Consider the following 139147-nt stretch of genomic DNA (forward strand, 5'->3'; position numbering starts at 1 on the left):
GGCCAGGCATATCTTCATGATCACACAATTATTTTTTACTCCACCATCCATGGGGTACTCTACCCCTTGGGTCAGGTCCTCTGAGGGTCTTCTTCTACATCCATTTTGGGGATACACCACCTCAGTAGTAAAGGGATACGAAGAGAGGAAATGGATAGCCACACTCCAATAACCAAAAAGGTTGTCTTTTTATTCGTTTCGCACTGGGGTTGTCTTTTTAGTCGTTTCGCACTGAGCTAGTGCTTAATCATGGCTAATCACTAGCCATGATTAAGCACTAGCTCAGTGCGAAACGCGTCGGCTGTTCCCCTGTTCCTTTGCTGTGACCTTGTGAAGTGATGCATTTGCTGTTCGTTTGAATAAAAAGACAACCTTTTTGGTTATTGGAGTGTGGCTATCCATTTCCTCTCTTCGTATCTCATGCATGGTCAGTGCATTGCCAGCACCCACGGTATCCTGAGTCAGTCTACTCCACATAGCGACCCACCTGGAGCTGTGATCCTCTTTTTTACCTCAGTAGTAAAGCTGGAAAAGAAAGGGTGGGGTTAGCAAAATTAAAGCACGGTTGCACGTTACTCTTGCCCTACTCTGCATGGCCACATTCTGACCTGGATGTGCCAAAAGGTCTGACACTCCTTGAAATACTGACAATCTTATTGCTTGAGGCTGCTAATAGGGAATCTTGTATAGTGGTTAGAGAAGTGGAAACAGGGGAGTTGGAAGAAGGAGGGGTAATATGGTGCCTTTTTTGTTGACCATTAGCATGCAAGTGCTACTGCCACCAAGCTGCATGGTGAATATTCATGAGTCTTCATACACACGGTACCAAATTTATCAAGTGTTTTACCATACTTGGGACACTAATGATGCAGTAAATGGTGAAGATGCAGTTTGCAACACAACTCATTGGAACTGGGGAATAGCTGCATCCATGGAGCTCTGGCATCTGGTGGAAATAGGGTAGTTGCTCAATCCATTCCTCTGTGATTTGTACTTGAATGACATCCTGCCTCCCTGATGTTGTACCATTCCCTCACTTTACTGGTCTGCTATAGTTGGCACCCAAGCATGGTAAGAAACCTTATCATTAATCTCTCTCTCATCACTGGAGCCAACTTGGCAGTAAAATTGCAGCTGCAGGAACAGTGGTACCAATTGGTTCTCCTTGCTTGTTGTTCCTTTCCTCCCATTACTCTTCTCCTCAACCTCAGATGGAATTACAATGTAATTGTTGTGCATCTGCTTGCAGCAAGTGGCTCATGCTGTGCTCAAATATTTCAGCAGACTAGCCCATGCCAGTTTGCAGGGCAATAGCAGGAGTTATGGGTGAGGATGAAGAACAGGACAGCTAAAGACAATTTAACCAGTTCCCGAACAGCGCACAATGATGTACGTCGACAGAACGGCATGGCTGCGCACATGGGCGTACAGGTACGTCCCTTTTAATTTGCAAACCATGTGGTTGCACGCGTGCCGCCACCACGCTCACGACCCTGCCGTGAGCTCCGTGACCGCACCCGCGGACCTGTTCGCCGCCAGCGTCCCGCGATCGGGTCACAGAGCTGAAGAATGGAGAGATGTTATTGTAAACACAACATCTTCCCGTTCTGCCTACTGTAGGTGACACTGTCACTGATCATCGGGAACAACGATCAGTGATGTGTCACGGCAAGCTACGCCCCTATCAGTTACAAGCACTCCCTAGGACACACTTAACCCCTTCAGTGGCCCTACAGGTTAACCCCTTCACTGCCAGTGTCATTTTTACAGTAATCAGTGCATTTGTATTGCACTGATAGCTGCAAAAATTACAATGGTCCCAAAATGGTGTCAATAGTATCTGATGTGTCCGCCATAATGTCACAGTCACAATAAAAATCGCTGATCGCCGCCATTACTAGTAAAAAAAAAATATTAATAAAAATGCCATAAAACTATCCCGAATTTCAAAGACACTGTAACTTTTGCGCAAACCTATCAATAAATGCTTATTGCATTTTTTTTACCAAAAATATGTAAAAGAATACATATCGGCCTAAACTAGTAAAAAAAAAAGAAAGCTCTATTTGTGGGAAAAAAAGGACGTAAATTTTGTTTGGGAGCCACGTCGTATGACCGCGCAATTGTCAGTTAAAATGACGCAGTGCCGAATCGCAAAAAGTGGCCCAGTCTTTACCCAGCCAAATGGTCCGGGGCTTAAGTGGTTAATGCTACTCTGGGCCCACGGGACAGAGGAGGAGAATGATAAAAGCATGGTTAGCCTCCCCACCACCTCAAGGTGCTCTAGCTGTGTAGTGCTCACCTGCCTGAAAAAAAAAAAAAAACATGCCCTGTATTTTGATGCTGCGCCATGACCAATGCTTTGGCTGGTGGATATGGATGTTGCTCACCCATGATACCTGCAGGTAAACAACCTTTCCCTTTAGGCCTCCCACACATGATGTTATTGTGAGGGTTATGTATTACTTTTATTAACAGCTTTGGCAAGCGATATATGGAAGATCTGATAATATGGTGCAAAAAAAACTGTGGTGCTTTAGAGCAGCCTTTTTTTCTACCAGGGTGACTGCCCGGGCATGCACCCTAGGGTAACTTGAGGTTCCTTCAGGGGTGTCTTGGAAAAAAGCCTAAAAATGCATACAAGAAAGCGCATTTAATTACACAAAGCCACAGGTTTTCATTGTGCACCATTACGAGCTTCTAGCTGCTGGTAACCTAACAACCAATGACATCATCAGTTGTAAATAAGGATGTCCGCCATCCGCACAGCATCCTTTTTTGATTCTCCCCTGCCCCTCTCTGTTAGTGCTGGGGTCACATTAGCTGAGCAAGGGAGAGAAACTGAGAAACAAACGCTGGAATACTAGTCAGTACCAAAAGTGTATAAGTGTATAAGTCAGTGTGCATAAGTGTATTTGATTTGGAAGAATAAAACATCTTTAACCACTTGAGAGCCGCGCTATAGACGAAAGATGTCCACAGCGCGGCTCTCAACTGCCGGGTGGACGTCCCTGGACGTCCTTTTATGTGCATTCCCCGCGCGCGCCGCTGGGGGCGCGCAGCGGGGAAACACTGTGCCCGGCACATCGCTAAGATGCCGATGCGTATGCCTGGCGGCCGGGATGTCCGCCAGGTACCCGCGATCGGCGGTGACAGCAGGGACATGGAGCTCTGTGTGCTCCACGTCCTGTCAGGGAGAGAGGAGACCGATGCTGTGTCCCTTGTACATAGGGACACAGCATCGGTCACCTCCCCCAGTCAGTCCCCCTCCACACACAGTTAGAACACACCCAGGGAATACATTTAACCCCTTCCTCACCCCCTAGTGTTAACCCCTTCCCTGCCAGTCACATTTATACAGTAATTAGTGCATTTTTATAGCACTGATCGCTGTATAAATGTGAATGGTCCCAAAATTGTGTCAAAAGTGTCCCATATGTCCGCCGCAATATCGAAGGCCTGACAAAAAAAAACGCAGATCGCCGCCATTACTAGTAAAAAAAAAAAAATCATAAATCTATCCCCTATTTTGTAGGCGCTATAACTTTTGCGCAAACCAATCAATATACTCTTATTGCGATTTTTTTTTAAACAAAAATATGTAGAAGAATACGCATTGGCCTAAACCGAGGAAAAAAATATTTAAAAATAAATAAAATTGGGATATTATTATAACAAAAAGTAAAAAATATTGTGTTTTTTTTCAAAATGTTCTGTCTTTTTTTGTTTATAGCGCAAAAAATAAAAATCGCAGAGATGATCAAATACCACCAAGAGAAAGCTCTATTTGTGGGAAAAAAATGATAAAAATATAATTTGGGTACAGTGTTGTATGACCGCGCAATTGTCATTCAAAATGCGTCAGCGCTGAAAGCTGAAAATTGGTCTGGGCAGGAAGGGGGATTAAGGGCCAGATTCACAGTCGAGATACGACGGAGTATCTCAGATACTCCGTCATATCTCTCAGAGTATCTATGCGACTGATTCATAGAATCAGTTACGCATAGATATCCATAAGATCCAAAAGGTGTAATTGTTTTACACTGTCGGATCTTAGGATGCAATACCGCGGCCGCCGCTGGGGGGAGTTTGCGTTGTAAACCAGCGTCGGGTATGCAAATTAGCAGTTACGGCGATCCACAACGGTTTTTCGCATTCGCTACGTCGCCGCTACTCTAGTTTCCCGTCGCAATTTTAGTCGTCGTTTGACCTGCCCTAACTTTACACAGCAATCGTATTGCTGTATAAAGTATGGCCGTCGTTCCCGCGTCAAAATTTAAAAATTAACGTCGTTTGCATAACACATCCGGGAATATGGAAGTACGCTACGCGCGTCGCCGTTCGAAAAAATGACGTCACTTTGCACAAAGCACGGCGGGAGTTATGAAACGGAGCATGCGCAGTAGGTCCGGCGCGGGAGCGCGCCTAATTTAAATTCTACCCGCCCCTTTCGAATTGGAACGCCTTGCGCCGGACGTATTTACAATACACCGCCGCAAGTTTCCAGGTAAGTGCTTTGTGGATCGGGCACTAAAACTGGAAACTTGCGGCGGTGTAACGTAAACGGGTTACGTTACACGGCCGCAAATGTATGTGAATCTGGCCCTATGTGTCCAGTAATGAAGTGGTTAAAGTTAGGTCTCCTATGTGTGTGGATGTTGATGCTTTATGTTTAACTATTAGAATAGCGTTTTACATTTTAGAATGGGGTGTCTCAAGGCTGTCCATAATTTTAAAGGGTGCCTTGACTGAAACAAGTTTGAGAAGCACTGCTTTAGAGGAATAAGCTGCACTGGATTTTGCTGCAACCAAAAAAAAAAAACAGCTTTTGCAGTGTCACCAACACATTTAACCCTGTTGATGTTGACCCTGCAAAAAAAAATTAAACAAACAAAGACCCCAACAAAGATAAAAACAAAAGCAAAATGATGAGAGCACATCAGTCGCTGAACTCCAACACACTGACAAAGAGCTGCTGGGAAAGAAGTTATTTATAATGTGTGTGCTGCTGAAATTGGTGTTATACAAATGACAAAAAATACAGTGTTACCTTTGGTGGCTAATCACAAAGTCTCTATATTAAATATAGTATAGCAGTATAATACAATGAACACAATGCTCCCTCTTGTGGCTTAGTAAAAAATATATATATATTAATAAGAGATTTAATGTTACAGTGAGATACAGTGCTCCCTCTTGTGGCTATTTTAACTAACCTCTATATGTATAACAACTCTATCTTTCTATCTTTAATAAAGTGGCAAGTAAAAATGCAGATGTTTGCAAAAATGAAAACGCCAAAAGTTGCCCTGAAGTTGAATTGTATTTTTTATATATACTGTATATATATATATATTTTTTTTAACAGGAGCATGGAATTAAAAAAGTTAACTGTTTTACTGTTAAGCCCTGTACACACGATCGGTTTGTACGATGAAAACAGACCGATGGACAGTTTCCATTGGACAAACCGATTGTGTGTGGGCCCCATCGGTTTGTTTTCCATCAGTGAAAAAAAATAGAACATGTTTTAAATTTTTCCTATGGATAAAAAAACGATCGTCTGTGTGGAACTCCATCGGTCAAAAATCCACGCATGCTCAGAATCAAGTCGACGCATGCTCGGAAGCATTGAACTTCATTTTTCTAAGCAAGTCGTAGTGTTTTATGTCACCGCGTTTTGGCATGGCCGGATTTTTGACTGATGGTGTGTAAGCAAGACTGATGAAAGTCAGCTTCATCGGATATCCAAAGGAAAAAATCCATCGGATTAGATTCCATCAGATATCCGATCGTGTGTACGAGGCTTTAGTGTTCCTACTAGGAATAGCAGTGTAGGGAAAGGAGAATTTCTGAATTTTTTTTTTAAATTTTTTTTATTTACCACATTTTTATTTACATTTTTTTTTAAAGAAAGATACAAAATAGAAGTTACAAGCATTCAGATAAAACATTTTCAAGCTTCTGTCAATAGTAAGATTCATATTATGAATGCTAAACTGGCATATACAATGTGCATAATAACAAATGGGGTATTTCAAAATCAAACGAGCAGTGTGTAATATTAGGTCCACAACATATTAGTGATAACGGTCATGCTCCTGGCACATCCGGACACCCCAATGGGAGCAACCTGTGTCCGTGTGGGAGCATGGCCAATCATCACTTTTGGGTAGGATTCTTTCTTATTTTTCCCTCTAAGAATGTTTTTATTATTGTCTGTACCATCCTGTCCTAGTGATGATCATTTTCCCCAATCTATTGGTGTCATGAGGCCAGGGAAGGAGGGTCACAGATGGAGAAAACACTGTAAGCTTTAAAATACTTTAATAGGCATAACTCATCTTTTTTTCCATGTTCCGGTGGTAATGTAAAGCCCTATGAAGTCAGCACGTGGACTGCCAAATGAATGCAGGGGCAGCTGCTGTAAGATCATTTCCAACTGATGCAAGCACTTCCCCTAGATCTACATCTCCTAAGGGTCATTTCGCTACACACAGTACATGGACAGACGCTTGGGAATCAAGCCAACAGCATTGTTTCTGTGATGTGCCTAATAATTGCAATAACAGAATTTGCAATAACAGAATTTGTTCCTGCTGGTTACCTAAATAAAGAAAGAATAACATTTTGCATCTCGGTGGGCAAGTGTCCTTGTAAGATGATAAAACTGATTGCTTCAGTAGAGATAAGTCATCACCTGAGATGTGGCTGTGGAGTGTGGAGTCTAATCTCACCTGTTTTTATTTTATTTTTGCCCTGGGTGTTGGGCAGGGCCGTCTTAATAGCATCATGGACCCATGGACAAAGTAATGTACTAGGGCCCCTAACAGCCTGACCCAATTAACACACCTACTCTCAAGAATTAAACTATAAATAGTTGATGGAATTAAACATATAGGGGCAGATCCACAAAGCGAGTACGATACGCCGGCGTACTTTCAAATTACCCGCGTCGTATGTCTGTTTTGAATCCTCAAAACAAGATACAACGGCATCTGGGTTAGATCCAACAGGCATATGTCTTCGTACGCCTTCGGATCTAAGATGCAATTCTTCGGCGTCCGCTGGGTGGCGTTCACATCGTTTTCCGCATCGAGTATGCAAATTAGCTATTTCCGACAATCCACGAACGTACGAGCGCCCGTCGCATTCTTTTACGTTGTTTCCGTTCGGCTTTTTCCGGCGTATATTTAAAGCTGCTATTTGGTGGACTATAGTTCCACCTGCTATGTTAAGTATGGCCGTCGTTCCCGCGTTTAATTTGAATTTTTTTTTTTCGTTTGCGTAAGTCGTCTGTGAATCGGGATGGACGTAATTTACGTCCACGTCAAAACAATGACGTCCTTGCGATGTAATTTAGCGAAATGCACGGCGGGAAATTTAGGAACGGAGCATGGGCAGTTCGTTCGGCGCGGGGACGCGCTTCATTTAAATGAAACACGCCCCCTACTCGCCGCATTTGAATTACGCGCTGTTACGCCACTTGAGATACACTACGCCTGGATTCGAAATAAAGCCAGGTAAGGTACGGAGGCGTAGCGTATCTCATATACGATGCGCCGGGGCAGATCTTTGTGGATCTGCCCCATATTTATTAGTACTTTCAATAAAATGTATTTTAAACAACAAGAAAACATGCCATAAAGACTAATCAACATAAAGGGCACAGAACAGGGGGGATCAGGAGGGAACAGTCCTTGATTTAGGAGGGCTCAGTACAGTTTACAGGACACTGCTGGGGACAGTTTAGTAAAAACCGTGATTGTCCCAGACAATTTGGGATAGTTGGCAAGTATGATTTAATGAAAGATTATCATGGGGCTCCCATGCACCTAGAGGTCCCTGAGCAGTGCCCAGGAATGCCCATGCATCAAGATGGCTGGGAGAAACAACTTTGATTTAAATAATCATAGTCTATGATGAAAAGTGTATGTGAGCCTCAGACCGTCAGGTAATTTTGATTTGACTTGCATAAAAAATAAAAAAACAACTTTGGTTAACTCTTTTTCACAACGAAATTATGTTGAAGCACACTATACCTATAATACAATACACTTCTTCAACCCTGCTTTATTCCTGTAAAGGATTATGTAATTATTATTACATAATTTTCAGGCTCCTATTATGCTACACTTTAGCTTATAGTTTACAAATGGAATAAATTCTGCAACATTCCACAAGTTCAGTGCAAGAACATGCCAAACTATCATCTGCGAGTGAAAAGGGAACCCCAGGAATCATTATCGGGATCATTGGAAGCATTTCTTCTGATTTTTACCATGTGTGCCATGAATGACACACAGAAGGTTACTACTAAGTTTGCCTAAGGCCACCTGGGTGTTCTACGCGACTACTGCTGCAATGTTTTATACCCGGATGAGACAAAAGATACATTATTTTTGTAAGTTTGAAGAAACAATACATATCATCCTAATATCAAAACAGTATTCCAACTGTGAAGCATGGTGTGGATAGCTTTCTGTCCAAGGTTCCTGGATCCATTGAGGGACCTATGAATTCCAAGTCATACAATGAAATTTTACAGTAGAAACAAATTAAATTTAAAAGCAGTTGAGAGTATGACAGTTTGTGTTTGAAACAAAAGCATTTTAAAGCTTTTAAAACATATTTAAAATAACTAAGGCAGAGTTGTTTATAAAGGGTGGAGAAAAAAAAAGGACCAAAAGTGTAGCCACATATAAGTTATTTTTAGTGCACACTTTCAGGTGGGATACCTAGGTCAAATAAATTCTTTCAAACCTTCCACTTATGTCCTCAGCCACCCACAAACATAAATTAACTTACAATTTGGAAAATCAAACTTGAAATTATCTCAGGCTTTTATTTATAGTTATAGCTAAAGCTAAAGCTAAACTGTTTATTTAACCTGATTCTTATCCTTTTTTTCCATATCAGTTGACCTAGATTGTACCTTTCATTTTAATAATAAAAAAGCAGAATGCATGGCATCTAGTAGATTTGCAAAAGAAAAAGCATTTGAGTGCCATCTTGTGGCAAAACATATATTACAGTGTAATAATGTTCAGACTATAGGAGTTTATGCATTGTGCATTTATCATAACCAGTATCTAAGCAGCATTACACTCAGGGACATAATTTAATGCTGCTTGATTTTCCTATTGTTGTTTTTTCATATTACAGACTGGTATACAGACAATTGAAAGGAAGCATAACTTAAAACTAAAGGGCAGCTCATATCCTTCCACTGTTATTGTTTAACCACTTCAGCCAGAATTGGCTGACCAATGCCCGGGGCATTTTTTGCAATTCGGTACTGCGTCACTTTAACTGACAATTGCGCGGTCATGTACATTAACACAATTGACGTCCTTTTTCCCCACAAATAGAGCTTTCTTTTGGTGGTATTTGATCATCTCTGTGATTTTTATTTTTTGCGCTTTAAATAAATAAGAGAGTGACAATTTTGAAAAAATCACAATATTTTGTACTTTTTTCTATAATAAATATCCCCAACTAAAAAGAAAATCTCAGTTTAGGCCGATATGTATTCTTCTACATATATGCGTATATTGATCGGTTTGCGCAAAAGTTATAGGGCTAGATTAAGTAACACTTACAATGGGCGTATCAGTAGATACGCCGTCGTAAGTCCGAATCCGCGCCGTCGCAACTTTAAGCGTATGCTCAAACTGAGATACGCTAAAATGTTGCTAAGATACTAAGATACGCATCTTAGGGTGCATATTTACGCTGGCCGCTAGGTGGCGCTTCCGTTGATTTCCGCATAGAATATGCAAATGAGCTAGATACGCCGATTCAGAAACGTACGTGCGCCCGGCGGATTTTTTTACATGGTTTGCGTAAGGCTTTTTCCGGCGTAAAGTTACTCCTGCTATATGAGGCATAGCCAATGTTAAGTATGGACGTCGGGACAGCGTCGAATTTTACGTCGTTTGCGTAAGTCGTTCGCGAATAGGGATTTGCGTAAATTACGTTCACGTCGAAAGCATTGACTATTTGCGACGTGATTAGGAGCATGCGCACTGGGATACGTTCACGGACGACGCATGCGCCGTTCGTTAGAAACGTCATTTACGTGGGGTCATGTTTAATTTACATAAAACACGCCCACCTCTTCACAATTTGAATTAGGCGCGCTTACGCCGGCACATTTACACTACGCCGCCGTAACTTAGTGCGCAGGTTCTTTGTGAATACAGAACCTGCCTCACTAAGTTACGGCGGCGTAGCGTATCTGGGATACGCTACGCCCGCACAAAGTAACGGCGGGCTATCTGAATCTAGCCCATAGCGTCTATAAAAAAGGGGATAGATTTATAGCATTTTTATTATTGTTATTTTTTTTCTAGTAATGGCGCCGATATGCGATTTTTATCGGGACTGCAAAATTTTTGGAACCATTGTAATTTATACAGCGATCAGTGCTATAAAAATGCACTAATTACTGTAAAAATATCCCTGACAGGGTAGGGGTTAACACTAGGGGGCGATCAAGGGGTTAAATGTGTTTCCAAATATGTTTCTAACTGTAGGGGGGGACTGACCTAGAGGAAATTGTAGATTGTGGTTCCTAGCTATTAGGAACTCACAATCTGTCTTTCCTCACTGAACAAAACAGGGATGTGTGTGTTTACACACACAGGCCCTTGTTCTGCCTCTCATGCCTGCGATCGCTCGCAGCCGGCCACGAGCATTGGCACCCCCCGATGCTATCCCACTTATAACCAGGGTAAGTGGTTAAAGGGGTTGTAAAGGTTCATGTTTTTTCACCATTCTATGCATTAAGGTGAAAAAACATCAGAGGATTAGCGCCCCCCCCCCCCCCCGATCCCCCATTTACCTACCTGACCCCTTAGAACACGCTGTCTTCTCGGCCAGGCTTCTCGTTCATTCATTGGTTGATTGATAGCAGCGCAGCCATTGGCTCCCGCTGCTGTCAATCAAATCAATGACGCAGCGTGGCCGGGGGGCGGGGCAGAGTGATACCGTGAACGGCTATAGCCGCAGGCTGTATCACGGGAGTGCGCCCGCAAGAACTAACCACCATGGGAGAGAGCTCCCATGAAGGGGGTTAGTTCTTGCGGGGAGGAGTCGAGACAGCCGCCGAGGGACCCCAGAAGACCAGGATCGGGATCACTCTGTGTAAAACAAGCTGCACAATGGAGGTAAGTATGACATGTTTGTTATTTAAAAAAGGGAACCTTTAGTGTCCCTTTAAATAACTACTGGAAACCTAAGGGAAAAGCTGTAGATTACAGCTTGATGAACAACAATCCAGAGAAATGCATAGATGAAATCTATACCACAATGTTGACCTTTCGTTGTTCTATGGCTGTTTTTTTCTTTTTACCGATTTGCAGAAATACTGTGGGCCAGATTCACAAAAGAGATACGATGGAGTATCTCAGATACACCATCGTATCTCGGATTTTTTCTGGTCCTATCTATGCACCTGATTCATAGAATCAGATACGCATAGATAGGGCTAAGATCCGACAGTGTCACACTGTGTTACACTGTCAGATCTTTTTTTTGATTTAAAAATGGCGCCGGGGGCGTTCCCGCTGATTTACACTGAATAATATGTAAATCAGCGAGATACGCGAAATTCACGACCGTACGCGGACCCGACGCGGTGTTCTTACGTCGTTTCCGTAGCGCGGTACCCGTCGTATACTTACCCATGCTAAAAGCAGGGGTAAGTATTGTTAAGTATGGCCGTCGTTCCCGCGTCGATTTTGAAATTCCCTACGTCGTTTGCGTACGCCGATTCACGAACACGCGCGTCGCAAGTCCCGCTCACGTCGCAACCACTGACGTCCTATTGACGTCAGTGGGAGCAATGCACGCCGGGAAATTCCCCGGACGACGCATGCGTATTTAAATCGGCGCGGGAGCGCGCCTGATTTAAATATGACACTCCCCTAGCCGCGGAATTTGAATTCCGCTGGGGGAGTTAGGATCCGCCGTCGCAAGTTTGGAGGTAAGTGTTTTGTGAATTTGACACTTTCCTCACAAACTTGCGAGGGCGGATCTTAATTCACATAGGTTACACGGATCTAAAGATCCGCTAACCTTTGTGAATCTGGCCCCTTAACTTTGGATATAGGCCAACAGTCATAATCAAGGAGGAGCTCTAGGCCAGGCCCTTTGTGTGTAAAAAAAAGACAACCTAGATTTTTAAGGGCAGCAGCCTGTACTGTTTTTTACCATCTTTAGTTGTGTTTTTTTGTATGTCTTTAGCAGGAAATATTAGCACAACAGGATTCCAGACGTGTAGAGTAAACATATGCTTATTAGTTGAGGTGCATAAAACCAATTGATTGTAAATCCTTATAATCATAGAGCACAGCACTACCAGAGTGTCCCAGGAGACACATTATTCAAATCTGGCCTTGCTAGTGATGAGGTATGATTGATCCAACTGGTGGCAGGGGGGTACTAAAACCTCCTCTTCTACATTCTTTAAGCTTGTCATTGATATTCTGCTCATGTACGAAATTACACTTCATAATAAACACTTTAAATTGGTAGCTAGAGAGGGGTTTTAATATATATTCCACCTCCAGATAGGCAATCACATGTTGCCCAATTTTACCTTCATATTTAAACATAATTTTTTGATGTCCAAGGCACTTATATGAAATAGAAGTCACCTAATTTATTGAGATTTTAGATTATTAAAGGGGTGTTCCACCTTTTTTGTAAGTTTATTAAAAGTCAGCAGCTACAAAAAGTGTAGCTGCTGGCTTTTAATAAACAGACACTTACCTGCTCCACGGCTACAGCGACGCGCCGGTCGGGGCTCCGCTCCTCGCCCCCCGTCTTCATTCTTAGTGTGGGCGCCCGGCAGAGACAGCTTTCGGCTTCACGGTCGGGCACCCACTGCGCATGCGCGAGCGGCACTGCGCATGTGCGAGCGGCACGGCACCGTCCGATTGGACAGGCGCTCGCCTACAGGGAGGGGCTGTGAAAAGCCCCTCGGCGGAAGGAGGAAGTGGGACAGGAAGTCCCCTTCTCCTGAAGCCCCCACTCCCCCCCCAAAAAAATGACATGCCAAATGTGGCATGTAAGGGGGCGAGGAGTGGGTTAAGCGGAAGTTCAATTTTTAGGTGGAACTCCGCTTTAAACAATTTAGCAAAATATATATTTGTTATTTTATATTCTTTATTATGCTTAGTGCAACACACAACTTCTATATTTTGATTTATTTTCAATCAAGAAAATATGAAGTTTCATACACAGGAACTCCTCACTTAAAGTCTATGTTCCATTCCAACGACCAGGTCGTTAACAAATTGTTCGTTAAAGGGGAGCCACAAGTAATCAATTTTTTAAGCCTTCTTAACTACTGTACTCTATTGTGAAAAAAAAAGTCTAAACACAAAACTCCAGCTCAATAATGTTGTAAAATTCTGTACTGTACTGTGCAATACAATGATGTATAGCGCGTCATTCGGGGAAGGAGAGCTGGTCGTAATTCTGAGTGGTCGTTAAACAGGTAAGTCGTTAAATGAGTAGTATCTGTATAGCGTTTGGTTCACAGGGGGAAGCCTGGGCAGTAGGGCGATTTGGGACCGCACAGAGTGATTAGGGTATGTCCAGGCACACCTCCTGCACATGCCCATGCTCATTGTCCATATTTCCTAGTCCATCTTAGCCAAGAGAGGCAGGCTACATACAGTGGGACCATGGAGAACGGATGTAGCCACCCTCTAGCAGGAAGTTTGATCACAGCAGAAAAAAAAGAAAGGAATTTGGAGATTTGGAGGACGCTTAAAACAATAGAAGGGACTTTCTGCATTAAGAATACATACTCAAATAGATCTTTTTATTTCTTAAACTAGTAATAATAATTAAGAGCCCAAAAAGAAACAATCGGACCTGAATCTGAAAGTTGGTTTATTTAAAAATTTTGCATTTTTCATTAAGTTATCTTAGGATAAATATATACCAAACAGTACAAAACTGGCATAATCCATAACAGCAAAAAATACAACTATTATTTAGCATACGGTATACAAATATTTTATTAATTGCTAGATAGATGTTATATATTTGGTCATGTACAACACTACGAGAAAAATGAAGTTCAATGATTCCGAGCAATGCGTCAAATTGATTCCGAGCATGCGTATGATTTTTGTGCGTCAGAATTGACTACAGATGATCCGAATTTCCGACAAGAACTTTTGTTGTCGGAAAAATTGAGAACCAGCTCTCAAACATTTGTTGTCTGAAATTCCCGACAGAAAATGTCCGATGGAGCATACACACGGTCGGATTTTCCGACAACAAGCTCACACCGAACATTTTTTGGCGGGAATTCCGACCATGTGCACGCGGCATTAGGTATGTTCATTAATTGCTATCACATTTGCAAAAATGCATATCATTTGATGCACATTTGAAAAAGGTATATCGTTTTTTTTTTTCTTGGAGAAAGTTTTTTTTTTGTATATAAAATTACGACACATACAGTACTGAATGAGTTGTAAAATATATGTAAACAAGCTGACAGAGTATGTAAGTTACAACAAATTTACAGGCAATGCCTGCTGTGCAACGTAATTGTCACTTTATTTACTACCTTGTGCCCACAGAGACATGTTTTTTTGTTTCAAAGTAGCAATTTTTTGGTAAAAAAAATATTTTGTAAAACAGAAAGTTGCTACTTTGGAATGGTTTAAAGGTTTAAAAGGGTTGTAAAGGTTCACAGTTTATTTTAAAAAAAACATGTCATACTTACCGTACCTCCACTGTGCAGTTTGTTTTGCACAGAGTGGCCCCCGATCATCCTCTTCTGGGGTCCCACTGCGGCTCTCGCGACTCCTCCCCGCAAGAGCTAACCCCCTTTGGGAAGCGCTCTCCCAAGGGGGTTAGCTTGCGGGTACGTTCCCATGCCATACAATCAGCATCCATAGGCGCCAATTATATGACTCTGCCCCGCCCCCCGGTGGCTGCGTCATTGGATGTGATTGACAGCAGCGGGAGCCAATGACTGAGCTTCTATCAATTGTCCAATGAAGAGCCGACAAGAGCTGGGGGAAAGCAACACGGGATCGCACCCATGGAGATTCTGGTCTCAGGTAAGTAAAACGAGGGCTCGGGGGGGGGGGGGGGGTGCGCGGTGACTGCAAGGTATTTTTTTCACCTCAATGTATAGGATGCATTAAGGTGAAAAAACATGAAGCTTTACAACCCTTTTATTATAGGCTGGAGGTCCTCAAAGCAGTTTAGAATGTGAATCAACATGTGCCCATTTCATTAGTCTAAGTTTAAAGCAGAATTTCAGTAATTTTTTTCAACTTTCCATTAATTAAATCATGTGCCCTTGTTTTAACTTTGGATAGTAATTTTTTTTTTCTGCCAGTAAATACCTTATACAGTCCACTTCCTGTTTCTTGTCTGGTCATTAGCATAGGCTTATGACATCATGCACAGCTCTCTCTCTCACTCGCATGTGAGTTTGCCAGGAAGGGAGAGGGGATGAGTCTTAAGAGGGTCAATGAGAGCTGCAGTGCTTCAGAGCTGAAGGTGTGCCTCTGTGTGTCTGTGTAAATCGAGGAAGTGAACAGGCAGAAGCTTCAGCTACCCACAGTTAAAATGGTTGCAGCCAGACTCAATGGAGGGAGATTTCTGCTGCAAATTTGGCTAGTACAAAATCACAGTATATATAAAATAATATGCAAAGAGTTTGGAGGAAAGCTTCAGAATTGCAAAGGTGTTTCTCTTACACATTATGTGAGCAGACTGCAGTTCCTCTTTAAGAACTGAGCACCTATGGCCCTTTTGTGTTCCTGTTCTCTCTGTTTTAGGAGTAATTGAATCCATTGCAGTCTACAGAAAAAGGTCTACAAGCGGGCGCAGCCTCTAACAAGCAATGGCTCAACAGGTTAGTGTAGCATTAATGTTTTCCTATACCTCCTGTTGTCACACATTCCTATTGGTCCACTTTAATGGGCTGCCTCACTGGTCAATAAGATTGTGCAGGAGATAGGAAGTAGTGGGCAAACTTCAATGCAATTAAGGCCAAAGCATTGTGTGTCAGAACAGTACAGCATTAATTGTATCTACAGGCTTTTGGAGGCGATCGAAGATAATTTGTACCTGTAACATCTTTTTTTTTCTGACAAATTCTATTTAAAGTAGAAAAAGTGAAAATGAATCATGGTGGTGGATAATATTTCCAAAGCAGACCACCATACAAGCCAAGTAACATTTTAAAATAATACATTTCAGCCAGTCGCATGTGTTTTTTTAATCTAGCGGTTTGCTGTTAAAGATATTTTGGACTCCCATTTTGCTTTCATCTGTTCAACTAAATCGCTTCGGCCACTTTTGTTTAAGTGGCGTGCTAAGAGTCGGAACTTGTCTGTTGAAGTTGGAAGTCTTTTCTTCCAAAGACTTAGTAGTTCATAGACCTGTGCAGCCAGGTTATCTGGGTTCTTTAGTCTCACCAACTGGACAGTACTCCGCTGAATAGGAAGAGACAGAAACAACTCACTGGCATCCTCTTCTGAGAGTTCACGAGCCAACCATTTCAGCACGCTGTCCCATAGAAGGTCTGTCAACAAAGGAAATAACTGTCAACTAATAACAGTATAGGGAAAATTGTAAAGCAAAGGAAAGAGGTGCTGTTCATAGTAACCAAGTTCAAGTACAGGTAACATAATAAAAAGTAATATTAGAATGGTAAAAGCAAGTAATATTTTCAGTATAATACATGGCCAATGAAAATCCAATAATGATAAAATCCCCAAGGTTCCTACGGTCTAATCCCCAAATTATCAGGGTAAGAAGACACCAAAATATAACCAAACAAATGCCAGATGGAGGAGTCTCTGGTATAAATCCAATACAAAATCTCTCAAAATTCTAAAAGCCTGGCTATGACTTGTGACTCCACATTTAAAAACATTATGAAAAGTAGGGAACACATTTAGGCATGTACCGTATTTTCCGGCGTATAAGAAGACCATTTGTACTTAAAAATATCCCCCAAAAATCGGGGGTCGTCTTATAGGCTGGTACCTGTATGCAGAGTCAGACTGCAGGCATCCATGGTTCAAAAGCCGCACCTCCTTCTCGTCCTGTTCTATGATAGGCGGAACACTCAGTTTCCCAGCAGAGCCTGTGTTCAGTGTTCCGCCTATCACGGACGTCCTCTCGTCCGAGGATGTCCATGATAGGCGGAACACTGAACACAGGCTCTGCTGGGAAACTGAGTGTTTTCGCCTATCACGGAACAGGATGAGGAGGAGACGTGGCTTTTGAACAATGGACGCCGAAGTCTGACTCTGCATACAGGGATAAGGTTTAGAGATCGGAACAGTGAGGTAGGCAATGGGCACAGTGAGGTAGGCAATGGGCACAGTGTGTTATGCAATGGGCACAGTGAGGTGAGTCAGAAGGGGGTCATCTTATAAGGTGAGTATATCCCAAAACCAACCTTTTAGCTGGAAAATTAGGGGGTCTCCTTATACGCCCAGTCGCCTTATACGCCGGCAAATACTGTATACATTTATATAATGGTACCAATATTATATTAAAATTAATGCAATAGACAACAATATAAAATTCTAGTCAAGAGACACACAATTACTAATAAAACCATCACCCAGCCCCTAAGTGAGCTCCCAACACATATATTTACCAATATATAAAGTTCATATATCAGGGCAATGCATCCAAAATACACTGCTCAAAAAAACTAAAGGACCACTTTGAAACCACATCAGATCCCAATAGGGAAAAATATAATGCTGGATATCTATACTGATGTGGACTGGTAACGTGTTAGGAATGAAAGGATGGCACATCATTTAATAGAAATGAAAATTATCAACCTACAGAGGGCTGAATTCAAAGACACCCCAAAAATCAAAGTGAAAAAATTATGCAGGAGGCTACTCAAAATGGTATGCAGTAGCTTGTATGGCCCCCACGTGCTTGTATGGATGTCTGACAATGTCGGGGCATGCTCCTAATGAGACAACGGATGGTGTCTTGGGGTATTTCCTCCCAGATCTAGACCAGGGCATCACTGAGCTCTTAAACAAACTGAAGTGCAACCTGGTGGCATCGGATGGATAGAAACATAATCACCAGAGGTGTTCTTTTGGATTAAGGTCAGGCAAGCATGGGGGCCATTCAATAGTATTAATTACTTCATCCTCCAGGAACTGGCTGCATACTCTCGTACTCTCGCCACATGAGGCAGGGCATTGTTATGCATCAGAAGGAACCCAGGACCCACTGCACCAGCATAGGTTCTGACAATGGGTCCAAGGATTTAAACCTGATACCTAATTTCAGTCTGGGTGTCATTGTCTAGTCTGTAAAGGTCTGTGCGTCCCTCCATGGATATGCCTCCCCAGACCATCACTGACCCACCACCAAACCCATCATGCTGAACTATGTTACAGGCAGCATGAGGTTCTCCACGGTTTTTCCAAACCCTTTCACATCTGTCACAGGTGCTCTGGGTGAACCTGCTCTCATCTGTTAAAAGCTCAGGGCCCCAGTGTTGGACTTGCCAATTCTGGTGTTCAATCGCAAATGCCAATTGAGCTCTGCGGTGCTGGGCAGTGAACACAGGGCCCACTAAAAGATGTTAGGCCTTCCGGCTACCCTCATGAAGTCTGTTTCTGATTGTTTGGTCAGAGACATTCACACCAGTGGCCTGCTGGAGGTCATTTTGTAGGGCTCTAGCGTGCTCATCCTGTTCCTCCTTGCACATAGGAGCAGATAACGGTCCTGCTGATGGGTTAAGGACCTTCTATGGCCCCGTCCAGCTCTCCTAGAGTAACTGCCTGTCTCCTGGAATCTCCTGCATGCTCTTGAGACTGTGCTGGGAGACACAGAAAACCTTCTGGCAATGGTACATGTTGATGTGCCATCCTGAAGGAATTGGGCTGCCTGTGCAACACATTAAAGGATCCAGGTATCACCTCATGCTATCAGAAGTGACCCTGACCCTAGGAAAATGCAAAACTAGAGGAAAATCAGTCAGCAAAGATGAGTTAAGCCTCGTACACATGCACATTTTTCTCCACAAGAAAGCTGCTGGGAGAGCTTTTTGCCGAGAAAACCGTGCGTGTGTAAGAGAACCTGCTCTCTATTTTCTCATCTGAATTCTGGGCAGAGTGTTTCCTGCCGACAAAAACGTTAGTGTGTATGCTTACCTGTCCCCAGGTAAACCCGTGCATGCTCGAAAAGACTTTGACGCATGCGCGGTAGCATACAAGGGTAGTGTAGGGTGTAGTAATATGGCGGCAACGGCATCGAATGTGATGAACGCAGGCTCGTCGTAGTCGGTGACGTCACCGCATTCTTGCCATTCAAAAGAACGGCGGTTCTTTTGAATGGCCGTCTGTATGCACGGCTTTGCAAGGAAAGCTTGCCAGGAATCCCGTCAGGAAAACCAACGTTTTTTTCCTGATGGGATTCCTGGCCGTGTGTACAGGGCTTAAGGAAAAAAAAGTGTCAGTAGCCCCCACCTGTAAAACAATTACTGTTTTGGAGGTTTTCTCATTGTTGTCCATCAAGTGCACCTGTTGTTAATTTTATTAACACCAAAGCAGCTGAAACTGATTAACAAACCCCTACGCTACTTAAATGAACAGATCAATATCCCAGGTGTTTAATTGACTTGATTCTATACTCTGATTAAAAACATTTCTTTAAGCAGTGTATATAGGTCAGTCTAACACTACAGTACGTGCAAAAAGATTATATTTGTCCTATTGACTTGTTGACTTGTATCCAATATCTCAATAAAATATATAGTATGTTCGACTGTTAGGACTGAGCCCCAATTATAATCACCAAGAAGCCATGGATTAAGCATATTTGAATAATGTTTGTAATTCCACAATTCCAGCCTTTATGCCTTTAAATGTCTCTTACATACAATGCATATGTTGATTTTGTAAGTAAGGCCCCACGTGCTAAGAATGGAGATTGCACACACTGATGGAGCATCTTTCAACTAGGTCTGTATCAAACTATGTACTGTATATAACACAAGAGGGGATAGAACATCTCCAAGTATGCATGACATCCGATGTACTGGACAGAACACTGCAGTATAGCAGGCCTGACTCTGCATCTGAACCAAAATATCAGTTAACACATGTCCAATACTAGGATCAGAAAAACAACATCCCCTGAAATTTTATTAGTGGCAACAGGCGTCAATGTTCCCAGCTGCAAGATTTAATACAATACATCCAATGTGATGGTATAATAGGTAGCCAATAGGGATGAGCCGAACATACCCGAGTTCGGTTCGCATCAGAACGTTCGAACAGACCGCGGGTTCGCGGGAACATTTAGAACCCCATTGAAGTCTATGGGACTCGAACGTTCGAATTCAAAAACGATCATTTTAAAGACCAATATTCAATTTAATGTTGGTAAACGTCTTTCAGAACCCGGGTCTTGCCCCAGGGAACATGTATCAATCGAAAAAAATATTTTAAAAACGGACGTTTTTGCGGAGCAGCGATTTTAATGATGTTTAAAGTGAAAAAAAAAATGAAAAATTCCTTCAAATATCACACCTGCTGTGTGTCTCTAGTAGTGGCACATGTTTAGAAATGTCCCTGCACAACATTAAATTATTATAAGAACAAAGTAATTTAATACTGGTTGCGCACGTGCTGTGTGGGAACAATATCTTGATTATTTTAGGGGTGGTGGGGGGGTGGCATTATCTTTTTGGGAAAGCAAAATTGTAGAAAAAAGGGCACCCCTCAAACATACTGTAATTGTAGCGCAACAAAGAGCCACGTGCAAAGTATTGCATCAAAAATTGTTATTAGGCGCCCTTGTTACACAGGGGCATAAAAATGTGTCCGTAGGCGCAACATAACACTGCAACCCCTCCCAATATCTGTAATTGGAGCGCAACAAGGAGCCACGTGCAAAGTATTGCATCAAAAATTGTTATTAGGCGCCCCTGTTACACAGGGGCATAAAAATGTGTCCGTAGGCGCAACATAACACTGCAACCCCTCCCAATATCTGTAATTGGAGCGCAACAAGGAGCCACGTGCAAAGTATTGCATCAAAAATTGTTATTAGGCGCCCCTGTTACACAGGGGCATAAAAATGTGTCCGTAGGCGCAACATAACACTGCAACCCCTCCCAATATCTGTAATTGGAGCGCAACAAGGAGCCACGTGCAAAGTATTGCATCAAAAATTGTTATTAGGCGCCCCTGTTACACAGGGGCATAAAAATGTGTCCGTAGGCGCAACATAACACTGCAACCCCTCCCAATATCTGTAATTGGAGCGCAACAAGGAGCCACGTGCAAAGTATTGCATCAAAAATTGTTATTAGGCGCCCCTGTTACACAGGGGCATAAAAATGTGTCCGTAGGCGCAACATAACACTGCAACCCCTCCCAATATCTGTAATTGGAGCGCAACAAGGAGCCACGTGCAAAGTATTGCATCAAAAATTGTTATTAGGCGCCCCTGTTACACAGGGGCATAAAAATGTGTCCGTAGGCGCAATATAACACTGCAACCCCTCCCAATATCTGTAATTGGAGCGCAACAAGGAGCCACGTGCAAAGTATTGCATCAAAAATTGTTATTAGGTGCCCCTGTTACACAGGGGCACAAAAATTGTGCCTTAGGCCACGTGCAAAGTATTGCATCAAAAATTGTTATTAGACGCCCCTGTTACACAGGGGCACAAAAATTGTGCCTTAGGCCACATGCAAAGTATTGCATCAAAAATTGTTATTAGACACCCCTGTTACACAGGGGCAGAAAAATTATGCCTTAGGCCACGTGCAAAGTATTGCATCAAAAATTGTTATTAGACGCCCCTGTTACACAGGGGCACAAAAATTAGGCCTTAGGCCACGTGCAAAGTATTGCATCAAAAATTGTTATTAGGCGCCCCTGTTAAACAGGGGCAGAAAAATTAGGCCTTAGGCACTGCTGGCGGAGCACAGAAAAACAAAATTTCTTACTAGCTAACAGCATGAAAAGTGAGGAGGAGAAGGATATTCCATCAGCAGCACAACAGGACAGTCACTCAGCATCAGCAGTCTCAAAGGGATCTGATATTTCAACACAAAATTCTTATTCAGTAACATCAGCATCAGGTGCTTGGTAGCCGGTGTTGATCCAAGCCTGATTCATTTTGATGAAGGTCAGTCGATCAACAGAGTCGGTGGAGAGGCGTACCCTGTGATCGGTCACAAAGCCTCCAGCAGCACTGAATGTGCGTTCTGAAAGAACACTGGATGCAGGGCAAGCCAGTAGCTCAATTGCGTACTGTGCAAGCTCTGGCCAGTGATCCATCCTCAAGACCCAGTAAGCCAGAGGATTTTTCGTGGGGAAGGTGTCCAAGTCGGATCTTGCCGCTAGGTATTCCCAGACCATGTAAACCAGACGCTGGCGATGGTTGCTGGAACCGGTCAGACCTTGGGGCTGCGGACTAAAAAATTGTCTGAACGCATCGGTCAGACGGCCACCTTCTCCACCGCTCCTTCTCTGACTCACCGAAGCCTCTGCAAGACGTTGTCCAGGGCCAGGTTTTGGTAATCCCCCCGGTTCTGGGAACGCATTGCACAGACCCTTCTGCAAGGCCTCCCGCAGTAGTTTCATCTTCTGCTCCCTCTGCGATGGCAACATAAGATCCGCTACCTTACTCTTGTAACGTGGATCAAGGAGAGTTGCCAGCCAGTAATGATCCCTCTCCTTGATAGCACGTACACGAGGATCCTTACGCAGGCTTTGCAGGATCAGGGAGGCCATGCAGCGTAGGTTTGCAGAGGCATTCGGGGCACAGTCCTCTCGGTCACTGAGGACGACAGGATCCTCAGCCACCTCATCCCAGCCACGTAAAAGTCCACGTGTTCCTTGGGACTGTAAATGATCCCTTGAAGACTGCTGCTGTTGATGCTGAGTGCTAGGCTCCACCTCCATGCTGCTGATACAATCCTCCTCCTCCTCCTCTTCCTCATCCTCCTCCTCCTCTTCCTGTGTTCCAGGTGGGCAAGCAGGAACAGTGTCTGGATAAAGGGGGCCTTGAGAGGTAAGGAAGTCCTCCTCTTCCTCCCTCTGTTCTGCCTCAAGGGCCCTGTCCATTATTCCACGTAGGGTGTGCTCCAACATGTGAATAAGTGGGACAGTATCACTGATGCATGCACTGTCACTGCTCACCATCCTCGTGGCCTCCTCAAATGGTGACAGGACAGTGCATGCATCCCTGATCAAGGCCCACTGGCGTGGTGAAAAAAAACCAAGCTCCCCTGAGCCAGTTCTGCTGCCATATTGGCACAGGTACTCATTGATGGCCCTCTGCTGCGTGTGCAGCCGCTGCAGCATGGCCAACGTAGAGTTCCATCTGGTGGGCATGTCACAGATTAGGCGGTTCTTGGGCAGGTTGTATTCCCTCTGGAGGTCTGTCAGCCGAGCAGTGGCATTATATGACCTCCGGAAATGCACACAGACTTTCCTGGCCTGCCTCAGGACATCCTGTAAGCCAGGGTACCTGCCCAAGAACCGCTGCACCACCAAATTGAGAACATGCGCAAAACAGGGCACATGGGTGAGTTTTCCACGTCGCAGGGCAGAGAGGAGGTTGGTGCCATTATCGCTGACCACCATTCCAGGCTTCAGCTGGCGTGGCGTCAACCACCTCTGAGCCTGCCCCTGCAGAGCTGAAAGAACCTCTTCCCCAGTGTGGCTCCTGTCTCCCAAGCACACCAGCTCTAGGACCGCATGGCATCTCTTGGCCTGCATTCCTGCGTAGCCCGTCGTACGCCTACGGAGCACGGCTGGTTCTGAGCCAACATCACCACAGGAAGAGGCCACAGAGGAAGAAGAAGAGGAGGGGGTGGAGGAGAGAGGTGTGTCACAAGCAGTTGTAGTGTTTTGGAGGCGTGGTGGTGGAACAACCTCCAAAACTACTGTACCTTGACCTGCGTCCTTCCCAGCTGCCAGCAGAGTCACCCAATGGGCCGTAAAAGACAGGTAACGTCCCTGTCCATGCCTGCTGGACCATGAGTCAGCGGTAAGATGCACCTTACCACTGACCGCCCTGTCCAGCGAGGTATGGACATTGCCTTCCACATGCCGGTAGAGAGCCGGAATCGCCTTCCGTGAAAAAAAGTGGCGTTTGGGTACTTGCCACTGAGGTACTGCACATTCCACAAACTCACGGAAGGGGGCAGAATCTACCAACTGAAAAGGTAGCAGTTGAAGTGCTAGCAATTTTGCTAAGCTAGCATTCAACCGCTGGGCATGTGGATGGCTGGGAGCGTACTTCTTTCGGCGCTGCAGCAGCTGGGGCAGGGAAATTTGTCTGGTAATATCAGTAGATTGGCCGGATGTACTACCACTACTACGTTGTGACACACCTATTTCTACAGCTTCGGTGCAGGCTGCAGAGAGGACTGGGGGTCTAGTGGGGTTTGAGGTCACAGAAGGGCAAGGGGAGGACCGCTTTGGTCTTTGGTGTGGGTCTTTCTGGTATGCCTGCCAACGAGCTGCATGGCAGGTCGACATATGTCTGGACAAGCATGTGGTGCCCAAGCGGGTGATGTTTTGGCCACGCGAGATACGCTTGAGACATATGTTGCAAACAGCAAAGGTAGGATCTGATGAACAGGTTTCAAAAAAGGCCCACACCAAAGAACTTTTGCTGTACCGTTGAGACACAGCAGCGCCACGTAATGCAGTTGGTGTACTGCCCTTAAGCTGACCCCTGGAGGGCTTCCTGCCTCTTTGAAGATGTGCCTGTGCCTCGTCCTCTTCCTCCTCCTCCTCTCTCCTACCAGGCACCCAGGTAGAGTCAATGACCTCATCATCCCCTCCCTCCTCATCATCACTGGCGACAACCTGGCAGTATGCTCCAGCTGGGGGAACATCACTCCCAGATTGTTGTCCCTCTCGGCCACCCCCTCTCCCTGGGCTCACATCAATGCCTTCCTCTATCAGTGTTCCGTCATCGGAGTCTTCAAAACGCTGCGCATCTTCAGCTAGCATGTACCCAACACTGTGTTGAAACAGTTCGGGGGACTCCTCAGGAGGACACGGTGGGACTAGGGAAGGATTGTGTGATCCCATTGTGCAGAGGGTAGAGGACGCCTTGGCAGCTGATTTGCCAGACAAACTATAATCAGTCTGTGTGAGAGAGGATGAGGAGGATGAGGACGGCTTGGTCATCCACTCAACTAATTTCTCAGCATGTTGAGGCTCAACACGGCCAGCTCCCGAAAAGAAGGACGAGCGGCCACGGCCACGTGCTGAAGAGGATGCACCACATCCATCACCAGCGTTACCTCTAGAAGCAGAGCCTGCTTGCCCTCGTGACTCTCTGCCTCTCTTTGTCCTTCCAGCCATAGTTATGCGTTCAGGTGTTATGTAACAAAATAGTCGCTGTCACACCAACTGCGTTCAGATGGTATTACACAGCAACCACACAGTAAGAGCGACTTGGCTCAAGTGTAAAGTAACAAAATAGTCGCAGTCACACCAACTGCGTTCAGATGGTATTAAACAGCAACCACACAGTAAGAGCGACTTGGCTCAAGTGTAAAGTAACAAAATAGTCGCAGTCACACCAACTGCGTTCAGATGGTATTAAACAGCAACCACACAGTAAGAGCGACTTGGCTCAAGTGTAAAGTAACAAAATAGTCGCAGTCACACCAACTGCGTTCAGATGGTATTAAACAGCAACCACACAGTAAGAGCGACTTGGCTCAAGTGTAAAGTAACAAAATAGTCGCAGTCACACCAACTGCGTTCAGATGGTATTAAACAGCAACCACACAGTAAGAGCGACTTGGCTCAAGTGTAAAGTAACAAAATAGTCGCAGTCACACCAACTGCGTTCAGATGGTATTAAACAGCAACCACACAGTAAGAGCGACTTGGCTCAAGTGTAAAGTAACAAAATAGTCGCTGTCACACCAACTGCGTTCAGATGGTATTAAACAGCAACCACACAGTAAGAGCGACTTGGCTCAAGTGTTATGTAACAAAATAGTCGCTGTCACACCAACTGCTTTCAGATGGTATTAAACAGCAACCACACAGTAAGAGCGACTTGGCTCAAGTGTAAAGTAACAAAATAGTCGCAGTCACACCAACTGCGTTCAGATGGTATTAAACAGCAACCACACAGTAAGAGCGACTTGGCTCAAGTGTAAAGTAACAAAATAGTCGCAGTCACACCAACTGCGTTCAGATAGTATTAAACAGCAACCACACAGTAAGAGCGACTTGGCTCAAGTGTTATGTAACAAAATAGTCGCTGTCACACCAACTGCTTTCAGATGGTATTAAACAGCAACCACACAGTAAGAGCGACTTGGCTCAAGTGTTATGTAACAAAATAGTCGCTGTCACACCAACTGCTTTCAGATGGTATTAAACAGCAACCACACAGTAAGAGCGACTTGGCTCAAGTGTAAAGTAACAAAATAGTCGCTGTCACACCAACTGCGTTCAGATGGTATTAAACAGCAACCACACAGTAAGAGCGACTTGGCTCAAGTGTTATGTAACAAAATAGTCGCTGTCACACCAACTGCTTTCAGATGGTATTAAACAGCAACCACACAGTAAGAGCGACTTGGCTCAAGTGTTATGTAACAAAATAGTCGCAGTCACACCAACTGCGTTCAGATGGTATTAAACAGCAACCACACAGTTAGAGCGACTTGGCTCAAGTGTAAAGTAACAAAATAGTCGCAGTCACACCAACTGCGTTCAGATGGTATTAAACAGCAACCACACAGTAAGAGCGACTTGGCTCAAGTGTTATGTAACAAAATAGTCGCTGTCACACCAACTGCTTTCAGATGGTATTAAACAGCAACCACACAGTAAGAGCGACTTGGCTCAAGTGTAAAGTAACAAAATAGTCGCAGTGACACCAACTGCCTTTAGTTGCTATTAAACAGCACGCACGCAGTAATAGCGACTGCGGTCAAATGCGATTTAACAGCACGCACGCAGTGACACCAACTGCCTTTAGTTGCTATTAAACAGCACGCACGCAGTAATAGCGACTGCGGTCTAATGCGATTTAACAGCACGCACGCAGTGACACCAACTGCCTTTAGTTGCTATTAAACAGCACGCACGCAGTAATAGCGACTGCGGTCAAATGCGATTTAACAGCACGCACGCAGTGACACCAACTGCCTTTAGTTGCTATTAAACAGCACGCACGCAGTAATAGCCACTGCGGTCAAATGCGATTTAACAGCACGCACGCAGTGACACCAACTGCCTTTAGTTGCTATTAAACTGCACGCACGCAGTAATAGCGACTGCGGTCAAATGCGATTTAACAGCACGCACGCAGTGACACCAACTGCCTTTAGTTGCTATTAAACAGCACGCACGCAGTAATAGCGACTGCGGTCTAATGCGGTTTAACAGCACGCACGCAGTGACACCAACTGCCTTTAGTTGCTATTAAACAGCACGCACGCAGTAATAGCGACTGCGGTCTAATGCGATTTAACAGCACGCACGCAGTGACACCAACTGCCTTTAGTTGCTATTAAACAGCACGCACGCAGTAATAGCGACTGCGGTCAAATGCGATTTAACAGCACGCACGCAGTGACACCAACTGCCTTTAGTTGCTATTAAACAGCACGCACGCAGTAATAGCGACTGCGGTCAAATGCGATTTAACAGCACGCACGCAGTGACACCAACTGCCTTTAGTTGCTATTAAACAGCACGCACGCAGTAATAGCGACTGCGGTCAAATGCGATTTAACAGCACACACGCAGTGACACCAACTGCCTTTAGTTGCTATTAAACAGCACGCACGCAGTAATAGCCACTGCGGTCAAATGTGATTTAACAGCACGCACGCAGTGACACCAACTGCCTTTAGTTGCTATTAAACAGCACGCACGCAGTAATAGCGACTGCGTTTCTGTGTAATTCAATAGCCCAGTTGCATTAACAGCGACTGCGCTTCTGTGCAAATAAATTGCACACGTGCAGTAACAGGTAATGCGTCTGTGTGTGCAATTAACTAGCACACGTTAAATAACACAGAATAATTATATTTAAAGTAAATCCCTAATGCAGGCAATACAACACGTTAGAGCGCTGCATGTAGAACAATCTCCTGCCTGACAGATACTAATAGATAAACTAGCTGAGCTGTACAGTTTATAAATATATTGACAACGCCTAAGGATGTGAATATATTCTCTACAAACTGTACTTTTAACTATACTGACTACACTTCCTACTCTATCTATCTATCTATCTATCTATCTATCTATCTAGTTAAGACACTGTGTCTCTATCTCTCTATCTCTCTCTGTCTGACTGACTGATCTTCTCTAGAACCGCCAACACACTACACTAGGCAGCCGTGCAGGCTGCCTTTTATAGTGGGGGGCGTGTACTAAATCCCCCTGAGCCATAATTGGCCAAAGCCACCCTGGCTTTGGCCAATTATGGCTCTTCGTTTTTTGAGCGCTGTGATTGGCCAAGCATGCGGGACATACAGCATGCTTGGCCAATCATCAGCGCTCAACGCCCCAGTGAATTATGGGACATTTTGTGTCATTCGAATTTGGCGCGAACGACCCGTTTTGTTCGATTTTCGACGAACGAGCGATGTTCGATTCGAACATACGTTCGAATCGAACGCGGAGCTCATCCCTAGTAGCCAAATACTTTTCCCCCTATCTGTGCTGTATGGGCATATTGGGGATCGACTGGAACCTCAGGTAGTGGGAAAAATGCCTGACTGGTTTCATTAGTATGATAACAGCTGCATCAGAGGCTAACAGTAAGATATTAACCTTAGTGTATTATTTTACTGAAAATTTGTGCTTGATAAACTGTTTTGCTAATATTGTACGACATAAAAAATTAGAAGTGGCACAATTTTATTCTACAGGGTGTGTGTTTTAGCTTCATCTGGCAAATTCGCCTGCAGGCTAAAGGCTCATATGTACACACGATTGGATTTTCCGACGGGAATTGTGTGTTGACAGAATGTTGGCCTAAAATCCAACCGTTTGTACGCTCCATCGGACAATTGTTGTTGGATTTTCCTCGTACAAATGTTGGATGGCAGGCTTATACATTTTCCGCAGACCATGGTCTGTTGTCAGATTTTCCAATTGTGTGTACACAAGTCTGTCAGCCAAAAGTCTAACGTACAAACACGCATGTTTGGAATCAATGCTCACCAAACACGACATTAGCAGAAGGTGCCCAGAGGGTGGTGCTCAAGAACTGAAATTTCATATAGTACGTCACTGTCATAGATATGCAATAAAGTCTGGCAGTTTACCTGTCTCATGTGTTCATGACCCTCATTACCTGACCCTCTTTCTGGCTGTCTTTTATCACCTTCCTCCCTGTACGGCTCCACCCCAGGCCATCCCAGGAAGCCTATATTAACCACTGCACTGCTAGTCTGCTTTGCTGTTCAACCTTTGTTTGTAGCTTGTTCCTGTCTGCAGTGTGTTACGTTTACTTTCCTGTGTACCGACCTTGGCTCGTCTCTGACTTCTCCTGTTTGCCTGTTTCCCTGACCCTTGGCCTGTTCCTTGTTTACCCTTGTCTGCCAGTTGCCCCGACCTCGGCTTACCCATCACTATCACTTGTCCTGGTTGCTGCTTCCCCTCTCTCCCTGCGGAGCGTGACCTTGGGGACCCCAGGGGTCGTGACCTGTATCCAGTTGCGGCGAAGGCCATCCTCACCACCAGAGGCTCTGGTGAACACAAAGCTGGGTCTTAGACTGCGCGCCCTGGGGAATCTTGGGCTCACGCTTCCTCTCTGATCGCAGCAGTCGTCCATGGGGTTCACTACCCTGTGGTGCATCCCTGACCCCAACAGGATGCACTTGTCACCTGGCCACAGGTGACCTGACAGTCACTACGTTTGTGTTTGTTGGCTGAGAATTGTGTGCCATTTGTATGCAAGACAAGTTCCTGGCCAACGCCCTTCGGACAAATTTCCAACGCTTTGTCTGTGGAAAAACCGTTTGTGTGTACGAGGCTTTATGTGCTCTTTTCACCACTTACTGTATAAGGAAGATTAGACAGCAGCTCCCCAGATGATACATTCAGCTGGTCCATGTTTGTTCTATTTCAAATAGGGTAATGTGACTGTAGCATGACAGGCAAACAATGTTGAATGTCACTCAAGCCAAAAACAGCAAAGGATTTCCCAGTGAGTGCTTTATAAATATACCCCTTAATCATATATTTAGTGTCCTGCTGTTTCTCTTATCTCATGACAACCTACAAGGCAGGTTCTATCCAACTGGTAGACCCTCTGCAGCAGGTGGTCTTTGATTAGGATTTATTAATGACAAGAAAGAGGTACTTTTTTATCAAAATAATATGATTTGGAAACGAATGTACTTTAAAAAGAAATGTGCTATACTTAATACAGAAATGATTACCTCTAGGATCTCTTGTTATTAATTTTGTACTTGATGGGCGACTGATATATTTCTCCACCTGGGAGTATAAAACAATAAACAATGTACCATGTAAAATTATATCAGTGATTTACAAAATTGAATAAGTCAACAGCTGCAATGTTAATAGCAGAACAAATAAAACAATTATATATTTTACTTTATACAAAAAGGATATTATTTCAAACACAATTTACAACATTCTAAGATAATTTAAGATTGAAAAACAATTTTTAAATGAAGAATCTTTTGCAGACTAAAGTTTTTTTTTGTATATTGTAAGTGGAACTGGTCGCCTGGCTGACACTCCTCACTCTATCTTGGGTGGCTGTGTGGCTTGGCGGCTGGCCAAATTTATTGGCAACAGGTATGTGGGCACAACCACTTACTAACTAACTTATAACTTATAAGGAGCTTCCATTAAGACCTGCCTGAAAAACCGAGACAAATCTGATCAGACTACCCTGGCGAAAGGGGCCATAAGCTGTTAGAAATCAACTGAAACAGCGATTTTGAAATCTCTGTATTAATTCTTTACAAAGGTCAGTGAGGGCTTGCTTCAAAGCTCTTTTTGGCTTGTAAAGAATATATAAGCAGTGGAATTGCTAGCGGTGGTCAGATAGGGCACAGGCCCCACTTCCCTTGCAGGGTGCAATTTGTTCTGACAGGGGCGATTTGGGGTAAGGGGCCTTTGTTGAGGCGAAAGTGGAGGAGAATATAGCTTGTAGCTGAAATTTTGCACTCGTTTTCCCCCTGCAATTTGTCTAGCACACTCTCTTTGATTTGTACTCCTGACCCTTTCACATACTCCCAACCCCTGGACTATGTGGGTTACACACCTGATCCCTGCACGTGATGCATTAAACAACTTGACGCCTGAATGATGTGTATTAGTTACTCCTGACTCTGTGTTACATACTTCTTACTCCAGCAGTGCATGTCTATGAGAACAGAGAACGAGAAGAGAAAGGAAGGGATGGATGGATTTTCAACTAAGCAAATATAGACATTGAACATGGAACCTACAATATTTATAGGGTCCATGAAGTAAGTAAAGAAAAGTCTCTCTCCTCTTTTAACCCCATTTTAAAACCAATACCCTACCTTTAACACCCTCACTTCTGTCTAGCAAGCACTTATGTTCCTTCCTTGTAGGACTGGCAACTGAATGCTAATCATGGACTATATAAGTGCATTTACAATATTTATATATAAATATGTATTTATATAGGGTTCCTATGCATGACCAAAATAACCATTTGTTTTGGGCAAAGAAATCCATCACCTGCTTTCCCAAAGTATCAGCTGGATAGAGCTCAAAATATTTTCGTCTAGTGTACGTATATGGTTGATCACTATATTCCCTGATCATCCTGTTCTAAGCAAAATGGTGCTCTGTTTTTATAGATGTGGGCTTTCCCTAATTGTCCAAGTACCTTGGTGATCGCATGTCTACTGCTGATTGTATGCAGAGTAAACAGGAGAAAAACTATTCTGAAGTGGGTTGATAGGATGGCATGCAATCAGGGCCATAGTCGGTGCACTTACTGTAGATAGGGTCCCAATGAATAACAGTGCCTTAGGACCATAAGAGATATGGGATGGGATCAGGGATGGACTGGCCATTGGTACTACAGGGAGTTTCCCGGTGGGCCGATGGCTCAGTGGGCCGACTTCAGTGACAGTGGACTGCCACCCCCCTCCGCTCCTCTGTCTCTCCCTTCCAGCAGCGCTCACCTCCTCTCCCTCCCCACAGCGCTCACCTGGGGGGAACAAAGAAGCAGAGGGAGGACCGGAGGAGCAGGGGGGACAACAGAGGAGCATGGGGGAGGGGACAGACAGCTGACTCAACAGCTATGGCCTGGGAGTTTCTCACTTCTGCCTAATCTTGTCCCATAAGGGGGGGCATTAAACTGATTCTTTGACCCGGGTGAAATAATGTCTAGCTTCCCCACTGGTACTGCCTATAAGAGTACCAGTACCAGCTGTTCTACTCTAATAAAGTAGAACGGCTAGTGGCTAGTGAAGGGGGAGAGGGGGCTTGGGTGGCCGGGGGGGGGGGGGTGCGGGAGTTGTCCAGCCGTTGTGGGTGAGACCTGTCAAAGTGGGCCAGTCTGGATGAAGTCCAGGGCCAAATTTCTGTCCCTGTCCAGCCCTGGATGGGATAGGGAAAGTATCAGGTGCCACAGTTTAAGGACTTACTAGAAGTAATTACACCAAGTGTATATGGTAAAAAGGAGATAAAAAAAACGGATCCTGGTGCTTTTCAGAGGATGGCTGTAATGGGATTGGTGCTTTATGACCAACCTGTGTGGGGTTATAAGAAGTCAATATGTACCTCTTTTGTGTTTCATAAAATGGTCATTGTTTGGGGTATTGTCTATTTTTACTCTTTTGTTTCTGCAAATCCTGGTGACATTTGTAGTGGGAACAAGTCAACCCAGGCGTATTTTCTTCTAGCTGCTCCCTTGTAATGAGTTAATGTTACATACTGTATATTTTCAAATCTTTGCAACTGTGTTGCTGTTCTTTACTAGCAAAAAAAAAGTACATTTCTACACACTTGTATTGATTTGTTCCTTTCAATTGCATCTCTCTTGGTTACAAATATACAGTATGAGATGAATGCTACTATTTCTCCTTACCTTGGGGAGAGTAATAGGAAGCTTGCATACTGGTGTCCTTTGTCGTAAAGAGCTATCAGTTGATAGTCCAGTCTTGTAGCTTGTAGCAATATCTTCCTTAGATACTCTGTAGAATGCTACTGTCCCTTTATAATGTGGTGAGCTATAATTTCCAAACTCATCAACAACACTGAGATCAAAGGATATTCTGTGCATTTTTTGTGAGTGAAATGTCAGCCTGTATGTTTCATTGGATTCCGTGCCATCTGAAAGACATTAGATAATTGGGATAGTATAGAAGATCTTTAGCCAATTAGACATTGGGGTTGATTTACTAAAACTAGACAGTGCAAAACAACCCCATTGTATTCTTAACCACGTAAGCCCCGGACCAATATGCAGCTAAATGCCCAGAGGTGTTTTTACAATTTGGCACTGCGCTGCTTTAACTGGTAATTCCGCGGTCATGCAATGTTGTACCGAAACTAAATTTGCGTCCTTTTCTTCCCACAAATAGAGCTTTCTTTTGGTGGTATTTGATCACCTCTGCGGTTTTTATTTTTTGTGCTATAAACAAAAATAGAACGACAATTTTGAAAAAAAAATCAATATTTTTTACTTTTTTCTATAATAAATATCCCCCAAAAATATATATAAAAAAAAACAAAAAATCCTCAGTTTAGGCCGATACGTATTCTTCTACCTATTTTTGGTAAAAAAAATCGCAATAAGCGTTTATCGGTTGGTTTGCGCAACATTTATAGCGTTTACAAAATAGGGGATAGTTTTATTGCATTTTTATACGTTTTTTTTTTTTTACTACTAACGATCAGCGATTTTTTCCGTGACTGCGACATTATGGCGGACACTTCAGACAATTTTGACACATTTTTGGGACCATTGTCATTTTCACAGCAAAAAATGCATTTCAATTGCATTGTTTATTGTGAAAATGACAGTTGCAGTTTGGGAGTTAACCACAGGGGGCGCTGAAGGAGTTATGTTTCACCTAGTGTGTGTTTACAACTGTAGGGGGGTGTGGCTGTAGGTCTGACGTCATCGATTGTGTCTCCCTATAAAAGGGATGACACGATCGATGCAGCCGCCACAGTGAAGCACGGGGAGGCCGTGTTTACATACGGTTCTCCCCGTTCTTCAGCTCCGGGGAGCGATCGCGACGGGGCGGCTATAAACGAATAACCGCCCCCTCATCCTGGATCGCTCCCACACGATTAACGACTGCCATATGTACCGGGGGGGTCCCGATCGGACCCCCGACCCACGTCTAGGCAGCGACGTGCGGGCATGTCGTTCTGCCTGTCCGTGCCATTCTGCCGACGTATATGTACATGCGGCAGTCGTTAAACGGTTAAAGTGGAACTTCACTCTCCCGATCAACATTGATTATTTTTAATCCTTATGCAGCTAGCATTAGTAAATCGATAGGAAAGTATTATATATTTACTTGTTTTATTTGTATTTATTTTTTTACCATTCTTCAGTGGCTTCCTGTCTAAGGAAATGATGCCATGCATCCCAGGAGTCTTCAGGAGGGGAGAAGAGGAGGAGAGATTTTCTCAGCTAAGCACACTCTCCTGTATGCATACTTGAGCTAAGGGCAGGAAGTAAATAATCTGCCTTACTCAAGATAGCAATGACCAGAAATACTAGTTGGTAATGCAAAGAGATTTCTCAGCAAAATAAAGCACAGCAACATGGATAGATGGGGGAATTTGCTCTAAATATAAAAAAATGTATTTAATAGCGTTTTTGGCTTGTGGTGAAGTGAAGATCCACTTTAAAGGCCAAATATTATACACCAGTTGGTTACTATGCCAGTATTTATTAGTTGCAGTACTCATACCAATAAATATTATCAGTAATTGACTGACCACACTGGGAAGCTAAAAACTGCAGTCAAAGTAAATCTAAGATCTGCATTCTTATTTACTGTAAATCTTGAGGAGGGCAAATGGTGTGGGGGTTATTACCAACGTTTATTTGCCCCACTTCCTTTTTTAATGTGGTCTGATGATGCTACCTCTCACATACAAAAAGCCAGATGTACAAAATATATGAATATATACCAGTACTGAATGTTCTTTTAGATCCACCAATAACACTCAGTCCTAAGTTATAAGTCTGAGGCCCCGTACACACGACCAAGTTTCTCGTCAGAATTCAGCCAGAAACTCGATGGGAACCGTATTCTGCCGAGGAAACCGGTCGTGTGTACACTTTTGGCAGAGGAAACCGACGAGGAACTCGTCGAGCCAAATAGAGAACATGTTCTCTATTTCCTCGTTAGTCAATGGGGAAACTTGGCTCGCCGAGATCCTCGGCGGCTTCACAAGGAACTCGACCAGCAAAACGATGTGTTTTGCTCGTCGAGTTTCTCGGACGTGTGTACGGGGCCTGAATTGTGTTTGTAATGCATAAAGCAGGGATGGAGCTCACACTTAAGTACACTACATATGACAGACGCTCCTACTGCCCATCTACTGATATAACAATGTAATAGAAATATATGTGCTCACCCGATGCTGATATGTTGCCACAAAACTGAAAATGAATTTGGTCTCCTTCTTGAAGAGCTATTGCTTCAGAGGGCTCAGGTGGTCCGGTGTATCCAGTGTCTATTAAAGCTGAGATTTCCCAGTTTAATTCCTTAGAGGGAACCAGTTCTACAATGATGTTGTGAAAGTTGTCTTTCCTTTTATACAAAACCACATTGACCATTGTGCTGTGTATAGCAAATTCCAAACTATGAATAAATTGAATCAAATGTGGGGCATCCATAGCCAAAGACAGACGAACTACAATAAAGCTAAAACATACAGTGATCGATTAAAATGTGCTTTTAATATTAACTTTATAATAAACAAGTTGCTGAAATCTCTCAAACATGTATGATTGTTTATGTATGAGCAATGTTTAAATCGTAGTAACTGAAAGAAGACTACTGTACTTAGTATTTTTAAAAACATTGGGCCAGATTCACAGAGCAAGTACGCCGGCGTATCTACTGATACTCCGGCGTACTTTCAAATTTGCAGCGTCGTATCTTTAGTTTGAATCCTCAAACCAAGATACGACGGCTTCTGGCTTCGATCCGACACGCGTACGGCTTTGTACGCCTTCGGATCGTAGGTGTAATACTTTGGCGCCCGCTGGGTGGAGTTTGCGTTGTTTTCCGCGTCGGGTATGCTAATTAGCTTTTTCCGGCGATTCACAAAGGTACGCGCGGCCGTCGCATTCTCTTACGTTGTCGCTAGTCGGCTTTTCCCGGCGTATAGTTAAAGCTGCTATTCTGTGGCGTATAGATAGACGTGCCATGTTAAAGTATGGCCGTCGTTCCCGCGTCGAATTTAAATTTTTTTCTTTTTTGCGTAAGTCGTCCGTGAATAGGAAAGGATGTAACTCACGTCTACGTTCAAAAAATTGCGTCGGTGCGACGTCATTTCGCACAAAGCACGGCGGGAAATTTCAAAACGGAGCACGCGCAGTTCATTCGGCGCGGGGACGCGCTTCATTTAAATGAAGCACGCCCCCAACCCGCCCAATTTCAAATGCGCCGCCAGAAAAATACTATGCCGCCGTAACTTACGGCGCGATTTCGCTGTGGGTTCGAAATTCCGCCAGGTAAGATACGGCGGCGTAGCGTATCAATGATACGCGGCGCAAGTGCAAATGTATCTGAATCTGGCCCATTATTGTTTCATCAACCAGCTGGTACATTGACAGAGACTTTTTGTACGTTTGTATAGTAGAGGTTACATTTTCCCCCCAGTATTATGAGCAACTTAAATATTTGACTTCTTTATCATAGTTTTATTTTAATTAGGACATGGTGGGGGTGATTTCTAAGCAGCAACATCCTGTGTTAAGGCTTTGGATTTCGCCAAAATTTGGCATTATGCAAGTGTGACAATTACATCATATCTCACAAAATAAATTCGCTAATAGCTAATAGGAGGAAGGAAACATGCAATTTAACCACTTCCATACAGGGCATTTTCACCCCCTTCCTGCCCAGACCAATTTTTAGTTTTCAGCGCTGTTGCACTTTGAATGACAATTGCGCGGTCATGCAACACTGTACCCAAATTAAATGTTTTTTCCCCCACAAATAGAGCTTTTGTTTGGTGGTATTTGATCACCTCTTCAGTTTTTATTTTTTGCGCTATAAACAAAAGAAGAGCGACAATAAAAAAAAAACAATATTTTTTACTTTTTGATTTAATAAATATCACAATTTTTATTTTTTTCTCTCCTCAGTTTAGACCAATACGTATTCTTCTACATATTTTTGGTAAAAAAAAATCGCAATAAGCGTATATTGATTGGGTTGCGAAAAAGTTATAGCGTCTACAAAATAAGGGATGGATTTATGCCATTTTTATTTATTCATTTTTTTTATACTAGTAATGGCGGCGATCTGCAATTTCTATTGTGTCCCTGACATTGCGGCGGACATAACGGACACTTTTGACACGTTTTTGGGACCATTCACATTTATACAGCGATAAAACTGCACTGATACTGTGTAAATGTGACTGGCAGGGAAGGGGCTAACACTAGGGGCGCTGAAGGGGTTAATATGTTCCCTGGGAGTGATTCTTACTGTAGGGGGAGGGGGACCCACAAGGGGAGGAGACCGATGTGTGTTCCTCTGTACTGGGAACACACATCGGTCTCCTCACCTCTGACAGGAGGTGGATCTGTGTGTTTACACACACAGATCCACACTCCTGCCATAATCGTCGGCAATCGCGGGTGCCCAGCGGATGCCGGGCACACGAATCGGGCCAAGATTGCTACTCCCTCATTTTTTTTTTTTTTTTTATTGTGACATGTTCTAGCTTTGCACTGATAAACAAACCCGACAAGATGGATGACATGTGGGTTGTTGTGTGATACAGTGCAGGTGTAATGTGTTATTAACCACTTCCCGACCGCCGCATGTATATGTACGTCCACAGAATGGCACGTACAGGCAAATAGGCGTACATGTACGTCCTTGCCTTCTAGCGGGTGGGGGGTCCGCTACATGCGGCGGTCGGATTCCCGCGGGGAGCGATCCGGGGGGACGACGCGGCTATTCGTTTATAGCCGCTCCGTCGCGATCGCTCCCCGGAGCTGAACAACGGGGAGAGCCGTATGTAAACACGGCTTCCCCGTGCTTCACTATGGTGCTGCATCGATCGAGTGATCCCTTATATAGGGAGACTCGATCGATGACGTCAGTCCTACAGCCACACCCCCTTACAGTTGTTAACACACACTAAGTGAACACTAACTCCCACAGCGCCCCCTGTGGTTAACTCCCAAACTGCAACTGTAATTTTCACAATAAACAATGCAATTTAAATGCATTTTTTGCTGTGAAAATGACAATGGTCCCAAAAAATTGTCAAAATTGTCCGCCATAATGTCGCAGTCACGAAAAAAATCGCTGATCGCCGCCATTAGTAGTAAAAAAAAAAATGTAATAAAAATGCAATAAAACTATCCCCTATTTTGTAAACGCTATAAATTTTGCGCAAACCAATCGATAAACGCTTATTGCGATTTTTTTTTACCAAAAACAGGTAGAAGAATACGTATCGGCCTAAACTGAGGAAAAAAAATGTTATATATGTTTTTGGGGGATATTTATTATTGTAACATTCATTATTGCACTCCAACAGTGTGAATCCAGCCTAAGGTACTTTGTGCGTTATGGTGCTGTTTATTCCAAATGTCAGCCCCAATGCTCTAACACAAAAAGTGCTGACAATCTTACCGATATACCATGCACTACAAGGTGAAAACATTGGATGGGCTGCCTTAAGAGAATTCACATCAACATGCAACACACTGCATGTTAGGGCTCATGTGGGGACTGTGAAGGGACCCTAAAAGTCAAAAATGATTTATAGAATACGAGGAATGACTGTTGTGCTAAGTACACTTTAGTAGTCTTGCCGGTTTATTTGCTCTCAAAAGTTTTTAATGTAAGTCATACCCATAAAAATGCTAAATGTCAGATAAGTAAGTGGATTAGTTTACCTTTGTAAATGTTCACTAATTTCAAATGAGACAATTCCATTCTGCACGTTCTTCACCACAATGTCATCCAAGACAATCCACTGATCTTCCTTTAATGCCAGCAATTTCAGTAATTCACTTGGATTATCCCCATGCTTCCTCACTGAGGCACTTACAGCCCTGTAATATAATAACATGGTATTTGTGGATTTAACCAAGTCATTTACAAATAAACAAAGCTTTCCATCTGGAGATAATATTGAAATCCTAATATTAAAAGTGGTTTGAAGTATGAAAGTTAATAATTATATTTATGGGTATAAAATCCTCTGAGCAGGTGGCTAATATTCACATTTACTTTCCAAATTACAGAATGCAATGAGGACAGTTGCGGTGGAGGGCAATAATGGTAAAACAAAAGCCTTCAATGGTTTTTATGATGATTTGCTCAGTGATGGAGCTGACATATTCAGCTTCAAACTGATTTTCCAAAAACAAGCAACATCTAAATGGAAACAACAATTTATTTATTTTTTTTCAAAATTACAGGATCCATCCACTCAGAAATTGTATTTTAGTTTTAGAGTGTTGATAAATTACCAGCAAGCGTTTGTGGCTAGATCCTTTCACCTGAATTGCCAGTTCCCCTTTTCTGCTGTGACCATTATAATGGATTTTCAATTTCCCTGTCATATATTTTTAATATTATAAAATGAGCCAGGGGGAACGCTAAGGCTGCAGCTAGAGAAAAGATTATGGGGCATAAGACTATTGCGTGATTTAGCTCAGCAACATCCACTCATAACTAATATTTTAGATGAACTCATACTTTAAATATAATGCTCAACCAAACGTTGAATTGCATTGCATCTTGATATAGCACGGTCATTTACCCCGTAGGATCCTGACACGCTGGTACATAAACTAGGGTCAATTTAGACAGGAGTCAAATAACTTACCAGCATGTCTTTGGAGATTGGGAGGAAACCAGAGTACCTGGAGGAAACCAAGGCAGGCACAGGGAGAACATGCAAACTCCAGGCAGATGGTGATGTGGTCGGGATTCGAACCAGGTACCCTTTTTGCTGCTAGGTGAAAGTGCTACCCACTACACCACTGTGCTGACGTTATTTATAAGTGGAGCTTGTTGGCTCAGGCTCTAGTTTGTTCTATTTCTTGGATTGCACAATACTGAAAACGTCCTGCCATATAGCCTAGCTCTGTCCTTTTTTACCTCACAGTTCCCATCCAACTTTAGCAGTTGATTTACTAAAACTGGAGAATGCAAAATCTGGTGCAGCTGTGCATAGTAGCCCATCAGCTTCTAACTTCAGATTGTTCAATTAAGCTTTGACAAAATAAAAGAAAATGGAAGCTGATTGGTTTCTATGTAAAGCTACAACTTTGTGTGTTCTATGTTCTTCTGTTACATTATCTATAAAAAATAAATAATAAAAGTCTAGCTGGATAAGCAAGTCACCCACATACTGGCAGTTTGTATTTCAGAGGAACCCCAACCTTTTTTTTTTTCTTTTTTTGCATGAAGTTCCCCCTTAAATTCATACCAGACCCTCATCAAACCACCAAAAAATGTAAACAGGATTGGGTCCCCCTAAAATCAGAACCAAATCTTTATCCTTAAAAGGTTCTGTTATTGATTTTAAGGGGGTCCCCAAAGCAATAAAACAATACCCTCCCCAAATCCACACCTCCTGAGCCATACTAGGCCACATGCCCTCAACATGGGGTGTTTACCTTGCCAGCAAGAACTTCCCTGGCAAAGCACCCTACTATCATATTGGTGAAGTGAATAAACACACTGATACTGTGACAATGTCCTTTATTTAGAAAAAATGCTTATGGTGTAAATCCATTATTAATCGCGTCATCCAGAGATGTAGATCCAAGTCAATCATGATGAATGACGGTACTGATAACCTGTCAAGAAAAAATCATGCAAAATGTTTGCTTCTGATGACTGCTCATTGGGAATAATAGCTCCTGTGCCTAAAGGTGAATATAAACAAATGGACGAAGTAACCTGGGTGATGTCATTGACCAAAAATGGACCGTTATACTTTAGGTCAGTGAGGCCAAAGGGTATTCACGGATGTGTCAGCGATTTGGCTTGTTTTAATTTCTCGCAGATCAGCACGTCAAAGTGTATTTTTTTCCAGCAGGTGTTGTCATGCTTTGTGATTGACATGGATCTGCATCACTAAATAATGTGATTGACTATAAGGCTGGGTTCACACTTGTCCGACAACGGTCCTACATTGGGAGCTCAAAATCAATGTTTCCCTATGAGAACTGTCTTAACTGGTTCTACACAAGTCGGTCCGACTTTGAAAATGCTCCCTGTACTACTTTGGTCCTACATTGATCCTACTTCAGCCCATTGAATATCATTGAAGTCGGACCAAAGTAGAAGCCTTGTCCTAACCATCCGACTTTTGACATCCGACTTGTGATTACAGCAGCAGTAAAAGGAATTTATCTCACTCTGGGATTGTTTTGATTGGTCAAAGAACAAGTCAGACTATCACAAAGTCGGATCAAAGTAGTATCCTGTTCATGAAAGTAGGATGGATGTAGGACCAATGTAGGACCAATGTAGGATCAGTGTAGGACCAATGTAGCAGAGCAAAGTAGGATGAAAGTAGTGTAGTAGTGTGAACCCAGCCTAAATTTACATTGTGGTAATTCTTTTACTATTTTGCTTAATAAAGAGATTTTTTTTAATGAGTTATCAGGGGGACTATATACCCCTTAAATTTTTACATGGTAGGACAGTATCCGGGGGGGGGGGGGGCATTTTTTTAATAGGGGCTTCCAGATTTTTAAAAACTCTTCTCTTTGCTGAACTCTGCAACCAGCGGACCAGGCTTGTGGGGAAAAAGGCCCTTGTGTGGGGACAAGGTACCTTACCAATGTGGTACTCTCTGGCAAAGTACCCTGCCCATGTTGGAGGTATGTGGCCTTATATGGTTCAAGGGGAGTGTGTTTACTTGGCCAGTTAGGCTGCGTTCTCGGATAAGGATCTGGTGTAAATTTTGGGGGACCTCGTGCTTTTTTTATACTTTTTTTGTGTCGGGCTCCCACTTAAAACTCACATCAAGAATGAGGGCCTAGTATTAATTTAGGGGAGACCCCTGTGTTGTTTTATTTTTCAAAACTTTCATTGGTGGTTATGGTGCACTATAACCACCAATGACTATACAGCCTACCAACAGATGACATTATCCTTGGTTGCTAGTACAGAGGCAGCTTTTTGTTTTTGGGAGGGGTCCCCCTTATAAGCCATACCAGATAGGACCCACATGTAGGCTAAGGGTTTGGTATAGATTAAAGGAATCCCCTTTGTTTAAGAAATATATATATATATATTTTCTCCTGACCCCTGAGGGGTGCTTTATCCACAGAGAGAGATTACAGTTCACTGGGACATACTACATTCTGAAATGACTGGAACATCGTTGGCTATAATATACATGCTGTTACCTTACAGCAGTAAGGTAAGGGGACACCCTCATTAAAACTTCAAAGGGATATTGGAATCCCTTCTCTGCACCACCTTCATGCTGAATATTTTGGCATAAGCACCAGCACTTTATTGTTGATTGTTTCTTTGATATTTTGATCTTCTAAACAGCATTAGTTTTTGCTGTTTTTCTGCATGGACACTGATGCAATCTCTTATTATCACCTATGTGTGTTGTTTTAGTTTTGCTACTATATAGCAGTGCATGCTTCAATTTAATATCACTGAGCACTCTGTATTTTTGATTGGATGTCATTTGTATCACCAATATCAGCGAGTATTATTTTTTCTTTGATGTTCACATATCAGTTATAGCAACTGTCTTTTCTTTAATTCATCTAAACCAGTGGTCATCAACCCTGTCCTGCAGGGCCCACTAACAGGCCAGGTTTGCAAGATAACTGAAATACATCACAGCTGATATCATTTGCTCCTCAGTGATTGCAGTATTCTAGACTGCATCTCCCCAAGGTAATACATAAAACCTGGCCTGTTAGTGGGCCCTACAGGACAGGGTTGATGACCACTGATCTAAACTATCACACAGCACTACTTATTTATTACAACAATTATGACATAAAAAGTGTTTGGGGACCTGGGTCCTGCCCCAGGGGACATGTATCAATGCAAAAAAAGATTAAAAAAGGGAAGTTGTTTCGGGAGCAATGATTTTAATAATGCCTAAAGTGAAACAATAAAACTGAAATATTCCTTTAAATTTCGTACCTGGGGTGTGTGTATAGCATGCCTGTAAAGTCGTGCATGTTTCCCGTGTTTAGAACTGTCCCTGCACAAAATGTAATTTCTAAAGGAAAACAAGTAATTTAAAACTACTAGCAGCTATTCATGAATTGTTTATTACAAAAATTGTTTATTACAAAAAAGGTGTCCCGCGATGTTCATTCATTTTCAATCACAGCGTCTGACGTTCTAGAGAAAGAAAAAAAACCTGGAAAACTCTGGCTCCATGGGAGGCATCCCTGCTGGGATCCAACAATACATTACAGCCACAAGCAGTTTTAAATGTAATGAAAGTATGAAAAGGGTATGAAAGGCACGGGTAAATATGGTAAAGTATATTTCCACTGGGGAGGGAAATGTATATTGGTCTTTTTTTCTATTATTATGTATGTGCAAACTTAAAATTAATAATAAAAAATCAAAGTAAAAAAAAAAAAAAAAAAAAACAGTTTTCCCTTTGAAATGCAATTTTGCTGTGGTACTGTTATGAACATGGGAAAGATGTGCTACTTTACAGGCAGACTTTGGACACCTCCCCTGGCACGATATTTAAAGGGATATTTAATTTTTATTGTTAGACATCAAGTATTATTAAAATCACTGCTCCTGAAAAAACTTCTGTTTTTAAAACTTTGCTTTGCATTGATACATGTGCAATTTAGATTTTTCACATTCGTGTCTCATAGACTTTAACAGTGTTTGCGTGTTCGCACAAATGTTTTGCCTGTTCGTATGTTCTGCTGCAAACCGAACCGGGGGGGGGGGGGGGGGGAGGTGTTCGGCTCATCCCTAATTAAGAGTAAGGACTAGGCATAAGAATAAGATGACATTTGGCATTCAGCATAAACAGTAGGAAAGACACCTCAAGTGCACCAGTGAGCAGCAGTAACGTTTAATCTACTGAGTGAAATTATACTGGCAGATTGCATTTATGGTTGTGATGCTAGTCCTAGATGAACTGGGCATGCACTCTCCAAAAGGAAAGGATTATTTTAGCAGCGGGGTCAGGGGGCTTGCAGAATACATATGGGAGGAGAAGAATTTCTAAGTTCCAATAAAGCCCCATACACACTATCAGTTTTCCTGCAGGTTTTTCTCTTCAGGTTTACCAAAACCATCTAATATGAGGTCAAACCTTAATGCCGCGTACACACGATCATTTTTCGGCATGAAAAAAACATCGTTTTTAAAAAATATAATTTAAAATGATTCACATCATTTTTCGGGTTCTGAAAAACGACAACATTTTTTTTCCGAACATGCTGCATTTTTTAATGACGTTTTAAACAATGTCGTTTTTCGGGTTGTAAAAAATGATCGTGTGTGGGCTAAAACGACGTTAAAAACCCGCGCATGCTCAGAAGCAAGTTATGAGACGGGAGCACTCGTTCTGGTAAAACTACCGTTCATAATGGAGTAAGCACATTCATCATGCTGAAACAGACAGAAAAGCGCAAATCGTCTTTTACTAACACGGAATCAGCTAAAGCAGCCCCAATGGTGGCGTCATCCGCATGGAACTTCCCCTTTATAGTGCCGTTGTACGTGTTGTACGTCACCGCGCTTTGCTAGAGAATTTTTTTAAAACTATGGGGTGTGGGCAACGTCGTTTTAATGATGAGGTTGGAAAAACTTTGTTTATTCTTCATGCCGAAAAATGATTGTGTGTACGCGGCATAAGAGTTTCAGTTCGTATGCAATCAGACAGGCCCTTGCACTACATGGTTTTGGTAAACCTGAAGGGGAAAAACCTGCAGGAAAACTGATAGTGTGTATGGGGCTTTATAGTTTGCATTCACATTTGCAATTCCCAAAGTTTTTGATCAGTCAGGTGATTGTACTGCTAATTGAAGCCCAGAAATATTTGTGACATTCATAGTCATAACCCTTTTCCATTTTGTTTATTACTTTGGCTATAGTTTGGCTTTAAGGAGAGCACAATCTACAGACTCTGTAAAAATCAGCAAATTTATTGAAGTAATTTTTGCAGGTGCATTAAACATAATGACGTTTTTGAACATCATAAGAAATCCAAGGGCAAACCTTAAACATAACACAGACAGTTAAGGGCCAGATTCATTTAATATCTTAAATAGAAGACCTCATCAAAGAATACAATTGTTTAGCATAAACTATAAGTTTCATACAGCAATGACTTTTCAAAGGGGACATAAAATGGAACACAGACTCCGAACTTGCCTACAAAAACCATAACATACAACGCCATTATTTTCCACTGGGACAATCCTGTGTTCATAGTTGTCTATGATCATAAAATCTATGCTGCTCTGCCTTTAGTAATATCATTAAACCTAAATAACAAGTTTTATTAGCACAGAACATAATAACATTCACATAAAGGTCTGAATAAAGAATGATGAGCGCAAACTGAAAATCTAAAAGTGAATATAAAGACAGTCCATAGGGGACTGATAACAATCAATAAAGATATGCAGTGAATTCAAAATTAGTGAAATAACCCAAAACTGATAATAAATCCAAAAATAAAAGTCCAAATATATAAATCAAAGTTTGGATAAATCAATCTAGTGTGCCAGTGATAAACAAAACTTCTGCACTTCGGGCATCAATGTGGACAATCTTGATAACTCTTTGCTTAGCCTGGGCTCGCAGTGCGCTTACCTCCAGACACTAGGTCATGCGTGTCAACGAAATCCTCCCAAAACTGGAACAGAATCCAAACAGTGGGTAACACGTGTTGCACGGAATCTTCCCAGTGCTGAGATAGAATCGAGGGGCGTTCTCTGTATCAAATACCAGTATAGGTCCAGGCGCAGCGAAGTCGACTCCACAGGATAGCCACAAGGTGTATCAGGAGCAAATGTAAAAATAAAAAGCTCTCATGGTGAAGTATGCAAGCACTTTAAAATTTAATAAAGGTAAAAATGTGCTTACATTGAAAAAACGAATAAAACGCCAAACAGCGGCACTTCCGGTGGACGGTCAGGGTGTCACGTCACTTCCGGTCACATCTAACCTTATGCATTACGTCACGACACGTGACTTCATCGTTCAACCTCCGATGAAGTCACGTTTCGTGACGTAATGCATAAGGTTAGATGTGACCGGAAGTGAAGTGACACCCTGACCGTCCACCGGAAGTGCCGCTGTTTGGCGTTTTATTCGTTTTTTCAATGTAAGCACATTTTTACCTTTATTAAATTTTAAAGTGCTTGCATACTTCACCATGAGAGCTTTTTATTTTTACATTTGCTCCTGATACACCTTGTGGCTATCCTGTGGAGTCGACTTCGCTGCGCCTGGACCTATACTGGTATTTGATACAGAGAACGCCCCTCGATTCTATCTCAGCACTGGGAAGATTCCGTGCAACACGTGTTACCCACTGTTTGGATTCTGTTCCAGTTTTGGGAGGATTTCGTTGACACGCATGACCTAGTGTCTGGAGGTAAGCGCACTGCGAGCCCAGGCTAAGCAAAGAGTTATCAAGATTGTCCACATTGATGCCCGAAGTGCAGAAGTTTTGTTTATCACTGGCACACTAGATTGATTTATCCAAACTTTGATTTATATATTTGGACTTTTATTTTTGGATTTATTATCAGTTTTGGGTTATTTCACTAATTTTGAATTCACTGCATATCTTTATTGATTGTTATCAGTCCCCTATGGACTGTCTTTATATTCACTTTTAGATTTTCAGTTTGCGCTCATCATTCTTTATTCAGACCTTTATTTGTTGTTAGCACATTTTAGATTTGAGCAGCATTTTGTTTTTCACTGGTCACTTTTAATTTTCACTGTTGGCTAGCGCTTTAGTCACCCACTTGAACATTCACATAAACATCTGTAAATGTTTAAAGCTAACTCCAGGGAGATATTAAAAAAAAAAAAAAAACACAATGAATGCACCTCTATATGTTATGAAATCATGAAACACCCAACTCCAGACAATTTTACAAGACCTTCAGCCTGTGTTTAAAATAAAAAAAAGCAGCTCTAGCTGAAAAATACATCCCATCCTTAGCTGTCATCTCAGTAATCCCATCTCACCATTAGATTCCTGGAAGAATGAGGACATATTGTGAGTGTAGGACACAATAGTCCTTTCCCCCTGAGGGGGTGTCACCATGGTTCCCTGAACTTACAGTGTAATGATGCAGAGCCAATCATGTCAGTAACTTTTTGCTTGTCCAGCGGGACTAAATGTCATATATCCACCTCAGCTCCAAAGGGTTTTACCCCCTTCATGACCAGGGAATATTTTGCTCTTCAGCACTGTCAGCACTGTGCTACTTTAACTGGTTATTGAATGGTCATGCATCCAAGAGTCGAGGGAGAGATCGGCTTTGGGTGCCGACATCGCAGGCGCCCTGGAGAGGTAAGTGTCCTTATTTTAAAAGTCAGCAGCTGCAGTATTTGTAGCTGCTGACTTTAAAAATAAAAAAATAAAATTGACGGACCTCCGCTTTAATGCACAAAATGCATTAAGATAAAAAACCTTTTGCTTTTACAACTCCTTTAACAGCAACACATGCTTTTTCATCATAAAAGACTGGTTTGCTGAGGCTGTCCCTGCTCTCATTGCTGAAAAAGTGTTGGTCAAAGATGTTAGTTAATTTCTTTTAAAACAGTCATTAGGAAATTACGTGACTGCATATGATAAAGCAGTGTAAAATTGGCAAGTAACATTATTTTTTTTAATGAAGGAGAATTTGTTAAAATGCACTAGAGACACTGGCCTGGGATTCAGAGAGATTGGCGCATCTTTAGTTTGGCGTAGCGCATCTCATATGCGCTACGCCGACGTAACTGCGCATCTGCACATCTCATATGCGCGACGCAGAGGCAAGTACTGTATTCAGAAAGCACTTGCTCCCATATGTGCGCCGGCGTAACGTAAATGGGCTGGCATAAGCCCGCGTAATTCAAAGTAGGCAAGTAGTGGGCGTGTTGTATGATAATGAAGCGTGACCCCATGTAAATGCATGGACGAACGAACAGCGCATGCGTGCGCATGCTCAGAATCACTTTGAATTTACTCCCTAAGATACGCCGGCTCAATGCCTGTGACGTGAATGTAACGTACGCCTAGCCCCATTCACGTACGACTTATGTAAATGACGTAAAAATATACGCTTGTTCCGACGTCCATACTTTGCATTACCTGCGCCTCATATAGCAGGGGTAACTTTACGCTGGACGTACGCCTTACGCAAACGTCGTAGCTTACTGCGATGGGCGCAACTACGTTTCTGAATCGGCGTATCTAGCTCATTTACATATTCAACACGTAAATCTACGGAAGCGCCCCTAGCGGCCATCGTAAAGATACGATGGCGCATATTTGGACTTACGGCGGCGTATCTGGAAATACGCCGTCGTAAGTCCTTTCTGAACTCGGGCCACTGAGTAGAGGTAGGTGTTTAACTACAAGAATTAAAAGACCACATATTATACAGCTGTACAAAATTGGCCAACAGCAAGACACTTTAGTGAGCAAGACTAAAGCCTCGCACACACAGGCCGAATATGGGTCGGTCTCAGCTGGTTCAACAGAAACCGGCCAACATTTGACCCAAAAAAGTTCTGACGATCAGCATCCAAACAGCGCTCTCAGCCAATGGCCACCTCCCCTGTCAGAACACAATAGCTCAGTGGTAAGATCGCTTGACTGGTGTAGATCAGATGACCCCATCCTTCTTATTCCTTGCCAGACCATAATCACACTCTGCCCCACCCCTTGCCTACAATTAACAAAAGAGACCACATGTGAAATGGAGTACAAAAGGCCATAGCAGCCTTTTATTGACAAAATATTAAAGATAACATTCTTTAACACATAAACTAAAAACCCAAACTATCAACCTGTTGGTCTTTTAATGGCACCCCAGAAATTAGACTATTTTCCACTTCTACACTGCGAGACCTTTTACCGTGATAGGCCACCAGCCGTAACACACCAGATCGGAGACAACCCACTACCCGCAGTGCAACCAATACCATATTCCAGCTAAACCGTGTTAACTGGAATACACCAGAGGGACACATACCACCAATGAGTGCCCAACACTTCCATCTCGTTTTTTGCCAACATCAAAGACCAACCACCGCCAATTGCTTTGCTGCCATTACAAATCCTGCTCGCACTGCACCTGTAAATAGAGAAAACTGGCCAAACAAACAGGGAGGATGGGTGAGAAACTGTTCCTGTCGCAGCTGCCCTCCTATGATGACGGGGGCGCCCCACATCCCCTTACATAAACAAAACACCTCCCTGCCCTGCTGTTCACCAATCCTTATTCCCTCCACTTGTACACTAATATCCTTAACCCCATGTTGTCTCCCCTCTTCACCCTGTCATGCCGACTATTTGCTAGTTCCTCTTTTCTCCTCTCGCTCCGAGCCTCACTAGACTAACCACCAACTTTTGAGCTCCTCCGTTTTTTTCATTTAGCCCACTGGGTTGAAGGGAAAAAAACAATAGTGTGTACCTACAGTAGCTTAAATTCAAATGTACAAGAGACAAAGGGCACAGCAGGTGTTTTATTACAAGAATTAAGATACTGCAGCTGATAAAGCAGTGTAAAATTAGCAAGCAGAAAGACAGTTTTAATGAGCATGACAAGAACCAAATATATTGGAGTCACAGAGTACAGGCAGGTGTTTTTCTACAAGATTTAAGAGACCGCAGATAAATCAATGAAAATATTTGCCAGCTGCAATACCAATCACAGAGGATAGGCCTTTTATATTTACTTTGGGGATATAATTTGGAGTAGTTTAAGCGCTCAATGTTCCTGGATGTAGCAGTGTGCAAATTAAAGGCAAATCCAAGAACTGATGTCACCAACAAATTATTGCTGCACTTCAGGCACCTCAAACTTACAAAAAAAATCAGTATCAACAACAAATAAACCTCCAAAAGATATTACAAATCCAAAATACCACACAGAAAAAAACAAACAGACAAAAAACTGTTTTCTATAGACATAGTAAATAAAAAGAACAACAAAAGGCAGCAAAGGACTGATTGCCCAAAAAATTATTAGTCAGAAATTAAAGCACAGTTTCATAACTGACTAATCTCTCTCTACGTAGTTTGTCATCTTTGCCTATCCTCTCCCTACAGCAACTTCAGTACATAGCTCCCCCCCTCCACGACCCAAGCACTACCATTATAGTGAGTTGGCTGTCCCATCCAACAGCCCTCTTACTGACCCTTCTAATGCCTCGTACACATGACCGGTTTTCCCGTGGGGAAACCTGCCATGGGAAAACTGCCATGAGAGCTTTTCGCCGGGAAAACCGGCCGTTTGAATGCTCCATCGAAAACCTGTGTGTAGGAGGAAAAAGTTACAGAGCAGGTTCTGGGTTTTCCCCTCGGGTTTCCTGGCAGATTTTTTACCTCCTGGAAACATGGTCATGTGTGTACGAGGCATAAGACTGTTGGCCATAGTTCAAAGGCTATGTGGTGTGTTACAGTTAAAAAATAATTGCCGAATATCATATATACAAAGGCATCGGAAAGAATGGAGCATGAACCAGAAACCTTAAAGAAAGTTTGTTTCGGCAGCAAACAGGAACGTAAACAATTTCCATATCACTGTGCACCAGACCGCTTGGGTAATGAAATAGCTCCTATCAGAGGGAGCCCGCAATGTGGGCCTGGATGCTATAACAATGAAGAGGTTACCAACATGATATATCTTCAGAACAGGAAACCCATGAGTAAAAAAGGGTACACTTTGGGAGCCAGAACAGCAAAACGTTTCAGCTCTAATGAAAAGATGGAGACACCAAGTCCGGCAGAGTATCAATCATTTTGGGCCAAAGAGCGGACATTCTCTGAAAGCTATGCTCCTTTTAGTATCAAAGATGTACGATTTCCAGGCAAGATGACAGATATCTCACAAAATCCTAGCCCAGGAACCTATGAACATTACACAGAGCAGGGCAGAAAGGTGTCTTGGCCTGGACGATTTGGATCCCCTGATTGGTCTTCTGTGCCCTCTTTGCGAAGAGAACATTCAAATCAGAGCTATCAACAGATAAAGAATTTAGGAAAATCAGGAACCGGGTGGCATATTTGAGTCTGTACTACAGTTGAACAAATTCTACAAATAAAATACTTTATAATTAAAAAAATAAAAATAAAATAATTGCCAGGCAAATTTAGACTGTCTGTCTAGATAACACATTTTCAACCACAAACCCATGGTAACAGCATTCCGAGTCTCATCTCTACTCAAGACTGCATAGACAGACATACAAATCATTATGCAGATTGATTGTCCAAGTGACTTTTTAGATCTGTATATATTCAGAATGAAGGCAGTATAAAAGTAATATTTTAAAACATACTGCTGACACAGTTACCACTTAGAAGAGTAATTAAAGTTTAACTTGTAAGGATAGACAAATGAAAGGTGGCATTGCTGAATTGGAATTCTAGGAGGGAGGACCGGGGATTGTCATCCTGATTTTGGTCTGTATCAAGCATACATGATGATGACCATGTCTGAACTGACATTAAGCCTCCTGCAGTGCAAGTCAGCTGGCTGCCAAAGATCCAAGGACTCTTTCCATGATATGCAACATAGGCTTCCACGAAGAAAGGTGCCGCACTCAAATGATGTCACAGAAAATCTGCAATTTGTGTACATTTTTTAAAATGTGTTGCCCCTTTCTTCACAGTCATATAAATGTATACACCTTTTATTAGGCATAATTCACTCTATCTGTGTGTGCATAACCTCAAGAGTCACATACCTCTAAATTAGGGTGACCACATTTCCAAACTACCATTCAGGGACACCCTCCCTTTCCAAAAATCAGCTTGTGCTGTAACGAATCACAGCACAGTGATTGGACACAAGAGGCGGGATTTATGATTTCTCCAATCACAAGCAGGGGGCAGGGATTGTGCTCCTACAGGCATTCCCGGCCGGGACAAGTACTGTCAGTGAGTAAAGCGGTGAAGTGGCTGGCTTTTTTGGGGGCGTCAGATTGGCCCGAGGGGTGGCTGTGTCAGTTTCATTCCGGGACACTGTATTGTCCTGGAATGAAGGTGTCCGGGACAGACCTGCAAAATGCGGGCAATCCTGGACACGTGGTCACCCTACTCTAAATACAATTACCAGCATGTGGATGATGCCTGTATAGTCAAACAATGGCTAATGTAAGTAAAACATATACCATTACAGCAGAGTCAGGGGAGGGCTGGCAGCCTCAGCCTTACATCTTTAGTGCCTGGATTTGGCTTTTTCCTTTATTTTATGTCTACTTTGTATGTACTTTTGTTTTTCTGTTCTCCCAAGTTTGAACATTTTCCCAATATTGGTTTTAGCGGTAACTCTGACATTTGCACTTGTTGATGTCATCACATGTGGATGGTAATGACGCAGGGGTTTTAGGGTATACATGTTGTGTTACTTCACTTGTTTGTTGTCCTGAGAAAGACGAGCATGTGCTTTGTTGTAACGTCAAAATAAAATCTTCACTGTACATTCACCTGCCAAGACCCGTAAGCGCCACTCTCTCTTTTGGACTATAGATTTGTGGGTGTTATTTTTATCTCACGTACAGTAGCTTTTTAATCTAATGATTATGTTACCTAATCTGATGGGTCCCTGTGGCTTTTGAAGCCGCAGCACTTGATGCTCTTTTATCTGAATCATCTCCTCCTTTTTTTTTCTCAGGGTTTGGAGGACACGGTAGGAAAACTGTAACTGGCTTGTGGAACACCTGAGTTGATGGCTGCTTCATGTGGATGAGTGGACTGCTAGATACCATTGGATGGTATATATCATGTTTCCCTTTGAGTAGAGAAATAAGTGAAGTATCAATAGGCTGAACCTGTAAGATAAGAGGAAAAACATTTTAAAATGTACAAAAACATAAAACTAATTATACAGTAAAACCTTGCTTTGAGAGTAACTTGGTTTGAGAGCGTTTTGCAAGAAAAGCAAAATGTTTTAATACACTTTGCCTTGATATATTAGCGATGTTTTGATATAAGAGTAGCCTCATGTCACAACTGAGTATAAAAAAGAAGAGAGGAGCCTCTAAGTGTAGCAATATGGTTACATTTAATGAAGGTACAACATTTAGCAACGTATTTCTACACTTAGAGGTGCCTCTCTTCTCTTTTATACCCTGTAGAAAAAATGCTTTGATATACAAGTGCTTTGGATTACAAGCATGTTTCTGGAACGAATTAGGCTTGCAAACCAAGGTTTTATTGTATACCATACATACATTTTTTAAAGGGTCAACATTTCAAAAGCTGGTCTATTAGTTTATCTCATTAACCCCCGCATGAACAATCTTGGTTTCTTAAAGGAAGCTGAACAATAAGTGACTTCCTGGTCAGGTCAACAGGTACAAAACACAAGCTTAAATAAGTCAAGACCATCCCTTCCGAGGCTTCCGATGCTTCATATTTCTTCCTTCTGGAGCCATATTCTTCTTCACTCTTGCTGGAGCTGGAGCCAATCACGGCGAGCGATGTATTCTATTAATGAATATAAAGCCTGCTTGGATTGGCAGAGACTGTAACATCTTCAGCCCACACCTCTCTGACTCTCAAAGCCAATCTGAGCAGGCTACTGTATGTAGCCTGCTCGGATTGGCAGAGGTTGTTACTCCAATCCGAGCAGGCTCTGTATTCATTTGAATACATCGCTCACCGGGATTGGCTAAGCGGTATAAAAATTATGTAGCCAAAGCTACAGCAGGCATCCGAGCAGCTGACCCGGCATATAAGACGACCCCTGCTTTTTGGCCATTTTTTTTTTAAGTGTAAACGGTAGTCTTATACGCCAGCAGTATATTTTTTTTATTTAATTGCACTTTAAGTGCTCCCATTAGAGTGGGGCTCCACACTGATCAAGACCCCACAGCATAGGTTCCTATGCCTCCAAGTGTCATCTCCAAAATGGGGGCAATCAAAAGATTTAACCAGGAAATTTCTTGTCATGGCTACAGGAAGTGAATGGATGAGTTGACAGATATCTAGAGGGATAGAGGAAACTATGGAGTACTTCAAGCGAAGGACATTTGCAATTAACTAATGCCAGTGTATAATGGAACAACCCTTTAAAGATTAAAGACATTTTCAGTATCAGTGGGAGAAAAAAATGCTGCTGCATTGGTGTCTACGAATGGAAAAATGCTGCTGCATCAGCACCGATGAAAGGAAAAAATACTGCTCTGTGGTGGTGTCAGCCTTGGCATCATTATCAGTGAAATGAAGGAGGGGAGCTGGAAAGTTGAGGGGCTCGTTGTTTGGATCACACTGAATTAAGAGTCCCTGTGTGGCTCTACAGGGGGAAGGGGAACTGAAGAGCTCAGAGGTAGGTAGAGTGTCTAATCGACTTTTTGATGGTTAAGCGGTAGAGGTTTGTTCTCCCTACCCTATATGTACTCACACTTCTTACAGATTGCACCCACCCAGGAATGAAGGCATCTTCCACTTCTTCCCATCTCTGGTCATTGTGAAATGCCATGTTGCAAAGCTGAACAAGAAGAAGGGCAGTTTGCCCTGACTTCCCAGTGGACCCAGACACCCACTCCTTATGCTGTATTTCACTGACAGTTGGCTTTCATTGGAGGTAGAAGAGACTTCTCCTTTCAGAAACAATCCATCATCCTACACTGCCTGACAGGAATGATACTGCTGTCACTTCTGTTAATCTACAGAAGGTTTATTAGGTACAGAAGGTTTATTAGGTATACCAACTTGTACCCAAAACTGAACAGATTGGACATCTAACATATAAAAAAAAATTTGGAAACTATGGGGCCAGATTCTCAAAAGGCTTACGACGGCGCAACGCCATTTGCTCCGTCGTAAGTCCTAATCTGGCCCGGCGTATCTATGCGACTGATTCTTAGAATCAGTTACGCATAGATATCCATTAGATCTGACAGGCGTAAGGCTCTTACGCTGTCAGATCTTAGATGCAATTTTTTTTCCCGCCGCTAGGTGTCGCCGACGTCGTTTTCCCCGTCGTCTATGCAAATTAGCTATTTACGCGTGATTCCCGAACGTACGCGCGGTCGACGCAGGGGGGGGGGGCGGATCTGGGGGCCCCCTTGTTAAAGGGGGCTTCCAGATTCCAATAATACCACCGCCCGCAGAACCCGACAACCACCAGGCAAGGGTTGTCGGGAAGAGGCCCTTGTCCCCATCAACATGGGGGCAAGGTGCTTTGGGGTAGGCTGATGTTACTCCCTTCCTCTACCTTAGAACCAACATCAGAACCAAGTTATGTATGTGCATCCTCAAGAATCAAGGGGCTGACGCTGTGTTCTAATAATTCAGCTGACTCCATGCATGATGCTGGAGCTATGGCATAAGTAGCTGTGCACAAGGAGACAGAATAAGCAGCTCTGGCAGCTGCGGTGGACTGCGCACTAGTGTTAACTTGGGTAATAGAATATGAGGATGGTTTAGTAAGCGAGTCCACCACCTCCTCTACATGCTGGTGGCTGGATAGTACAGGCAACATCACTAAACAGAAACAAAAGTGCCCTGCCTGAGGACAGACCACATCCACATTTGCCTGTAAACAGACGCTGCTGGCCCCATCATAGTGGCATGGGGACATCCGCATATCCTTGTTGGCCTCCCAGACATGATGAAGGCAGAGTGTATTATCCAAATTTAATAGAAAGTGGCACATGTGTGATTGGATGCACTTTTGAAATGTTAAAACTATAAAAAATATATATAATACATTTAAAAAAAGGGGGCAGGCAGGGGACAAAAAAAACAAAAACATGCAGCAACCCAAAAAAAAGGGTATACAGCACTGTATACAGCACTAAATGTTATGTAAAGATGTGTTAAACACAGCATTACACTAACACACTACACTGACATAGTATACTAAGGCCTTGTACACACGACCGAAGATGTCCGCTGAAACTGATCCGTCGGACCAGTTTCCGCGGACATGTCCGACCGTGTGTAGAGCCTACCGGACAGTTTTCCGGGCCTAGCGGACAGGTTTCCAGCGGACAAAAGTTTCTTAGCATGCTAAGAAACTTGTCCGCTGGAAGCCTGTCCGTCGGACATGTCTGATGGTTAGTACAACTCATCGGACATGTCCGCTGGCCCGAAATCCCGCGCATGCATCGGAAAGGACTTTTTATTTAGACAGGTTTTTATCTGGAAGTCTGTTTTCACTGAACAATAAAAGTGGATTGCTCAGAGCTGGATTAACTATGTGTGGCAAGACTGGGCACAGATGATAGGAAATCTTATTCTCTACATTGTGACATAAAAAATAAATTAAAAAAATGTTGGGTTTACATCCACTTTAAGCTGTCATGCCTGGTCTGGAGGAAGCTGTGCTAAGTGGGAGACTCAGGGTAGGTGCCATGCTAGAGAGAGCCAGGAACAAGGCTGGCCTTTAAAAGGGCCTGGTGACTCACTTGGAGAACACATTGAAATTTGGGAACATACTTACATTGTTGCTTGGATGGCTTAAGGTTCTGACACTGTGAAGCTGATCTAATTTGCTACGGTATCTGGGAACCATAGGCGTGCGCACAGGGTGTGCCAGGTGTGCCTGGGCACACCCTAATCGCCCTGTTCTGGACAGATTTTCCCTGCTGCTTGGCTGCAGAGAACGAGACTGGGGAATCTTTGTCCTTAGTCCCTTTCTCTGTTCCAAAAGCAAGACATCAGGGGTTATTGTAAAGAAATATTGTAACAAGTAAAAAAAAAAATTGTAAAAAAGTAATAATAAAAAGCAATACAAATAAACTACTAACACCAATATCTGCACTACTGACACTGTCCACTGCTCTACTGCGATTGTATATATATATATATATTGTGACAGTATGCGAGGTGCGATACATGATCATAGGTACATTTCACCTCGCATACGTTCCATTATGAGAGACTGAACCGGAATCCATTCCGGGTTTTACAGCCTCTGGGCCTGGCTAGGATTCCGGTCCGGATGTTTGGGTCTACTGGAGTCCACAATCAGCTGGACTTTAAATGTCCAGGAAGAGAGCACAACAGGGCTCTGGCTTGAAACTCAGGAAGGGACCTGAGTGAGGGGAGCGCTGAGTGCTGGACTGAAAAGGTTTGCTTTACTACATGTTTTGTGGGTGTCAGGGACTAGCCCCACACTGTATAGAGAGGAGATCCTGTTTGTTTAGTTTAGCGCCGGACGGCAAGGATTTAATTTATTGTTTTGTTTATTTTAATCTGCAAACCGTTTATAAATAAAATCTGGCATCCGCCAGACTTAAAAGAAAGTGCCTGCTTACAGACTGTGATTTCAGAAAAGGTGATCCCCACGAGCTAATCCCTCACACGTGGTGGATTCAGCGGGCACTTTTCTGAAAATGGAAGAAATGTTAAAGGCCCTGCTACAGGCCAATGCAGCCCAGCGGGAAACCAACCGCCAAGTCGCAGAGGCCGCTGCAGCACAACAGGCTGCCCAGCAGGAGATAAACCGCCAAGTCGCAGAGGCCGCTGCAGCACAACACCGCCAAGTCGCAGAGGCCGTTGCAGCACAACACCGCCAAGTCGCAGAGGCCGTTGCAGCACAACACGCTGCCCAGCAGGAGATGAACCGACAGTTTGCCGAAGCTCTGGTGGAACTGAAAAAGGGGTCCGCACCTCCGGTGTTAGCGGAACCAAAGATTGTACGTGCTTCCTACCACCTGCAAAAGATGACACCGGCGGATGATGTTGAGGCGTACATGGCGACTTTCGAGAGAGTCGCTGACCGCGAAGGATGGCCAAAAGAGCAGTGGGCGGGACTATTGGCCCCATTCCTAACAGGAGAACCCCAAAAGGCCTATTTTGACCTAGAACCAGATAAGGCCCAGGACTATGAGACTCTAAAGACAGAAATACTCGCACGCTTGGGTGTCACCATGGCAGTCCGGGCCCAGCGCGTGCATCAGTGGTCCTATTCCAGCAACCAGCCACCCCGGTCACAAATGTTTGACCTGGTCCACCTCACCAGGAAGTGGTTGCAGCCAGAGACTCTGACCAGCCCTCAGATTGTGGAGCGTGTGGTAATGGACCGGTACCTGCGTGCGCTCCCTGCTACCCTGAGAAAGTGGGTCGGACAGGGGGACCCCAACACTGCAGCCCAAATGGTGGACCTAGTGGAGAGGTACAGTGCTACCGAGGACTTAATAAACCCACCCACGCCCCACTTCGGAGTGTCTCGGGGTGCAAGATCTCCCAACGGTTCGGGTAAGACTGTTCCGGGGTTCAAGAGTTTGGGGAGAGTGGATAAGACTGTTGTTACAGCAGATGAGACTGTAGGTCCTAGACCTGGAGACTGGCCAAAGAAGCCAGGAAGGTTTTTGGGACCGGTAAGAGGACTGGGGGTAGGGCAAATACGGTGTTTTTGTTGCCATGCATTAGGCCATATTGCTGCAAACTGCCCTCTAAATGATGAACCTATGCAATGTGATTATGTTGATAGGGTAAGACGCCTTTCTCTGTTTGCACAGGTCGCATGTGTTGCGACAGGTCAGCGTCGCCTGGAAAAACAAATGTGCGTTATTTCAGTAGATGGCAAGCCTCTTACAGCCCTGCTAGACTCTGGTAGTGTGGTGACCTTAGTCAGGAGTGTGTGTGTAGATCCCGCAAAACTACACCCCAGTTGTATTGGGGTAATATGCATCCATGGGGACACTCGGGACTACCAGACAGCGGTGGTTGAGGTTGATACCCCCTGGGGCTGTGTAACACATTCAGTGGGGATGGTACCTTCACTGCTCCATGAAGCCTTAGTGGGAAGGGACTTTCCTCATTTTTGGAAGTTATGGGAGAGTGAAGGGAGGCCCGTAGATAGCGCTCCCCCTCCTGGGGAAACTCGAGAACTCTCACCAGACCCGTTTTGCCAAAGGGAAGGGCATGCTGTTGGTGGGATCGAGGAGGCCGGAGATCCTCCACCATTCCCTGCCATGGCTGGGGAACCGGAGGACTTAGAAGCTAGCACCCAGCCTGAGGGTAACGAACAGGAAACCTCGCCTGACCCTGACATGGAGAGTAGCCAAAATGTGGTACCCGACTTGGAGGTCAGGAGGGAAGATTTCTGTACCGAGCAGCTGCGAGAGCCCACCCTCATGAATGCCAGGGAAAATGTTAAGGTGTTGGATGGGGAACCGGTGGATCCTAATTGGGTGGTGTCCTTTCCCTACATGGCAATTAAAAACCATTTGTTATATCGGGTGATAAAACATGGAGAGGAAGAGGTAGAACAGCTACTGGTTCCCAAACCCTTTCGCAGGGTGGTGCTAGACCTGGCTCATGGTCACGTAATGGGGGGACATCTCGGGGTCGAAAAAACCAGGGAGAGAATCACCCAAAGATTCTTCTGGCCCGGTTTGCATGCAGAGGTCAAGGAGCACTGTGAATCGTGCCCCGAGTGCCAAATGTCAGCACCATCACCCCATTTTCGCAGCCCCCTTGTTCCTCTACCAATAATTGAGGTCCCCTTTGAAAGGATTGGCATGGACCTGGTGGGGCCGGTCGTGAAATCTGCCCGAGGTCACCAGCATATTCTGGTGATCCTGGACTATGCGACTCGCTATCCTGAGGCCATACCCTTGCGTAACACCTCCGCCAAGGTTATTGCCAAGGAATTAGTCCAGGTGTTTAGTCGAGTAGGGATCCCAAAAGAGATCTTGACCGATCAAGGCACCCCTTTTATGTCAAGGGTTACCAAGGAATTGTGTAGATTGTACAAAATCTCCCATCTCCGTACTTCTGTCTACCACCCCCAGACAGATGGTCTGGTCGAAAGGTTTAATAAAACCTTGAAGAGTATGTTGAAAAAGGTGGTTGACAAGGATGGGAGAGACTGGGATTTTTTGCTACCATATCTCATGTTTGCCATACGAGAGGTTCCACAGGCCTCCACAGGCTATTCCCCCTTTGAGCTCTTGTATGGTAGGCATCCCAGGGGCCTGCTAGATATTGCTAAAGAAACGTGGGAAGGAGAGGTCAGCCCATATAGGAGCATCATAGAGCACGTCTCCTTGATGCAGGACCGAATTGCAGCCGTTCTGCCCCTAGTACGGGAACATATGGAGCGAGCCCAGGAGGCCCAAAGGAGGGTCTATAACCGGGGTGCCAAGGTCCGTACTTTCAACCCGGGGGACAGAGTGTTGGTACTGGTTCCCACGGTAGAAAGCAAGTTTTTAGCCAAGTGGCAGGGTCCCTTTGAGGTTGTCCAAAGGGTGGGGGAGGTAAACTACAAAGTCTACCAGCCAGGGAAAAGGAAACCACACCAAATTTACCATGTAAATCTCTTAAAGCCCTGGAAGGGCCGAGAGACTTTACTGGCCACGTCCCCACTTCCAACAGACCGGATACCCGTGATACCTGACGTTCCCATCACGGATTCCCTGTCTGTAGCACAGCAAAGTGACGTTAGGGCATTCGTGCAGAAAAATAGAGACTTTTTCTCCCCCTTACCCGGACTGACCAACACGATCCAACATGACATAGTGACGGAACCAGGGGTTCGGGTAAATGTAAAACCATATAGAATTCCAGAGGCCCGGCGAGAGGCAGTTGCGGAAGAAATAAAAAATATGTTAGAGTTGGATGTGATCGAGGAGTCTCACAGTGAGTGGTCAAGTCCCATAGTGCTGGTCCCAAAACCTGATGGCAGTATTAGGTTTTGTAATGATTTTAGAAAACTTAACAGTGTGTCCAAATTTGACGCCTACCCGATGCCCCGGGTCGACGAACTTGTGGACAGGTTGGGACAGGCTCGCTACATAACGACCCTAGACCTAACGAAAGGTTATTGGCAGATACCGCTTACTGAATCGGCCAAGGAGAAGACTGCCTTTTCCACTCCTGAGGGCTCGTTTCAGTATAAGCGGATGCCGTTTGGTCTGCACGGAGCCCCTGCATCATTCCAGCGAATGATGGACAAAATTTTGAGACCACATCGCTCGTATGCAGCGGCGTACTTGGACGATGTGGTCATCCACAGCCCAGATTGGGAATCGCACCTGCTCCGTGTACAAGCGGTCGTAGATTCCCTTAGGGAAGCACATCTCACGGCCAATCCAAAGAAATGTGCCATAGGCCTGGAGGAGGCCAAATACCTTGGGTACATTATTGGCCGGGGAATGGTCAAGCCGCAGACCAATAAGATTGAGGCAATTCAAAAATGGCCCCAACCAGTCAATAAAAAACAAGTGAGGGCCTTCCTGGGCATTACGGGGTATTACAGGCGTTTTATACCCAATTTTGCCACCATTGCCGCCCCCTTGACCGATCTAACGAAGGGTAAGGGGTCGGTCATGGTCAAATGGAACCCCGAAGCCGAGGGGGCATTTCAGAAGTTAAAACAGGCTCTTTGTATGGTACCCGTACTAGTAACCCCAGATTTTAGCCAGGAGTTTGTTATACAGACGGATGCCTCTGAGGTGGGACTAGGGGCCGTACTGTCACAGATCAGGGATGGTGAGGAGCACCCAGTGGTATACCTGAGCAGGAAGCTGAACAAGCACGAGAAAAATTATGCCATCGTAGAAAAGGAGTGTCTCGCCATTAAGTGGGCCTTAGACTCCCTGAGGTATTACCTACTGGGGAGGTCATTTAAGCTGGTCACAGACCATGCTCCCCTGAAGTGGATGTGTGATAACAGGGAGAAAAATGCTCGTGTGACAAGGTGGTTCCTAGCTCTACAGCCTTTTAAATTTACGGTGGAGCACAGGCCAGGGAAGCTCCAAAATAATGCAGATGCCCTCTCCCGTGTGCACTGTATGGTTGGGTCAAGTGCTCAGCCGCAGGGGCTTGAGCAGAGGGGGAGGATATGTGACAGTATGCGAGGTGCGATACATGATCATAGGTACATTTCACCTCGCATACGTTCCATTATGAGAGACTGAACCGGAATCCATTCCGGGTTTTACAGCCTCTGGGCCTGGCTAGGATTCCGGTCCGGATGTTTGGGTCTACTGGAGTCCACAATCAGCTGGACTTTAAATGTCCAGGAAGAGAGCACAACAGGGCTCTGGCTTGAAACTCAGGAAGGGACCTGAGTGAGGGGAGCGCTGAGTGCTGGACTGAAAAGGTTTGCTTTACTACATGTTTTGTGGGTGTCAGGGACTAGCCCCACACTGTATAGAGAGGAGATCCTGTTTGTTTAGTTTAGCGCCGGACGGCAAGGATTTAATTTATTGTTTTGTTTATTTTAATCTGCAAACCGTTTATAAATAAAATCTGGCATCCGCCAGACTTAAAAGAAAGTGCCTGCTTACAGACTGTGATTTCAGAAAAGGTGATCCCCACGAGCTAATCCCTCACAATATATATATATATATATATATATATATATATATAATGGGGTGCACACCCTAAAACAATAGGCTGCGCACACCTATGCTGGGAACCCTTACCTCCATAAAAGTTCCGCAAAAAACTCTGAAAAGACAAAGTGATTGGTGCCCAATATCCTTTCTAGGTCCCACAATTTTAGCCATGGACACGGCCCTGAGGTAAAATGCTAGCCTGCCCCTTTCCTCTGTAAGTGTTATTCTGCCTTTGGGGGGTCGGAGGGGTGCTACAACTGAAAATTGCTTTTATAAAATAAATGATAATATACTTTATAAACAGATATTTAGCTGGTGAATAATGCGTTTCCTGTAGTTGATACTTTTAGTAAATTGTACCTACCTTTATACAGAAACAGTAGCTTATTCATCTCCTTTTGCTCCATGGGAATTAACTTTCTAAAGGTCACAGTTTCTGTAACATTATCTATGTTTTTTAGGACTACAAACAGCATACCTCATCTAGAAGATCCATTGAGCCTAGGTGTCTTAATATCCACAGATGTTGAAATTCCAGGTGCTTACATAAAAGTCAGTATGCTGAATTACATACCCCCCAAAGAGTCCTTATCATTGCTGGTACATCATAATGATTCGAACTTGTAATAATGTCTTTCCTACTTCTGTCTCAAGGACTGCTGTTTTGGGAAATAACTCTCACAATTTATGCTGCAGATGCAGTACATTTTATAAAAAAGGCACAGCTACAGACATACCTTAAACTGTACAATTACAGAGGAGCTGAGGCAGCCAGGGGGGTAATTTAAAGAAATCCGTGAATCCACGCTCAGCTTTAAAGATAATCCTTTTCTAGGAACAGTAAAATTTTCTTTCTTTAAACATGATATGACAGAAAATGTCCCAAGCTTGTAGACCTTTATTTCTGCAAAACTTCCCTGTATTAAAGAAATGGCAAATATAAAACAATGAAGAAAGTTTGTTGGAAAGACAAAAAAAAATTAAAAAAATTAAAAATAAATATAGGCAACAACAGTTTCTTGAATGATGTTGTTCATAAATCATCATTAATCTGGTATACTTTGTATCATTCATTACACTGTACATTATTGTACATTATTGTCCATTGCATCCATACTGCATGACACTTTTTACTTAACCCCTTCAATACCAGGCACTTACCCGCCAAGCCAATTGTTGGCTTTCAGCGCTGTCGCTATTTAAATGACAATTGCACGGTCGTGCTACACTGTACCCAAACATAATTTTTATCATTTTGTTCCTACAAATACAGCTTACTTTTGATGGTATTTGATCACCTCTCTGGTTTTTATTTTTTGCTAAACAAATAAATAAAGACAGAACATTTTGAAAAAAACATGTTTTTCTTTTGTTTCTGTTATAAAATGTTGTAAATAAGTATGTTTTCTCCTTCACTGATGGGCACTGATAAGGCGGCACTGACAGGCACTGATAAGGTGGCACCAATGAGGTGGCACTGATGGACATTGACGATGGGCACTTATAGTTGGCACTGATGGGCACTGGTAGGCTGCACTGATGGGTGGCATTGATATGCAGCACTGACGGGCGATGATAGGTGGCACTGATGGGCACTCATGTGTGGCACTGCTGGGCACTGATGAGCACTGATAGGCGACACTGATGGGCACTGAAAGGCTGCACTGATGGGTACTGATAGGCGGCACTGCTGAGCACTGATGGGCACTGATACGTGGCACTGATGGGTACTGATTGGCACTGGTATGTGGCACTGATAGATGGCACTGATGGCACTGATAGGCATCACTGATGGCACTGTCAGGCATTTGGGATGGGCACTAATTGGCAGCTGCCTAGGCACTGATTGGCGTTTCCATGGTGGTCTAGGGTGGCATACCTGGTGGTCCATAGTGATGGCCATCCCTGGTGGTCCTGGTGGCATCCTGGTGGTCCTGGGCGGGCATCCAAGAGGGGCTGCGCTGATAAACAATCAGTACAGACCCCCCTGTCAGGAGAGCAGTCGATCGGCTCTCCTCTGCTCACGTCTGTCAGATGCGAGTGAGGAAAAGCCTATCAATGGCTCTTCTTGTTTACATCGAGATCACTCGTAATTGGACACGGCTGATCACATGGCAAAGAGCCTCTGACGGAGGCTCTTTAATGAGATCGGTGTAGTGGATTGTCAAACTGACATACTGCACCACAGATCGCCGCGATGCTGGCCCCCTCAGGCGCACTGCGGCTGTTATCCTGCTGGATGTCATATGACGCCCAGTCAGGATAGCTGAACCACCGCCTGGCTGTCACTCTGCTACAGGCCGGGCGGGAAGTGGTTAAACCCTTACATATGCCCACCGAAGTGACTATCCTCAGGTGATACACAAAGATTCCTACATAAATTGTACCTATTTATCTGCAGAAATCTCTCCTGTGCAGCCTTCTAAAGGAACACACAGATCAAAGACTTTTTTCTCAGCGCCAGAAAGCAAGTGGTAGGGATTTGGTTTCGCACTGCATAAGAGAAGAGCTGTGTGTAACCTGAGACCTGAGTGGAGGGAAATGACACACTCTACTCTACCCGCTCTCATAGAGAAACAGGCACAACTGAGGCTTTCAATCACCTGCTGTGTGCTGAAGGGGCAGTGAGGACATTTCTGTGGATTGCTTGCTGTAGTCTGACAGAAGTGTTTCATGCAGATAGCAAAGGGAGGATATATCAGATGGGAGCAACATCAAGTGCTTTAGTTAGAGGCTAGTACACACTATAGAGGGGTATGCTTTGTTCAATTTATATATTTATTTTTTTCATTTCAGAGGTTTACAACCACTGTACTGTTTCTGAATGTGATTACCAAACAGATATTAGAGACACTAATTCACGCTACTCTGTATTCACCAATAAATCTTTAAACGTATTTATTAAAATTCAAGTAGTATAAGTTCCTAAATTCAATTTTATATCAGCTTCTAATTCCCTGTCTCAGATTCTTTGGATTCATATGTGCGCGAACCTGAAACAATTTCACCCTTTTCAAAGCCAAACTTTTCTTGCTTTAAAATTTCATCTTCATTCCTGCTTGTACTCTAAAGAATAACTGGATGTGGAGAGATGTTGTGAGAAATTCCTTCATAAAACTGCACATCAGAACCTCAATCAAAGGCCAACTTTTCTGACATGCATTAGGATACAGAAACGCAATTATGGCAATCACTTGCTGGCCATGCAGGTGTTTCTGCTCAGTGCTTGTTAAAACGTAAATCAAATTTCATACATTGGATTAGCTACATTATTAATTTAATCCGTTTCTGAAGCAAACCTGAAAGCAGAAAAAAAGTTTTGTTTTCACTTTTTTATTTGTATTTAGTTAAGATGCTCTTAAAGTGGTCGTGAAGGCGAAACCTTTACCTGAAGGTAAAAAACCTTCTGCTTTCTGCTCCCCCCTCTCTCGATCCAGTGATGTGTACAAGACACTCGGCTGTCCAGACACTTCCTCTCCTCATTGGCTGAGACAGCAGCGTGTGCCACTCCTGTCAATCACAGTCAGTAAACCAATAAGCAGAGAGCGTGGGGCGGGGCCCGAGCCACGGTGCTGTGTCTTATGGACGCATAGAGCCAGGCTTGGGAGCAAGCACGCACCAGTGCCCCCATATCAAGCCGCTTGCTATTCGGGGCACTGATCAAGGGGGAAGAGCCATGAGTAGGGAGGATTGGGGCTGGTCTGTGCAAAACCATTGCACAGAGCAGGTACAGTGAGTATAACATGTTTGCTATTTAAAAAAAAAATAATCTGAACCTTTAATATCACTTTAAGAGAGTGTTTTGGGGATTTATTTATACAACAATTATTGCACAAATGTCAGAAGCATTCATGCATGCTAAACAAAATGTGACCCTCATTTTTACAAGAGATTAATGCCTGAGGGCCAGATTCTCCAATATTCTGCGGCGGCCTCGCGTAAGCTATTTACACTACGCCGCCGCAACTTACTGGAGCAAGTGCCGTATTCCTCAAGCACTTGCTCCGTAGTTTGCAGGGGCGTAGTGTAAAAGGCCCGGCGTATCCCCGCGTATTTCAAAGGGGGCGGCTTATATTTAAATTAAGCGCGCCCCCGTTTCGATCGAACTGCGCATGCGCCGGGCTAAAAATAGCCCAGTGCACATGCTCCAGTTCTCAGCGGAAAACGTCAATGACGCCGACGTGTGCGTCATTGACGTAAAGTCATATTCAAGAACGACTTAGGAAAACGACGTACCCAACGGGAAAAGACGACGCGGACCAGATGCCATACTTAACATGGCATACGTGGGACTGGCGTAAGGTTACCCCTCATATAGCAGGGGTAACCTTGCGCTTACGCAAACGACGTAAGCGACGGTTACGCGACGCAAATTTGTTCGGGAATCGGCGTATCAGGCTCATTTGCATAATCAAATGAGACCTGAACGTAAACGCCTCCTAGCGGCCGGCGGCAAATTACATTTAAGATCCGACAGTGTAAGTGGCTTACACATGTCGGATCTTCAGCGTATCTATGCGAAAATGATTCTAGCAATCACTCGCATAGATGCGCGGGTCAAAAAAGAGAGATACGACGGAGTTTCCTGAGATACTTCGTTGTAACTCTACTCAGAATATGGCCCTGTATCTTTAGCTCTAAAATGGCAAAAATGCAATTACGTTTTCTGAAACATCTCGATGAGAAAACCAGACTGCATTTTGGCCACTAGATGGAGATGAAGATACAGGCACCAATCCCAAACAGTACAATTCCATTTCGTTCAGCGTAGATGAATCCTCGACAAATGATTTGTGCAATGAATGTTTTATAGAAGTAGTTGATGTATTATATTTTTTGTAACATAACAACACATACACAAAATGTTTTAAAAGTCTTCATTTCGTTTGTAAATTAATTCACTAGGCTTAGAACCATAAACATGATTTTGATTCCATATAAAATGTGAGAAAATTAAAAATAAAATAAAATGTTATTACATTTATATTGCATATCATATAATAAATATTATATATCATAAATATCATATATTTTATTACATTTTATATCTAGAGTAGCACTTGCTTTAAAATGACCACTTAAAAAACTTTTTAAAATATGCCCTCTCTTATGGTATGGAGATTTTTTAAGACCCCACATCTCTCCTCCAGTCTTGAAAATCACAGATCTCATGCCTTCAGCCGCGATTGCGGCTTTGTTTACTTCCGGGTATCCGTCACAACGTCATAATGTCGCGCCCGGGCCTTCGGCGGTCATAGAGATGACCGGTGATCATCTGGTCACCAGAAATCTCTATCGTCGGGAGTCAGCACGAGCCGATTTGTTCTCCGGGCCCCCGAAGGCACGGGAGAGCCCGGAGAAGAACTGGAAGGCTGCAGGAGGGGGGGATGTCCACCTATAAGAACGATCAAGCGGCGGAACTGCCGCTATGATCATTCCTATGGTGCGCAGAATCTTCGTCTGAAAAGAAGGATATCTGAAGGATGCCTGTAGCTGCAGGCATCATTCAGATATCCTTACCTCAATACCAGGACATCATATGATGGCGTGCGGTATTGAGGTGGTTAAGGTTAAACCACTTCTCCTCCAATCTCAATGTGTGGCTCCTTGTCCTCTTACATTCCTTGAGACTGAATCATTTTTTTCCTATGCTGGGATCACAATTGAGGTATTTGTAAATCGCTATTATATCTCCTCTCAATAGTCTTTTCTCCAGCGAGAACACATTTTACAAATACTAAATTTATTCTCGCTCTTCACACCCATACTAAAAAAGCCCTCGTTGGATCCCACCAATCTTAAAGCGGTTGTATACTCCGTTTTGTGATATTTACCTACAGGTAAGGCCATAATAAGGCTTACCTGTAAGTAAAATGAATATCTTAAATGTACACCGTTTAGGAGATATTCACCTTGCATGCAGCCACTGACATCAGCGGTGCATGCAATCTTAAGGTCTGGCGTACCACGCAGGAACTTCAGAGTTTCTTGCAGGAACCGAGGGCTCCCGCAGGAGTGGCTTCATTGACCTCAAAGCGCCCGAGCCTGCAAACCCAGAAGTAATGCCAGGGTAGCATGTCAAACCCCTCAGCGGTGACCAGGCGGCACTGCGGGGTCTCGTTCTCAGACAAGTATTTCATAATGAGCTAGTATGCGTTGCAACACGCCACAGAAACTGTGCTCCTAAAACTCACTAATCATTTACTAATGGGTAAGACCAATGGTCACTACTCTGTACACCTCTCTGCTGCCTTTAATACAGTTGATCATCCCCTCCTCCTAAAAAAACTCCACTACCTTGGTCTCCATGATTGTACTCTTCCTTGGTTCTCATCCTACGTATCCCACCACACTTTCAGTGTAACTTACAATTCTACCTCCTCTTTCCCTCTTCCTTTCTTTCCATCTGAGTGCCCCTAGGCTTTGTTCTTGAACCTCTCCTATTGTCGATCTACACCCCTTATCTCTTGGTCAGCTGATAGCCTCTCATGGCTTTCAATATAATTTCTACAGTGATGACACCCAAATATATCTCTCTACCCCATAGCTTACTCCATCACTTCCTCAAACGCAATCTATCCAAAACCTGCTCCACGTGGCCCTTCTCCTGACTTATTTGTCAAGATTGATGGTACAACTATCAACCCATCCCTGCATGCCAGGGTACCAGGTGTAATCCTGGACTCTGAACATCTCCAATATGTGCACCCACCTAAACCAAAGATACCACAAAGGCTTCTAATTCACTACCTTGTTATCCAGTGGCAGTGAGTCCATAGAGGGCGCAGGAGTGCCGCCCCCTCTCTCTCCTGCACCACCACTGAAATACAATACATAGATTCATGCATTGCATTAATCTATGTATTTTTGCTGCCGCCCACTATTCAGATGGCAGTGGCGACAATTGATGGCACAGTGGCGACAATTGATGGCATGGCACAGTGGTGACAATTGATGGCACAGTGCCTGCATTTGATGGCACAATGGCTGCATTTGATGGGCACAGTGGCTGCCTTGAATGGGCACAGTGGCTGCCTTTAATGGGCACAGTATCTGCCTATGATGGGCACAGTGAGCCTGCAATTGTTTTTTTTTTGTTTTTTGTTTTGCCCCCCCCAAAAATGTTGAGCACCAGCCGCCACTGTTGTTATCTTTCACCTCAACTACTGCAACTCTCGCATCATTGGCTTACCTTTACATAGGCTATGTCCACTTCAGTCCATCCTGAATGTTACTGCCAGACTCATCCACCTTACCAACCATTCAGTGTCTGCTACCCCTCTCTGCCAATCCCACAATGGACAGTGAATGAAATTCAAGATACTAACAACTTACAAAGCCATCCACAACTCGGCCCCAGCTACACCACTAATCTAGTTTCAAAATACCAACCAAATCATTTTCTTCATTCCTCACAAGACCTCCTGCTCTCCAGGTCCCTCATCACCTCCTCCGATGCTCATCTCCAGGACTTCTCCTGAGCCTCTCCCATCCTCTGGGACTCCCTAATCCAATCTGTCTGACTATTTCCTACTATCTGGGCCTGGGCCTGGGCTTGAACCTGGGACCTCTGCTGCATCTGCCACTGACTCTTCTTACTGAGCCACCTGAGATACTGGATATCACCCTGATCCATTGGACAATCCTGTCTTGTGCCTTCTGCTGAACATTGAACTCTTTTCTCCTCCCATGAACTTGCCGATTTAAGCCATGTCTCTGTACTTCCTACTTGCCAGATTATTGTGCTCTCTCCAGCCAATATCTCATTCTTGTCTCTTCTGCTGCCATCCGTATCTTTGTTACTATTCGTTACTGACCTTTGGCTTGTTCCTTGACTATGCTTCTGCTTAAACCCAACCTGCACCCATTCATTATTGACCTTTAGCTTGTTCCTCGACTACGCTTCTGTTTGATCCATATCTGCTTATTTGCTACTGAACCCTGGCCTGCTCCCCTCCTGGTGGGATGATCCTGAGGACTGCACCTTGGTACTAACACTCAGCAAAATCTCCAATACAGTTGTGACTACTTAAAGACAATTTCTCTGTACACTAAACCTTATTTTCCTTTGTAATAATTCTAGCAGTGTGTAAAGCTTTGCTCAATGCTGCCACTATGTGTGGATAACTTGTTTTTTCAATGTTATATAATAATACTAACTTCGGAGCATCAACTGTGCTAGATTATCTCACAGCAGTCAAAAACATGCTTATTATTTAACAGACCTCCTATAAACAGATAAGATTGGCTTCAAGCTACCATTAGTAAACACTGTTTATTGGATACACATTGTTCCAACAACCTTGTTAGGATCTGAAGTGTGGCAACTTCTCATATTCAGCCTGTTCAGCTGTCAATGAGGTTGAGAACAGATACAGTATGCTTTCCACTCATGCCACCTAAGCTGGCCATAGATGGATGATTTTCTTTTATTTCAGGAGGTAAAAAAAAAAAGAAAAAAAAAATGAAGGATTCCTCCATCCAAGATGGGTGGATGAAAGAATTTCCCCTGCCGGGACATTGTATTCTCAGAGTAGGACCCAACACTGTCAGGATACACTCAAACATTTTCCAGTGTGTCCCTCCAACAGAAGTTATTTAAATGATCATCTTATTTTGAGCAAGGACAGCTGCATAATGATTGAAATTCGGCTGGTACCTGCTGAAATTTCCAAATTTCAATCAGTATTTGGCCAGCTTTAGGGCTGGACTCAGGACCCACCACATTACTTAATCACAGATTTAGGTACATATCTGATATTATTATATTTATAATATTTCTGATATGTCATTTTTTTTATTTAAGCCCACCTCGAAAATTGTTGGGGGGAGATGATGGAGTATGCCTGGGGTTCAGCTTTAACTCTACAGCATCTACCAATAATCTATGGTAAATTGAAACCTGATGAGTTATTGCACTTTCCACTCCATTCTGATAAACATGCTAGGAGCTCATTCTAGAAATGATTAAAGGGGTTGTAAATGAAACATAATTTTTTTGCTGAAATGACTGTTTACAGGGTATAGAGACATAATAGTTAACTGATTGCTTTTAAAAATTATTAAAAATAGATACAAATCAATCATATAATGTACCTGTAGTTTCTAGTTGCGTTTTTGCATGTTGTTTCCTGCCTCTCTTCCTTACAGAGCCATAGAGCAGTGATGGTTTGGAAAAAGAAACTAGAAACTAGACACACAGTAATCACAACTCCTTGAAGCTAGTGACCACAGAGAGAAAGCTCCCAGCACTGTGGTCATCAGGAAACAGACAACCAGGAAGTGTGGAGATCAGAGAAGAATTACAGCAACTTGAGAGCAAAAACGAACAACGAGGACATGAAAACAGCTCTGCATTAAGGTAAAGGAAGCTGTTAAGATAAAAAAAAATCCTTTACAAACCCTTTAAGCTCAACAAGGAAATAAATTGCTTTGGGGGAATTTGTTTCTAATCTTTTCCTTTAAAGCCCCCAGCAAATGGTTATATTAGTGATCACAAAAAATAAAATACATTTTTTATTACCATCAAAGAAGTAAAATGGATACAAAATTGTACTAACCTTGTGATTCCCATGATAACCATCTAAAGAGTTTGGTGTTAAATAACTCGCTTGAAGCTTTTCATCAATTGTTTTAACCATCACGTCCTTATAACTTCCTCTATAATGACTGTTGAATGGAATTGAAATACTTATGGGAAATGGGATTTTAAGATCAGCTTCTTCACTTGAAATGTTCAAAACACTGCTGACCAATTCTTCTCCATCTGACACCACTAATGAGCTAATTTCATCAATAAATCTACATTTTAGGCTCCGCAGGACAAAAGAAGGAGCCTTAATGAAGCAGGCCAACTGTTCTTCATCCTCACCTTCGACTTCTACTGTGTATCTGTAAAAATAACATAGTCAAAATTGGAAATTATATTTCTATGTTATAAGATTAATTTCACAACCTATTTTTATATAGTTCTTTTGTTTTAAATGAAAGTGTAAGCTATTAGGTTTAAAGGGAACACATGACAAACATATTAAAAAAGAGATAATAAAAAATAATCTCCAAAATGTTATATAATCTTCAACAAGTTAATGTCATTTCCAATCTTTTCAAATCAGCAACTTTCATTAAAAAACCTGTGGTTCCCACAAAAAAAAACTCCTTGCTCATGCACCTCCTATCATAGGATGACAACACTCTGGCACTGTCTTCCAATTGCTCTCCTATATTGCCACCCAGCCATATACACATAGGGGCAGATTCACAAACAATTGCATGGGCGCAGCGTATTTGTGAGATACGCTACGCCGCTGTAACTTACTTTTCCCAGCTTCAAATCCACAAAGAATTTGCGCCGTAAGTTACGGCGGCGTAGTGTATCTCTCGCGGCGTAATGGCGCGCAATTTAAATGCAGCGAGTAGGGGGCGTGTTTCATTTAAATGAAGCGCATCCCCGCACCGAACGAACTGCGCATGCGCCATCCCTAATTTTCCTGACGTGCATTGCGCTAAATGACGTCGCAAGGACGTCATTGTTTTGACGTGGACGTAAATTACGTCCAGCCCGATTCACGGACGACTTACGCAAACTAAATACATTTTTTAAAATTATACGCGGGAACGACGGCCATACTTAACATTGAGTACGCCACCATATAGCAGCTTTAACTATACGCCGGAAAAAGCCGACTAGAGACGACGTAAAAGAATGCGACGGACGCTCGTACGTTCGTGGATCGTCGGAAATAGCTAATTTGCATACTCAACGCGGAAAACGACGGGAACGCCACCCAGCAGACGCCGAAGAATTGCATCTAAGATCCAAAGGCGTACGAAGACGTACGCCTGTCGGATCTAACCCAGATGCCGTCGTATCTTGTTTTGAGGATTCAGAACAAAGATACGACGCGGGAAATTTGAAAGTACGCTGGCGTATCAGTAGATACGCCGGCGTACTCTCTTTGTGGATCTGCCCCATTGAATGTAAAACATAAATGGCTATGCAGGCGCTGAAGTCAAAGGCATGTTCTAACATTTTCATCAACAGAAGACCACCCTGAGCAATTATTGCAGTTGCTACTGGAGCAAAATCTAGTAGGTATGAAGTGGCTGGGGAGGCTAAAGGAGATCAACAACAACAAGATAAAACAAATGATGAAAAAGCTGATAAGATGATTTATTTCTTCTATGAATAGAAATAAGATGCCAACTGAGAGCGCTCCCTTTGCATCAGAGTTAACAGAGTCTAAACAAGTAAAATCAAACTTTCTTTAAAATTCTGATGACTAGTTTAAGGTAGATCATTTTTAAATAATCAAAACTGTCCTTACTGCAGCAAAATAAAAGTAGAGAGTCCGCATTTAGGGAAAGGTATCATAATAACAAAATACATATATAAAACTAAACACAACTTATGACTTCTTATTCAGCAAATACATTTTTTTTCTAATATTAACCAATTAAGCCCCGGACCAAAATGCAGCTAAAGGCCCAGGCCAGGTTTTGCGATTCGGCACTGCGTCGCTTTAACAGACAATTGCGCGGTCGTGACTCCCAAACAAAATTGGCGTCCTTTTTTTCCCACAAATAGAGCTTTCTTTTGGTGATATTTGATCACCTCTGCGTTTTTTTTTTTTGCGCTATAAACAAAAATAGAGCGACAGTTTTGAAAAAAATGCTATATTTATTACTTTTTTCTATAATAAATATCCCCCAAAAATATATAAAAAAAAGTTGTTTTTCCCTTAGTTTAGGCCGATACGTATTCTTCTACCTATTTTTGGTAAAAAAAAATCCCAATAAACATTTATCGGTTGGTTTGCGCAAAATTTATAGCGTTTACAAAATAGGGGATAGTTTTATTGCATTTTTATTAATTATTTTTTTTTTACTACTAATGGCGGCGATCATTATGGCGGAAACTTCGGACAATTTTGACACATTTTTGGGACCATTGTCATTTTCACAGCAAAAAATGCATTTAAATTGCACTGTTTATTGTGAAAATGACAGTTGCAGTTTTGGAGTTAACCACAGGGGGCTCTGAAGGGGTTATGTTTCACCTAGTGTGTGTTTACAACTGTAGGGGGGTGTGGCTGTAGGATTGACATCATCGATTGTGTCTCCCTATAAAGGGGATGACACGATCGATGCAGCCGCCACAGTGAAGCACGGGCGGGAGAAGCCGTGTTTACACGCGGCTCTCCCCGTTCTTCAGTTCCGGGGACCGATCGCGGCGATCGGGTCCGCGGGACCCACAGTCCCGGTCCCGGAGCTTCGAACCGGCCCGCGACCCACGGCTAGGTAGATGTACAGGACGTGCTGGTACGTCCATCTGCCTAGCCGTGCCATTCTGTGGACGTATATATACAGTGGGCGGTCCTTAAGTGGTTAAAACCCCTTTTTATGTCATGTAGTGATAAAAAGGACTGGCTGGTAGAACCACAGAGCATGGCAGGGGGCTGAGGCATTCAACATTCTAAAGCAAAATATTTCATGAATGGGCACCTACCCTACCTTTTTATACATGTGCATTTTGGCTTAATTTGTTTTTTTGTCACTTCAAGGGACAGATTAAGCTTTAAATGTTTTTGTTTTCAGGGCTTATCAAACGTTTAGCACTAATTTTAGGGGACGGTTAGGTTATAAATCTTCAGGTAGGGAAGGGTTCAGCTTTGAGTGGTATACTTTATAAGTATAACACTGGACACCTTCAGTATTCACACAAGTTCTTAATGCCAGGTGCCTTGTACTTAAAACTACCAGTGCTAAGCTGAAAACAAACAAATCAGAACATGGATGCGTTACTACAAGCATTGAAAGCGCAATGTACTTTTACTGTGTACTGTAAAAAGGCATCGTTTTCTTAAGACATAATATATTTAAAACCTTCAACATGATATGCTACAAGTAGAAGCTCTGCATGGATCTCTTTGAATGGAGGAGATGGGCATAAAGGAAGGGCATAGTAGCCACTCTTGATGGGTGCCTCTCACAGCACCAGCACCAGAGGACTTTTAGCTGTATTACCGGTACCATGTTCACTACAGCCTGTGCTCCATATCTCTATGTCATTTCTGGTAACCCTTTTGTTGACCACCAGGGTTATTTAACGCAGTACCAACACTAGCTACAATAAAATGTTTTATTACTTTATCTAATATACTTTACCAGTCAGAACCATCCCTAGTATAAGGCAAAATGAAAAGCTCTTGCATCATAGATCCTCCAACTGTCCCTCGATGTGATCTACTCTTTGAAATCAGCAAAGTGATGCAGTATCTGCAGCCCTGTGGTGGTCCCCCAAGAGGGAGCGCCCTAAAACCCAACTCCAGTCTCTTTTATTTTGCGTAGAAAGAGTGAGGGCCAGTTTGTCGTCCAGCGGCTACGCCTCCGCAACTTAGACGGGCAAGTGCTGTATTCTCAAAGCACTTGCTCTGTAAGTTGCGGCGGCGTAGCGTAAATCGGCCGGCCTAAGCCCGCCTAATTCAAAATTGGAACAGGGGGGCGTGTTTTATGTAAATGTTCTGTGACCCAACGTGATTGACGTTTTTCACGAACGGCGCATGCGCCGTCTGTGGAAATCTCCCAGTGTGCATTGCTTCTAATACGCCGCAAGGACGTATTGGTTTTGACGTGAACGTAAATTACGTCCAGCCCCATTCACGGACGAGTTACGCAAACGACGTACAATTTTAAAATGTCATCGCGGGAACGACGGCCATACTTAACATTGGTACGCTGCACTTACGCCACCATATAGCGGGGGTAACTATACGCCCGGAAAAGCCTAACGTAAACGGCGTAACTTTACTGCGTCGGCCGGGCGTACGTTCGTGAATTCGCTTATCTAGCTGATTTACATATTTCGACGTGTAAATCAGCGTACACGCCCCTAGCGGCCAGCGTAAATATGCACTTACGCCTGTCGGATCTAATAGATATCTATGCGTAACTGATTCTAAGAATCAGGTGCATAGATACGACGGCACAACGCAGAGATACGACGGCGTATCTGGAGATACGCCGTTGTATCTCCACTGAGAATCTGGCCCTAAATGCTTTTATCATGTTTTTTTTGTTGCTGTTCATAATAATGTCAGAGATATTTCATCTCACTTCCTTTAACTATGACAGCACGACAGGAAACAACAGTTATCAATGGGATAAGAAGACACTGACAGTAATTAAAGTTTTACAACATTTCTAACTCTTTTGCTAACAAATGGTTTCTCATTTTGCTGACAAAAGTGTTTTGTGCCTCTTTCCACGGAAGACACTTTTCATCACTTCCTGTCTAGACAGAAAGTGTGAGAGGAAGTGTGAGGAACTTTTCCCAATGCAGATTGCAATAAAAAAGGGAAGTGTTCTCCACTCCACCTGTCAAAAAAATTGCTGGGGTTTGGATTTAAAGAGTAACTCCACTTTTGTTGAGAAGAAAACAATTCCCTCTGGGTGATCAATGTACATTGCAGTAAAGAAGAAGAGGTACTCATTGATCCAATAACATTTGTATTGGCCACATCCCTTGGCGACATATAAAAAAAAAGAGAGTATCGCCCCCAGGGTGGGATTTTAAAGGCCAAACAAAGTATAAAGGAAAAAAAAGATCTTTAATGGGAAATAAGTACAAAAACTGGCACTTAATGTAGAAGCACACAGTACGCACCTAAGGTGCATATAAAAGCAACAGATGTACAAATACAAAAACAATAACACTAAAACAGTACATATGCCACAAACAATGGCAAATAGACAAAAAAGTACTGTCCTTGTGGATGATGTGTGTATGCCCGATGCGTTTCTGGTTGTCGACCGTCATCAGGGGCCACGGGAGGAAGAGTAGTGCAAATTGTAGTTCAAACCATGTAATAAACTGGATGTGGACCCCCTTTGTTTAGTTATAGAGTTGTGTGGGGATGGAGTAACGTCCGAGCGTCCCTCATAACCAGAGGAGTGGAAAGTAGCGGGTCCAGAACCTTCCGGTGTATAACTAGCCAAAAGTGAAGTGTGGAGTGGCGTTGCCCTGAGTAGATAGGTGCCTGGCACCTATCTACTTGGGGCAACGCCACTCCACACTTCACCCTTGGACCTATTAGAGTCATTGAGTCTACTTAGACCCGAACGGGGACACAGGCAGTGGCGAGTTCTTGGAATTGGGCAGGACGGTACCCGGCTTAATGGCTGCATATACAGGTGTACCTTCATTATAATTTTAATGTTTTTATGTATATGGAAATGTTCTTACTTTTTTTTTTTTTTCATATGTACACTGTTTCTTCTTTTATATTTAAATTTGATGTTTCGATGTTTTTATATATGTGTATTTATGTGTGCTTTGTTTGTTGATATATTATTTGTGGTCTGTGGATTGCGATCTGTCGGGCCAGGTGAGTGTTTCACTCTTCCTGGCTTCTAATTGATCTCACTAATGCCTCGTACACACGGCCAGGCTTTCCGAGAAAAAATGTCAGACGGGCTTTTTTCTCAGAAAGTCCGGCCATGTGTAGCCTCCATCTGACTTTTTTTGTCAGAAGTCCGACGGACCTTAGATAGAGAACCTGTTCTCTATCTTTCCGTCGGACTTTCGCCGGACTCACGGCGGACTTTTGCATGGTCAAAAGTCTGACCGTGTGTACAAGGCATTACAGACTTTTGGCTACAAATAAACATGCACACCTGGGGGTAATTTAGTGAGTAATGAGAACGTTTGTGTGAAACATGTCCACTGAGCACCTTTTGGATTGTTGTGTGTCATGTTCCTATGATTTTATGGATCTTCAATAAACTTCAATGATTTTAATTCCTGGATGTGCCGCCACCCTTCTTTGTTTCACCCACATACATTCAGCAGCATATAAGATTCTGCAGGTGGATTGTGAGCAGTGTGTACTCAGCTCTCTCTTCTGTTGCGGTACAGTGGTGTGAAGTGAACATATAAGAGTCAAATTGTCTTGACTGTATTGGAACACACATTGGGCAAGACTGCCAGAACAGCCCAACACTTGTTTTTTTTTTATCTCTATGCATTAAGATAAAAAAAACAGCAGAAGCCTCCCTTCAACCCTCCAAATACTTACTTGAGCCCATCTCATACCAGGAATGTTGCGCGAGAGACTCGGCTGTCTGGGACTCTCCCTCCTCTTTGGCTGAGACACACAGTGGGCGCTATTGGCTCCCGGTGCTGTCAAAGTCAGTGAGCCAATGAGGAGAGAGAAGTAGGGACAAACCGCGGCTCTGTGTCTGAATGGACACATGGCAGGAGGGAGGGGCCAGGAGCACTGAAGAGGGACACGGGAAGAGGAGGATCAGGGCTGCTCTGTGCAAAATCCCTATATAGAGCAGGTAAGTATGACTTGTTTGTTATTTTTAAATAAATAAATAAAAGAGACTTTGGTATCACTTTAATGAAAGAGGTCAGTGGAGGACCCAGAAATTGACAATCCCAAAAGTGTTGGCTTCTGTTCGGACCTCAGAATTATATTTCCAGTAATATATTCCCAGCATCATAGTAGAGTTTGGAGCCAGCCGTAAAGGTAAGTATGTTCTGTATTCTCCTATTTTAAAACTTTATATAGAGTCACTTTTACACTTAAATTGTATTTTTTTAAAGTTATTCTCAATCTTTATAAATCTGCAGCTTTTGCTAAAATATACCCTGGGGATCCTGCCATAAAGGTCTTCTTTGGTCAGACAATTTCTGTTTTAGGAACACTATCCCCAACTCTCAATTGTAATCCTACATTCTCACCCCATCACACAAACTTCTGATGGAAACTACAAGTGTGTGTTTCAACACACATTACCCAGGCAAGATTAGAAAACCCACCCTGTGAATAGGGTGACCACATTTCCAAACTACCATTCAAAGACACCCTCTCCTCCCAAAAATCAGCTTGTGCTGTAACGAATCACAGCACAGTGATTGGACGCAAGAGGCGGGATTTATGATTTGTCCAATCACAAGCAGGGGGTGGGATTGTGCTCCTCCAGGCTTTCCCGGCCAGGACATGTACTGTCATTAAGTAAAGCATTGATGTGGCGGACTTTTTTGGGGGCATCAGATTGGCCCGGGGGGGGGGGGGGGTGGCTGTGTCAGTTTCATTCCGGGACACTGTATTGACCTGGAATGAATGTGCCTGGGACAGACCTGCAAAATGCAGGACTGTCTTGGGCAATCCGGGACACGTGGTCACCCTACCTGTGAGATGCTAATCACTCATCGCTCATTGCTGGAGTGCATGCATGTAGCCAAAAAGTAACAGCAAAAAAAACTGAAGAAGATCTGTATTATTGAGATGCGTCAAAGGATTAAAAAGGGTCACAACAGTAAAATGCAGTATTATATATTTTTTAAATGGCAGCTGTTTATGATAAGCAGTCTTTCAGTTAGGGTTAAAATCTATTTTAATTATTAAACAGAAATTATGTTTACTTACTCTTTGTAGGTCCAGTTTCCAGAGTCTGCTAGGTATTCTGGTGAGAGGTTTACAGTTGTCCCATTTAAAGTGATCTCAGTAGCAGATATATCCATTAGCTTTTCTTTTTTACCTCTATACTCTTGCAGGTGATCTGTTTTGTCATTCAATTCTTGGTTGCTGGCCATATGTCCATCCACTGTATAGGTTTGTTCCTCATCTAATGATGTATTGTTATTCCTTTCCATCTGCTCCAGTGTTTGGTTGGTTTCTTCCTTACTATCTGTTTTATAACAGTGATCATTTGTATCACTTATAACTGTGTTGTCAGTTTCACCCATTTGGGCATTTAAAAGTGATTTTTTTTTCTCAGATAAATTCGCTTTTAGTTCAGGAGATTCAGTGGCACACATAATCTCTTTATTGTTAATAGGTCCCTCAGTTTCACCGCTTGTGAGCTTGTCTGTCAGATTGCTGTTCTCATCCTCACGCATAGTGTCTTTATTTCGAATAGTGATATTTAATTGCTCTTTGGCTTGGTCAAGGTCTTTTGCTGCATTCTTAAGTATTTGGCTGACTTCACAAATATATTTGATGGGTTCTGCAATTACAAAACATAAACTTTATTTTTGTTAAGAAACACAATGATCTAATCTACCGTATATCTTAAAGGAGTAATTAAAAAATATATAAAAAAAATTATAAAATATATATACTCTAATGCCGTGTACACATGCTCAGGAATTTCGTACAATAAATGTTCGATGTGAACTTGTTGTCCTAAATTCCAACCGTGTGTAGGCTCCATCAAACATTCGCTGTCGGAATTTCCGACAACAAAAATTTGAGAGCTGGTTCTCAAATTTTCCAACAACAAAATTTGTTCTCGTTATATTCCTATCGTGTGTAGAAAATTCTGACTCACAAAATTCCATGCATGCTCTGAATCAAGTACAAGACGGAAGCACTCAGTCTGGTAAAACTAGCATTCGTAATGGAGATAGCACATTCGTCACGCTGTAACGGACTGAAAAGCAAGAGACTGAAAAGCGCAAATCGTCTCTCACCAAACTTCTACTAACACGACTGGTATTGAACTTCCCTTTAATAGTGCCATTGTACGTGTTGTACGTGACCGCGTTCTTGGCGATCGGAATTTCTGACAACTTTTGTGCAACGTGTGTTGCACAAATGTTGTATGTATGCAAGACAAGTTTGTATACAAGACAAGTTTGAGCCAACATCCGTCAGAAAAAATCCGGAATGTCGGAATGTCCGATCGTCTGTACGTGGCAATAGAGTGGTCATCCATGTTATGCAGTCATTGTCTCTTTAAATGGCTTGAAGTTCCAATTTCTTTTGGAAGTCTTTGCCCACCATTTGTTTAATATATTAAAGTTAGACTAGTTACTAAACCTGTCCATGCAAGGATTGAACTTTAGACGATTCCTGATGAATTTTCCAATATTTGTTCTGTGAATAGCCCTGTCAGAATGACCTGGCTCTTCAACAGTCAATTTTTAGATTGACATTCACCAAAAAAGCTGGTTGGAAATCTTTTGGCTGAACAACACCAGCAGCCAATCAGTTGCAAGTACTGTTTTTTTTTTTTACCCTGAGTGGTGCATGTTCCAGCTGCCAGAATACAATAGGCAGTATGGCAGATTTGTCCCTATATGTTGTTTAACATGATTTTTCCAAGGGCTGAACGAGAGATATCTAAAAAGTGTATGATCAGCCTAAGATCTACAAAAGTTACACATACACATGCGAAGTAGATAGAAACTGATATAGCATACTGTTCTCCCTGCACTGTATGCATGTTCTTTACAGTATAGAGTGTAGAGGTTTGTTTGTTCCAAGATCTATGTTTGCCCCAAGCATGTCTGAATCCACTTACTGTAGACGGATTCACTACCTTTACTGGAAGTATTTTCCAAGCATCGACTACTCTTTTGATAAAGTAATGCTTTCTAAGGTTCTTTCCTCCTTCTAGTTTTAGGTCATGTTAAGGTCATGTTCTTGAATTGGTCAACAATGTATCCCCAATATTATACTCTCACTAGGGATTATTTTTTCCTTTGTTGCATTACAGGGTTTGTAAACCCTTTTAAACCCTTGTTTAAAAAATAAAATAACAAATATATCATACTTACCTCCACTGTGCAGTTCGTTTTTGCACAGTGTGGCCCTGATCAACGTCTTCTGGGGTTCCCCGTGGCTCTCTTGGCTCCTCCTTGATTCTCCCCCTGGGAGAAGCACTTTTCCTGGGGGTTACCTTGAAGGCGTGCTCCCAAGTCTAGCACTTGCGTCTATAGACACACAATGCAGGACTCGGCCCTGCTCCCCAGCGCCCGCGTCATTGGATTTGATTGACAACAGCGGGATCCAATGGATATGCTGCTATTAGTCTATCCAATCAAGAGTTGAGAAACCCAGGCAGAGCACTAGAGCACGTCTCCGCCGAGGGATTGATGGGCTTAGGTGCTGGTGGCCCAGTCACTGTCAGAAGTGTTTTCACCTTAATTCATAGGATACATTAAGGTGAAAAAACACAAGGGTTTACAACCCCTTCCTTTTAATTTGCATTTAGAAACAATAAACTGCTGGTTCCACTGCTTTGACCAATTTTCTAAGAATGTCAAATCGTGTTCCATGTTACAGATACACTGAAAGTGGTTGTAAACCCTTTACAACCACTTTAGCCAGTGCCAATCCTGACCTCCCTGGGGCCCTAAGCAAATTGACATGTCACATTGAAAATGAGAAGCGGGGGGCGCTGACGACAGTGACATGTCACATTAAAGAAAGTTGAGAAGCGGGGGGTGTTCTGCTGTCGGAAATGACATCTTACATTAAATTGAGAAGCAGGGGGTGCTGACTTCTTACCTCTTCTCCCATGCAGCCAGCGAGTTGAGAAGCGGAGTGAGGGGGCGAAAATGACTTCTTACCAGGTGGGGCCTCTAGTCATTTGGGGGGCCCTTCGCAGCTTTGCGGGGCCCTAAGCAGCTTGCATAGTTAGCCTATAGGGCAGATCAGCCATGACTTTAGCCTACAGATAAGCCTAGATTAAGGCTTACCTGTAGGTGCTTGAAATATCTCCCAGACCTGCACGGTCTAGGAGAGATTTGCAAATCACCGTATGGCGATTTCTCCTGTGCATACGCCGGAGGTAAAAAGGACACACTGTGCCGTTTCTATCTCGGTCACGCCGTAAAATGCCGCTCCCGCGTGTTCCTCTTGAAACCGGAGAAGAACTGGCAGATATGCCAATACCCGTTATGGCCGCGCTAATCTGCACATGCACATAAGCAACCGGTGCGTAAGGGCGAACGGCTAACATTCTTACGCAAACGTGCTAATTACCAGAGTTTTGCTGGCCTAAAGGACTCCAGATGCTCTCATAAATTGTTGGATTATTGTCAGCTCTGTATCCTGTGTTCCTGTGTTCAAGATAATAAGTAATTGGTATCCAAAAATAGATTAAAATAGATTAAATGAAATAGATTAAATAGATTAGCCAATTTAATCTATTTTATTTAATCTATTTTAATCTATTTTTGGATACCAATTACTTATTATCTTAATGTATTTTTATGATTGGTTAATTTATTTATTTATTTATTCATACGTGTGTGTGTGTGTATATATATATATATATATATATATATATATATATATATATATATATATATAATATATATATATATATATATATATATATATATATATATATATATATATATATATTCCTCTATTTATTATGTCATTTTTAAACACAGCGTTACGTTTTTATGGACGTTTCCCTTTTATCCTATGAATACCTGACTTCCTGGATTGTCAGATAGATCTGAAGAAACAGCGGATGCTGTGAAACGTGTCATCTGATTGGTCACCACGTCACTTCTGGTTCACGGAGCTTACTTTCCACTCTGACACGCACTTCTGGTTCTGGTTTCCGGACACTATAGAGATCACATGGCGTGCAGCCCAGCTAGCCTTCCGGACCTCCACAGAGGCTCCACCACTGCGCCATCTTCCTGCGGCTTGTCACCTTGATCGCTGGAACACAGCTCCTGACTTTGTGGACTACACAGTGACCCCGAACCCCTTATTTATTTAATCCCTGAATATCACCATCTCCTTGTGAGTAGCCATTTGGTTTGTTTGTCCAATTAAACAAATTCTTAAATACTACACTGAGTCTGGCGCACCTTGTTCTTTTTCTATCTCTGGGCAGAGCACCATCTGACTCCAACTCCAGGGGTACTCTGCTCTCAGCCTCAAGGGGAGCCCTCTTGTCACCTCAGCCTCCAGCCTGGTACGTGACAGTATAATCCAGCCAGAATGTCTGAGGCTGAAAGAGGTGCTTCCCCATTAGAGACTCCATGCCAGCAAGTTACCGCCCTAACCCAAGCAGTGAAAAACCTGCAAACGGTTACTTTCAGCTGGAAGGTCACCTATAGAACCGTCATCTGCACGTAGGTAATTGCAGCTTCCTCATGCAATCATCAGAACTAGCGGCCCCAAAGCATCTCCTTTGGATCGCACGAGGAAGCTGCAATTACCTACATGCTGTTATGAAAGGGGGAGGGGGAAGCGGGTTGAGAGAAGGATTAGACTGGGGGGTATTAATAGAGGGACTTTTAGGAGAAAGGGATCTGGGGCTATAAATAATAGGGAGATATCTGAAGTACAATGTGAATGGTTCCAATGAAATTATAGGCACAGATATCACACTAAGAAATCCCATTGATAATTAGATATGTAAATAATAATGACTGATAAATGATGAAGGGTGAATTAACAATGGGAGGTTAGTTCGCAATATATACTGTACGTAGTCAATAGATAGATATTAAGATGACAGAACTATATATATATATATATATATATATATATATATATATATATATATAAGTAAAAGGATGAGACATAGAGGGGGGAATGGATATGGAAATAGGGGAGAGGGAGTGAGAGGAATGGGGGAGAGAGGTAAAAAAGGGGGAGAGAGGGAATAATCAGGGGGGGGTGGGGGTGATAATAAAAAAGTAAATATTATACCACTCCCGGGGGGACTTAGAAAAGTTAGGGTGGATGGTAGTAAAGAGAAAGACCGATTTGATTAAAGTTTAGTTAAATATCTAGAAAGGGGTTAGTTGGGAAGAAGACGGGAAGAGGAAAAGGGAGTTGGGAGGTAAATGAAAGATAAAGGGTTAAAAGAAGAAAGGAAATGACTGGAGGGGAGGAGGTGGGATTTCAGCCACTCATGCTATTGGAGGCCAATACCCCAAACCCGACACCTACAGGAAATTAGAAATCCCAGGTAGGAACCGTTATACAACCCCTTTTTTTTCTCTCTGTTTTCAAAACTGATGAATTTTAGAGAGGGAAAGTTGATCTGTGGAGGAGATTTAAATTTCCCCCTGGATCCAAAAGCAGATACTTCCGGGGGGGGTTTCATCAGTACCCAGTGGAATTAGAAAACGTATCATACGGAAGTTACATGAATTTCAATTGGTAGATGGGTGGCGTATCTTACATCCAGGGGAGAAAGATTATACTTACTATTCGAGTCCCCACCAAATTTATTCACGAATAGACCTTTTTCTGGTACCCCATCAGTTACTTCACTCAGTATAGGAAATCTTAATAGGTAACATAACATGGACAGACGGGGCACCAGTTACGATGGAGTTAACCTTGATGAGTCGTCAGAGTGGAGATGACGGTTAAATGAGAGTTTATTACGGATCCCCCAAATTATGGAAGATGTGACCAAAGAAATAATGTGGTATTTCCAGACAAATGATAACGAAGAAAGTGATCCGGGAATAATATGGGAAGCCCATAAATCAGTAATTTGAGGGGTCTTAATTAAACATGGCTCCCGAGTAAAAAAGGCTAGAGAAGAACAAATAAAATAATTGTTAGAAAGGATACAGAGATTACAGATACAGCATAAGGAGAAAACAGAAAGAGGCTTAGGAATTGAATTAGCACAACTAAGAAGACAAATAGCAGATCTCCTTTGATATAAGGCTGAAGAGGTTTTACAGTATGCAAAGAGGACGATGTACAATTCGGGAGACAAATGTGGGAAGTTATTAGCAAAAAAATTACAAAAACAACAGACACGGTCTATTTCCCATTTATTAAAACAAAGGCAGATCAAAAACGTTCACTCCCAAAAGAAATAGCGCAAGAATTTGGGGGATATTATTCCTCTTTATATAATCTTCCAGAAACATTGAATTCCCCTGGGTCTTTGGAGAAATACGTGTTCTCTTTGTGTCTGTCCAGATTAACATCTCTGGATTGAAGGAATCTAGAAAGACCAATTACTTTGGAGGAAGTGCAAACAATTAAACATAGTAAGGCTCCAGGCCCAGACGGGTTTACTATACAATACTATAAAAGTTTTATCACACAATTAGGGACATATATGACTAAGGTATTTATTGCAGTTGGACAAACAATGGTGCTACCACCGGAGGCCGTAATGGCACATATTAAGGTCATTCCGTAAGGGGAAGGATCCAGCGATCTGTAGTAGCTATAGACCAATATCTCAACTGAATCTAAATCTAAAAATAATGACAAAGATCCTGGCATTCCGCATACAGCCCCAGCTATCAAAACTTGTCCATCTAGATCAAGGAGGGTTTACCCAACAAGAGAGGCTAGAGACAGTACTATTAAAGTGTTAAATCTGATCCATCAAGCAAATAAAAAAAAGATAGCGAGTGTTTTTCTGAATACGGATGCAGAAAAAGCATTCGACAGAGTAAACTGGAAATTTATGTTAGGGGTCCTAAAACAAATGGGCCTCGGTGAGCGGATGGTACCGTGGATAGCGGGAGTGTATGTGGGACCCAGGGCTTTAGTAAAAGTAAATGGGGTGTATTCCAGGCCTTTTACGATCACAAATGGTACTAGGCAGGGCTGCCCCTTGTCGCCACTTCTATTTTCACTGACGCTAGAACCATTGTTAAATAAGATTCAACAGAACAAGGATATTGCGGGCATTGAACTGGGGGGAAAGGAATATAAAGTATCTGCATATGTGGATGATATGCTTTTTTCACTAGTAAAACCACAAATTTCGTTACCAAATTTATTGAAAGAAGTAGAACTGTATTGGAAGATATAGAATCTTAAAATAAATTATGGTAAATCGGAGGCGATGGGGGTGGCACTCCCGGATTCCATTAAAAGTGGCCTGGAACATTGCTTTAAGTTCAGGTGGACAACTAAAGCATTAAATTACTTGGGAACACAAATGCCCCCAGATATAAAGGACACCTTTGAATTAAATTTCATACCAATACTTAGCACAGTTAGAACATTGTTGGAAGGCTGGAGTAGAGGTATGCACTCATGGTTTGGGAGATGTAACATTCTAAAAATGAGTGTAGTGCCAAAATGTCTCTATCGTTTTCAAGCATTGCCAATTAAAATCCCCATGTCTTACTTCAGCTGCGTTTACAACATTTATTTGGGCAAGTAAACGGCCAAGGATAAGTAGAAAATTGTTGACTTTACCCAAAAGGGCAGGAGGAATATCGGCACCAGATATGCTGAAATACTATCAGGCTGCCCAACTGGGAAGGATAGTAGACTGGAGTAGACATGGGGATTATAAACTGTGGATCACTATTGAGCAACAAATGTGCCCAGTGCCCTTAAATAGGGCATTATGGTGTTATACGGCATTACCTCACATAGTACAAATTCATTCTACGATAGGACCAACCCTATGGACAGGCAACAAAGTATGTCAGAATCCAAAATTCTCTACTAAAAGCTCTCCCCTTTTCCCGATTGTAGGAAACCCAGAGTTTCAACCAGGTATGGAATCCCAAATATTTAATAAATAAAGAGAAAAAGTTAGATTTCAAGCCTCACATTTTTTAGGAAATAGGGGGTGGCCAACAATCGGTGAACTAATACAATGAGGAGGGAAATTTGAAATCCCTATATGGCAAGCTCGGCAGGTTCGACATTATTTAGAAACCCTGGGTAATGCAGAAAGTTACAGTCGGACATTAACAAAGTTTGAGGAATTTTGCGAGGGAGGGGAACCCCTCCCCCGCGTTGTTTCAAAAATGTATACACTGTTGACTGCACCCCCAGAGGACTTTAAAATGTCATGCCTGGCCAAATGGGAGAGAGATTTAGGCCAAACCTTCTCCCCAGCACAATGTCAGAATATTATAGACCTGTCGTTAAAATCTTCAAGGTGCACGAAAATACAAGAATTAAATTATAAAATATTAACATGCTGGTACTATACGCCATCGGTCTTCTTGAATAAAAAAAAATCTAAAAGTTTCTGACAGGTGCTGGAGAGGATGCGGGGAGAAAGGGACAATGATACATATTGTTTGGGCTTGTCCAGTAATAAGACAATTCTGGCAGACAGTGCAGAGAATTACTCAAACATTTACAGATTTCAGAGGACCCAGCTTTTTTCCTGTTACACTATACACAAATCCCACCCAAAAGATATATGAATTCAGTTTTGTGCTATTTGATAAATGCGGCAAAAAGCTGCATCGCAATAAATTGGAAGGATTCAAAAGCACCTTCAATCTCAATGTTGCTCAATAAAGTTAGAAGAGTAGGAATAATGGAGAAACTTCTGCCAATGAAGATAGAAAAGAACAAATTAAAATAATATGGGCACCATGGGAGATATTTGTACAATCAGAAGAAGGTAAAAAGCTATTAGGGGAGTAAGGATAATAATAAGCCCGGTAGGGAGAGAGTAAAAAGAAGGTATTTTGGACATCATGCACCAGAGGAGACAACAGTCCTTTTTTTTTTTCACGTATAGTGGAAGTGGGGATCGGAGGAGACTGGGGTCTTGAGGAGGGGATAAGGGGCTAGGGAACGGGGGGAGGGAAACAGGGTTTGAGGAAAAATTGAGTTAAAGGAAGAAGTGAATAAAATAAGAGATTAAAATGAACAAAATATATGGATTAATTAAGGCCTTTGGATGTAATCATAGGGGTAAAATAGATATAATTTGAAGAAGGAATAGTATTTGTGTTATTAATTGCCCTCTAAAATGGAATTCAAAAAGGCCTGTTTGATGTATTTTTTCTTTTTTTTGTTTCATAAAGTTTTATTAGGTAAATATGAAAACATAAACAGAACATCGTATAGATACAGCACATAACTGCATATTTTAACGGTAATAAGAAATAATCAAAAGAGTGATGTCACAGATTACAATCTTATGATATAATACAGTCATCAATCAGAAGAGATAATTAAAGAGAAAAATCAGAAATGAGTGAATAATGTATAGCGTAAATTTCACCAAAGAGAACTTTTATTGTACCTATCTTAACCAATGAACAGGTTATTCAATATTATATTTCTCTAAGGCCTCGTACACACGACAGAGTTTCTCGGCAGAATTCACCGAGAAACTCGGTCAAAACCCGGATTCTGCCGAGAAACTCTGTCGTCTGTACAGTTTTGGCTCGATGGAGCCGCCGAGGAACTCGACGAGAAAATAGAGAACATGTTCTCTATTTTCTCGTTGTCCGCGTTGTTCTATGGGAGAAGGCGGCCCGCCGAGCTCCTCGGCGGCTTCATCCCATCCCAAAAAATCCCAAAACTCGGCGGCTTCATCCCATCCCAAAAAATCCCAAAACTCGCCAAGCATGTCGAGTTCCTCTGTCGTGTGTACGAGGCCTAACGGTCAAGAGAGGTAACTAGGGGGATGGGAGAGGGGGGAAGGAGAGCGAAAGAAAAAAAAAAAAGGGGGGGAGGGGAGAGGGATTTTATTATGATTTAGGATAATTTACCAGTATATTCCTTCCACTCTACCGACACATTGCCTGTGTCGGTAGAGTGTGCTCAGTGCAACTAAACCCACTTGGTGGATAGTGCAAGTGTGCTGCTCATTCATTTGCAACTAAACCCACTTGTTGCATAGTGCTAGTGTGCTGCTCATTACCAGGGGCGGACTGACAACTCATGGGGCCCCCGGGCAATAGAAGATTATGGGGCCCCTCTGGCTTACAGATGACCACCACACCAGGAGGTAGTGCAGAGGCGGGGCAGCTAAAATCTTGGGATATTCACATTAAAAGCATGTCATTTTCGGACATATCAGGGACAGATCTAAAAAAAACACAGATTTTTACATACTGTCCCTGGTTTTACTGAGCCTGGCAACCCGGATGGGGCCCCCTAGTGGCATGGGGCCCTCGGGCAGTGCCCGAGTGACTCAATGGTCAGTCCGCCCCTGCTCATTACTTTGTGATTGTGCTAGCTGCAGTGTTCTCACATGTTGTATTGCCCGTGTGCTCAGTGCAACTAAACCCACTTGGTGGATAGTGCAAGTGTGCTGCTCATTCATTTGCAACTAAACCCACTTGGTGCATAGTGCTAGTGTGCTGCTCATTACTTTTCAAATAAACCCACTTGGTGCATAGTGCAAGTGTGCTGCTCATTACTTTGCAACTAAACCCACTTGGTGCATAGCGCAAGTGTGCTCATTACTTTGCAACTAAACCCACTTGGTGCATAGCGCAAGTGTGCTCATTACTTTGCAACTAAACCCACTTGGTGCATAGCGCAAGTGTGCTCATTACTTTGCAACTAAACCCACTTGGTGCATAGCGCAAGTGTGCTCATTACTTTGCAACTAAACCCACTTGGTGCATAGTGCAAGTGTGCTCATTACTTTGCAACTAAACCCACTTGGGTAAAAAGTGCAAGTGTGCTAATTACTTTCCATCTAAACCCACTTGGTTTATAGTGCAAGTGTGCTAATTACTTTGCACCTAAACCCATTTGGTTTATAGTGCCAGTGTGTTTATTACTTTGCAACCAAACCCATTTGTTGTATACTGCAAGTGTGCTCATTACTTTGCACCTAAACCCACTTGGTGTGTACTGCACGTGTCCTCTGCAGTTCGCACCTAAAGCTACGAGGTGTGTGTACTGACTTTGTCCTCTGCAGGCCATTATAATGTCTGGAAGGACAACAAAGAGAGGCAGAGAGTCACGAGGACAAGCAGGCTCTGCATCTAGAGGCAACAGTGCTGGTGGTGGACACGGTGCATCCTCTTCAGCACGTGGTCGTTGCACACGCTCGTCCTTCTTTTCGGGAGCTGCCCGTGTTGAGCCTCAGACAAATTGGTAGAGTGGATGACCAAGCTATCCTCATCCTCATCCTCATCCTCTCCCACCCAGGCTCAGGGTACTTTGTCTGGCAAATTAGCTGCCAAGGCGTCCTCTTCCCTTTGCTCAATGGCATCACTTACTCCTTCCCTAGTCCCACCATGTCCTCCTGAGGAGTCCCCCGAACTGTTTCAACACAGTGATGGGTATATGCTGCATGAAGATGTGCAGCATTTTGAATGCTCTGATGATGGAACACAGATAGAGGAAGGCAGTAATGTGAGCCCAGAGAGAGGGGGTGCCCGAGAGGGACAGCAATCTGGCAGTCATGTTCCCCCAGCTGCAGCATACTGCCAGGTTTTTGACAGTGATGAGGAGGGAGGGGATGATGAGGTCACTGACTGTACGTGGGTGCCTGATAGGAGAGAGGAGGAGGAGGCACAGACACATCTCCAAAGAGGCAGGATGCCCTCCAGGGCACAGCTTAAGGGCAGCACACCAACTGCATTACATCGCAGAGCTACGCCTGTGCAGGGCGCTGCTGTGTCTCAGCGTTACTGCAAAAGTTCTTTGGTGTGGGCCTTTTTTGAGACATGTGCATCAGATCGCACCATTGCTATTTGCAACATATGTCTCAAGCGTATCTCGGGTGGCCAAAACATCACCCGCTTGGGCACCACATGCTTGACCAGACATATGTCGACCTGCTATGCAATTCATTGGCAAGCATACCTGAAAGACCCACACCAAACAACAAAGAGGACCTCCCCTTGCCCCTCATCAGCTGGGATCTCCAACCCCACTATACCCTCAGTCCTCTCTGAAGCCTGCACTGATAGGACTGAAGGTGTAGAATTAGGTGTGTCACAACCTAGTAGTACATGCAATCTACTATCGGTACACCGATGTCAGATTGTACCAGCCAAATTTCCCTGCCCCAGCTGCTGCAGCGCCGAAAGAAGTACTCTCCCAGCCATCCCAGCGGTTGAATGCTAGCTTAGCGAAATTGCTAGCACTTCAACTGCTGCCTTTTCAGTTGGTAGATTCTGCCACCTTCCGTGAGTTTGTGGAATGTAATTAGTTATCCTTATTAATGTGACTGATGTTACATGTTGATGTATAGTGGCATAATTATATATGTGTATTGTCTACAAAAACACTTCTTGTTATGATGCCTCTCCATAGTCAAATTAGACACACTTTGATGTTAAATATTTTAATGTTAAAGAGTATCTTACGCTCTGTAAATCAGAACGGTAATTTTCTTCTCTTATCTACGTCAAGTTTTTCATTTATACCTTTGTAAAACAGTTTGGAACAAAAAAATTAAAATATATAAAAGGTTTCAATCATATCTCCCCTTTCTGTTCTTTCCTCCAGACTGTACATATTAAGGTCCAGATTCACGAATAATTGCGGCGGCGTAACGTATCGTTGATACGTTACACCGCCGCAAGTTTTCATCGCAAGTGCCTGATTCACCAAGCACTTGCGATGAAAACCTACGCTGGCGGCCTCCGGCGTAAGGCGGGCCAATTTAAATGGGCGTGTGCCATTTAAATTAGGCGCGCGCCCGCGCCGTACCTACCGCGCATGCTCCGTTTCCGAACTCCCGCCGTGCTTTGTGTGCCGTGACGTAATTTTTTCGAACGGCAACGCGCGTAGCGTAATTCCGTATTACCGGACGGCTTACGCAAACGACGTTGATTTTTAAATTTCGACGCGGGAACGAGGGCCATACTTTAGACAGCAATACACTTGCTGACTAAAGTTAAGGCACCAAAAAAAAAGTGTAACTTTGCGACGGGAAACTAGACTAGCGGCGACGTAGCGAACGCGAAAAACCGTTGTGGATCGCCGTAACTCTTAATTTGCATACCCGACGCTGGTTTACGACGCAAACTCCCCCCAGCGGCGGCCGCGGTATTGCATCTTAAGATCCGACAGTGTAAAACAATTACACCTGTCGGATCTTATGGCTATCTATGCGTAACTGATTCTATGAATCAGTTGCATAGATAGAACAACAGATACGACGGCGTATCAGCAGATACGCCGTCGTATCTGCTTTGTGAATCTGGCCCTAAGTTCCTGAAGTTGCTCTTGATATGTGTTATCCCCTGGACCTTTCACCATTTCTGTTACCCATCTCTGGACCTGTTCTATCTTACCATCATCTTACCAATATCTTTTTGCAAGTGAGGTCTCCGGAACTGGACACAGTGGGGCAGATTCTCGTAGATCGCCGCATCTCTGCGGTGGCGTAACGTACCTCATTTACGTTACGCCGCCGCAAGTTTTATGGGCAAGTGCTTGATTCACAAAGCACTTGCCTGTAAAGTTGTGGCGGCGTAGGGTAAATCCCCTGGCGCAACCCCGCCTAATTCAAATGATCTGGGTAGGGGGCGTGGATAATTTAAATTAGGCGCGTTCCCGCACCGAACGTACTGTGCATGTGCCGTTCCTAAAATTTCCCGACGTGCATTGCGCTAAATGACGTCGCAAGGACGTCATTGGTTTCGACGTGAACGTAAATGGTGTCCAGCCCCATTCACGGACGACTTACGCAAACAACGTAAATTTTAAAATTTCGACGCGGGAATGACGGCCATACTTAACATTGGTTGCCCCTCATATAGCAGGGGCAACTTTACGCGTCGCAAATCTAACGGAAAAATGCTGTATCCTCACTGCGTCGACCGCGTGTACATTCGGGAATTCGCGTATTTTGCTAATTTGCATACTCGATCAGGGAAAACGACGGAGGCGACACCTAGCGGCGAAAAAAATAATTGCATTTAAGATCCGACAGCGTAAGAGCCTTACGCCTGTCGGATCTAATGGTTATCTATGCGTAACTGATTCTAAGAATCAGTCGCATAGATACGACGGCCCAGATTAGGACTTACGACGGCGCACATGGCGTTGCGCCGTCGTAAGCCCTTTCAGATTCTGGGCCAGTTTTCTCAATGAAGTCTAACTAAAAATCTATATAGGGAATCAGGACCTCCTTTCTCCTGTTGGTGATCCCTCTAGTAATGAATCCTGGAATTCTATTTACTTTCTCCTCTGTCTGGTCACACTGTTTGCTCATTTTGCAATCATCTGAAATAAGTACCCCCTAATTATTTTCCTCTGTAGTGCTGGCCAACACTGTGCCCTCAATGTTGTATTCTCCAAATTGATTATTTTCCCTAAGTTGCATTTTTTTACATTTAGAAACACTAAACTGCAGTTTCCAAAGTTTTGACCAATCTTCCACCATTGCCAAATCATGTTCCATGTTACAGACACCTCCAGGGATAGCAACTCTACTACACACCTTTTTTTTATCAGAAAAATTACAAACCATTTGTTATATAATTTACATATGGAAGAAATTATACAGGACCTGGTACAGCGCCTTGTGGTGCACCACTAGTGACTGGTCTCTGTTCCGAGTGAACCCGATTTACAACCTCACTCTGGTATCAAACCTTCAGCCGAACAGAATATCCACTGAACCACGAGCTCAAGTCCTAGCTTGCACAAACTTTTGTTTTAGATCATTATGTGAAACTGTATCAAATGCCTTGCTGAGATCAAGATATGCTGCACCAGCACCACCCTGGTCCAAAACATTGGTAATATAGTTAACAAATTCATTCAGATTAGTCTGACATCATGTACCACCCTGCCCTCAGTAAAGTCATCCTGCTTTAGGTCCAGCAAGTTGCGTATTTTTAAGTGATCAATGATCCTTCTTGTGATTCCATTAACTTGATTACAACATATGTTAAACTTACTGGCCTGTAATTGTCAGCTTCTACCTTGATGCCCTTCCTGTAGATAGGTACAATATTAGCTGTCCATCAGTCATGGGAAAGACTCCTTCAACCAGTTTTCTATTCAGGTACGTATCGTATTATAAATGCCAAAAGACCTCAGAACTTGTATATTAAAGTCTTGTTTGTTTTATATAAAAATAACAAACATTTTATACTTATCTCCTGTTGAGTGCCCCCACAGCAAGCAACTTTCTATTGGGGCACCCGAGCCGAGTCATTGCTCCTTGTGTCCATTCAGACACAGAGCCCTGGCCCAGCCCCCCTTTCTCTCCTGACTGGCTAGCCGACTTTGATTGACAGCAGCAGGAGCCAATGGCGCCGCTGCTGTGTCTCAGCCAATCAGGAGGGAGAGTCTCGGATTGCTGAGACACTTGAGGACAACGATGGACAGAGATGGGGCTCAGGTAAGTATTGGGGGGGCTGCTGTACACAAAAGGCTTTTTTATCTTAATGCGTAAAATGCATTAAGATAAAAAAACCTTCTGACTTTACAACCCCTTTTGGGTATCAAATGCCTTAGCGAGATCTAGATAAACTACGTCCATAACTATAAAACATTATAGATCATATCAGTTATGTAGCATGTAGGTAATATTCATTCAATAACTAAAATGAGCTTTGTTTAGGACCTATTTTTATTTTGTGACCTACAGACATACCTACAGAAAGCTAGAGTCTGGTTGTTGTGAGCAACATGTTCAGCTATTTTTGCTCCAGTTCTTTTAAATAAGCTCATATTCTGGGAGGTGCACTTGAGGTAGATGACATTTTTTGCCTAAACTTTATTTATTTCATCTTCACTCTGCTGGTTTGTTTTCCTAATTGCCGGTAACATTTTCTTCCTTCCTACTTTCCTTATCATGTGCATGCAATCCATCTCCCTTTGACCTATCACACTACAGAAGAAATACTGTAGCAACAAATCATGTGCTTAGAGCACTTAAGCAGACGGAGGTGTCATAATTCAATGTTGTGTTCTCTACAGAACAACACAAAGCTGACTCCAGTGTTAGCATTCAGTAAAAACCTGCTCTTCATATTCTGGTGCCTCACAGACAGGAAAAATATTGTTTTCTTCTTCCATCCTTAAAATTCTTTTGATTGTCTAAACTAGCATTTTTCTTGTTATCGCTTTATAAAAATAATAATACTATTAATAATAATTCATTGTCGTGTTTACTGACTTTGTTAATTTTCTTTCCTCTAAAAAGCAAACATTCCTGTGCTAATAGCAACCAAACACACTTCTTGGTTTACTTTCAGCTCTCGACTTCAAAAATGACAGCCCTGGATGACAAAATATTTCATTTATGCTGCCTTGATTTATATATAAGTCTCTTAGTGTACATAGTAAACACAAAATTATAGTACCATCATCCTGGAGATCAATTTTGAATAGAACAAGGGCTAGTGGGACCCCAGAGGCCCAAGAGACCAAGAACACGTGGGGGCGGGGGGACTATATTGGTACTAAATAAGAAAAGATAAAATGGAGTTGTAGTAAGAGTAAAAGGTATAAATCAGTTTATTTTAACATAATATCAAAAAACAGGAGACACACATAATTATAAAATACATAAAAAAACAGCAGTATAAAATGGTGGACATTCTGTACGACCAACCGTCCCAATCACCGAGATGGAATGGACCCTAGACGAAGGGTGGCGGTGAAACGAAGGGGGTCATACAAGTCAAAATCTCATGCTGCCCTGAAAAAGTGTGTGATGGTGTGCTCATGGGATCCTGAAAAAGTGTGAATATTATAAACAATCTATCCAAACATTTAGAAAGATTATGTTTTAGAAGCTTAAAAAAAAGAAAAATCAGAACTATAGATAGCTCCCACCCCCTAACTGATTGTAGGGGTCTCAAAGTCAAAGACTAAGGCCCCATACACACCATAGAATCCATCCGCAGATAAATCCCAGCAAATGGGTTTCAGCGGATAGATCCTATGGTGTGTACACGCCAGCGGATCTTTATCCGCGGATAAATCTCCCCTGGGATGGATTTCCAGCAGATGAATATTTGCTGACATGCACAACATATCCATCTGCTGAAGTCCATCCCAACGGATGGATCCGCTGGTCTGTACAGACTCACCGAATCCATCCGTCCGAAGGGATCCCCCGCATGCGTCGCAATGATTCAACGCATGCGTGGAATTCCTTATATGACAGCGTCGCGCCCGTCGCCGCGTCATAATCGCGGCGACGGCGCGACACGTCACCGCCAGAGGATTTCGGCGCGGATTTCAATGCGATGGTGAGTACACTCCATCGCATTAAAATCTGCTGAAATCCTCGAGAGGATTTATCCGCGGAAACGGTCCAATGGACCATATCCGCGGATAAATCCTCCCGTGTGTATGGGGCCTTAGGGGTATAACCAAAGTTCAACCAGTTACACCACATCCAACTATATGAGTAACAGTGAAAAATAAAAAAGTGGTATGGGACTTTAAAGGTGTTACCCCTCAGCAAATGATCCACACATAAACATAAAATCCATGGGCCAGATCCACAAAAGAGATACGACGGAGTAACTGCTGTTACTCCATCGTATCCCTTGTCCTAACTTTGGAACTGATCCACAGAAGCAGTTTTCCAAAGTTAGGCAGAAGATCCGGCATGTGTAATTGAATTACACTGCCGAATCTTAGGATGCAGTACCGCATCCGCCGCTGGGGGCATTTCGAGTCGAAAGGCCGCTTCTAGTATGCAAATTAGCACTTAAGGCGATGCACAAAGCTTTTCAGCTTCGTTTTTTCGCCGTAAGTTTTAGTTTGCAAGTGTAAAACTAGGGCTGGTGTTACAAAGTGTAAACTAGTAACACCATGTAAAAGCCCATTCCAGCGACGGCATTTGGTATGCATTCCCGAGGGAGAACTCCACGGCAATTTGTAAAAACAAAACCGACATGGGTTCCCCCCCAGGAGCATACCAGGCCCTTAGGTCTGGTATGGGTTGTAAGGAGACCCCCCTACGCCGAAAAATCGACGTAGGGGGTCCCCCTACAATCCATACCAGACCCGTATCCAAAGCACGCTACCCGGCCGGTCAGGAAAGGAGTGGGGACGAGCGAGCGCCCCCCCCTCCTGAGCCGTGCCAGGCCGCATGCCCTCAACATGGGGGGGTTGGGTGCTCTGGGGCAGGGGGGCGCACTGCGGGCCCCCCCACCCCAGAGCACCCTGTCCCCATGTTGATGAGGACAGGACCTCTTCCCGACAACCCTTGCCGTTGGTTGTCGGGGTCTGCGGGCGGGAGGCTTATCGGAATCTGGGAGTCCCCTCAAATAAGGGGGCCCCCAGATACCGGCCCCCCACCCTAAGTGAATGGATATGGGGTACATCCGTCGCCTCTTGTCACTGTAATGATGGAAGCGCGCCTTGCATCCAATTTATATAGGCATCACCGTCCCATCATGCTCCGGCAGGTACCCACGTGGTGGGTGCCTACCCACGTGCACCCACCACGTGGGTACCTACCGGAGCATGATGGGACGGTGATGCCTATATAAATGGGATGCAAGGCGCGCTTCCATCATTACAGTGACAAGAGGCGACGAGTCAACATCGGAAGAGGGGAGAAGAAGAACCTGACGTCACAGAAGACCGCGCTGGCTGCCTGTTACTAATTGAGCTAACACACAAAGATAGCAGGCAGCCAGCGCTGAAGAAGAAGGCACCGGACATCTGCAGAAGAACCGGGGTTCGCCGAGTCAACAGCGGAGAGCGGCGAAGAGAGAAGAAGACCCCCGGAGAGCGGAGAAGCCCCCCCCGGAGAGCGGAGAAGCCCCCCCCGGAGAGCGGAAGAAGAAACCCCCCCGGAGAGTGGAAGAAGACCCCCGGAGAGCGGAAGAATAAGCCCCCCCTGGTATTAGAGCTAATAAAGAAGACAGGGGGGGCCTCCGGAGCAGAATAATAAATTATTTTAAAAACCCTTGTGTTGTGTGTTTAATAACTTTTACTTTTTGCCTACAGGTGAATGGATAGGGGTACGATGTACCCCATATCCATTCACTTAGGGTGGGGGGCCGGTATCTGGGGGCCCCCTTATTTGAGGGGACTCCCAGATTCCGATAAGCCCCCGCCCGCAGACCCCGACAACCAACGGCAAGGGTTGTCGGGAAGAGGTCCTGTCCTCATCAACATGGGGACAGGGTGCTCTGGGGTGGGGGGGCCCGCAGTGCGCCCCCTGCCCCAGAGCACCCAACCCCCCCATGTTGAGGGCATGCGGCCTGGCACGGCTCAGGAGGGGGGGGGCGCTCGCTCGTCCCCACTCCTTTCCTGACCGGCCGGGTAGCGTGCTTTGGATACGGGTCTGGTATGGATTGTAGGGGCACCCCCTACGTCGATTTTTCGGCGTGTGGGGTCTCCTTACAACCCATACCAGACCTAAGGGCCTGGTATGCTCCTGGCGGGTGAACCCATGCCGGTTTTCTCTTTGAAAATTGGCATGGAGTTCTCCCTCAGGAATGCATGCCGAGCGACGCTGTCATTTTTTTTTTTTTTTCCGACGCAACTTTTTTAAGCCGGCGCGATCCACAAAACTCGGCGTAACGTAACTTCGCGCATGCGCAGTACGGCCGGCGCGGGAGCGCACCTCATTTAAATGGGACTCGCCCCATTTGAATAGGAACGCCTTGCGCCGGCGGAATTTTAGTTACACGGCCTGAAATTTCTAGGTAAGTGCTTTGTGGATCGGGCACTTAGGTAGAAATTTTAAGGCAGTGTAACTTAAATGGGATTTTTTAAGTTACGCCAGGTTTTTGTGGATCTGGCCCAAAGGGCCAGATTCACAAAAGAGATACGACGGTGTATCTCCTGATACGCCGTCGTATCTCTGTGTTAGGGCCGTTCTAACTATGCGACTGATTCACAGAATCAGTTACGCATAGCTAGCCCTAAGATCCGACAGGTGTAATTAAATTACACTGTCGGATCTTAAGGATGCAATTCTAGGCCGGCCGCTAGGTGGCGAGGCCATTGCGGTCGGCGTAGAATATGCAAATGAATACTTACGGCGATCCCCGAACGTCCGAGCTGCCCGTCGATCTAACTTTATGTTGTTTCCGTCGAGTTACGTCGCGTAAAATTAGGGCTTCCTCCTAGGTGTCCTAAGCCATGTTAAGTATGGCCGTCATTCCTGCGTCGAAATTTAAAAAACAACGTCGTTTGCGTAAGTCGTCCGTGAATGGCGCTGGACGCCATTTACATTAACGTCTAAGCAAATGACGTCGGTGCGACGTCATTTAGCGCAATGCACGTCGGGTAATTTACCTGACAGGGCATGCGCAGTACGTTCGGCGCGGGAACGCGCCTAATTTAAATGGTGCCCGCCCCATTTGAATTGGGCGGGCTTGCGCCGAGCGCATTTACGATACACTGCCACCAGTTTACAGGTAAGAGTTCTGAGAATCAGGCACTTACGCTGTAAACCTGCGGCGGTGTAACGTAAATCACATATGTTACGCTGCCCAGGAGCAACGTAATTCTATGTGAATCTGGCCCACAATTACCAGTGGAAAATCTGTTATATCTAGTCCAGCCTGTGTAATTCTACTAAACCTGAATGGCCAATTAATTGGTGCCTGTGGGTGGCTGCCACACCCACCATGTCAGTCCTGAGGCAACGCTCAGACAGCAGGAATGGCGGGAATGTGCCACTGTAAATAAGCATCGCTCCCCGCCAAGATGGCAGCCTCTCCTGCACATTGCAGAGAACAGCCACCCTAGAGAGGGAGCACCCCAGAGACACAAATCAGGAAACTTCCTACATGGAGACACCGCCAAAGCTGCACCAGTGAAAGGGGGAACCTACTGTTCTCGCATCTCCAACTGCGAACCCAAGCATACCTAGCATAAACATCCAATGCATGTCATAAACAATATATGCAAGAAAAGGTAGATGAAGTAAGATAAAGTTACAATTTCATAAATGTCCTGCACATGAGTCCAACAAAATGCTCCCAGTACATACATACTGTATGTGCATCAGTACAAATAATAACATAACATATGTGTAAACATATACAACGTACATGTATAGATGTAATCCTGTGATTACTATGGGTATACAAATTCAACCCTGTTGTAAATGCAACAACAATCCAAGGCCTAAAGGGAATAGTAAAAAGGGCCAACATAAATTTGCCAAAAAACAAGTAAAATCCCCAAAAACTTTTGAAAATAATAACCTCATTCAGCACTGGAGAGTTAGTTGCATGCAAGAGCTGAATCCACTTTGTCTCCAATCACAGGCACGTCTTATAGTATCCACATTTCCCCCTCTAACTAAGGCTGGTACATGATCCAGCAAACATTTTTTTTTTTAATAACTTTAGTATCATATTCGTTAAACATGTCTTGATCTTACTTTTACTAATCAAATCAATCGAGTTGTGCACTTTCATGTTGTTCATAGTGGCTGTATGTTAATTGGCCTCAGTTTGAAAGTGAATTCAGGTTGAGATCCAATAAATTTGGTCACATCCGGGTACTCTGGTGATGTAGGTGCCTCTGGAGGACATCTCTAACCTCTGCGTGCTTATAGATTACTATAAAAGTTGTAGATGGTGGGTGCTCAGTTTTGTCATAAATCAGGGCATTCAGTGATTTTCAACAGGCCTTCTATAGCCCCATCTGTTTATTCAATCATGCAATAGATTGTCGTGAATTATAAAACCCTCCTCCCTCGTGTAGTTGCATCAAAGACACAAGTATTGTCCATAGGGGATGTTTTTAGCAATGTGGGTTATAAAACTCTTGAGTTCACCCTTGGTGCCTGTCCAACTGATAAAAATATTGTCAATGTACCTGTGTCACACAAGGATAAGACACAAGTACATTGATGAAGAGTATTCAACTGAAAAAAAAAACAGGTTAGCATACTATGTGGTTCAAAGCGTCCCCATATCCACTCTCTGCACCAGGAGGAAGTAGGAAGTAGGAATCACTGAAAGAAGAATTATTACTGATAAGGCAATTCCAGCACACATGTATTATACTTAAAACAGGAACTGTGTGGTTCGCCCAAAATATCACTTCCAGGCCCTTCTCATGAGTATAGATGGGCCGAACACCCCTTGGTTCACTTTGTGCCAGAACTTTTGAACATTGCCAAAGTTTGGAACTTGAAAAATCAAAAGTCTCCATTTTGAAAGCTTATATGCAAGTTATTGGCCCTAAAAAGGGTATCAGGGCTTGGCTACTGCCCTGTTGGACATGTACCAATGCAAAACAACTTTAAAAAATATATTGTTTTTAAAGGAGCGGTGATTGTAATGATGCTTAACCACTTAAGAACCGCCTCCTGCACATATACGTCGGCAGAATGGCACGGCTGGGAACAAGCACGTACAGGTACGTCCTCTTTAAAGCGGATCTCCACCCTAAAGTGAAGTCGCGCTGATCGACACCCTCCCTCCCTCCGGTGTCACATTTGACACCTTTCAGGGGGGAGGGGGGTGCAGATACCTGTCTAAAGACAGGTATTTGCACCCACTTCCGGACACACGTCACGGGCAAAAGACGGGTTTTTTCTGACATCCCGTCCGTCCCCCGCTGTGTGCTGGGAACACTCGGCTCCCAGCACACAGCGGGAGCCAATCGGCGGGCGCAGCGTGACTCGCGCATGCGCCGTAGGGAACCGGGCAGTGAAGCCGGAGCGCTTCACTTCCTGGTTCCCTCACCGTGGATGGAGGGGGGAGCAGCAGGGTGACGAGCGATCGCTCGTCCTCTGCTGCGGACACCGCTGGACTCCAGGATAGGTAAGTGTCCTAATATTAAAAGTCAGCAGCTGCAGTATTTGTAGCTGCTGGCTTTTAATATTTTTTTTTGAGCGGACATCCGCTTTAAGTGCCCAGCCATGGGTCTCGGGCACGCGCCCGCGACCCGGTCAGAAGCTCCATGACCGCGGGACCAGTGGACCCGATCGCCGCTGGAGTCCTGCGATCGGTCCCCGGAGCTGAAGAACGGGGAGAGCTGTGTGTAAACACAGCTTCCCCGTTCTTCACTGTGGCGCCGTCATTGATCGTGTGTTCCCTTTTATAGGGAAACACAATCAATGACATCACACCTACAGCCACACCCCCTACAGTTAGAAACACAAATTAGGTCACACTTAACCCCTTCAGCGCCCCCTTGTGGTTAACTCCCAAACTGAAATTGTCATTTTTATAGTAAACAATGCATTTTTAATGCATTTTTTGCTGTGAAAATGACAATGGTCCCAAAAATGTGTCAAAATTGTCTGAAGTGTCCGCTATAATGTCACAGTCATGAAAAAAAATCGCTGATCGCCGCCATTAGTAGTAAAAAAAAAATATTAATAAAAATGCAATAAAACTATCCCCTATTTTGTAAATGCTATAAATTTTGCGCAAACCAATCGATAAACGCTTATTGCGATTTTTTTTTACCAAAAATAGGTAGAAGAATACGTATCAGCCTAAACTGAGGGGAAAAAAATATATATTTTTGTGGGATATTTATTATAGCAAAAAGTAAAAAATATTGAATTTTTTTCAAAATTGCCGCTCTATTTTTGTTTATTGCGCAAAAAATAAAAACCGCAGAGGTGATCAAATACCACCAAAAGAAATCTCTATTTGTGGGGAAAAAAGGACGCCAATTTTGTTTGGGAGCCACGTCGCACGACCACGCAATTGTCAGTTAAAGCGACGCAGTGCCGAATCGCAAAAACTGGCCAGGTCCTTTAGCTGCCTAAAGGTCCGGGTCTTAAGTGGTTAATGTGAAACAACAAAAATGAAAAATTCCTTTAAATATAGTGCCTAGGGGGTCTTCTTAGTCTGTATACAGCACTAAATGTTATGTAATGCTGTGTTAAACACCACACTACACTAACACACTACAGGACACTACACTATACTCACACACTATAATAACACTAAACTAACACTCTACTGTCACAAACTGAGCCCTGCTCTATCTCCACTTCAACATACCGCAAAAGCTTCTGATTGGAAGGAACCTTTTATGGTGTGGGGAGGGATTATAAGCACTGAGCCATGATTGAAGATAGTCATCATCACTTTGTCCAATGAGGGCTCTGACAGTGCTCTGTGCCCTAAATGGCAGTGCATTGTGGGGTGCTCAGTGGGGGAATATCCTGCTGAGTGCCCAGCAAATTTGGGTGTTCGACAAACAGGCGATGTTCGGGTTGAACTTTTGCTCGGCTCAAACTGTCATTACTCATGAGGTATTGAGCTATATAGCACCTCCACATCAGTGGTGACCAGCTATGCATTCCAAAGTAAGTATGGACCCTCTATTACTAATAACATGTCAAAGATGTCTTGCTTATATAAAGGCAAAGCTATGCCATGTGGACGTAAATAGTAGTCCACAATCATGCTTGTCTTTTCATTGATACTCCTAATTCCCAAGACAATTGGACGTCCAGGAGAATCTTTAAGGTTTTTGTCCTTTTTAAGCAATGCATAGAAGGTATGAGTTTGGGGTAGTCCACATTATTGAATTCCAGAGTATCCTTATCAACACTCCCTTCCCTGAATGCTTGTGTGATCATCTTGCAAAATTCTTGTTGGAAATGTGTTACTTAATGAAGCATCAACAGTTGTGTACAATTCCTGGTTCTCTAATATTCTATTACATACATCTATACACATTCCTCCTAAAATGCCTCAAAGCAGTCTGTTGTACAGAATTTAAGTTAGTAGAGGATGTATCCAAATAACATATTCTTTGTCATTAGTTATCTTCTGTAAAAACACCCAAATGTGTGTATTCAATTGCAAAGGGGGAAAACTCACCTATTGTATGGACAGGTGTGGCATCGGGGTCCTCCATCGGTACATTACTCTCCTCCCATAGCTTGATAGGATCCCGTAGTGCATGGAAATCATTAATAGAGAAATCACAGATTTCCATGTACTGCATATTGGACCTGGACATAATCAGGTCCTTATCTTTCTAATAAACATATGGATATCTTTTAAAACTTCAAAATGATCCATGCCTTGGTCAGGGCAAAAGTCCTAACTGTATGACTTCAATCTCCTGCCCAGATTAACTAAACCTCACCTAAGTCCTTTTCATTAAAATAATCCAAATTACCAATTTTCCTAGAGTCACCTACAGCCGAGGCCAGAGTGGTGGTTCTAGGGACCACACCCAGTTCTGAACTTCATTGTGGGGTCCCCATATCCTCCACATCTCCAGTATGTGTGTAAGTGAAGACGTGAGAACAGGCAGGCAGGGGTTCCAAATCAACCTGTTTGTTACTGACGAATATGGACAACATGTGTTCTCTAGTTAAATGAATCTAGGTAGGGCTAAAGATAGCTGCAGATACTATAATAATTTGAGGATCAATAAGCAAGTAAAATGTGCCGTTAGTGAAATTTAGAGGCTGCCATTGCTTTCTGAACTCTCTCAAAATGCTAGCTGCCTGGTTGTTATGATGGCCCTTAGGTTCGGTACTTTCGGTGTCAGTGACCTGCAACAGGTAAGCTGTTCTAGAACTTCTGATCTTCATGCTCATTACAAGTCGGTGATTCAGAAATATTGAAGCCATAGTACCACTATGACAGCCAGGCAACAATGATTTTCAGAGAAAATCAGTCACCTATACATTTCTCTTATGACAGGTTTATTTTATAGGGGAGAAGTTTACAACCTGTAAAGTTCCACTTCACGCTGTGAGGACTGACTGCACTGTTGGCCAATGACTGTGTGTTGTCACCTAGACAATAACAATATAATAGAGAAGGAGAGTGGTAATCTGTTTGTAATGTAGTTTAAGCCTCTTTATGTTGCCAAGTTTTACTGTGTGTACTCCACAAATGTACAGAAATGCATGGCTTCAACAGAGGAGGAAACAAGATCATGTCCCATTCTCCATTACAGCTTTGGAGTGAACCTGGATATACAATGCCATGATTGTATGTTACTGGCTCCTAAAGACTACCTGCATTACCAGCAAGCAATGTTGATTTTAAACCAGACTTCCTAAAGAAGATGCTGAAGGAGGCCTTGCATCTTAAGGAGAGGGGTGACTGACTATTATGAAGCGTGGCAGGTAGTGTGGAGTTCCCCCTTTAGGCTCTAAGGTGGGCGAGCCAGGTTGAGGGGTATAAAACTACAGTAATTCCTTGGTTTGAGACCATAATTTGCTCCAGAAACATGCTTGTAATCCAAAGTGCTTGTATATCAAAGCATTTTTTACAGGGTAAGTGTAGCAATAAGTTGCTAAATGTTGTACCTTCATTAAATGTAACCATATTGCTACACTTAGAGGCTCCTCTCTTATTTTGTATACTCCGTTGTGACATGATGCTACTCTTATATCAATTACTTGATAACAAGGCAAAATGTATTAAAACATTTTGCTTGTCTTGCAAAACACTCTCACACCAAGTTACTCTCAAACCAAGGTTTTACTGTATCTGTGGGAGGTAGTACATCCTCTTTGGACTTCTGCCTCCCTGCATGAGAAGATCCCCTTCCCCCTTTAAAAATAAATAAAAAATACACTCACAGCTTTATGCGGATTGTCACCTACAAATTATCTGGGTAATCGCCTCAGTGGTTGGTGTTCTTATCCTGAACTTATGCTTAGGTCAGGCGTGTAGGCTATGTTAGGTTTGGGTGCTCACAGCTCTGCTGTGACAGGCACGTTCATTTCTAGAACCTTTAATGTTCACGTTTGAGTTATTCATTTGGCTTGTGTTGAATATGGATAAATAAAGCCGCGGCCTTGCCTTTCAAATCAACAACTGTTTTTGTGTTTATTGTAAGAAGGTGCTAGGTACTGGATGTGATATTGTGGCTTTATGCCTATTCTTCTAGTCAAGAGATAGGAAATGTTACTCTTTGAATAGTGTGAATTATAAAAATGTAATCCAGTGATTAGAAGCAGGAGTAGTTTGATGTCCCATACCCCAAAATCTCATACTAACATGCCCTTGATTCCATTATAATTTGCAGGATTAGATAAACTGTACATGTATTTTACTATAGCTGTTGCTTAAAGGGTAACTCCACTTTCATGGAAAAAATAATATAGCATATACATTTGCGACACAGGTCATTTGTCATCTTTCCTTTTGAATCTGCAGATCTGTAATTTTCTTTAAAGTGCAATACAATTTGGCTACCTGGAGGTGTTCTGTACATAATTTCCTGCTTGTGTGATTGGCTCAATGATTTTCCCTGAAGTCTACACTAAGATACAAGTAAGATGTTTGGCATCCCCTGCAACCAAAATTTCATTTTTTGGTGAGATACTCAAAATAGGAGAGCCCTGATTCTGCAGCAGCTGGTTGATAATTATGAAGACACTCCCATTAGACTCACTACACACAGGGGCACAGAGGAACAAACAGTGATTTCTTCAGAATAACAAAAAGGTAGGAATCTTCAACAAAGTTTGTTAAAATCCTTCCAATGTACATCGGTCACCCAGAGGGGAATGTTTTTTTGGATGACACTCATTTCCCAGGAGGCCACTCGGTATAGGTATAGGAGAAGACATATCGTGGTGCAGGAAGAAGGCAGGAAGAAGGCAGATTAGCTATTCTACCTAGCAACAAGGATTTAGAGGCATGTAAAACATTTTTTTTTTTTTTACTCTGTTAATGATATTATTTTAAATCTACTGATGCATAGTTCAATTCGAGGGTGGAGCTCCGCTTTAAGTAAAGTTTTAGAATTTCTGAACTTATAATCTTATGCTTTTGTGTCATTCTATACATTTATGATATTTTACTATCTTAACTTGTCTATTTATCCAAACATTGTCTATTTATCCAAACATTTTCAAGTGATGTAGAGTACCCGTACCCCCACAAAGTCTCCAGCATTGGGAGGACCCCCCAGGAGCAAATTTGGATATTTGGTAAGGAGTGAGGTACCAGCGTAACAAAATCTTCTGAAACAACTCCCAGAGGTTAACACATTTAGTAGAGGAGTATGTTACCTTTAGTGCCGTTTGCCATTGTTCCTCTGGATATACCTTGTTGAAATCCCTTTCCTACGCACACATAGGAAGCGACTTCAAGAATACGTGTTTGCTTTGGAGGAGAGAATAGAATAGTGATATACCCTTAACATTAAAGGTCTTCAAAAGGTAATACTGAGTAATTTGTCACGGGAGGGGAATAGAAACCCCAGTGAACTGCTTTAGAAAGTGGGGGATTTGCATATACTTATACTGCTCAGTTGTGGGTAATGAGAACTCCACCTGAACGCACAAGTCATGTTTAATGTTTTTCTATATACTAGTTGTGACAGAACCCACTGTCACTGTGTGTTTTGGAAGGGACTGTGGGCGGGCCTGTTACTCACAGATTATGGCCCAGGAGATACTGGAGACAAGCTGGCATTGAGATAATGTAATGTAATGCTACAGCCCTTCTCCCCCATCCCCCCCTTGTTGCTGTGTCTAATTGTCTTGGTTCATTGCACATAGACAATGGTCTGGACTGGAGATGTCTCTCCGCAGGGGATGTGTATTGAAAAGCTGCCTGCTTACCATAATCTCATTATGTTTATCTGTAGCCTGTTTCAATGTACAAATGTTCAGTTCCCATTGGTTGTTCCTTGTCCCCCTCCCCTCTTTGACAAGGCTAAGGGGAGTGTCCCTAACTGTGTGTAAAACTGTATACTTTGGATTTAATAAAGAGTTTTGTGCTCTGCATGTTTAACCCTCAACACCTGTGTGGATTGTCTTGTGATTGAGGGGTTAAGGGCTGGTTATGGCGAATCTGCAGGCTGCGGGTGCGTTTGGAGGACAGGAGACACAGGTCTGGCGGATGTGCCCACCTGGGGTATCTGAGATCCGTCACACTAGTCTTTCCCTTTAGGCCACATACACATTGGATGTTTTTTTACATTTTTACAGCAATATTTTTGGCTGTAGACTTTTTTTCTACAGTCATTAAACTCTCCATCATGTTATCCTATGTGTCCATGTACACATAGGCTGTTATCAGCAGTTTTGGGCAGTGGTGTTTTTGAGACATAAAAAACAAAACAAAAAACTAGTGGTTTCTGAGAGACGGTTTTCAGCTGTAAAAATGCTCTAACGCTGATAAACGTTGATAAACACTCAAAAACTTTGCTCACCAGCGTTTAACGTTTTTGATTCATTGAAAAAATATAAATAAAAAATTCTGAGATCTCAACAAGTCTCACCAACACCACACCTTCATCAGTTACAAGGCCCCCTGAAGTACAATGCAGTCCAGAACACCTCTATTGATACAAGACCATAAATTGTCCAGAGCTGTCATACACACATTGGATCTTCAAAGTATAAATCCACTATAATTCTATTGGTTAATGCATACTGATAATAGTGAGGAACGGAACTAAAATGCACAATGGAAAAGGTAATAAAAGAGTAAATCCCTCTAATAAATGCTGTCAGAGTAGACTCATATTTAAAACCATCTTGGGTGGTTTTATTGTACATCTTGTATTTTGAACAAGTCAATAGGGTCTGGTTATCTGTTGGTATCCACTCTCCATTAAAGTAAAGGGGAAAAATTTATTATTTTCATATAATGCATATCCCATTATGCCAGGGAAATGCTGGTATATTTAGCTACTGTAATAGTTTACCACCCCTTATCTTCCAGCCTTGTCAGAATTGTTCCAGAACTATCGACAAGGGTACATGTTGATTGCTTTTTGGGAAAAAATAAAATTTACTGGACAACAATTGTACCTGTATGTATCAAGCAACAGCATATCTACCACATAACTACTTAACAACCCTAGTAGCATTAAGAATTTATCTTGCTGCCTTTGTTTGTAACTATAGTGTCTAATCCTTCTCACCAATAAATCTTTTAAGCAATCTGAAACGTGCAATCAAAGTATTAGCGATTACATAATAATTCCTTAACTAAATTACAGACTCCAAGAAGAGTATCAGTCTCTGTATATTATAGGCTCAATTCACATAACTAACACATGTCGAAAGAATACTTTTTTTTTCTTCAAAAATGTTTTTATTTTCAAACCAATGGGTCCAATAAGTTTTAAAGAGATTATAGTCACGTGGGCAAAAAAAAGATCCTTATACTTGTGAATTGAACCTTACCTTGGTTCCTTAAAATGGGGTCGCCGGGCACACGCACCGGGTCACTAGTAGTGTTGCTCACGAATATTCGTATTGCGAATATTCGTTACGAATATTGCATATTCGAGTATTCGCGAATAACTCGAGTATCGCGGTCAAAATTCGCTATTACGAATATTCGTATTTTTTCAAATTTATTTTTAAAACAGATCACATCCTAGTGATCTCCATCGACGTCTAAAAGCATTGCTGGTATGATTAGAGACCCTGGGCGGAGTAGCTGAGGCAATCCTTTTATGTTGACGAATATTCGCTTTCGCGAATATTCGTATTACGAATATTCGCAAATATTTTCTCCGCCCTTCTTTTGCATCAGAGCCAATCAGAGTTCTCCTACCACAGTTGTCAGAGGTTAGCAACCTCCATAGCAACCAATAGGAACCTGCCTGCCCGACCAGTATATAAGATCACTCCCAGCAGTATTTCAGTGCAGATTCACAAGGTGGCTAGAGAGAGTGGAGTGTTTCTGTGCGTTTTTCCAGTGTATTGCGATCTTAGAGCTTAGGGCATTGTGCTTCCTATAGTGCTTTTAGTTCTGAGTTTCCTGCTTCTATAACCAACTGCTTTTTTCAAAGCAAAAGACCCAACAGCTTTTCTAAAAGCTCAGATTTGTGTTGTTTTGTCCAGGTTAGTGTAGCTTAGTGTTAGATAGATTTCTGTGTAGTTAGTGTAAGTGTACATTTCTTTAAGGTAGCTTAGTTTAGTGTGTGTTTAGTCTCTGTGTTTTGTGTATAAAAAAAAAAAAAAATAGCTTTAGTTTAGTCATATAAGTTTGTGTAAGTAGAGTTAGTGTTTAGTGCATATTAGTTTATTATTTGTAGTCCTCGTCTTTGTCCTTGCAAGTCAGTGTAAAAAAAAAAAAAAAAAAATGTAGCTTTAGTTTAGTCATATAAGTTTGTGTAAGTAGAGTTAGTGTTTAGTGCATATTAGTTTAGTATTTGTAGTCCTCGTCCTTGTCTGCGTCCTTCAGTCTAAAAAAAAAAAAAAAAAACCCAAAAAAAGTTTTAGCTGTAGTATTTTAGTTCCTGTTTAGTAGCTGTCTGTGTCGTAGTCTACGTCTTTGTCCGTGTAAAAAAACAAAAAAACAAAAAAAAAAAAGTTTTAGGTGTAGTATTTTAGTTCCTGTTTAGTAGCTGTCCGTGTCGTAGTCTACGTCTTTGTCCGTGTAAAAAAAAAAAAAAAAAAAAGTTTTAGGTGTAGTAGTTTTATTCTAGTTTAGTAGCTGTCTACGTCTTTGTCTGCGTCTTTGTCTGCGTGCCTGTCTTGCTAAAAAAACAAAAAACACTCCTTTCTCACATCCCCCCCCCCCAATAAAGTTTACCCCCCCCCCCCCCACATCAGCAAGCTGTCCAGGCATGCTGGGAGTTGTAGTTTTGCAACAGCTGGAGACACACTGTTTGGGAAATACTAATATCTGATCTTATATCCTAACTTTTAAACTAGTCTAAAATGCAGTTAAAGATAATGAAATAACAGTGGTGAAATTACTTACACTAATCAGCAGTTTTTCCTCACTGGATGAAAAGTTACTCCCCACCATCTTCGCTTCGCTCAAAATAGCACAAAATAGCGATCCGAAAATCGACTGGCAAAGATCCAGGAAATGATCTCCGTTCTCGCGTGTTCTTAGCGCACATGCGCGGACGAGAATTTCGCAATCAATTTCGCATTCGCATTAGCGAAATTTCGCAAAAAAATGTTTTTGATAAAATATCACGAATATTCGATTTTAACGAATATTTCACGAATATTCGTCTATATATTCGTGATATATCGCGAAATCGAATATGGCGTATTCCGCTCAACACTAGTCACTAGCAGTGTCACGGTTGCCGTGCCCTAGATTGCAGGGAAGAAAAGACGTCCACCCAAAGGGAGGAATGGTTCCTGCCGGCGTCATTTTATAATGGCCCGGTAAGAAAGGCGTTAAATAGGAATTACATGTAAACATTTATTTTTTAATTTTAGAGTAGGGAAGGGTTAAAGCTCATATAATTTTATTTTTGGAAGCCTATGTCTTAACTTCCTACCCTGGAAATGCAGCAGAAATGAGTGGAAATCTCTCCAAAATGAATGGAATTCACTTCTTAGAGAGTTGTCAAAAAACCCGGTGTCCCTATTTAGGCTGGGTTTACATTGATACTACACGACAGTCATACGACTGTCATCCTACTTTGCTCTGTGACATCAGTCCTATATCCATCCCACTTGAATGAACAGGATACTACTTTGATCCGACTTCGTGATAGTATGACTTGTCCTTTGACCAATAAAAACAATCCCAGTGTGACATAAATTCCTTTTACTGCTGTTGTAATCACCATGTTGGATGTCACACAAGGATCCTAATTTGATCCTACTTCAGTGATATTCAATGGGCTGAAGTTGGACCAAAGTCGGACCAAAGTAGTGCAGGAACCTTTTTCAAAGTCAGACAGACTTGTGTCGGACCAGTTAAGATGGCTCTCATAGGGAAACATTGATTTTCACACGTCATGCGACGTGAGCTCCCAATGTCTGAGCATTTGTCGTACCAGTGTTAACCCAGCCTGAAGGATTTTCCCTTTCTGATTGCTCTGATTGAAAATGTCCTTGTTATTTCTGTTTTAGGCCGGGTTCACACTGGTATGACACGACAGTCGTATAACTTTGGATCCGACTTTGCCCTATGACCTGAAGTCCGACTTCAGTGAACAGCGATCCGACTTTGATCCCTGACAATAGCAGGCACTGTGTCTGGTACGAATCTTTAGGGGGAAATAGATGCAAAATAAAAAAAAATAAAAAAGGCATGGGTTCCCTCTTCAAGAGCATACCAGGCCCTTAGGTCTGGTATGGATTTTAAGGGGAACCCCCATGCCAAAAAAACAGCATGGGGGTCACCCACAAAATCCATACCAGACCCTTATCTGAGCACACAGCCTGGCAGGTCAGGAAAGGGGATGGGGATGGGCGAGCGGTGAGTCTTCCCAGAAAGAAGAAGGGGTGTTGACAGCAATAATAACTCATCAAAGGGTCTTACCCTTCACTACTTTAACAATAACTAAAAACAAAAATTGCCTTTACTTACACTTTTTCGGAACATATTTATTTGCACCATCTAGCTCAGTGTGCTAGTGTAATTTTTTTTTTTTTCGTATTGTAGGTAAAGTTAGGCAGCCAAGCCTGTGTGTTTAAATCTTGGTCAGAGTAAGTGATCCAGGGAGGCTGGAATGACTCATCAGGCAGCCGCTCTGATGACCCCCCCCCCCCTGCCCTACTTGCTGAAACTTTGCAGAAACTTCCAGAAGAATAGGAGGGAGGTTAGGGGGAGCTGTCTGGAGTATTGGTAGAGGGAGGGACCTCTTAAATACTCTGGGTCAGGCCAGCAAGGGCAGAGTAGTTCAGGTGGAAGATGGAGATGGAGTGCTGAGGAGGCCCTTGATGGTACCCCTTTATTCTGAGGGGGGCCTCAGGCCCGTAGCTTGGGTGCAGGAGGGATCCTCCTCTCAAAACACAAGGAGGAGTCCTGTCCAGTGGCACGGGAGCAGGTGTGAGGACAGCTGGAGATGGAGATCTCCAGGGAGAAGACAGCCAGGTGGCAGATGAGTGAGACAGTTGGGGAGGACTGAGAGACAGCCTGAGAGGACTGAGGAGTGGCAGTCTGAGATGGTTGTAGAGTCAGTTTGGGAGGACTGTGGATGATTAGCCAGGAGGGCTAGTGAAAGGGGCAGCTGCAACCAGGCCAGTCAGTGCCAGAAGAGGTGGTGCTGGGATCAGTAGTCCCAGAAAGGCAGCTGCACACTGGGAATTTTCTACACACCAAAGGGACCCGCAGTCCCTGCCTGTAAAGGGCTGTTACTGGATCTGGCTGAGTGCATTGTCAGATTCCCCAAATAATATTCCAGCTGGGTATGGGTGTTTCTGCAAGCAAGATTTGTGCAGAAGAGGAGTGTATATATGGACTGTATACAGTTGTGTCCCTGAAAAGTTTATTTTGCTGATGAGTCAAGTGGGCATCCCATAATATCCTTATCCCTATCCAAGTTTAATACCCCAATAAACAAAACAAAGTTGCCAGACTGCTTCCTGACTCAAGTGTGCTGTGGAAGTTTGGTATGTCTGGCTGTGCAGGGTGGGGGATCCCTATTCACCAGCGACTCGTATGGGGTAGTGCTACATTTATAAAGTAGTGAGTATTATTAAGTGGTAACTTGCAGAGGTACCATATCTGAACAATAGCATAAATCAGTTGCAATAAGAACGCATGGACTAGAACAGTACCACACCATAGTAATTTGTAAAAAACTGATATGAATAAATATATATATATATATATATATATATATATATATATATATATATATATACACTGTATATATAAAGGAAAACTGCAGGGTGAGGTGCACATCGGTCCCAGCTGATAGTGCTAGCAATCAAGCCTTCCCACAGGCTTAGATATAGAAAAATAGCGGAGGGATTGCTGCACTTAAAAATTCTTTATTCGTATAAATTCGTCCATAAGACATCAAAAATACATCATTTATACAGTCAGGCAGACATGGTAATAAACGTTTTCAGGCTAATGTAGATCGCGCCCTTCCTCATAGTATCATGCCTATGCCCGATCAAGAGTGTGAGCGAATAAATACATCAAAAAAATCGCTGATCGCCGCCATTAGTAGAAATAATTAATAAAAATGCAATAAAAATATTCCCTATTTTGTAAACGCTATAAATTTTGCACAAACCAAACGATAAAAGCTTATTGCGATTTTTTTTACCAAAAATAGGTAGAAGAATACGTATCGGCCTAAACTGAGGAAAACATTTTTTATATATGTGAAAAAGGGTAATGCGCTAAATCAACTGATTAAATAAGGTGTCAACACATCAAAATTACTGGAGAAAAAAGAGAAATTGATACAAAGAATAAAGTTCCAAATTCTATATATATCGTCCCTAGTTGCTGTGATCCTGAAGGCAACTCAAAGGCACTTTGCCAGACCACACACACACAATGTGTGAGAGATATAATCAGCTTGATGATGTAGTAATCAAACCTGTCAGGTCAAAAATGCTTTTCACCAGGTATTCACATGTTCACATATGCAAAAGAAAGGGAGACAAAAAGAAGACCAATAGTGTGATACTGTTAATGAAACACCAACGTCTCACAACACTCAGAACATCACTCACGAATCCCCGATATTAAATAGGCTTCAGCGTGTGTGCATGTAAACTGCTCAGCTTGTCAGGCTCCTCATCCGGCACCTCCGTGCGTCCCGTCACTCAAGCTCCTCCCCCACGCGTATCGTCACTAGACACGTGACTTAATCATGGGTCAATGTGTGACTGAGGCTTACCATGGCTATAAATAGCCTATCACACACTCGCAACGGCGCAAACGGACCAATGGGGAGGCACCAATGACTACATCATTGCAGATACACCACAACATTTCAGCCAATTGTGGTTTATAAAAGTATCTCTTTAACAAGTTTTAATATGATACAAATTGAGACAAAATTATGTCTTTACAAAAACAAACACAAATAAGCTTTTCACAGGTTCTGCTACGGACGAATCCGTGCAACTCAGGTAAAACAACTTGTATGTATGCAGACAGCATCCCGTGTTTCTCATTTAGTATTAATACCACATAAGCCAGAAAATATTGATATGTATATAAATATAAATATATATAAAAAAAACTAAAATACATATATGTAAAAAAATCACCATATTTGATATTACATGTGGATCAGACCAAAACTGTTGATCACATATCCCAGTTTGCACTATCAATTTAATAACATAATAGACATGATATGCATACCAATACTATATACAAGAGCACTACACCACTATCCAACCAGTGGGTACAAGCTCAAATTAAAATTAGAATTAAAATAGCATTTGGGATAGCTAATTAGGAGATGTGAGAAATGTATACATATATATAGATTAAAAACTTTTAAAAATCAGATATAAAACAGTTAAGATCAAAGTCAATATTTAAACCATTCGGAGAGAGAGATCCCATCTCATGGATCCATCTCGATTCTGCTTTACTGATCTCTCTCACCCTATGGCTTCCTCTCCAGTGGGGACTATATTTTTGTATGCCCCAAAATTTCAAACCCTTTGGGTTCCCTTGGTGACATAACCCAAAATGACGGGAGACATTATGTTTCGGGTATGTATTTATAATATTTTGTACATGCTCTCTTAATCTTTTCCATAAGGGTCGTTTAGTGCGGCCTATGTATTGTAAGGAGCATGGGCACTCCAGGACATACACAACACCCTCAGTTCTGCAGGTAATAAGGTCATCAATATTATACTCCTTCTTGGTGACATTTGAAGTGAATTTGGTACATTTTTGACCATTAAAATTCGTATTTTTACATGCAAAACACCTCTTGCATGGGAAGAAACCCTTACCCTGGAAGAAGGTAAGTACATTTTTCTTTAATGGAGGATCAGGAACGTTTTTAGCTACTAAGTCCCTTAAGGTGGGAGCTCTACGATATACCACCCTAGGGATACTGGGTAGAATACCCTGTAGTTGCTGGTCAGCTCTCAGGATAGGCCAATGCTTTTTGAAAATGGTTTCTAACTGTCTATGTTGGACAGTATAGTTTAGGATAATCGGGAGATTATTATCCATTTGATCAGATTTCACTTTGTCCTGAATCAGGGTAATTCTAGGTGTGTCATATACTTTACGGATTTGTTCTTGAATAAAATCCTCATTGTATCCTTTGTTCACAAACTTTGTTCCTATTAAATTAAAACAAAGTTTGTGAACAAAGGATACAATGAGGATTTTATTCAAGAACAAATCCGTAAAGTATATGACACACCTAGAATTACCCTGATTCAGGACAAAGTGAAATCTGATCAAATGGATAATAATCTCCCGATTATCCTAAACTATACTGTCCAACATAGACAGTTAGAAACCATTTTCAAAAAGCATTGGCCTATCCTGAGAGCTGACCAGCAACTACAGGGTATTCTACCCAGTATCCCTAGGGTGGTATATCGTAGAGCTCCCACCTTAAGGGACTTAGTAGCTAAAAACGTTCCTGATCCTCCATTAAAGAAAAATGTACTTACCTTCTTCCAGGGTAAGGGTTTCTTCCCATGCAAGAGGTGTTTTGCATGTAAAAATACGAATTTTAATGGTCAAAAATGTACCAAATTCACTTCAAATGTCACCAAGAAGGAGTATAATATTGATGACCTTATTACCTGCAGAACTGAGGGTGTTGTGTATGTCCTGGAGTGCCCATGCTCCTTACAATACATAGGCCGCACTAAACGACCCTTATGGAAAAGATTAAGAGAGCATGTACAAAATATTATAAATACATACCCGAAACATAATGTCTCCCGTCATTTTGGGTTATGTCACCAAGGGAACCCAAAGGGTTTGAAATTTTGGGGCATACAAAAATATAGTCCCCACTGGAGAGGAAGCCATAGGGTGAGAGAGATCAGTAAAGCAGAATCGAGATGGATCCATGAGATGGGATCTCTCTCTCCGAATGGTTTAAATATTGACTTTGATCTTAACTGTTTTATATCTGATTTTTAAAAGTTTTTAATAGTATTTTATCTATATATATGTATACATTTCTCACATCTCCTAATTAGCTATCCCAAATGCTATTTTAATTCTAATTTTAATTTGAGCTTGTACCCACTGGTTGGATAGTGGTGTAGTGCTCTTGTATATAGTATTGGTATGCATATCATGTCTATTATGTTATTAAATTGATAGTGCAAACTGGGATATGTGATCAACAGTTTTGGTCTGATCCACATGTAATATCAAATATGGTGATTTTTTTACATATATGTATTTTAGTTTTTTTTATATATATTTATATTTATATACATATCAATATTTTCTGGCTTATGTGGTATTAATACTAAATGAGAAACACGGGATGCTGTCTGCATACATACAAGTTGTTTTACCTGAGTTGCACGGATTCGTCCGTAGCAGAACCTGTGAAAAGCTTATTTGTGTTTGTTTTTGTAAAGACATAATTTTGTCTCAATTTGTATCATATTAAAACTTGTTAAAGAGATACTTTTATAAACCACAATTGGCTGAAATGTTGTGGTGTATCTGCAATGATGTAGTCATTGGTGCCTCCCCATTGGTCCGTTTGCGCCGTTGCGAGTGTGTGATAGGCTATTTATAGCCATGGTAAGCCTCAGTCACACATTGACCCATGATTAAGTCACGTGTCTAGTGACGATACGCGTGGGGGAGGAGCTTGAGTGACGGGACGCACGGAGGTGCCGGATGAGGAGCCTGACAAGCTGAGCAGTTTACATGCACACACGCTGAAGCCTATTTAATATCGGGGATTCGTGAGTGATGTTCTGAGTGTTGTGAGACGTTGGTGTTTCATTAACAGTATCACACTATTGGTCTTCTTTTTGTCTCCCTTTCTTTTGCATATGTGAACATGTGAATACCTGGTGAAAAGCATTTTTGACCTGACAGGTTTGATTACTACATCATCAAGCTGATTATATCTCTCACACATTGTGTGTGTGTGGTCTGGCAAAGTGCCTTTGAGTTGCCTTCAGGATCACAGCAACTAGGGACGATATATATAGAATTTGGAACTTTATTCTTTGTATCAATTTCTCTTTTTTCTCCAGTAATTTTGATGTGTTGACACCTTATTTAATCAGTTGATTTAGCGCATTACCCTTTTTCACATATTTTGTTTGGTTTAGTTCACCGTTTTTAATTGCTGCTTTATCATTTATTCATTGATTAAGTAATATAATTTTTTTTTACTATAGTAGCGCTGTAGACCTTTCACATACATTTTTTATATATGTTTTTGGGGGATATTTATTACAGCAAAAAGTAAAAAATATTGCATTTTTTTCAAAATTGTCGCTCTATTTTTGTTTATAGCGCAAAAAATAAAAACCGCAGAGGTGATCAAATACCACCAAAAGAAAGCTCTATTTGTGGGGAAAAAAGGACGTCAATTTTGTTTAGGAGTCACGTCGCGCGAGCGCGCAATTGTCTGTTAAAGCGACGCAGTGCCGAATTGTAAAAACGCCTTTGGGCATTTAGCAGCATATTGGTCCGGGGCTTAAGTGGTTAATTGATAATTACCAAGCATTTGAAAAATCTGGAATCAATTGATCGAACAGTTAAACTCAAGTTTCCTAATATAACATATTATTCAGGTATGTCTAGGGTTGCCACCTCATCCCTTTAAAACAGAACACATATGAATTACACAGGTTCTGTGGCTGATTAAGGTGGTAATTGAACTCAAGTGGAGCCTTATCTAAATTAAATTAGCCTCAGAACCTGTGTAATTCATATGTGTTCTGTTTTAAAGGGATGAGGTGGCAACCCTATACGGTATGTCACGATCCTAGGAATTTTAGGTCACAAATGGTATTTGCAAAGATTTACATCATACAGATTATATTTAATTGGAACCATTTGAAAGCAAATCAATATATATATATATATATATATATATATATATATATATATATATATATATATATATATATATATATATATATATACTGTATATAGATAAATCTATATAGATATACAGTGTATATATATATATATATATATATATATATATATATATATATATATATATATATATATATATATATATATATATATATCATAATTGGTGAGAGACTGAGGGTTAAGCAGGAGGGGTATAAGAAAACTAATTAGAATATTTTTGAATTGACTGCTTTGTTTAAATATGAATATTTTATTCATGTTAAAACATTTTTAAACAAATAAAAATCAGACTTTTTTTTTTCTGTGGTGTGGTACCAGTAATGTTTACAAGTTCTCTTTGCAAATGATTAAAGTAGTGAATGTTACTTTCATTCCAGGTGAATAAATCACTGAAATGTAAAACACATACAGCAGAAAGATTTACCAGCATTGAATGTTTTGTGAATGTCACATATGCTGCTTTATCAATATACCCCTAAATAAGGTTTTAGGTAATGAAAAAAAATCTGCAATCTGTTAGAAAAATATACAAAAAATAAATAAAAAATTTCATACACTTTAAGAGCAGATGTAATATTAAGAAAATAATAATACGTTGTCTCTCCCAAATAAGTCAGTGTACTATATACAGTGCAAGTATTTTCTTACCAATCACTGAGCCCAGGTCCTGAAAAGTGTCCTGAATTCTGTTTAGGAGGGGAAGTGTAAGCTTTAATGTTTCTGTTGTTCTGTTTATCTTTTCGCAGAAAGTTCTAATGAGATCTTGCATTAGTGGGATTAGTGCGAAGACCAATTCCTCTACATTTTCCTTGTTTTTAGGGGACGCTTCCTCCAGTACATCTTCCACATGATTATTAAATTGTTTAATCTGTGTCAGAATCAGAAGAAGATGGTGAATCTGATCCTCAGTATTTGTGTCGTTAGTGGATAATGATTCCATTTTGGCTGTATATTGATGTGATCCTGTATGCCCGGCTGCCTCTAATCAGGTAGCAGGGAAATCTGAAATGTGGTTTTTGGTCTACAGTCCTGTTTTAATGACCCAGCCAGTCCTGCTTTGACCTGCCAGTCATTGAGTTACTATGGACAGCAGTTACCCCAGTAACAGGAAGGAGTGGCAGCACAGTACACAGAGATTTCAGCTAGTGATTGACTTCCTCTACAGTAAGTCATTTTACTGCATGACATAGGCTTTCTTTAAAGTATTTATTTTCCTATTGCAACACTGGGAAGTTCTTTTGTAAACACTTGTACTCGGAAGCAAGGTGCTAGCCTATCCCTAATCTGGTTGTACTGGGTGATCTGAGATACGAGAGCTTACTGTAGATCAGCTTGGACAAAAACTTTTCTTTGTTTACCCTGCAAAACAAGAATGTAGTAATCTTGTGTAGAAATGTCAAATGTATACTGCTTTGGTCTGTTAATTGTGATAGTGCTGTAGTGTGGTTCTTAGTTCAGTCCAGCCAGGTAGTCTTATTTTACCCTACGTTCATACCTATGCGTTTTTAGTGTGTTTTGCAGTTTTCAGAAATGCACTACAGTCCATATAACATGGTTTCCTATAGTACTGCACATTCACATCTATGGCCCAGATCCACAAAGAAATTACGCCGGCGTATCTATTGATACGCCGCGTAATTTCTACGATGCCCCGTCGTATCTTTGTTATTCACAAAACAAGATACGACTGAAGCTGGGCTAGATCCGACTGATGTACGTCTTAGTACGCCGTCAGATCTAAGGTGCATATTTACGCTGGCCGCAAGGTGGCGCTTCCGTCGATTCCTGCGTCGAGTATGCAAATTAGCTAGATACGCCAATCCACAAACGTACGTCCGCCCGGCGCATTTTTTTACGTCGTTTACGTAAGGCTTTTTTCGGCGTAACGTTACCCCTGCTCTATGAGGTGTACGCAATGTTAAGTATGGACGTCGGGCCAGCGTAGAATTTTCCGTCGTGTACGTCGTTTGCGTAAAACGTTCGCGAATAGGGCTTTGCGTAAATTACGTTCATGTCTAAAGCATTGACTATTTGCGGCGTGATTTCAAGAATGCGCACTGGGATACCCCCACGGACGGCGCATGCGCCGTTAAAAAAAAAACGTCTTTTATGTGGGGTCAATTGGAATTACCATACAACACGCCCACATCTTATCCATTTTAATTGCGCACCCTTATTCCGACACAGTTACACTACGCCGCCTTAACTTACGGCGCAAATTCTTTGTGGATACGGAAAATACGCTGTAATTTACGGCGGCGTAGTGTATCTGAGCTACGCTACACCGGACGTAAAGATGCGCCGAGGTACGTGGATCTGGACCTATGTGTTTTTCATCCGATGCCTTTTTTGGAAAGGGTCAGGGAGCCACATCAAAAATGCAAGTGTTGCGTTTCTTATGCTTTTTTTGATGCAGTTTGCATTTTTGTTTTTACTTTAAAGTGCCGATGTGCCATGGTGAAAAAATATTAAAAGCCAGCAGCTACAAATACTGCAGCTGCTGACTTTTAATATTAGGACACTTACCTGTCCTGGAGTCCAGCGCCGATCGCAGCAAAGCACGAGTGATCGCTCGTCTCTCTGCTGCTCCCCCCGCCATCCACGCTGAGGGAACCAGGAAGTGAAGCGCTGCGGCTTCACTGCCCGGTTCCCTACGGCGCATGCGCGAGTCGCGCTGCGCCCGCCGATTGGCTCACACGCTGTGTGCTGGGAGCCGAGTGTTCCCAGCACACAACGGGCGACAGACGGGAAGTCAGAAAAAACCCATCTTTCGCCCGTAGCGTGAGGCCGGAAGTGGGTGCAAATACCTGTCTTTAGACAGGTATCTGCACCCCCCTCCCCCCTGAAAGCTGTCAAATGTGACACCGGAGGGGGGGCGGGTTCCGATCAGCGGGACTCCACTTTAGGGTGGAGAACCGCTTTAACACACTGTGTATAGCTGATTGCCAAGGAGCGGGCCGGGTAGAATGCTGCAGCATCCTTAACACCCGATTTGTCATCAGCTGTCAGCCCCCCACCCCAAAGCACCTTGTCTCCATGTTGATGGGGACAAGGGCTTCTTCCCCACAACCCTGGGCTGTGGTTGTGGGGGTCTGCTGGCACAGGGCTTATCAGAATCTGGAAGCCTCCTTAACAAGAGATCCTGCCTACTATGTACCCCATAGTAGGGGTACTATGGGGTACATAGTACTCCTACACATTCACTAAAAAAAATTAAAAAGTGAATAAAGACACAAGTGTCTATTAAAAAATAATGTTCCCGATGTAGATCCATTGTCAATCACAATGCCCGCCTCCAAAACTGGACCCGAAAAAAGAAAAAGCTCCGCTCGTGACGAACGCCCTGAAAGACTGCCTGCTCCACTGCGTGACATTTCTTAAATAGCTAAGGGGCGCTCCGCTGACAGCTGATGACTCATCGGCTGTTAAGGACGTGGCAGCCAGCTTTCTGGCCCACTTCTTACAACCAGCTATATGCAGTGGCCCAGATTCAGAAAGGAGATAGGACGTCGTATCTCTGAGTCCGGCCGTCGTATCTATGCGCCTGATTCATAGAATCAGGTTACGCATAGATATCCCTAAGATCCGACAGGTGTAAGTGACTTACATCGTCGGATCTTAGGCTGCAATCTCATGCTGGCCGCTAGGTGGCGCTTCCGTTTGTATACACGAGGAATATGCAAATGAGGAGTTACGCCGATTCAGAAATGAACAACCGGCGCTTTTTTGTACGTCGTTTGCGTTCGGCTTTTTCCGGCGTATAGTTACCCCTGCTATATGAGGGGTATGTGCGGCGTATCCTATGTTAGGTATGGCCGTCATTCCCGTGCCAAGTTTTGAATTTTTTACGTTGTTTGCGTAAGTCGTTTGCGAATACGGCTGGACGTAATTTACGTTCACGACTAAAGCATGACGAGTGGCCGACATCATTTGGAGCATGCGCACTGGGATTCAGTCGCGGCCGGCGCGTGCGGAGTTCGCATCATTTAAATGATACACGCCCCCTACCCGCCGAATTTGAATTCCGCCGGGTGGATTTACGCTACGCCACCGCAACTTTACAGGCAAGTGCTTTGTGAATAAAGCACTTGCCTGAAAAACTTGCGGCGGCGTAACGTAAAGATCCGCTCACCTATCTGAATCTAGCCCAGTGTGTTTAAAGAGAAAGAAAAGAAATGCAAAACACACCTGAAAACCGCATGAACTGCAACCTCATAGATGTGAACCTAGACTTAGGGCTTGTTGACCCAATTTTATTTACAGGAAAAAGTAAAAAGAAGTTCAAAACAAATGGTTGCCCTTGCAGGGGTTTCCACCATCACAAAACACAAAGAAAATGATTTTAAATTGGTTGCAAAGGAAGAAAGTGCTCCTGTTTCCTCCCCTTGACCACTGCCCCCAATAGCAAGCCGCTTGCTAGGGGGGAACTGGTGCGTGCTCGCTTCTAAGGCCTGCTCTATGAGTCCATAAGAAACATAGAATCGCTGCTTGGCCCCACCCCCCACTCTCTCCTCATTGGCCAAATGTGCACAATTTTAAAACTTGACATGTTAGGTATCTATTTACTCAGCGTAACATCATCTTTCATAGTATACAAAAAAAATTGGGCTAACTTTAGTGTTTTTTTATTTATTTTTTATTCATGAAACAGTTTCTTTCTCAAAAAAGAAATGCATTTGAAAAATTGCTGCGCAAATATCGTGTAACATAAAAAAATTGCAATGACCACCATTTTATGCCCTAGGGTGTCTGTTAGAACAAATATATATATATATATATATATATATATATATATATATATATATATATATATATATATATATATATATATATATACTGTATAATATTTGGGGGCTCTGAGTAATTTTCCAGTAAAAAATATATAATTTGTACATGTAGGAGAGAAGTGTCAGAATTGGCCTGTGTGGCAAAGGCTTAATTACCATAAGTAAGTAATATACAAATAATTATTATATATTGTTTTTAAGGTAATTTACTATATTTTCAAAAACTGAACTAAAGCAGGTGGCTTAACGAACAAATTACTGAAGTTTGAAGTTATAACTTTCAACCAGTAATTTCACAGTAAATAGATAAATAATAAATTATTATCTTATAACATATAACATAATAATATATGATTTAGCTTGTACCTTTTCAGCAGCAGCAGCAGCAGATTCTCATCCTCCCTCTTAACTGTGTGAGAAAAGTAGATGGGATTGTTGGTAAATCTTATACCTATAAACACGTTTTTTTCCTTGTGGTTAAGAGGGCTGAGCTGGAAGGGAGCATTTATCTTTTAGACACATTCCCCCTTCTATGACACTGCAGAGAGAGGCATGCCCCCACTGCAGCATTTTTATTGGACAGCTTGGGCTAATGGTACTTTACCATTGGTCCAAGACTCCAAGCTGCCCATTGAGCTCAGTGCCTCTGACAAGAAATTAGGAGAGGCATTGTGAGCTCATCCTCTCAGTCTGCTGCAAACAAATAGCTAGATTCAGAGACGCCGCCTTAACTTCAAGGCGGCGTAGCGTATCGTATTTACGCTACACCGCCTTAAGTCAGAGAGGCAAGTACTGTATTCACAAAGTACTTGTGCGACGTGCCAGAACCGCAGGGGGAACACGTGAGGTGCACGGTGGGCCGATGAGAGACAGCAATAATACAGTTCATCGGTTTCCTCACGGTTAGCAGAAAGCCTCCCTGGGCCGGTCGCACAGTGAAAGGGAAGACAGCACAAAATCCTCCGGGGCACGCTCTGTGATTGGGAAACGCCAGCCGAGATGGTGGTTGAGGTGCCCGTGATGACAGGGGTGTTAGAGTGCTTGTGGCGGCTGGGTCCCTTGATGGTATTTGTCGTGACGCCAGTACCGTTAATGGTGGTACAACCAGTTGTAGTAGCAATGTTGAAGAATGAGGTAGACAGTGGTAGGATACAACTCACAACTTTTACTGTGACTGGTTTTGGTTGCAGTACAAACATCCAGTTAGAATACAGTCTCCGGGTAAAAAGAGGAATTCTGCTGATCCACTGTTAATAGGCTTTAGTAGTCCTGGACTCAGGCTGTGGTTCAGTATAATGCTTACTTGTTTCTGGTCCCTTTTGAATCCAGTGACATTGGTGAAGTCGCAGGTGGCTAAGAAATCCTTCACCTTTATTCTCAAAGGTCTTTGCTGCCGGTTGATGGCTTTTACCCTTTGATTTGAGCAGTTCCAATTTGTCCCTTCTCTGGACTGACCTTCTCTCTCACCTTGACATTCTGCTTTCTCTCTGCACACTGACCTCCTGAACTGAACAACTGACCACAGATAACCCTGAGCTGGGATAGATATCCCAGAGTGGTGCTATCCCCATCTTGTGGTGGGAAGTATGAAGCACACTTGACCAGCCTATGAACAGGGATACCACAGGTGTATCAATGCAAAATGACATGCAATATAGCAATGACAAAGAAGTAATAAGTTTGCAGTTCCCACATGTCCTGAGTGGGACGCTGCACTTGCCTCCTAACTTACGGCGGCGTAGCGTAAATAGGGCCGGCGTAAGCGCGCCTAATTCAAATTAGGATGAGGGGACGTGTTTTATGTTAATGTGGTGTGACCTGACGTGATTGACGTTTTTTACGAACGGCGAAAGGCGCCATCCGTGTACATATCCCAGTGTGCATTGCGCCAATGTACGCCGCAAGGAGGTATTGGTTTTGACGTGAACGTAAATTACGTCCAGCCCTATTCACGGACGACTTACGCAAACTACGTAAAATTTTCAAATTTCGACGCGGGAACGACGGCCATACTTAACATTGACTAGTCCAGCTATTTGATGGAATAACTTTATGCCTGAAAACGCCTTATGTAAACGGCGTATCTTTACTGCGACGGGTGCACGTACGTTCGTGAATAGGCGTATCTAGTCATTTACATATTCTACGCCGAACTCAACGGAAGCGCCACTTAGCGGCCAGCCTAAATATTGCACCCTAAGATACGACGGCGCAGGCAGTCGTATCTTAGCTAGGTTTAAGAGTATCTCAGTTTGAGAATACACTTAAACTTAGGACGGCGCAGATTCCAAGTTAGGTCGGCGTATCTACTGATACGCCGGCCTAACTCTCTCTGAATCTAGCTAAAAGTATTTAATCTGGCCGTTCTGTATGTAGCTTCTGACAGGCTGCACAAGGAGCCCCGTATCTCTGCAACCATAGGTCATAGAAGCCCCAGTGGTGGGGTAGGACTTCAGCTACCTAGCCCCCAAATGTCGGGTCTCTGTAAACCCAGGTCACTGAGCTACAACCCTCTGAGTCGTTCGTTTTTTTTTTGTGTGTGTGTGTGGTTTTTTTTATGTTCATGGCAGGTGGCAGGTTCATGGCTGCCTCACCTGCCTCCCCTGACTGCACATCCCTGCAAACCTCCCCTCCTTTCCTGTCTCCTGGGTGGAGCCCCAAACTGCTGTCAGACCTTTGAATATAAGGGATGATCACGCCTGAAAACACACTAGTTGTCTATGGTAAAACCTAGACAGAGGGTTAACCTCCCTGGCGGTATGATTCTTTCTGATTTTAGGTGCTGAAAGCGGTACCATTATTTGCAAGGAAATTTGGCGTTTTATACTGTAGGCCTGTAATTCTTAGGAATAACTCACTTAAATCTGACCAAACAAGGGTCTAGCAGGCATCCCGGGTATGAAATTTTTTTTTAAAACAAAATTATAAATTATAATATAATAAATAATTATAAATAATTATAACAAATAATAATATAATTCTAATAAAAATTATTCAATAATGTAATCAACTCAAAATCACTGAAATTTGCTCAGTTGCAGAATTGTCGCTGTCATTATTTTTTTTTTCCATGACGAATTTCCCCACAAATCGCTATCGCTCAATTCTGCAAGTGATTATAATTTATTATCGCTGTTTTCTAGCTGATCTAAAACCATTTTAGACATAAAGGGACACTTTTGGTTGCTATGGACAATATACAGTTTGCAGGGAGAAAGAACCTTTTTTATTATATAAAAGAACATGTAGGGCACTGGACAGACCACTAGGGACAAGGGGGGTGTGTATTTTTTACATACAGTACTGTAATCTATAAGATTACAGTATACTGTATGTATAGTGTTTGTTTACTTTTTTGAATTTGGCGCCGATCTCCGCCCCCGTGCGTCGTAACGTCGCAGGGAACGGAGATCGACGACACACGGGGACACTGTGTGAATCGAGCGAGCACCCGCTCGCTCACACAGCGCGGTGGCATCGCTGGATCCAGGAACAAGGTAAGCCAGCACGCGCTGCAGGCTCTGCATAGCTACCCCGAGCGTGACTCGGGGATACCGATTTTAGCACAAAACATCCACCCCGAGTCACGCTCGGGAATACCGCCAGGGGGGTTAAAGGCTTTGTGCCACTCAGTTCTCTTTGGACTCCAAAATCCAATCCGAAAATTACAAAACTCTGACACCAGCCAACTTTCTTCTGAAAAGTGACATGATTCTGGAGCCTGTAAATCAGGGGTCCTCAAACTACGGCCCTCCAGTTGTTCAGGAACTACAATTCCCATCATGCCTAGTCATGTCTGTGAATGTCAGAGTTTTATGATGCCTCATGTGATTTGTAGTTCCGCAACAGCTGGGGGCCGTAGTTTGAAGATCCCTGCTGTAAATGGTAAGCTTGAGAACTCTGTATGATCTTTATCTCTTACAAAGTGGCAAGACCTAGAACGGTCATATACAGTAATGTACATGCATTGATATAAACTAGGGGCAATGGGCTATCAATGAACCACATCCCATGTTTTAACCTACTCCTTTTTTTTTTTTTAACACAGCACACCACAAGGTACAATGTATTCATATTTGTGTATTTTGGTGTGCTGAAATACATGCACGTTGTGGCGAGCTGTGTATATGCATTGGAATGGCATCCAAAATGAATGGCAATGCAGCAATATGTAAATAGGATTGTGTGTTAATTTGCACTTTCTAACACTCTCTAAACTACATATTTTACTGTGTTTTATCACAACACAATAGAGACAGTCCGACCTAAATTACATTTATATTTTGCATTATAACTGATGCTTTTATTGCGCTCACCTTTTTATCTTTTTTCTACCCAACTTTCCCCTTTCTCCTCAAGCACAACATGAGGAGTTATACTTACAAATAACTAGGGTTGCCACCTTTTTTGTTCTGGAAAAATAAGGGGTAGACTAGAGTAAGTTAGAGTGGTTAATGTAACATGTCACTGGAGTCTGTCGGCAGCACCTCCCCCCCCCCCCCCCCCCCCCCGCTTCTCAACTTTAATGTGACATGTCATTCTGCTTAGGGCCCCAGGGAGGTACTGGTTACAGTGCTAGTTTATGTAGTTTGCTGTTACCTGATGCTAGCCATGTCAACATATTTAGAGAGTGGCTTAACAGGAGTGACTTATTATACTAAACTAACATTGTTTGTTTTTATGCTGATAGTAGATTTGGATTAAAGAATATATTCACCTTTTAAAAAATTACACATTTTTTTTGCAGGTAAATGTAGGGTGACCAGACATCCCCAAGTCTGTCCCTGGTTTTGTCCCTGGATTGGATTTGAACAGGGGCTGGGGCAATTTCAAAGACAGTCAGTGCAGAATTAAAAAAAATCTGAATTACACACCCCCGCTCCGCCGATCCTACTAGCTTAGAGGGGGTGCATTTTTTTCCATAATCTATGCCCCTTTCTGATGATCATGTGCTGGTTGGAGCGAAGGGAATACTCCTACAGGATCAGGTGTATGCCCATTCAGCTCCGCTCCCATGTTCTTCTACATTGGCTCAAGTCCCGCCGGCCAGCTGCCTGCCTGCTTATCTCCTTGCCTTCCTTGATGGAGCGATCTTCCCCTGCTCCCCACCCAGTAGTAGCCAGGGCCCAGAGAGTAAGGTTTATTTTGTGTGTGACTCACATTTAAAGTTGCAGCATCCTTTTTTTAAATTAAATTATATTACACTGTTGTCTCACAGGAACATTAACTAGACAGCACAGTAATACACTTCCTTTTTTTCAGTAAGACTTGAGAGGCTGTGAGGCGGGCTGTGGTGGCAATGGACAGAGAGTCAGTGATTGCCACGATTACTAGTAAAAAAAAAAATCTGGTCACCTTAGGTAAATGTGTATTTTTTTTTCCGATCATGTAAAGCATTGCACCAGCAATCAGCAGATCACCAGTGCCATGCAGGTCTCCTGCAGACCTGCCAGTGTATCTGTGTGCCTGTACATCCCATACAGGTGTAGCGCTCACCCCCGAAGGAGCCGCTGGTTGATTTGGGATCTACTCTCTTTTGGCTCAGCTCACCCCTATTTAACTAGCTCGAACCCTCCCTTGACACATCAGAAGTCTGGTAAGCGGGATATTGTGACCTCTGCTGGGCTGAAGTCACAATAACAGGCATGCAATATACAATGACAATAGTGAAATTGGATTACCTGCTGTGACGAACGGTCCCGCCAAACAAGAAACTGTACTCCACACAGTGAATATATTTGAATGCAAGAGGCAATTTTACTGTATAAAGACTCAGTAAAAACCCGGACGAGGGTGCTCCACTGCTATGGTTGTCAGCTGGGCTTCCTCTTCAATCCCTGAGAAACACAGAATGGGGCCGGGGACTTGCTTCCGTCTGGATGGCTGGTCTCCCGGTAAAACTAGGCCCAGGCTTCCGGCCTAACAGGACAGCTGTCCCTATACGCAGCTCTGCACAGGAGAGAAGGCTGGTCACGAGAGAGAGAAAAGGCGCCACTCCCCTTCCTTAAATGACCTCCTCCACCAGTCTGAGCAAAACGTTGCATCCTTCTGGAGGGCAAAGCATTGCGGGAAATGTAGTCCGCTTCTCCGAGGAGTCCATGGAGTCCGTGTCTCCTGCTACCAGTAGTCCCGCAATGCACAGCCTCCCAACAATGTCCAACATATTTACAATTTAAAATATAAGTCCAGCTGGGATAACCTGTCACGAAGCTCTGACAGGACAACCCCGCTACACAGGCAAGAACATTTACATGACAGGAAGAATCAATGAACTACCACAGTGATCCACACTGCCATGGTAGTTCATTGAGAACTACAAGCCGACATCTGTAAAGCATGTCATTATTTGTAGCTCATATTCATTCACAGAACCTACATGGCTGCACTGATTTCAAAAACTAACAGCTATTGTGAGGAACCTTCTCTCCACACTGCTGTCACGCTGGAGGGCAGTGGCTGCTACTAATGTCTCATGTTTTTTGTTTTAAAATAACAAACATGTCATACTTGCCTGCTCTGTGCCGTGATATTACATAGAGCTGTCTGGATCCTCCTCTTTTTGGGTCCCTCTTCGGGGCTCCTGTCCCCTCCCTCCATCCTGTTGAGTGCCCCCACAGCAAGCCATTCAGACAGGGAGCCATGTCCTGGCTCCATTTCCCTCTCCTCATTGGCTCACTGACATTAATTGACAGCAGCGGGAGCCAATGGCACTTCGCTGAAGTGCTGTCTCAGCCAATGAGGAGGGAAAGTCCAGACAGCCGAGTCTCTCATACAACATCTCTGGATTGAGATGGGTTTAGGTAAGTATTCGGGGGGCTGCTGCACACAGAAGTCTTTATATCTTAATGATAGAATCATTAAGATAATAAAAAAAAAAAAACGTCCTCCTTTACAACCTATTTAAAGCTAAAACTATAAATGGCGCGTACACACGACCATTTTTCGGGTTCTAAAAAATGAAGTTTTTTTTTTAATGTCATTAAAAACGATTGTGTGTGGGCTTCAGAGCATTTTCAGGATCTAAAAAATGGGCATTAAAAATTTCGAACATGCTCTATTTTTTCACAACGTTTTTAACGTTGTCGTTTTTAAGGTTGTCGTTTTTAAGGTTGTAAAAAATGGTCGTGTGTGGGCTTTAACGACGTGAAAAACCTGCGCATGCTCAGAAGCAAGTAATGAGATGGCAGTGCTCGATCTGGTAAAACTACCGTTCGTAATGCATATTCATCACGCAGTAACAGACTGAAAACGCAAATCGTCTTTTACTAACACAAAATCAGCAAAAGCAGCCCCAAGGGTGGCGCCATCCGCATGGAACTTCCCCTTTATAGTGCCATTGTACGTGTTGCACGTCACCGCGCTTTGCTAGATCATTTTTTATTCACGATCGTGTGTAGGCAAGGCTGTTTTAATGATCGAGTTGAAAAAAACATATATTTTTCTAGCCCCTTAAAAACGTCATTTTTTAGAACCCGAAAAACGGTCGTGTGTAGGCAGCATAATAAGGCATACATTCTTTGGCACCCTAAAAGGTGATAGATTTAGGATGATAGTGGGGCAAAACGGTATTCTAAGGAAACTATCTTCAGATTAATCTACAGACTGGTATGCTTGTTTAGATACAGGTAAAGGTACATATTGGCACAATGAGGGGGGAGGAGGCACAGGTATTAATGGTCCGACAGGGTTCTCGGACCTGCCAGATCAATCCAATTTAATTCTTAGGCAGGGGCGGACTGACCATTGAGTCACTCGGGCACTGCCCGAGGGCCCCATGCCACTAGGGGGCCCCATCCGGGTTGCCAGGCTCAGTAAAACCAGGGACAGTATGTAAAAATCTGTGTTTTTTTTAGATCTGTCCCTGATATGTCCGAAAATGACATGCTTTTAATGTGAATATCCCAAGATTTTAGCTGCCCGCCTCTGCACTACCTCCTGGCGTGGTGGTCATCTGTAAGCCAGAGGGGCCCCATAATCTTCTATTGCCCAGGGGCCCCATGAGTTGTCAGTCCGCCCCTGTTCTTAGGGCTAGGGATGAGCCGAACAACGCCCCCCCCCCTTCCCCCGGTCCGGTTCGCAGCAGAACATGCGAACAGACAAAAAATTTGTTCAAACACGCAAACTAAGTCTATAGGACACTGACATTTTTTTGGGGAGAAATGATTTTAATAATGCTTAACCACATAAGACCCGGACCTTTAGGCAGCTAAAGGACCTGGCCAGTTTTTGCGATTTGGCACTGCGTTGCTTTAACTGACAATTGCGTGGTCGTGCAACGTGGCTCCCAAACAAAATTGGCGTCTTTGATCACCTCTGCGTTTTTTATTTTTTGCACTATAAACAAAAATAGAGCGACAATTTTGAAAAAAATTCTAAATTTTTTACTTTTTGCTATAATAAATATCCCCCAAAAATATATATAATTTTTTTTGTTTACTGTGAAAATGACAATTGCAGTTTCGGAGTTAACCACAAGGGGGAGCTGAAGGGGTTAAGTGTGAGTGTGGGGGGTGTGGCTGTAGGTGTGACATCATTGATTGTGTTTCCCTATAAAAGGGAACACACGATCAATGACGGCGCCACAGTGAAGATCGGGGAAGCTTTATTTTGGTGCGGGGTTCCCTGAAGGGTCTGGTATGGATTTTTTGGGGGAACCCCACGCCATTAAAAAAAAAAATGACGCAGGGTTCTCCTTGATATTCATACCATGGATATAATATTCATACCAGACCCAAAGGGCCTGGTAATTGACTAAGGGGGAACCTATGCTGTTTTTTTTTCAATTACTTTAATCTGTATTGCCGGGACCCGCCAATTCATTATAGCCGCGAGTAGTTTTTAAATTACTTTTTTTCCTTTAGAAATGTCATTTTGTGCAGGGACTTTTCTAAGCACAGGAAACATGCACTACTTTACAGGCATACTATAGGCACCCGCAGGTACGAAATTGATGGATGGGCAAGGATGAACCAAGGATGGGCACAGATGAGCATGGCTGGGCATGGATGGGGATGGATGAGCATGGCTGGAGCATGGATGAGCATGGCTGGAGCATAGATGAAGCATGGATGAGCATGACTGGGGATGGCTGGAGCATTAATGATCATGGCTGGGCATGGCTTGAGCATGGATGATCATGGCTGAAGCATGCATGATCATGGCTGGGCATGGCTGGAGCATCGATGATCATAGCTGGAGCATTGAAGAACATTGGACGGTGTGATCATGTAGTCAAGGGTCTTTGGCTCTTTACCCCATTCTGTGACACGCCGTGTTTAGTTTTGACCACATATTATGCGGGTTTTGAAAAATCTAAAGGAAAAAATCGAAAGAAAATTATATAGTGTGTATCCAGCATATAAAAAGCAAGCTAAAAGTCCATATGTGATAAATCCCAACACCAAATTGTGATGCTCAAAATCAGATTCCTAGTTCCTCACCACAAGTGCTCAAGAGATGGGGTGGCCACTCACCAGAAAATGATGACCCCTTTTTACAGGAAGATCAAACAGCACTTCTGGAATACCAATTGATTCCACTGACAGCACAATTCCACTCCACTGGCCCCTTGAGATGAAACTAGGATTGGAAAAATTACTCCACAAGAGACATAGAGGGAGGTCTCAAAGTATAGTATTTTTAATAGATAAAAGCAAATGACAACAACAAATGCCGATTACACTCCACTCATATGTTACAGTGCCAATACGGGCACCAGGTGTAATCAGCATGTGCAAGTCAGCTAGTCCTAAAGGGATAGTGTAAAGTCCGCATCTCTCCTAAGGCCAAGCCTAGATAGGATGTGGGATCAGAACCTGGAATGGCGGCTCCTCTGCTCCGACATATTAGCGTCTTCAGGGAATGATGTCACATCACTCCTAGCTTGCTTAAAAGTGAATGGGGAGGGTGCTATTGGTTGGACTCCTCCAAAATGGAGAAGACAAAAATGTAATGCAAAATCTCCCTCTAGGGGATGCCGACTTACACACACTGGCCCGGATTCACGCCGCGTAAGTGCAAATGTGCGCCGTCGTATCTGTGCACCGGAACCACAATCTAAGATAAGCCTAAAAACAGGCTTCATCCCACCAACGTAACTTGCCTACGCTGGCGTAGCGTGGGCGCATATTTAGCCTGGACGCATGTGGGCTCCCATTGATTTTCTATTCAAATATGCAAATGAGGGAAATACGGCGATTCAGGAACGTACGTGCGCCCGACGCAGGCTATGCGATGTGCGCGTAAGTTGTATGTCCAGTGTAAAGTTAAGCCCCATAAAGTAGGTGCACCAGGGAAGACAAGCCGGCGTATTTTACGGAGTTTACGTTGGACGTGTGTGTGGCTGGGCGTAGGTTACATTCACACCGTAGGCAGTGATCAGGCGTATTTTAGGCAGTTGTTCCGACGTAGTTATGAGCATGCGCACAGAGGTGCGTCCTTGTCTCGGCGCATGCGCAGTTGCTGATATGTATCTGTCTGGCGCTCGGCCCATCATTTGCATGGGGTCACGCCTCATTTGCATGGCTCACGCCCACTTCCACCTACACCGACTTACGCCTTCGAAACCCAGCGCAGTTTTGGCAACACTGGCTTTGTGAATTCCATGCTTGCCTCTCTGCGTTGCGTCGGCGTAGCGTATATTATTTGCGATACGGCGGCGTAATGTGCGCCCGCTCTCTGTGAATCCGGGCCACTGTTTCCACCATACAGCATAAACCAACCTGATATTAACATGTAAAAACTCAAAACATTAAAAACATCGCAAATTGATAAAATATCATAGCTAACTCACATAAAGAAAATAGTGACATCATAAAAAAAAATTATAATAAACAGGAACCATGTAAATTGGCACCATCTAGTGGCCAGGCATAATAAATATGGAATCTAGATGCGTGTAACATAGCCTATAATGAAAAAACACCACATAGCAGCGCCATCTAGTGGCTAATATCTGAAAAGGCCTGAAACATTAATGGCCAAAACTGATATAAACTGTCAAAAATAAATGATATATGAAAAAATATTCTATAAAAAAAATATATATTTTATAAAATAATATAAATGTATGCTTTGATTGTGAAAAAAATAAAAACATTTGGTGTACAAGCTAGATAAACTAGCAACAAAAAAAAAAGAAGAAAAAAGAGAAGAAAAGCCTGGAAAGAGTCACCCCATATAAATAGATTTTAAAAGAAAAATGCTACACTCTACCCACCAAAAATGTGATGGATGGCCCATAGTAGAACAGTCCTCAATAGTCAGTAAAAAAAACATTTCAGATCAATATAAATATTCCACCCCCTAGGCTGTAAAGATTGGAGTCTAAATATCCATTGGGTCTCCATTTCGGACACCATCTTTGCCATGTCTGTACCTCTCCAGTGCTGGCAAACCCTATCAATACCCCAAAATCTGATAAGTTAGGGAGGGGTCTTTATTGTGTACCAACCTAAAGTGGTTGGACACACTATGGTACGTAAACCCTTTATTGATGTTTTCTATATGCTCCCCCACCCTTATAGCCATGGTCCTGGTTCTGCCCACATATTGGAAATTACATGGGCACATCAAGTTGCCCCTTTAATATAATTTTCCCGCAGCATTTGGTGTCCTGTTTACTTTTAAAGGGGCAGCTTCCATTATGTTAGTTCACTGATTTCACAGGGCGCCATTCATTGTTTTTCATTTTTTTACAGCTGTAAAAACGTCTTACACTGCTATACGCAGCTTAATGCTGGATACAGCATTAAGCCACGTCATATGAGAGTTGCCTGAAAAAATTAACTGCAAAGCCACTACCGACGCCAGGAAAAAAGCATCTGTAAGAACACGTGTTCAGTAGCTTTTTGCACTGGCGTTATTGCGTGTGTAGCATTACCCCCGAAGGAGCTGCTGGCTGTGGCTCCTCTGCCGTCTAAGGGTGTATAGTGGATGTAGCATTAACGGAATGTCCACGACAGGTGTCTTTTTCTGTGCTCTTTATTACCCAGCCGGGTAAAAACAATAAAACTTTGTGGTGAAAGAAGAGTTGAAGTAGAAGGAGAAATAGCAGATTCAGGCGTATCAAAAGGGAAACAGTCCTGCTTCCAACAACATTTAGTCTTCTTTGCCACTTTGGCCTCTCTCACTGACCTGGCAGCTAGAGTATCACTCGAAACATAGAGGAAAAATCTCTGCCACAGACCCTCCTTAGGATTGAGGTAGCGGAGGTAATCCTCCTTAAAATACTTTTGGCCTGGATCCCCTTCAGGTAGTTTGCAGGTTACCGACTGACAGGTGACCAACTTCCATCCTTTAAGTGTCCTGTTCCCTTGATCCCCAGTGGATTGTCGAGACCCTATTGGATTGCCAGCCTCTCTTGGCTCTCCTCAGATGGACTCCCTACCGAACAGCTATCTCGCTTGGGATCTACTCAGAATTGGGGACCCAGTCGATTACTGGGGCCCTGCCACAGCTTTAAATGTTCCGGACCAACATGGTCCCGGAAACAAGAACACCGTGTGGCACGTGCACCCCAGCCTGCTAGGCCACTACGCCGGGGCGCCGTGAAGGAAGTAACCCTGAAGGTGGGTGCCGCACTCGAAGAAGATGAACCCAGACCAATGGCGTCTGTCTCATAAATACCCTCCCCCAGAGAAACCCTCCTGATAGGCTGCTGGGGAAAAGCACCCAAACCTCGACTCCACTTTATTTTCGTTTTTTTGCGACAACATTTCGATATAGATAGAAGATTCGACATGGCGGTGACAATAGCGTTCTGTGTCTATCGAACCTGCGGTCTAATGTGCCCAACCTGACTCTATTAGTCCAAGATTATTCGACATAGAGAGGAAAGATTTGACATAAAGACATAAAGATTCGATGAAGCAGCTAAAAACATACGATCGCCACAAACGGACATTTATGGTCAAATGTTCTGCCCATGGGCTATAGAAGAATTCTAATGTTGGTTGACTAGTAATAATAAATAAATATAATTATTACTAGCCATACAACATTATAATTCTACTATAGCTTGTGGGCGGAGCATTCAACTGGAAATGTACGATTGCAGCGTCGTACAGTTTAGCCGCTTTGTCAAATATTTTTAGAACATTCGACGGACACCATAAGCCTTCAATGACAGATTAGACCTTAATTAATTCGGATTTTCGAGACAAAATAAATAAAAACTAATTTCGGGATTAACTAAGTAAATTTATTTTTTGGACGAAAACAAAATTTCCGAAAAATTTTTTTTCAGTGTGCACATGTCTACCTGAAAGTGGGTGGGATATATTGGGCAGCAAGTGAACATATTGTCCCTGAAGTTGACGTGTTAAAAGCAGAAAAAATGAGCATGCATAAGGATTTGAGCGACTTTGACAAGGGCCAAATAGTCAGGACTAGTCAACCAGGTCTGAGCAACTCCCAAACTACAGCTCTTGTTTGATGTTCCCAGTCTGCAGTGGTTAGGACCTACCAAAAAGGCTCCAAGAAAGGAAAACTGATGAACCAGCGACAGGTCATGGACAGCCAAGGCTCATTGATGAATGTGGAGAGCAAAGGCTGACACAAGTTCCAATCCAATAGATGAGCTACTTTAGCTCAAATTACTGAAAAAGTTAATACTGGTTCTGATATAATAGTGTGAGAACACACAGTGCATCACAGTTTGTTGTATATGGGCCTGTGTAGCTACAGACCGGTCAGGGTGCCCGTGCTGCCCTATGTCATACAGCTAAAAATGCCTACAATGGGCATGTGAGTATGAGATTGGATCATGGAGCAATAGGAGAAGTTGGCCTGGTCGGATGAATCACGTTTCCTTTTACATCTTATAGATAGGTGCTTGTGCGTTTCTTAACTGGTGAAGAAATTGTACCTGAATGCACTATGGGAAGTAAGGAAGCTGGCGTAGGAAGTCTAATGATTTGGGGGATGTTCTGCTTGGAAACCATGGGTCCTGTTATCCATGTGGATGTTACTTTTGAGTCCAACCCTGGACAGGTCAAGGCTGTTTTGGCGGCAAAAGCAGGACCTACTCAATATTAGATGGGTGGTCATAATATTATGCATGATCAGTGTGTGGTGGTTTTGTATACAGTATATTCCATTTATGTTTTATTTCAAAATATCAATTTTAAAACTTTAAAAACAATAAAGCTGGCTTAATTCATTTTTTTTTCTAAAAGTAAAATAACTTAATTTATATAATTGTACTATTTTAATTTCCTTGTGGAAAAGGGAAACTGTCAATCACCATTTGGTGTTTGCAAATGATCTGTACAGTGCATTCAAAACTGCATATCAGACCAAGAATGACATGTATTACAACATAGAGATGTAAATACCTTTTGAAATGGAATGTACTTTTACCCACAGGTGTTCATAAGAACAGCTGCAGATAATTCCAAGACATGCAGAGACTAGTTATAAGGATTCAACAATGACTAACAAACCGAAAGAGCGCTGTATCAATGTGGAACATGCAGTCAGAGAATTAAAAGTTGAAGAAATACTTGCTAAACAAAAAAATAAAAGGTCTGTGTCATGTTTGGGGATGGAGATAATTATAAACAGATGGCTTTGAGAGTTTTGCAGAAGGAGATTCATATCAT

At 42.9% G+C, this 139147-nt stretch overlaps 1 protein-coding gene and 1 pseudogene across 1 annotated transcript; one reads left to right on the forward strand and one right to left on the reverse strand.

The window, feature by feature from the left end:
- Positions 1-16114: 16114 nt before the first annotated feature.
- DTHD1 (death domain containing 1) lies at positions 16115-120823 on the reverse strand. The gene is made up of 10 exons (XM_040335147.1): positions 120406-120823; positions 80150-80729; positions 72275-72605; positions 63452-63631; positions 53002-53243; positions 39143-39301; positions 35629-35918; positions 33113-33357; positions 30450-30507; positions 16115-16573 (listed from the first exon to the last, which is right to left on the reverse strand). The coding sequence occupies exons 1-10, from the start codon at positions 120695-120697 to the stop codon at positions 16272-16274; spliced, it is 2679 nt and encodes an 892-aa protein (XP_040191081.1). The 5' UTR covers positions 120698-120823; the 3' UTR covers positions 16115-16271.
- Positions 50918-51495, forward strand: LOC120924284 (annotated as a pseudogene).
- Positions 120824-139147: the final 18324 nt, after the last annotated feature.

This window comes from Rana temporaria, chromosome 1 (assembly GCF_905171775.1).
Source record: "Rana temporaria chromosome 1, aRanTem1.1, whole genome shotgun sequence".
Lineage (NCBI taxonomy): Eukaryota > Metazoa > Chordata > Amphibia > Anura > Ranidae > Rana > Rana temporaria.

Bases quoted from the DNA above. Each gene is read 5' to 3' on its own strand.
- DTHD1 (XM_040335147.1), bottom strand. From the start codon at position 120,697: ATGGAATCATTATCCACTAACGACACAAATACTGAGGATCAGATTCAC. The intron at 33,358-35,628 runs GTGAGCACATAT...AATGTCTTTCAG, and splicing joins TGGCAACATATCAGCATCGG to ATGGCACGGAATCCAATGAA. The intron at 30,508-33,112 runs GTAAGGAGAAAT...TTATACTCCCAG, and splicing joins TTCCTATTACTCTCCCCAAG to GTGGAGAAATATATCAGTCG.